We start from the raw sequence: 128,691 nt of genomic DNA on the forward strand, positions 1-128,691 counted from the left end.
GTTTTGATGCATTTTTTGTGGCAGTTTTTGGATCACTTTTTTGAGTAGACATAAAACAAAAGAGATGCATCAGTCTTTTCTTTATAGCTGACCTTCCTTTTGGATCCACTTCTAGCTTTGGGTCAAAAAATTTAGCCAAAAACTGCAAGTAAAACTGCATCAAAACTATGTGTGTGATCCTGGCCTAACGAAAACACATATACTATACATTTATCTAGCATGTGTTCTATCCTAAGCATATTATCAAAAATAATTACAACCAGCCGAAAAGCTCCATCTGACCACAGGAAATTAAATTATATATGCCAAAATAGGACAGGCGAGACTGAGAGCACCCAGACCTGTGCTTTCCAATATGTGGGATGTTTGGAAGCTATCTATAGAAATAAGAGTTACATGGTGGAAAAAATATGTGAAGCCCTGCCCTGAACAAACCTGACCCAGGTCTGAAATGAGCATTTAGCTGCCTGTGGCTACAAAGCTTCTATTACTGTCCTCCCGACCCTGCACAGGGTGCTCGTCTCTCTCAAATAATTTACCACTGCAATAACACAGTAATCTAATGATCGATCAGATAGTGATTCTTTTAATCAGAGGAAAGATTTTATTAAAGCAAAACTTTTTGAAGTAAATTTCCTAAAATATTTAGGAGTTGACTAAACACCAGTATCCCGAATATACTGTTATTACAGCTGTTTTCATATATCAGACACATCATAAGAGTCAGGATTCAGCAGCTGGGACTACCAACAAGGAATGTGGTCCGGAGCTGGTTTTCCACACATGACCACACATGTGGAATTACCTCTCCATTCAAATCAATGGGGTTTCCTAATATTTTATATATAGTATCTCCAAACTGGAGGCATGCCTCAATATTACTAATTAAAAATTACGTCGCCCAGAACTAGTTAATTAGCTTTGGGTGCAAATACTGATGTTTCTCATCTGAAGTAATTCTTACCTGGGTTCCACTGTGTCTCAGATCTAAGGGATGAAACAAAATGTGGCAATGTTTGATGGCATAATTTAATATTTTTACCATCCCCAGCCTGCTATAATTTTGATACAGTTGTAAGTAGTGGTGTCGTAAACAGGGAAATTAGGGAGGTGTGACCAGTACGTTTGCCCAGGGCGAATCAGCGGCCTGGCTAATATGAGGTGACACAGATGGACTACACACGACACTGATAACAACCATGGGTTTAAAGAGAACCTGTGACTACTCCTGACATGTATGTTTTAGTAAATACTTGTATCTCCTATAATATTACAACTCTGTAACATCTTTTCTTAGAACTCTGCATTGTGTCGTTCTTCTGTGATTCCTGCTAGAAATTTATGAATAAATTGACAACTGGGTGCTACCAGTTGGGGATGGGTCCCAACACAATCCAATACTATCCAATAAGTGCTGACAGTTTCAGACTGTGCAGGGACAGACCCCTTTCACCAGGGGCGTAGCTAGGGGGGGCAGACGGGGCATGTGCCCCGGGGCACAACTTAAAGGGGGGCGACAGCGCCATCCTCCTCCTGCACTATAATTGTACCTGCGTCTATAGGACACAGGTACAACTAGAAGCAATGAATGGCCGGGTACCTTCCGTGCCGGGCTATTCAGCGCCTTTCTACGAGTGAAGCGGCGCGATACTTTGCGCCGCTTGCGTAGTTGAAAGGCGCTGAATGACAGGAAAAGTCATTCTGCCCAGCCAATCAGTGCCTTTCATTGACACTTCGTTCAACCCCAGGAGACCTGCGCAGAAGAGAGCAGGTCTCCATTGCTGCCGGATGGGATTAACTAGTTTGTTATTTTATTGTAATAAAAAAATGTGTGGCTTTATCTTCGGGGGTGGCTTTATCTACGGGGGGCTTTATCTACGGGGGTGCTGTATCTACAGGGAGGCTATATAATGGGGTGGGCTATCTATGGAGCACTATATACAGGGGTGGGCTATATCTACAGGGGAGGTATATACAGAGGTGGGCTATCTATCGAGCACTATATACAGGGGTGGGCTATATCTACATGGCGGCTATATACAGGGGTGGGCTATCTGTGGAGCACTATATACTGTGGTGGGCTATATCTACAGGGGGGCTATATACAGGGGTGGGCTATCTGTGGAGCACTATATACAGGTGTGGGCTATATCTACAGGGGGGCTATATATAGGGATGGGCTATCTGTGGAGCACTATAGGGGGAGCTATTTGTGGGACACTATATACAGAGGTGGGTTATATGGGGGCACTATCTACAGGGGGGCTCTATGGGGGGCACAACCTATAGGGGGCTCTATGGCAGGCACTATCTACAGGGGGCACGGTATATGTGTGTGTGTGTGTGTGTGTGTGTGTGTGTGTGGGACACAGTGTACGGTGTATGGTACGCTATAATATTTAGGGGCGTAGTGTGTGGCATAATGAGAACTTTATCTTTGTGTATATGGGGAGGAATGTTGGAAAAGTGAGAAGCTGAAGACATCTGAGCGGCAAACTGCAGAAATAGGCTGTGACCGGGAGAAGTCATCATAGATGTCTGGACCGGATGAAGAAAAAGAACTAGAATCTGAGACGTCACCGGTGAGTCACTTAATGTAAATGTTTATTCTGCCTCTAATCAGTAATGTAGTCACTGTATGATCTGCAGCGAGATGATGGGTGGTATGATTATGATATGATTTATTTTTTGTGAAACAGCATCTCCCAGCATATCCTTACCATTGTTCGGGCCATGCTGGGAGCTGGAAACAAATTAGTGCAAACCTATACGGCAGGGGTTGCACTAAATTGAGCTGTATTTGTGCTGGTGTTGTATTTATGTACTGAGCTTGGTTCTGGTACTGTCTGTATATATATATATATATATATATATATATACTGAGCTTGGTTCAGATGCTGCATATATGTAGTGAGCTTGGTTCTGGTGTTGTGTATAGAACTATATTGCTTGTAAAATGTACAAATGTTTTTATGATCGAGTTACATTAAAAAAAATGTGGAAAAGAAATGACTCGTCATTGATTGGTAGGGACGCCAAACTGATGGGGGTGCCAAACTGAATCTTTGCCTCGGGTGCTGGAGAACCTAGCTACGCCTCTGCTTTCACAAAGGGAACAGTAACACCCAGTTGTCAATTTATTCATACATTTTTAGTAGGAGAAATAAAGATCTAATAAAAGATGATAATTGTTATTTCATGTTGAATATAAGTATTTAATAAAAATAGACATGTCAGGAGAGGTGACAGGTCCTATTTAAGAAGCCATGACCCCTCTTAATTATAATATTGGTGAATATAAAATTGCAAAGGTAAATCTCCCAAAACTGTCCCATGTTGGGGAGATGTGGCGTGAACTTGCTCCAGGAAGGGAGGCCATTTATGTTGGTTTTATATCATTGATATGTTTTATACCAAAAACTATAAAGGCCAGAGTAAAATAATAAAAAACTAATAAAAAAAAATTGGATCAAGATGCAACAAAGTGTAATGCAATATCATTAGAAATTTGGCCACGTAATACTCTTGCATTGTCTAATAGCAAAGTCATTAACGCCTGATTACAGTAGGGATTATCATTAGAGGTACTGAATAATTCAGTAAATGTCCCTGCCCCCTACCAAGGATTATTAATTACTTTGTTGTTAATCCCTGCTTTCGTTTTCTCTGGGTCAGGATGATTCAGGAACATGTAGAATGCTTCCAAATGGATTCAAGTTGCTGAATTGACATTTGGATCGGTGTTGTTCTGATTAACGTCTTTTAATTGCTGATTGAGTCATTATTACCAAAGAGCTAATTAGCTTAATTGAAGTTAAAGACGATTTATAGACCTTTTTTTTATGCTATAAATGTATACGAATGGAGGTTCTACAGTGTATATACTATTGAAAATATTATCCCAAAAGTATTTATTTTTTTGTCTATATGGGTTGTCATTTATAATAATCCAACCAAATGTCACTCCAAGACATTTTCAAATTTACATTAAAGTAAAGCATACAAAGAGTTAATTACTCCTAACAATAGACTCCACTGCACGTCTTTGAATTGGATTATTACTCTGTTCTTATGCTGATGTGTTGGGGATTTCTCCCATATGCTTTTAGAATATGTGTCTAATGTTATCTGATGTAAATTCACTATATTGTGAGATTCTAAACCTTTTTTGAATGCTGTCATAGTATCTGCCATTACTACCTCCTTGGGTAGGGCATTCCATAGTTTCACTACTCTAAGACTATGTGCACACACACTAATTACGTCCGTAATTGACGGACGTATTTCGGCCGCAAGTACCGGACCGAACTCAGTGCAGGGGGCCGGGCTCCTAGCATCATAGTTATGTACGATGCTAGGAGTCCCTGCCTCTCCATGGAACTACTGTCCTGTACTGAAAACATGATTACAGTACGGGACAGTTGTCCTGCAGAGAGGCAGGGACTCCTAGCATCGTACATAACTATGATGCTAGGAGCCCGGCTCCCTGCACTGTGTTCGGTCCGGTACTTGCGGCCGAAATACGTCCGTCAATTACGGACGTAATTAGTGTGTGTGCACATACCCTAACTGTAAAGAATTCTTTCCTATGGTGATGTCTAAATCACCTTTTCTCCACAAGTAGTGAATGTCCTCTGGTCCTTTTTAAAGTCTTTGGAAAGAATAAATCATTCGCTAGTTCTTTGTATTGACCACACATATAGTTATACATGTTACTAAGATGACTTCTATAAAGCGTCTTTTTTCCAAGCTGAACAAGCCCGATTTTTCTAGCCTCTCATTATAAGGGAGACCTGCCATACCTTAATAATCTAGTTGCCCGGCTTAGAACCCTCTCTAGTTCTCCTACAGATGTAGCCATCTTTATCTTGACTTTTAACGCATTAAATAGACCGTGGCAAGACCTTTGTCTTGACTTTTTCAATGACTTTTCAATGGCTTTTGTCGTGTGTTATCACGCTGCAGCATGTTATAAGAATCAAGATAAACTTGGCTACGTCTGTATATCCGTTTTACAATGTGAAGCCCAAAAATAAATCCCATATTCTAGATTTCTAGAGGGGTAAAGTTACAGCAGAATCGCAGGTTTTTCTCTCACTTTTTATAAGCCCTAAAATGCAGTTTACTTTTGCAGCTGCTGCTTGACATTGAGTACAGGTGCTTAGCTTACTATTTAATTTAATGTATAGGTAGTAATATGACTGTTAGGTGCATTACTTTATATTTATCAACATTAAAATTCATCTGTCATGTTTTTGCCCATGCTGCCAGCTTATCTAGGTCTTTCTGTAATATTTTACAATGAATCTGAGTGTCAAGTATCCTACAACGTTTTGTCTGAAAAAACTGACACTTTACTTTCAATCTCATCCAAAAATTCATTAAAGAATTGGACCTAACACAGATCCTTGTGTATCTACTATCTAGAACGACTCTTTGTTTTCGGTCCCTAACCAATTCTTTACCCATGTGCATGCATTGTCCCCTAGTCCCTGCATTTGTAGCTTCAGTACAAGGCTGTTGTGTGGTACAAATTAAAATGTTTTGTAAAATCTAGATATATCACATGATTGTTGATTCTAATGTTCTCCATGAAATATATAAAAAACGGAATAAAATGTTAGCCAGTATGACGCAGGTATTCTATTCAAATACCCAAATCTGAATGGTTATTCTGTATAAAGCCTCGCTGCTAGAGCTTTGCTTCCTCACCAGTAATGGTTCCTTTAATGATCTCTTTTGTTTACAGTGTTTTTTTCCTTATTTCTGCACAGTGGGACACAGAGATCCGGTTATTTCAGTCTATATCTCTATTTTGATATTACATTTCCCGTCTATTTCGTTGATGACTTGGTAACATTGCCATCATCTCAGATATAGTTGTTCTAAATCTAATCTCCAGACCCACACACTGCTTGCCCGTCCACTTTCTTTTTCTTGCTTTATTTCTTGAAATTACATTCTTGTTTCTTGTAGCCTAGTGCCGGCTCTAAAGACATTGCTGAAATGTGTTTGTAGACAAATAATTACTCATAAATCAAAAGCTTATGATCACTTATAGATATTATCAAGAACAACATTGTATTAAGGGAACCAAATGCCATTGGGTCTTTAGCCTCTATATTCTTGCTAGTCCCAACTTGTTTATAACTAATAATGGTAATAAAAAATGAAATATTGCAGTGCAGCTGTCTATGCTAGAAAATGGCAGAGATGCCCATACACAGCTAAATCTTTCTACTCAGTACACCAAGAGGGCAAAGTATTAACAAAGTATAGGGAGAAACTGAAAACTTATTTTGATTAGTACAAGGACATGTATGGGATCAGGGGCATTACTAACATTCAAAGCTCCCTTTAAAAATGTTAAAGGGATTATCCAGTCCCTAAAAATTGATGGTCTATACTCAGGATAAGCCATCAATAGCTGATGGGTCGGGGTTCAACTCCCGGGACCAACGCCAATCAGCTGTTTTGAAGGGGCCGCAGCGCTCGTACAAGCGCTGTTTCCCCTTCATTTCTACTTGCCCACTGTGAATTGTCGACACTGATGTAGTGGCGATTCACAGGTATTGCAGCCTTCTGCTCCCATTGAAGAGAATGGGAGAGGAGGCTGCAATACCTATGAATCACCGCTACATGTGTGTCGATGATTCACAGTGGGCAAGTAGAAATGAAGGGGAAGAAGCGCTTGTACGAGCACTGCGGCCCCTTCAAAACCGCTGATTGGTGGGGGTCCCAGGAGTCGGACCCCGACCCATCAGCTATTGATGGCCTATCCTCAGGATAGGCCATCAATTTTTAGGGACTGGACAACCCCTTTAAGGTTAGTCTTCCCCCACCTAGTGGACAACAAACTGAACTGCAGTAATGCAAACAGCTACTTTTACGTAAGTATCAATGAAGTGATGGAGAATAGTTTCATTTAGCAGATGGCAGAAGGCCCCCACTGGCAGTTCCTGCTCCTGACTGACTCCTGAGCCTCTGGGCCACATAGCAGATGCTATGGTTGCTATGGATATAGCTAAACCTATATATTGGTTTACTTTATTAGATTACTCTTCTTTATGGGCAATGAAAGCGATGATCGATCTAAGAGATTAAAAGATGATATACACACTCCATAGATTTGGTTACCGCAGAGAACAAGCTGACACATATGGACCATCACTGATGACTGTTCCAATAACATGTATAACTCACGCCTCATGTATACATATTATTGTGAAAAAATATTTCTACAGAGGATACATGATTTAATTGTATATCAGAGATTGCTCTAAAATACAATAAAGAGGTCACATGAACGTAAGGCATTTTAATGCCTGCCATACACATAAGGTAAAAATCGGCCAGTGGTCTAATGTTTCTGGGGGCCACCCAACTATCACCTGACGGATAACGTCAGGGTTAAAAAAAAGTTTGGGCAAGTAAGATTTAAACATGACCAATCCTTCGTTCCCGTAACCTTATTCTCTCTCCCCATTGAAATAGACGTCAATTTTTTTTATCAGAAAGGTCTGGTAACTTGTGCAGTCTTTCAAATTCATTGGATTGTCCATATTATGCATGAATATGCTGAATCCTCCAGATCGAGAGACACCATGCTCTCTGCTCTAGCTATTGGATGAGAGTCCTAAATTGGGAAAACCTTTTATTAACAGCAAGCAGAGATCTTGAAAACAGTAATGAATTGATACGAAAAGTATAATACCCCTTTAACTGTTTTATTTTAGTTCAAATCTTTGTCTTTTTTAGTTCCTTGTGTGGATTTTAGGGACTGACTGTAGAATGGGTTGGCAGTTTGCTCACATCAGTTCACGTACCAGCCTGTATGTATTCTAAATGATAATCAGGCTGCTATGTGGAATTAAGAGGGAAGCCAAAATTGACAGTTATCCATTATTTTTCCAGCTGTTGCATTGCATGTGATTTTCATAACAGTGTCATTTTTTTCATGTGTTTCTGCAATCGTAAACAGATTGGGAAACACCGCCACAGAGCAGGTGAAGTTTTGAGATCATAGATTTTTGCAACGTCTGATATTGTAGTAGGTCTAAGAAGAAAGGTTGATTAGTTGCATGGGTTGCTATGGATTAGTTGCATGGGTTGCTATGGATTATTTGCTTGGGTTGCTATGGTAACCAAATAATCTTAAGTGCTAATAGCTGTAGCGTATGAATGGGCGAATTTGTGAGAAAACTCACAACCGACAAAGAAAACTGCTTCATGATATCAGATGTAAAATAAAAACGACAAGAAAAGAGAATAATTGAATTAAACGAGATCTATCAAAACCGCCACTTGTACATATGAGGAGGGAGGCCAATGTAGGAAATAAAGGGGTAGTTAGGTTAGAGAGGGGTCAGACTATATTGGTGGGGGGAGAAACAGACGGTGGGGAGAGGACTAGGCAACAAGATAAGGAGATCCTTTTGTTACAAAACAGCAGTGAAAATAAAAAGGCCCAAATGTCAAATAATCACATTTCGGATAGTGAAAGTGAAACATTTAAAGGCAAGTTAAAGTGTATGTTCACAAATGCCAGAAGTCTAGCAAGCAAAATGGGGGAGCTGGAGGCCTTGATACTGGAAGAAAATATAGATATAGTTGGTGTTGCTGAAACATGGCTGGACTCTTCACATGACTGGGCTGTAAATCTACAGGGTTTTACACTGTTTCGGAAAGACAGGGCAAATAGGAAAGGTGGTGGTGTATGTCTGTATGTGAGAAGCGATATGAAGGTGAGTGTAAATGAGACATTAGAGGGTGAAGACTGTGAGGAGGTTGAAACCTTGTGGGTGGAATTACAAAGGGAAGTAAACACTGAAAAAATTACTTTTGGTGTAATCTATAGACCCCCCAATATAACTGAAGAGATAGAAGGTCAAATATATAAACAAATGGAGCGGGCTGCACAGGCGGGTACTGTTGTGATAATGGGAGATTTTAATTATCGGGATATTAATTGGTGTCATGGTTTCGGCTTCAACTGCAAAGGGGAGACATTTCCTCAACCTGTTGCAGGAAAATTTTATGTGCCAGTTTGTGGAAGACCCGACTAGAGGTGAAGCTCTGTTGGATCTGGTCATTTCTAATAATGCAGAGCTTGTTGGGAATGTCAATGTTCGTGAAAACCTTGGTAACAGTGTTCATAATATAGTTACATTTTACCTATACTGTAAAAAACAAACGCAGGCTGGGAGGGCAAAAACATTTAATTTTAAGAAAGCCAATTTCCCCAGGATGAGGGCGGCAATTCAGGATATAGACTGGGAAGAACTAATGTCAAATAATGGGACAAATGATAAATGGGAGATTTTCACATCTACTTTGAGTTATTATAGTGCAAAATGTATTCCTACAGGTAACAAGTATAAACGACTAAAATTAAACCCCACATGGCTTACACCTTCTGTGAAAGGGGCAATACATGACAAAAAAAGGGCATTTAAAAAATACAAATCTGAGGGTACAGCTGTAGCCTTTGTAAAATATAAAGAGCTTAATAAAATCTGTAAAAATGTAATAAAATCAGCAAAAATACAAAATGAAAGGCAGGTGGCCAAGGATAGTAAAACAAATCCTAAAAAATTCTTCAAGCATATAAATGCAAAAAAGCCAAGGTCTGAACATGTAGGACCCTTAGATAGTGGTAATGGGGAGTTGGTCACAGGGGATCAAGAGAAGGCAGAGTTACTAAATGGGTTCTTCCGCTCTGTATATACAACAGAAGAAGGAGCAGCTGATGTAGCCGGTGCCAGTGCTGTTAATATATCAGTTGATATACTGAATTGGATGAATGTAGATATGGTCCAAGCTAAATTAAATAAAATAAATGTACACAAGGCCCCGGGACCAGATGGGTTACACCCTAGAATTCTTAAAGAGCTTAGTTCAGTTATTTCTGTCCCCCTCTTCATAATATTTAGAGAGTCTCTCATGAGTGGTATAGTGCCAAGGGACTGGCGCAGGGCAAATGTGGTGCCTATTTTCAATAATATATATATATAATATACAGAATTATGTGACAATAAATAGTATTATAAGTGACAGCCAGCATGGTTTTACAAAGGACAGAAGTTGTCAAACCAACCTGATTTGTTTTTATGAAGAGGTAAGCAGAAGCCTAGACAGAGGGGCCGCTGTGGATATAGTGTTTTTGGACTTTGCAAAGGCATTTGACACTGTCCCTCATAGACATCTAATGGGTAAATTAAGGACTATAGGTTTAGAAAGTATAGTTTGTAATTGGATTGAGAATTGGCTCAAGGACCGTATCCAGAGAGTTGTGGTCAATGATTCCTACTCTGAATGGTCCCCAGTTATAAGTGGTGTACCCCAGGGTTCAGTGCTGGGACCACTATTATTCAACTTATTTATTAATGATATAGAGGATGGGATTAATAGCACTATTTCTATTTTTGCAGATGACACCAAGCTATGCAATATAGTTCAGTCTATGGAAGATGTTCGTGAATTGCAGGCAGATTTAAACAAACTAAGTGTTTGGGCGTCCACTTGGCAGATGAAGTTTAATGTAGATAAATGTAAAGTTATGCATCTGGGTACGAAAAACCTGCAAGCATCATATGTCCTAGGGGGAGCTATACTGGGGGAGTCAATTGTTGAGAAGGATCTGGGTGTACTTGTAAATCGTAAACTAAATTTCAGCATGCAGTGTCAATCAGCTGCTTCAAAGGCCAGCAAAATATTGTCGTGTATCAAAAGAGGCATGGACTCGCGGGACAGGGATGTAATATTACCACTTTACAAAGCATTAGTGAGGCCTCATCTAGAATATGCAGTCCAGTTCTGGGCTCCAGTTCATAGAAAGGATGCCCTGGAGTTGGAAAAAATACAAAGAAGAGCAACGAAGCTAATAAGGGGCATGGAGAATCTAAGTTATGAGGAAAGATTAAAAGAACTAAACCTATTTAGCCTTGAGAAAAGACGACTAAGGGGGGACATGATTAACTTATATAAATATATGAATGGCGCATACAAAAAATATGGTGAAATCCTGTTCCATGTAAAACCCCCTCAAAAAACAAGGGGGCACTCCCTCCGTCTGGAGAAAAAAAGGTTCAACCTGCAGAGGCGACAAGCCTTCTTTACTGTGAGAACTGTGAATCTATGGAATAGCCTACCGCAGGAGCTGGTCACAGCAGGGACAGTAGATGGCTTTAAAAAAGGCTTAGATAATTTCCTAGAACAAAAAAATATTAACTGCTATGTGTAGAAATTTTTTACTTCCCCTTTCCCATCCCACTTTCCCTTTCCCATCCCTTGGTTGAACTTGATGGACATGTGTCTTTTTTCAACCGTACAAACTATGTAACTATATAATATGGATTTAATACTGAGCTTAGTAACTAACAGGCTGACAGCAGAACTAGGGAGCTGCAGAGAGAGTGCCAGACCAGGACCCGGTCAGCTTTCAGTATGTAAAAGCAATTCCTCAATTCTCAACCATCTTAGCGATACTATCTCCTTGTACTGCCAGGAATTGTAGACTCTATGTGACATATGGCAATCGGATTGTCTGATAAAGGTCGTAATTGACCAAAAACATTCAAGTTTTGTCTGATTGAAATAAAGAATGCAATAAAAATAGAATACGGTTTGGGAGTGATACATTTATTTTACATATTGTATTCTGGCTTGGGAATCTATTCTTTCACCCCACTAAAATATCTAGATTGTACTTGGTTGACACGTACTAGGTCAGCTGTCAGTTCCAGGATCAGCTACACAGGGCTAGAGCAAGGTGAGCTGATTAGGCGGTAGTAGTGTGGCACGTGATGTCCCTAAGCCCAACCCTGAACTCGTGTGCAAGGAGGGCCAGGGCTAAAGGAGGAGAGGAAGGCTACGGGACATACCATAAAAGTTATCAAGTGCGTAGCACTTTTTATCTTAACGTTTTAGCAGCAGGTCGGCACAAGTCCGATCCCCTATGAATGGGGGATATCATATGATATATATTCATCAGCCTGTCGGTAGACACTTATTGGAGTTTTAACACCGTGACACTTTTCCTTATTGTCAGGTTACTGGGATAGATGAGTCCTGTGGCTTTAAGGCCTTATTCACACATGGCATATTTTTACGGCTGCAGCAAATCCACAGCAAAAAAAACAGCAGGTGTGCGACTTTTCTGCATCCAAATTCTAATGTAACACAAAGCCATTTAGGCACATACACTTGACAATGGGCACCCATGGGGAGACAGAGGGAGCCCTTTACCTCTGTTAAACTCCTTGGGTACCGTGGTCGCTAATTAAAGCGGCATCTAAATGTTTAAACAGCCAGGATCGGAGTTATCTCTGATCCCAGCCATTACAGCAGGATGTCACTGACATAATAATACCGCGGTTTGTGGGAACGACTCCCTCACTGCAACGTACTATTACGTTATGCGGCGGTCATTAAGGGGTTAAGACCTTACTGTAAACTGTGCGATTATTGAATTCAATGTATAAACAGCATGCAGTAAGCTCCCCCTAGCGGTGGCAGAATTCTATAATTTATCTCTATGGCTATTTTAGGGATTTGGAGCTCAGAATCTGAAAAATATAGTTCTAGCTGAGCTGAAAATATATTAAGAAAATGGTTAGCCCAAACATTTTGGACCATTAAAAAGATAAAAAGAAGGAAAAAAAAACAGCAAACACGATTATGCAAGACTGTTTTCTAATAAAGCAAATCTTGCATGTCCATCATAAAGCAGGTTTGACACGACTGGGTTCAAAGACGGGTTTGTATTGAACAAAAGGTCAGTTCAATAATTATTTGTTTCTTGGGGATCAGCAGACAATCGAGCTACGTTTTAAGGACCACTTGAAAACAAATGTAAATCAAGATTTCTCATTCAAAATGACAGAAATCCACTTTTCACCCGGGGCAAACTACAAGCCAAGTCCTCAAAGATTGGAGTCGTTCCTCTGGGGCATAATGGTATATCGGTTGTGTTCCACTTCAGGTTGATAGAAGCAAAGTCCACAGTAATCTGTATAAAGAACATTCTGTAGCCTCAGGACACGTCAACCCCGACATCCATAATGTGCACACAAATACTGCGGATACTCTGGGGAACATAGAAGGAATATATCATTCAGACTACACATTAATGCACTCTGTAACAGGGTTAGTGAGACCTCAGCATTAGGTTGCCACATTTTTAGATGTCACAATTTCATGTAGTCTATAACATAACAAAGAAGGCATTGTTCATAATGACCAGTTTATTTTTTAGTACAGGTTAAAACAGCAAAAAAATTGGGTGTTAGTAACAACACGTACACGGGTTCTCTGCACTAGTTTATATAAATAGGCCCCAGCGGGCGTGTGGCCCTGGACAACTCCCTCACACTTTCTTTACTGTCTCTACCTGCTGTTTTTACACGTTATTGGAAGCCATTCTGTAAGCATCCAAACTAAATGAGACTTGAGGGCTTTAGGGGCTTACCGCATAATGTTTATACACTGAACTCAATGAAACAGCATGCAATAAGCTCTTAAAGAAGCACTCCATCAATTTATTTATTTTTGCACACATCAAGCTAACTCACCAGTATTATTCTAGTAGTGTCATTTGTGTCTTCCCAACTCAGTTACAGCAATACATTTTGACCCTTTTTATTATAGGCAGCTGTGTCACGTGATCACAGTCTGACCACCAGAATAGACCATGCTCTCATGTGTAGACAGGAGGTCACTCTCCCCTGTGTGTCTGACTTCCTGTAAACTACAGAATTACATAATTACCCATCAAATCCCTCCTGGCAGTTCTGAGACACCAAAAAGAACCAAGATAGCAGACAACCCATAAATTACACATCAACTAACAAGGCAAATTTTGGTGCAAATAGTTAAGTGAATTTGTCATCATACTATGCTGCCCTATTTAATGAAGGGATCACTCCCCTTGCTTATCTCTCCAGTGATTAATGGCTGCCATGTGTACATGCAGATTCACCACGGAAGTAGGTGGAGAGAGCACGCCTTTCGTGAATTCAACGGATTTACAATGATGTGTTTGCCCTATTCTCCATTCAGATCTATTGGCCAAACAGCACAATATACAGTACTGTGCAAAAGTTTTAGGCAGTTGTGGAAAAATCCTGGAAGTTAAGAATGCTTTATACTGACGCAAAATACTGACACGTGAAAGAGACCTCTCGCTAACTTCAGTCAAAGTTCTCCTGAAGAATGGGATGGTACTGGAAAACTCATTCTAGTTATAGTCAAAAAACGTTGCTTCTATTAGACACGTTCAGAATTATTTCAATTTGGAACTGTAATGCCACTCCGAGTATGCATTTTTATACGTATACTTCAGGCAACAAGATAAATATGAGGGAAGTATACTCAAAACAGGGGAGTAGCTATAAAGGGTGCAAAGGTAGCCGTCACTCTCGGACCCTGGTGCTCGAGTTGGCTAGTGACACCTCCGTAACAAAAGAAGGCACCTGTATTATAAATGCTGCGTGGTAGGTAAGGGATCTTGCATTGAAGCCCAGGAACGTCAAGATACAACCCTGACTCGAATTTTGCTCACTTTTCCATGTGTACTGTAGGAATATTTGATCATTGTGGACATCAATTTCCCGTATTATATTAAGTCAGCTATTCTTACAATCAGCATTCACTCTCGGATATGTCTTGAGGGGTCTCTGTCTACGCTCTCTTGACCTTTACAATGTCTTTCCGACATAGATACAGAGATATAGAGGTTCTCTTCACCTTGCTAACATTGTTCATATTTTATGAATTGCATACATTTAATTTCTATACAGACATGGTTGCGATAGTACAGGTGGCATACATAACTAACATCAAGAGCTTCAATTGAATCCATGATTGAAATGCATGTCATCTTCCCTGACAGAATACAGTCCATGAAGCCGGTAACAGCTGTAGATTAGCTTCATCTTGGGCCTTTAGGGGCATATTTATCAACCGGCGTAAATTTGAGGCAGTCACAACAATTCACTTCATGACTCTTCTCACTGCAAAGTGATTTGCAGCCTGCATGTATTTATAAGACAATTGTCGGATGAAGGCAGTCACAGGGCAAACCAGATGGTCCAATTGGTCTTTATAAGCTGTCAGCATTCTATGGCACAGGATAATTAAAGTGAATGAAGTGACAAAGCAAATGAGCTGCTTGTGTGTAACAGAAAAACAACGGTGTGCAGAGTATACACTTTGTACACTAGTTTTAGGAAATAATTAATTTTGTTTTATTTCTGACAAAAGCGAATTCAGTAAAAACATCCAAATACAGGGTGTAGCTATTATACCAGAAATGTGTCAGAAATATCAGGGCAGTGCCAAAGGGCTCTGGTCTCTATTCAGAGTACCACCCCATTTAGCATAAGTCCTGGTAAAGGGAGACCCACCAGTATTTTTTTTATTATTATCCGGCCAGAAATATAATTTTTGGGGTAAGAATTGAGACACTGACGTATAGGACAGCCATGTTGCCCCAACACATGTATGTCATATAATCTTGTTGCTAACTGAATATCAGGAGTCGCATGTTGTGGGAGCGTGTGGATGGGAAGGTCGCATGATGTTCTGTGGATGCATTACACAAGACTAATTTCTGGGCAGTAGCATGGCAGCCCAGACCCCACAAAAATAACAAACCAATAAATAACACAGGCAACTGAATTTTGGATAATAAAGGCCACAATGTTTATTAAGGGTAACATAATTTCAATAATAATTAAAATATATAAATAACCATAAATTAACCCGTTAGTGACCGGCCCATAGTGTTTCTACGTCGGTCACTAACGGGCCTTATTCCGATGCAATAGACTTTTTACGTTGCTGCATCGGAATAAGTAAACAGAGCAGGGAGCTGTCAAATCTCCCTGCTCTCAGCTGCCAGAGGTAGCTGAGGGCTGGGGGCATCCCTGCTCTAACATGTGAGATTGATATTAATATTGATCTCACCCGTTTAACCCCTCAGATGCGGTGCACAATAGCGTGCACCGCATCTGAGTGGTTTTGGAGAGAGGGAGGGAGCTTCCTCTCATCCCACTGACACCCGGCGATACGATCGCCGAGTGTCTGTGTCTCCAATGGCAGCCGTGGGCCTAATAAAGGTCTGCCTATAGCGAATGCCTGCTAGGTCATGCCGGAGGCATGTCCTAGCAGATGCCTGTCCGTTTTAAACGGACAAGCAGTAATACACTGCAATATAAAAGTATTGCAGTGTATTATAATAGCGATCGCAGAATCGCATATTATAGTCCCCTAATGGAACTAGTAAAAAAGTAAAAAAAAGTTTAATAAAGTTAATTTAAAAAAAAGTGAAAAAAATATTGAAAAACCCACTTTTCCCCTTACAAACTGCTTTACTATTAAAAAAACAAAATAAAGTAAAAAATGTACGCATATTTGGTATCGCCGCGTCCGTAACGACCCCGACTATAAATCTATTACATTATTTAACCCGCACGGTGAACGCCGTAAAAAAATAAATAAAAAAACGATGGAAAAATTGATGTTTTCTGTGAATCCTGACTTAAACAAAATGTGATATAAAGTGATCAAAAAGTCGCATCTACTCCAAACTGGTACCAATAAAAACTACAAGTCTTCCCGGAAAAAAAAAGCCCTCATACAACCGCATCGGCGAAAAAATAAAAAAAGTTATGCTCTTCAAATATGGAGACACAAAAACAAATAATTTTGAAAAAAAAGCGTTTTTACTGTGTAAAAGTAGTAAAACATACAAAAACTATACACATTTGGTATCGTAGTAATCGTAACAACCCGCTGAATAAAGTTATTGTGTTATTTATACCACACGGTAAATGGCGTAGATTAAGCATGTGAAAAAGAGTGGCGAAATTTCAGAGTTTTTTCTATTCCCCCCCCCCAAAAAAAGTTAATAAAAGTTAATCAATAAATAATATGTACCTCAAAATGGTGCTATTAAAAAATACAACTTGCCTCGCAAAAAACAAGACCTTATACAGCTATGTCGATGCAAAAATAAAAAAGTTATAGCTCTTGGAATGCTACGATGGAAAAACGTAAAAAATGGCTTGGTCATTAAGGTTTAAAATAGGCCGGTCATTAAGGGGTTAAAATCAAGAAAACCAATAAAAAAATTCAGCTTTTATAATAAAAGACCAAGTTTGCCCAGCATTACCTGGGTGACAAAACCCCTCTAACAAACATCGTGACAGGAAGGAAAATTCAGAACATAAGGGAGGGAGGGTGGGCGACGGTCCAGGCTCCAGACGAACTGCTTGACCACAAAGAAAACTCGTTCATTTATAGATCAGTTACCCGCCTTTTGGAATTCAAATGTCCAATCAGCTGTTTCTAGGAGAAAAACTGCCTAGAAATAGAAGATTCTGGAACCTGCTCATGCAATTAGCACAGCTAACCTCGTCCAATCAGCTGTTCACCAGGAAACATCTGCCTGGAGATAGAAACAACAGGAACCTGCTCGTACCACCTGTACAGCTTACATAGGGGACATCAGTATGGTAAGTACCATTCTACTATATGGAAAAAAGAAGGGTAAAAGGGGGAGAGAAATACACAAACACAAAACTATGCTACGTAACAGCCCTAAATACCAATAAAACACTTTTCTTTTTGGGCTCGTGCGACCATGTGTCCCCCAAGCAGATAGCTTGGGGTGCCCTTGTCATTCTACTGTGAAGGGCAACATCTCCATGGATTTTGTATGTTCTTCCCACGTCTTCACGGGTTTCCATCGGGTACTTTGGTTTCCTTCTACACTCAAACAATATACTGATAGGTTAATTGGCTTCCTATGAAATTGTACATAGTGTATTTCTGAGATAGGGAAAATGACATTGTGAACCTCATTATGGACAGGAACTCATGTGAGTGGTGACAATCTTTATACATCGTCGTCAAATATGTTGGTGCTATACAAGCAAGAGAAAATACACTCCTCAACATTGAAATTGCAACACCAAGAAGGACTAGCTGTAAATGTTGTGCAAATCGAGAAAGTAGCAGGTGTCGCTAAAATCGGCAAATTATCACATTTTCAAGCACCGAGCTCCAATCTGTGGCATGTGTGAGAGGCATAAATGCCAGATTTAAAGCAAAGCTTTTAGCCACACGAAACCTCAAAAATCAAGCGGTGTGGGATGATTGCACGATGCCTCCTGTTTGTCGACATGCCAGTTATCGCAACTTGTCGCAATTTGAGAGGGACAGAATCCTTGAAATGAGAGACCCTGGTTTATCACTCCGGCAGATTGCTACGTGCCTAAGCCGAGATGTCAGCACTGTTCAATGTTGCGTGTCCCGGAGGTTGGGAGAACAAAGAACGGTAAGGACAGCAAGAGGTGCGTGGAGGCGAACCTCTGTACGGAGGGATCGTCTGATTGGAGGAATGGCATACAGTGATCCATTCTGTACTGCAAGTGAAATAGGAAGTCACATCCCAAGCCTAGGGCGGCAACCCGTGTCGACCCAAACCATCAGAAGGCATTTGCACTGTATTCTGTTAAGAGCCAGACATCCAGCTACAGGTTTTCCATTGACCACACGCCACCACTGTGAAAGGCTATCATAGTACACAGCAAGACGGCAATGGAGGTTGGCATGGAGGTCTATATTGCTCCGGCTACAGTGCGTATCCTGCGTGCCCTATATGTGCTACCGTGGCCTGCAGCGTCTCTGGCCTTGTCTTCCATCGAGCACATCTGGAACATCATTGGTCAGCAGTTGCAAAGGGAGCTGCCAGCTGCCAATCTTGATAATTTGAATGCCCAAGTGCATTCAGCGTGTCGTTCCTCAGACAACCATTAATAACCTCATTGACACCATTTCCTAAGCCGTGTAAGGGCGTCTATTTCTGTGTGTGGCTCTCATACTAAATAAATCAAGATGTTTGGAATATTTTGTTTCCATTTTTTTATCATTTGCATATCATTAACATGTCTATCGATCCTGTGATTTCCTCAATTCCAAAACTTTTCCTGCTTGGTGTTGCAATTTCAATGTTGAGGAGTGTAAATAATAGAGATGTCATGTATATGTATGTGTTTGAATAGGCGTACTATGTCGAGATGAGTTTTTGTTTTACATTTGGCCAATGAGCATCTGATTTTGGTTGTCTTGACTATAAATATATAATCTAAAACCGCGTTTTAATATGTGCTAATTAAAAAAAACTTTTTATTAATAATAATAATAATAATAATAATAATAAAGGTTATATAAAGAATATAAATTAGGTCATGCTTGCCGTAACTGAAGTTCAGAAAAAAAATATGTTGGCTAATGTTTCTCTCTATAGGATACCGGATAACTTCAAGATCTTTGATCTGCAGCTGTAGATTCTCAAGTTGGATCTATCAGCTAATTAGCAGAAATACATCTTTATTCCAGGAGTCTTCGCAATTTAGAACTGCAATTAGAAATTATCTTTGGGTCAGTGATGGTTGATTATGTTTTTATGCTTTGAAAATTGTTGTGCAATTTAACTGAAAAACGGATTAAGGAGCTTGGGCGATACTTATTAGTATATGTTACAGAAAATTGGATTGTATAGTATTAATATCTGGCAAAAATCAATATTTATTCATCTGAAGGTTATTGGTTCTGTAGGTCAACACCATCTTCATTCAGTTTATCATAATTTGTTGCACTATTTTTTGTCTCGGCAAAAGGCTATAGGAATCTTTCTAAAACAATACTTTTGAAGAAAAAAGGTGTCCTATATGTTTAACAAACAGGGCTAAACAAAAAGAGCACATCTGGTCCTTAGGAATTTTCTGGTACAGCACGGAACTTCTGGTTCTTTCAATAACTCTTCAAGGTCACGAGGCAGGAAAGTATCTCCACGTCACCTTTCTACCACCTCATTCTTGACTGTTGGCCCAGTATCTTTTCTGGGGTTGAGTATTGACCATAGACTTTGTCTGAGATTTGAGAAGCTAGCAATTCTTTGACTGCTCTTCTGAGATAGTTTGTGACATTCTGAATGAGTAGTCATTGAGTACTTTAGGAATTTTGGAAGGTTAGCCATTTCTTGGAAGACTCACCCCTGCTCCATGTTTTCCCTATTTAACGTCTCACACTATGATTTAATGGTGTTCTAAGACCATAAAAAATAGCCTTGTTTTTCTTTCCAGCTGTTGTAAATATCGTATCAGGAATTTCTTTGATTATGGAATTGGGACATTTTCTAATGACTAATTCACTCTCACAGTAAGATTCAATATATCGTTTATCTCCATGTATTAAACTAGTGTTTTATGTCATTGGGTTGCCTGTCAATCACCTTTTCTCATTCCAGCTCTGCCTATGTGCTCTCCTGTTGGGTACAACTTGCATGCAAATTTTATAGAGAGTCCAGTTTAGACAGACATTGGGAATACGTATCAATATAGGTGACTGTAAGGTGACATTGTGCTATTATTTGATGTAACTGGATCTAAGTTTAGTCACAAGGGATATTTCATATGAAGTCAGGACCAATGGAGGCCTCTATTTTTTTTCCCTAGCTACACAGATGGAGCAAGCAAATAATTAAGAAAAAACCCCAATGCATATATACCACAGTAAATACAGCATGTACTATTTTTATTCTTTTATGTTACATTATAGTCCATTGGAAAGTATTTAGATCAAACTCAGTAGGGTTTATAAAAGCCCAACTCAAAATCTAGAAACAAAGGTTTTTTGGGGCAAAATCTTTAAGGCTAAAAAGTGCTGCCTCAAGATGTAGAGTTAGGGTCAGTTCACACGTTGCGTAAATACTTAGTTGCGGAAAACCCGCAGCAAATACAGTAGCAGCAAAGTGGATGAGATAAAAGAAATCTCATCCACACGCTGCGTAAATACTGAGCGGAAAAAAAAGGTCAGAAATTGACCTGCGGTTGCGGAATTTTATTCTGCAGCATCTCAATTTTATTTACGTAAAAGCTGCTTATTTCTTGCGGGTTTTCCCTACTGAATTCAATGGGGAGGTAAAATCTGCAACAAATAACGTTTTTTTGTAGCAGGTTCGCACCAATTCTGCCGCAAAAAATGAAACTCAGAAAAAAAATAATCTTAATACTTACCCAGGAGTGTTTCTTCCTCCAGGCCGGCCTCCTAGGATGATGTTTCATCCCATGTGACCTATGCAGCAAATCACAGGCTGTAGCGGCGGTCACATGGGATGAAACGTCATCCCAAGAGGCCGGCCTGGATGACGTCAGAGGGCAGGCCTCCTGGGATGACACTTCATCCCCTGTGACTGCAGCTGCAGCCCTGCGGTGCACAGGGCGGATGCGCTGCATGCTTTTATGTAGCGCATCCGCCCCGTGTGAACTCAGCCTCATAAGATCATTCTGAACATAATAAGGCTAAGGAAAACATGAGGAATAGAAGAGTAGAGGCTAAAAAAGACACAGGCTTTGTGAACATGTGTTAAACAATGCAGAATGTCCCTTAATAAATACACCCTTTTGTTTTAAGAATACAGGCACTGAAATTTGTTTAGCTCTGGGGCAAGCAGGCTTGAGTGGCAGCTGAGCAATTGGCCCGCAGGCTGGTTTGATTTTAATGATTTGGATCAACGTCGGAAGCCAGTCATCCACCACAGAGGTCAGTGCAGCGAAGTCTGAGGCTGTTAAATAAGGAAACAGAGCTGTCATTCTCGGTTGTGTTTCATAGTGGAAGCGGGCTATTTCAAGAGGCAAAATCATGATGGACAGCCAGGCTTCCCTTGAGGTTCTGAATCAGATGAGGTCTCATAGTTCCAAAAGTCATGCAGAAAGAAAATATGGGGAGGTAAACACAGTTTAGATTTTTTGGGATATTGAATTTAATTGGACAGTTGCTCTGTGGCCACGTATGTTGGTAACGAATCTGCGTGACCAAAATGTGCCTGTGGTGGGTGAATAAAACTGTTTTTCTACCACAACTTGCTTACAACTGCTGATTTCTTTGAACTTTGACTTTTTTGGACACAAATTAATGATTTTAAAATAAAATTATTTTAATAGCATAGAGCTCATGGTGATCAATGCGTAGCTACACCAGTACATGAAATGATCATATCCCAAAACCATCTTCTGTGGCCCACCAATGACGAGACTCACTATACTCTCCTCTACTTTCTACTCCACATTCCCTCAACTACTGTTCTAACGCTACCTAAAAGGATGGACGAGGGTGCAATAGTTTACTTATTCCCTGAGCTCTTGTATTTATCACTTAATCCTTGTAGACTGTAAACTTATAAGAACTGGTCTGTATATCTCTCCTAATGTATCTACATATTCGCACCATCATGGTAGCAACATCCTTGCGACCTCTACACCTGATCCCAAGCTTCACTTTCAGCTTACAGATCAACATGCTTGAAAACAATATTAATAAATGAGACACAACAGGCCTAGAGGGACATTTGCTTAGACAATTTGGTATAAAAATAGTGTATACTTTCATCGAAATTGACTTTCACTAATACATTGCATTTATGGTGCCTATTTAAAGAGCATGTGTATTTTTGTGTTACAGCGTTATAGCATTATATTACAAAGTACTCTTATATGAAGGGAGAATTATGATGTCTCTTACTTTTTTAGTATCCAGTTGAGCATTTTTTCAGGAAAGTTTTTCATTAGGAGTAAATGAGTATAAGGGGTGTGGCTATCACTGATTGAGTCTAAAAGCCGGAGCTTCAGTGATGACTGACCAATCACAAAGAAGTGCTGCACAGAAGTAAATAGCAAGTCACATGACTGGTCAATCGAGCCACTAAACAAGAGTATTCTAGAAATATTTAAGGGTACTCTTTCTTTTTCATTTTTTAGACCTGTCACTTGCCCGTTCTACAAAGTGTATTTCCTTCCAAAATGTGGAGCATGCAACAACAAAAATGTTTCTTTTGAACTCATATCATGTTGAGACATGAGGTCCATTGTCGGGCTACATACAAATAACATATAATCGTATGTAAAGTTACAGTTTTCTTTAACCCCTTCCCGACATTTGACGTAAATGTACGTCATGGAAAGCATTGACTTCCCGCAAAATGCCGTACATTTACGTCAAATGTTTGGCACCGGCTCAGAAGCTGAGTCGGTGCCATCATCGTCGGATCTCAGCTGTATCTTACAGCTGACATCCGACTGTAACGGCGGGGACCAAAATTAGCTTCGATCCCCGCCATTAACCCCTTAAGTGCAGCGTTCAAACGCGATCGCTGCACTTAAGGTGTTTGCAGCTCATCGGAGCCCCAGCAATGAAATTGCCGGGGTTCCGGTGGCTGCAATGGCAACCGGAGGCCTAATACTGGCCTCCCAGTCTGCCTAGCACCGAAGCCGGTCAAGATCCGCCCGGCGGCGGAGCCTGATCGGCTTCCGTAGCTGCCGGCAAGATGGCGCTGGGTCAGGAGCTGATCCGGCATCATCAGCGGTGGAAGTCAGCTGTACTGTACAGCTGACATCCACCTGTAACGGCAGGAACCGGAGCTAGCTCCGATCCCTGGCATTAACCCCTTCGATGCTGCAATCGAAAGCGATTTCTGCATCGTAGCGGTTACTAGCAGATCGCCAGCCCTGAGAGGCAATCGGGACTGGCGACTGCTGTTATGGCAACAGGAGACACAATGGTCTCCTGCTCTGCCATTACGGAAGCTGATTTAGGCCCCGCCGGGAGGCGAAGCCTAATCGGCTTGCTGTCAGTGAATGACTGACAGATCTAATACATTGCACTACATAGGTAGTGCAATGTATTAGAAAAAAAAAAATCTGACCGTTGGACCTTCAAGTCCCCTAGTGGGACTTGAAGAAAAGTGTAAAAAAAAGTATAAAAAAGTGTAAAAAAAAGTGCAAAAAATAAAAGTTTGAAAACAATAAAAGTTTCAAGTAATCAAATAAAACACAATCCCCCTTTTACTCTTATCAAGTCCTTTATTATTGAAAAATAATAATAAACCATATGTATTTGGTATCGCCACGACCGTAACGACCTGAGGTATCAAAATATTATATTATTTATTGCACGCGGTGAACAGCGTAAAAAAAAAACGTAAAAAACTTTACCAGAGTTTCTGTTTTTTGGTCACTTTGCCCTACAAATATTAGAATAAAAAGGGATCAAAAAGTCGCACGTATCCAAAAATGGTACCTATAAAAACTATAGCTCGTCCCGCAAAAAACAAGCCCTCATACACCTCCGTCGACAAAAAAATTAAAAAGTTATGGTTCTCACAACTTGGCGACAGAAAAAAATACATTCTTTTTACAAAAGTAATTTTATTGTGCAAAAAGTTGTAAAACATAAAAAAGTGCTATAAATTAGGTATCGCCAGAATCGTACTGACCCACAGAATAAAGGTAACATGTAGTTTATAACGCATGGTGAACGCTGTATAAAAAAAACGAAAAAAGCTGTGCCAGAATTGCGTTTTTTTGTTTACCTGGCATCCCAAAAAATAGGATAAAAAGTGATCAAAAAGTCACATGTACCCCAAAATGGTACCAATAATAACTACAGCTCGTCCCGCAACAAACCAGCCCTCATACCGCTACGTCTATGAAAAATAAAATTAGTTATGGCTCCAATAAGTCAGGAAATAAAAAAATATGCAGTTGTGCCCGAGGGGAACATTTCTTCTGTTTCAAGAGGCGATTTATCAAGGACCTAAAATTAGCGAACCAGGAAGGGGAGAGCCCAAACATATCCGCTGGAAGCGACGGTGCCCGTATTATACCAGGACAACACTTTCCCAGCAAAATTCCCCAAACTACAAAAGGTGCGGAGTGTGGACCAAAAGGGGGATAAGAAATGACACCATTTATCAGTGCGACACTGGCCTGTGCGGAAAGGATTGCTTCACAGCGTAACACACATCTATGGATTATTTTATTTTTTTTATACCACCTGACTATGCCCCTTATATACTCCGCCCCGCTTACATGTACCCCCACATTATAAAACACCAGTAATACTCAAACAAATATAGTACCAAGGAAAATCCGTTTTCCAAAAGCCAAATGGTGCTCCCTCGGCTCTGAACCCTACAGCGTCCCCAAACAGCAGTTTCCTTCAACATATATGACATCGTCATACCCGGGAGAACCCTTTTAACAATTTTTGGGGTGTGTGTCTCCAGCGTCATAAGCTGGGCATGACATATTTGCCACTGAATGGCATATCTAGGGAAAAATATAAATTTTTAATTTGCACCATTCGCAGCGCATTCATTTATGGAAAAGACCTGTGGGGTGAAAATGCTCACTACACCCCTTAATAAATGCCTTGAGGGGTGCAGTTTCCATAGTGGGGGTCACTTATCAGGAGTTTCTTTTTATTATTTCACATCTGAGCCTCTGCAGTTGTGAACCAATACTTTGTAAATCGCCAAATTAGGCCTCCACTCCGCATGGTACTCTTCACTTCTGAGCCCTGTCATATGTCCAGACAAAAGATTAGGGCCACATGTAGGGTGTTTCTAAAACCGGGAAAGACTGCATAATAATTAGAGAGCTGTCTTGTTATGGTGGCACAAGCCGGGCACCACATATTGGCATATCTATGGAAAAAAATCCCATTTTCACTCTGCAACATCGAGTGAACACTAATTTCTAAAATGGGGTCACTTCTGGGGAGTTTCCACTGTTTTGGGCCCACAGGCGCCCAGAAACCAATCCAGCAACATCTGCACTCCAAATGGCGGTCCTTCCCTTCTGAGCCCTGCCGTTTGCCCAAACAGCAGTTTATGACCACATATGGGGTATTGCCGTACTCGGGAGAAATTGCTTTACAAATGTTGAGTTCTTTTTTTCCTTTATTTGTTGAGAAAATGAAAAAAATTGAAGAAAAAGGACTGTTTTTATTTTCACTGCCTAATTCTAATAAATTCTATGAAAAATCTGTGGGGTCAAAATGCTCACTACACCCCTAGATTAATTCCTCAAGAGGTGTAGTTTCCTAAATGGAGTCCCTTTTTGGGCGTTTTCATTGTTTTGTCCCCTCAGGGAGGCCATGTGACCTGGCCTCCGCAAACCATTCCTGCTAAATGTGAACTCCAAAAGCCAAATAGCGCTCTTTCCCTTCTCAGCCTCGCCGTGTGTCCAAACAGCCGTTTATTACCACATGTGGGGTATTGTTTTACTCGGGAGAAATTTCTTTACAAATTTTATGGTGCTTTTTCTCCTTTAGTCCTTGTGGAAATGAAAAAAAATTAGCTAAACCTACATTTTATTTGAAAAAATTTAGATTTTCATTTTCACAGCCTACTTGCAAAAATTTCTGCAAAAAACCTGTGGGGTCAAAATGCTCACTATACCCCTAGATAATTTCCTCAAGGGGTATAGTTTCCAAAATGGGGTCACTTGTTGGGGGTTTCCACTTTTTTGTCACCTCAGGGGCTTTGTAAATGTGACATGGCCTCCGCAAACCATTCCTGCTAAATGTGAACTCCAAAAGCCAAATAGCGCTCTTTCCCTTCTCAGCCACGCCGTGTCTCCAAACAACCGTTTATTACCTCATGTGAGGTATTGTTTTACTCGGGAAAAATTGCTTTACAAATTTTGCGGTGCTTTTTCTCCTTTAGTCCTTGTGGAAATGAGAAAAAAAATCGCTAAACCTACATTTTCTTTGAAGAAATGTTGATTTTAATTTTCACGGCCTACTTCCAATAATTTCTGTAAAAAACCTGTGCGGTCAAAATGCTCACTACACCCCTAGATAATTTCCTTGAGGTGTCTAGTTTCCCAGATGGGGTCACTTTTGGAGGATTTTTACTGTTTTGTCACTGCAAGAGCCCTTCAAACCTGACATGGTGCCTAAAATATATTCTAACAAAAATAAGGCCCAAAATCCACTAGGTGCTCCTTTGCTTCTGAGGCCGGTGCTTCATTCCAGTAGCACGCTACGGCCACATGTGGGATATTTACTAAAACTGCAGAAACTGGGCAACAAATATTGAGTTGCATTTCTCTGGTAAAACCTTCTGTGTTATAAAAAAAATTGTATTAAAAATTTATTTCTGCAGAAAAATATGAAATTTGTAAATTTCACCTCTACTTTGCTTTAATTCCTGTGAAATGTGTAAAGGGTTAAGACATTTTCTAAATGCTGTTTTGAATACTTTGAGGGGTGAAGTTTTTAAAATGGGGTGACTTTTTGGGGGTTTCTAATATATAAGGCCCTCAAAACCACTTCACAACTGAACTGGCCCCTGTAAAAATAGCCTTTTGAAATGTGAGAAATTGCTGCTAAAGTTCTAAGCCTTGTGAGGTCATAGAAAAATAAAAGGATGTTCAAAAAACGATGCCAATCTAAAGTAGACATATGGGTGATGTTAATTAGCAACAATTTTGTGTGTTATAACTGCCTGTCTTACAAGCAGATACATTTAAATTGAGAAAAATGCTAATTTTTTAAATTTTTCGCTAATTTTTGGTGTTTTTCACAATTAAATACTGAACATATCGAGCAAATTTTGCCAGTAACATAAAGTCCAATGTGTCACGAGAAAACAATCTCAGAATCGCTTGGATAGGTGAAAGCATTCCGGAGTTATTACCACATAAAGTGACACATGTCAGATTTGAAAAATGAGGCTCTGTCAGGAAGGTCAAAAGTGGCTAAAGAGGGAAGGGGTTAAAATCTCTTACTGGATAAATCTGTTTAAGGCCTCATTTACACGAGCGTAATATACGCGCGTGCGACGCGCGTGCTTTTCATGCGTGTCGTACGCACCTATATTACTCTATGGGGCAGTGCAGACAATGCGTGAATTTTTTGCAGCGCGAGTGCGTTGCGTAAAACTCACGACATGTTCTATAATTGTGCATTTTTCGCGCATCACGCACCCATTGAAGTCAATGGGTGCGTGAAAACCACGCATGCCGCACGGAAGCACTTCCGTGCGAACTGCGTGATTCGCGCAAGAGCTGTCAAACTGAATGTAAACAGAAAAGCACCACATGCTTTTCTGTTTACAAACATCCAAACGGAGTGTCAGAATTTAGAGATGAGCGAACCGAACTTCACCGGGTTCGGCCGAACTCGTTTTGACCGAACCCGGCAAAAAAATGTCCGGTACGCGACGTCAGGAGACAGTCACTGCCCAGGGTGCTGAAAGAGTTAAACTGGTTCAGCACCCTGGACAGTGACTTCCGATCCCAATATACGTGAACGTGTAAAAAAAAAAAAAAGCTCTGACTTACCGATAACTCCCGGCTTCTTCCTCCAGTCTGACCTCCTGGGATGACAATTCAGTCCAAGTGACAGCTGCAGCCAATCACAAGCCAAGCACAGGCTGCAGCGGTCACATGGACTGCCGCGTCATCCAGGGAGGTGGGGCCAGATGTCAAGAGAGGCGTGTCACCAAGGACGCGTCACCGAGGCAACGGCCGGGAAGTTCTCGGTAAGTACGAACCTCTTTTTTTTTAAACAGGTTACTCGATATGGTGATCGGAATTCACTGTCGAGGGTGCTGAAAGAGTTACTGCCGATCAGTTAACTCTTTCGGCACCTTGGACAGTGACTGACGTCGACTAGCCTCATCTCTATGATGGCGGCTGCGCGAAAATCACGCAGCCACGCATCATACACTGATGACACACGGAGCTGTCAAGTGCCTTTTGCGCACGCAAAATGCTGCGTTTTTTTGCGTGCGCAAAACGCACACGCTCGTGTAAATCAGGCCTTAGGGTAAGGATACCAGATGGTATTTTTCTTTGCACAGATGTGTATGCATTAAACAAATATAAGGATAATCCCAGAATCAGACATTTTTAAACATAATTAGGAGATTTGAGATCAGTGCAATATAATAAATAAATAAGATACCATGCTGGCTGAATATTTTGTATCACTCTGAACTGCAAAGACTAAAGCTAGCGCAATACTAAAAGATATTCTGAAAAGCAGATTTCTTGTAACAAAAGTGATAAAGTTATATGGGAAAAATATAGAATCGTACACCATGATGAAACTGCAGTGCCTCAACAATTAAATAAAATGGAAAGCGCTCCATAGTGCAAAATGTATTATACAAAGAATAGGAATGATCCTCTAAATGGACGGAGCCGCACCGACCAAACCAAGTTGTGCAATGAACAGGCACAACTCTTGGATGCGTGTGTAGGTATAATGCCGGTACTCCGATTAGCCTGGTTGCTGCTTCACCTGGAGACTTCGTGTGAGAGACCAGTAAAATAATCCAGCGATAAAAAGGGGAGAAAAGCAGGATCAAAAGGGCACGTTTTTGATCCTGCTTTTTTCCTCTTTCGATCGTTGAATCAACAATTAAGTTCTAGAGGACTATATACTCTATCTGCAAGTATTCATGTGTTCTAGAATAGAGGTCCATGTATGCCCTACAGGTTACTTAGTGTCCAGTAGGTGATGTTCAGTAGGAACAGGGGGTAGTGGTTCTCTACCGATATAAGTCCTCAAACAATGCTCGATACCCAAAACTGTGTGTGTGCCATGGGGAAACCATGAACATAAGTATGACCATGGAAGACCCTTTAATTACATGTGTAATGTAACCAATAAAGATCATCCTGTGTAGCTTCCATGGCCGTGGGCCGTCGGGTTTACTCACCTCCCGACGCCCGCAGCCATGGATCCGTGAGCGCTGGTCACCATCTCCTTCCTAGGAGACGCCAGCGCTCACTTCCGCTCCGTTCTGCTGTGTCCCGTAGTGTGCCGGCCATGTGCCTTAGAGGGCCAATGCACGCACATCAGGAAATCATCATCATCAAAGGCCATGATTTCCTGGTCTATAAAAATGCCCCAGCCCTTCTGATCCTTGCCTGAGCGTTGTTAGTTATCCCAAGTCTGTCTTGGAAATGGTCCCTTAGTGTTTCCTGTTCCAGTTGTTACCCGTGCCTTGTTACCTGTTCCTGTATCCCGTGCTGTTCTTGTTCCTGTGCCTACTAGTGTCGGAGTCGTGTCACGTCCTGTGTCATCTGCCACGTCCGGAGGAATTCGCCACATCTGGCGTAACCTGCACCACCTGTGTCATCCACCACGTTTGGTGTTACCTGCTGCACCCATCTCCATCTTTACCAGAGCTGCAGCCACTGTTTGGACTATCCAGGTTCCCTTGTGCGGGACCTTGTATTGCTGGGGTTCCCTGCTGTTTGGCCAGCTGCCTCCCCGCTAAGGCGTTATGGCCTAGTGGGTCCACAAACCCGCTACGTGACAGTACGCACAGGCCATGGTCCCTGCTGGTCAACCTGAGACCTTGACGACACAAGCCATGCTGACCGAGATAGAGGCTCTCCAGTCACGACAAGAACAATTCCTCCTGTCGGTGAATGCCATCGCCCATCGGCTGCTTGCTTCAACCACAGTCGTCACCGCACCCATTCCTGCTGTTCCTCCTGCTACACTTCCTGTCTGTACCAGTACCAATCTCCTGTGCTTCCTGCCGCTACCTCCACGCTATGACGGAGATCCGAGGTCCTGCAGGGGATTTTTGAATCAGTGCCAGATCCACTTCAAACTACTCCTTCTCTTCGGATGACGTCAGGATCGCCTTCATCATCTCTCTCCTTACTGGCAAAGCCCTGGCATGGGCTATCCTCTGTGGGAACATCAGGGTCCAGAGACCCGTGACTTGCAGTGCTTCTTATAGACCTTCCGCTCGATCTTTGAGGAACCTGGGTGAGTTTCTTCGGCTGCTGCATCCCTGCTGACCCTACACCAGGGAGACCTCTCCGTGGGCGAGTATGCCATTCAGTTTCGTATCCTGGCTGCTGAGTTGACCTGCAACAACGAGGCCTTGGTGGCCACATTCTGGCAGGGACTGTCTTCAGGGATTAAGGACGAGTTGGCTGCTCGCGATCTGCCATCTACCCTGGACGATTTTATCCTACTCTCCACCGGGGTTGACATGAGGATCTAGGAGCGTTCCCAAGAGGTTCTCCGGGAGGTAGAACTTCCTAGGCTGGATTCTACTTTCCAGCAATCCTCCTCAGTCGTCCAACCAGAGGATCTTGTGCAGAGTAACCAGGCCAAGTTGTCTATCCAGGAGAAACAGCGCAGACGCACATCTGGACTTTGTTTGTATTGCGGCCTTGGAGGCCTTATTGTGCGTCTGTGTCCCCAGAGACCCCATTGCCTAGGATTGGTTGGAGAGACAACCCTCCGGGAAGGACTTTTGTTCGGTTGGCAGACAGGAGAAGAATTCTCCACTGGGGACACAGTTCTAAACTAGCTGGGCACGCTGGTGTCTGTAAAACTCGAGATTCTTATGATATATTCAAGGTGAGGGAGATCCTGGACTGCAAAACGGTAGGAGGAAGGACTTTCTATTTGGTGGACTGGAGAGGGTTTGGTCCTGAGGAGAGGTCCTGGGAGCCAGAAGAGAACCTCAGTGCTCCTGCTCTTATTAAAAAATTCCTCTCTCGTTCTGGCCCCAAGAAGAGGGGGCGTAAGAGGGGGGATACTGTAGCGTCCATGGCTGCGGGCCGTCGGGTTTACTCACCTCCCACCGCCCACAGCCCACAGCCATGGATCTGTGAGCGCTGGTCCCCATCTCCTTCCTAGGAGACGCTAGCGCTCACTTCCGCTCCGTTCTGCTGTGTCCCGTAGGGTACGCGCGCACAGTCGTGCCCGGCCTTAAAGGGCCAGCGCGCACATCAGGAAATCATCATCATCAACAGCCATGATTTCCTGGTATATAAGAAGGCCCCAGCCCTTCTGATCCTTGCCTGAGCGTTGTTAGTTATCCCAAGTCTGTCTTGGAAATGGTGCCTTAGTGTTTCCCGTTCCAGTTGTTACCCGTGCCTTGTTACCTGTTCCTGTATCCCGTGCTGTTCTTGTTCCTGTGCCTACCAGTGTCGGAGTCCTGTGTCATCTGCCACGTCCGGAGGAATTCGCCACATCTGGCGCAACCTGCGGCTTTTGTGCCATCCACCACGTCCTGTGTCATCTGCCACGTCCGGAGGAATTCGCCATGTCTGGCGCAACCTGCGGCACCTGTGTCATCTGCCACATTTGGCATTACCTGCTGCACCCATCTCCATCTGTACCAGAGCTGCGGCCACTGTCTGGACTATCCAGGTACCCTTGTGCGGGACATTGTACTGCTGGGGTTCCCTGTTGTTTGGCCAGCTTCCTCCCCGCTACGGCGGTACGGCCTAGTGGGTCCACAAACCCGCTACGTGACATCCTGTCCTATGACTAGCATAATGGGGTGGATGAGATTTTTTATGAGGTAGTGTAGACAATTAATAAAGGATTTGCTAACTTTCACTTTTCCAACCCGACTTAAAAAAAATATTTGATTTGTAATCTGATTGGAAGATCTCTACAATTTCTTCTTTTTAATATTCACAATTTTCATGTAAATATTTTTCATTATGGTTTTAATGTAATCTACGGAATTATAATTCAGGTTAGAAGCTATAAAATATAATACTTAAAGAGGCTCTGTCACCAGTTTATAAGTGCCCTATCTCCTACCTAATTTTAACATTCACAATTTTTGTGTAAATATTTTTCATTATGGGTTTAATGTAATCTACGGAATTATAATTCAGGTTAGAAGCTATAAAATATAATACTTAAAGAGGCTCTGTCACCAGATTTTGCAACCCCTATCTGCTATTGCAGCAGATCGGCGCTGCAATGTAGATTACAGTAACGTTTTTATTTTTAAAAAACGAGCATTTTTGGTCAAGTTATGACCATTTTTGTAGTTATGCAAATGAGGCTTGCAAAAGTCCAAGTGGGTGTGTTTAAAAGTAAAAGTCCAAGTGGGCGTGTATTATGTGCGTACATCGGGGCGTTTTTAATACTTTTACTAGCTGGGCGCTCTGAAGAGAAGTATCATCCTCTTCTCTTCAGAACGCCCAGCTTCTGACAGTGCAGATCTGTGACGTCACTCACAGGTCCTGCATCGTGACGGCCACATCGGCACCAGAGGCTACAGTTGATTCTGCAGCAGCATCAGCGTTTGCAGGTAAGTCGATCTTACCTGCAAACGCTGATGCTGCTGCAGAATCAACTGTAGCCTCTGGTGCCGATGTGGCCGTCACGATGCGGGACCTGTCAGTGACGTCACAGATCTGCACTGTCAGAAGCTGGGCGTTCTGAAGAGAAGAGGATGTTACTTCTCTTCAGAGCGCCCAGCTAGTGAAAGTATTAAAAACGCCCCGATGTACGCACATAATACACGCCCACTTGGACTTTTACTTTTAAACACACCCACTTGGACTTTTGCAAGCCTCATTTGCATAACTACAAAAATGGTCATAACTTGGCCAAAAATGCTCGTTTTTTAAAAATAAAAACGTTACTGTAATCTACATTGCAGCGCCTATCTGCTGCAATAGCAGATAGGGGTTGCAAAATCTGGTGACAGAGCCTCTTTAAAGAGGCTCTGTCACCAGTTTATAAGTGCTCTATCTCCTACCCAATCTCATAGGCGCTGTAATGTAGATATCAGTTTCTTTTTGACAGAGTTAAGACGATTTTTTGTTTTATGCTAATTTGTTCTAAATACTGGGCGTTTTTTAACCTTTGACCATGTGAGCATAGTAAAGAGAAGCGTATGACGCTGACCAATCAGCATCATAGACTTCTCTTCATTCATGTTCTGTTGTACTCACAGCACAGCGTGATCTCGCGAGATCACGCTGTGCTGTCACTTACTCCCACAGTAACTTTACCGGAGTGTCTGGAGAATGAAAAGACTTCGTCACCTGGCTGAAGGCGATGTCTGGTCATTCTCCAGACACTCCGGTAAAGTTACTTTAATCAGAAATATCAGCGCTTTGATTCCCCCATTATAGTCTTTAGCTTGGAGGATTGGGCAAAATGAACGCATCTTACAGCCAGCAATAATAAAATGTCTCCCAAATTTACCCCTATATTCACCAGTAAAAAATGAATTTATTAACTTCTCTTACATAATAAAGTCTTCCCTTTCAATGACATCTATGTGTCACTTTATATGGCAATCGAACGCTTTTAAAGGACATTGTTTTATTGCTAAACGTGACCCTAATGTACTTAAAAGCATCTGCCACATTTAATCTTGCAGCCTTTCTTCATGAGTGACGCACAAGGGGAAGCAGAACAATCCTGGAAGTGTGATTGCTCCAAGGTCAGTCCTAGTCTCAGTCCTCCCGACTGTCATACCGTTTAGTATTAATAATTTAGCTGATGTGACATCCAGCATCATAACCTAACTAGGGCAAAGTGTAGAACTGTCAACCTCCCATAACATACTTATCCTTTGTCTTTCTGACTCCCTCTTGTCCTTGTACAGCTGGATTAAGTCTGTTCCCTTTGAGCAGTGTACTCTACAATATAGGTCCATAGTCAAGACATTAGACACATTTTATCGTCTTCCAGCTGGATAGTTCCAGTCAACAGTTGGCCAAGCAATAACAAACTATTATGATGGTGTCCAAAACACAGAAAGAGTGAAATGTTATCTTAGTATAAAACGACAAAATTATATTAAATAGAATTATCAAATGAACAACACATATTAAAAACATGAATACGTAGAGGACTCCATACTGAAAAGACACACCAAATGGTTGAGCATTGGCTCCTAAAAAAAGTTCACATACTTATTGTGTAATACCTAGTGGTATGTATAGTGGAATATACGGTGACTAGATGGGGGTGGCTTTAGGACTTAAAATTATTAGCCCACTATCTCTCTGAATCTAAGTATACCATAAAGGTAAACCCAGTTAAATATGTAGTTATGCCTTACCCATGGATAGTCATAAGTCAGTCAATCAAGACCAAACCAGTGTGCTCCCCAACGCTAGATTTGCATAAGTGGCTTCTTCAGGGGAGCAGTATGTCTGAAAAAAAGACCCTCCTTTTATATATAAAAGGGTCAAAAATGTGTGGAGTTAAGGACGCTGATGATGGTGTTTCGATGCACCAGTGTTCTTTTTGTTAGAATTTTTAACCAAAAAAAAATAATCAAAGATTCACAAAACGTGAACTATTGCCCATCCTGGTGTGTGTGTGTATATATATATATATATATATATATATATATATATATATATACACACATACACATAGAGAAAGAGAAATAATAAAACAAGACGCTGAACACCAGAGCCGGCAACTGTTGCTGAACATGTATTACCTTAAAGCGCAAATTGTTCTATCTGCAATCATTTTAGAAACTTGTTGGAAACATAAGGGGTGATTCAATAATAACTAGTTGTGTTAGGCGCGGAGATGAGATTCTGGAATGTTATTCCCGTGAAAATGTGATTGTTTTGGTTCTGCTACTGTGATTGGTGAGAGCTGCAACTGTTAGAATATTTTGTTCACATTATTTCAGGCCCAAGTGTAAAATGAACATACTGCAAAGTGTTATCTGACTACAAGACTCGCAAACACCTAAATATAACAGGTTGCAAATACGACTTAATGTGACAAACAGAATCCGGAATAGGGGAGGAGTAATCAATTAGAAGTCTATACTGTAGATAAAATTAAAGGGGCAGTCGAATGGTGGACGTAATGACATGCTTAGCCCCAGGAGCGTAGCTAAAGGCTCATGGGCCCTGGTGCAAGAATTCAGCTTGGGCCCCCCTACCCCTCCCCAACACCACAAGACCCCTGCCGCTCCTATGGCCAGCCGCCTTGCCCAACAGCCCCCCCAAGTATAATTCCCCCCATAGCCGCCCGCCCCCACAGTATAATGCCCCATTAGCTGAACCCATACATTATAATGCTCCCCGTAGCTGCCCCCATACAGTATAATGCTCCCCGTAGATGCCCCCATACAGTATAATGCTCCCCATAGCTGCCCCCATATATTATAATACTCCCATATCTACCCCCCATACAGTATAATGCTCCCATAGCTTCCCCCCCACAGTATAATGCCCCCCCCATAGCAGACCCCATACAGTATAATGCCCCTCATAAATTCCCCCATACAGGATAATGCCCCCATAGCAGCCCCATACAGTATAATGCCTCCATAGCAGCCCCATACAGTATAATGCCTCCATAGCTGCCACATACAGTATAACGCCTCCATAGCTGCCACATACAGTATAATGCCCCCATACAGTATAATGCCCCTCATAGCTGGCCCCACTCAGTATAATGCCCTTCTTAGCTGCCCCACAAAGTATAATGCCCCCATACAGTATAATGCCCCCATAGCTGTCTCCATACAGTGTAATGCCCCCATAGCTGCCACCATATTAGCCCCCATACAGTATAACGCCCCCATAGCAGACCCCATATGGTATAATGTCCCTCATAGCTGCCCAACACAGTATAATGCCTCTCATAGCTGCAAACATATCAGCCCCCCATACAGCATAATGCCCCTCATAGCTGCCACCATATTAGCCCCCCTCCTTATACAGTATAATTCCTCCATATGTGCATAATAGAAAAATAATAAAGTTACTTACCTATCCCTGTTTCCACGACGGGTGGAGGAGATCCTTCTCCTTCTTTGCCCTGTGTTGAGTGACTCGGCGCAGACAGGCGTGATGACGTCACTAAATCGCGCCTGTCTGCACCGAGACGCTAATAGCTCATGGCACAGTGAATGCTGGAGGAAGGAGCCGTCAGCTCCTTGCTCCAGGATTAAATTCAACTGGATCTGAGGACGCAAATACGGTTGGAAGCAGGACCTCGGTGAGTGGCTCGTGACCCCCCGGAGGTCTTCACACGACCCCCCCCCCCAGGGGGAGTGCGACCCACAGTTTGTAATGTATTGTGTCGTGCAGTTTGTGTTTGAGGTGGAGAGAGGAGAGGGGGGCCGGTAATTTAAAGCCCTCCTCTCCTCTCTCGACCGCAAACACAGACCGTACAATACAACAGACAGTACAATATAACACACATACATTACGGGCCCCCTCTGCAGCTCACCTGCAGTCTTACATGCTCTTCCGCATCGGCTCTTCCACAGTGGCTGGAACGCCCCCCTCATGTGACGTCACGGTCACATGGTGCACTCAGTGTACCATGTGACTGGGACGTCTAAGCAAACCATGCCCGTAATCAGGAAGTGCTGGCATGACAGCACAGACAAAGTTTGTATCAGCGCACTGCGGGCCTCCCAGGATTGGGGGCCCGGTCGCAACTGCGACCCCTATAGCTACGCCACTGCTTAGCCCTAAGACAATGAACAGCACAGAAGGTATTTGCATTACATCACTTCCATTAAAAATCTGTGTCTTTAAAAGGGTGGTCTCATGAAGGCAGCCCTATTAAGGAGCAAAGACATCAGAGGGGGTCTCCCTAATGAGACCTCCTCTATGAGCCAAAGCAGATGATCACAAGATTAATTTGAATGGGCGCCATGTAATACTATATATCCCCCAAAAGCTGGCTCTACGGCAATCTGCTATTTTTAGAGCAGGGGTTGTCTTGATTAAAGGGGTCTTTCCATAATCAATATTTATCACCTATCCACACGATAGGTGATAAATATCTAATCGGTGGGGACTCCGATGGGATCCCTACTAATCACGAGAACGGGCTTAACTTGCCGTTCCTTGGAGCCCTACATGAATGGAGCGGTAGTGCGCATGCTCGGCCACCGCTCCATTAATTTCTATGGAGCTGCCAAGCGCAATCTTCGACAGCCCCATAGAAAGTGAATGGAGTGGTGTCCGAGCATGCGCACTGCTGCTCTATTCCTTTGGAGCTCTCAGGAACGGTAAGCCTGTTCTCGTGATAGGTGGGGTCCCAGCGGTCGGACCCCCACCAATCAGATATTCATAAATATTGATTATGGGAAAAAATTAAAGGGGTAAAAATGATTTCTTCTGCTATACTTGACGGTCTTTCATTGGAGAGCTTTTCAGTTATCCCCATTCTCCAACACCTTACTGGTTATCCTGTCTGGCTGCTCCCCAGAGTCCTACTCCATAGAGCTAAAATTTTTATATCTTGCACTGATGATGGTTATCAATTCTGAAGCACAAATGGTTCTGGATGCATAGGTAGCCCCAGGGACAGAATAGTTTGTCCACTGGACTAAAATAAGAATTAAACCCCTAGTTTCTTGAAATTCTGATGGTAGTGATGAAAATAGCATATGTTGAATCTGGAATGGTACGCGTCAGGGGTGCCCCCTGTCCCCTCCCCTGTTTGTGCTCTGCATCGAACCCCTAGCAGCTCAAATACGGAAATCCATCGATATAGCGGGGGTCAAGATACAAGATAAAGAGTTTAAGGTCTCCCTGTTTGCGGATGACGTCCTCTTGACTATTACTAAACCCCATACCTCCCTTCCTACCCTTACTACGGCTCTCCGTAAGTATGGGCGGATCTCAGGGTATAAAACTAACACATCTAAAACAGAAGTGCTCCCTCTTAATGTCCCACACCGGGATCTCATGCTCCTCAAACAAAACTACACCTACAACTGGAAGGAAACCTCCTTGACTTACCTGGGAGTTCAACTCACTCCCTCTTATGCATCGGCCTACAAGGCTAATTTCCCCTCTCTGTTTGTGGAATTACGTCGACTAATGGCCAAGTGGGATCCTCTTCCCATGTCATTTTTTGGGCGCATAGCTGCGGTCAAAATGACCTTGCTTCCTAAATTATTGTATTTCTTCGAAACCCTGCCAGTGGCGGTACCTTTGAGGGAATTGCGGGCTATGCAGTCTTCCATCCTCAGGTTCATATGGCACTCCGGCAGACATCGAATCCCGAAATCAGTTTTATTGTCCGGACGATCTGCGGGAGGGTTATCAGTTCCTGATGTGGTGAAATACTACTGGGCGACCCATCTCCGCCGCATACCTTGTTGGGTGTCCCTACGGGCATACAACAAGTGGACCGAAATAGAGAAGCTATGGATGGCTCTGGTTCACCCAAACTCCTTGTTATGGGGTGACCCGCTGGTAATGCCGTCTTCATCTCTGCTGGGTCCCATGAGATTTCAGAGGGAGGTGTGGGAAACCTGTAAAAAACGCTTTCATTTGGCGTCGGGTTGCCCGCCCTTGACTTCAGTACTCTACACTCCCACTATTCCGGGCGGTACTGCCTCCCGAATAGTTCGACTGTGGACGGAAATTTAAGTATTTCATTTGGCCGACATGGTTGACCCCCACACGCTAGAACTTCACCCGTTCTCATATTTTCAACGACATCACAATGTCCCCTCTTCTACATTTTTCCACTATCTTCAGATCAGACATTACATGCAGCAAACTTTCAAAACCACGCGAGTCACTACACCTACAAGCTTCGGAAGGTTGTGTCGGTATGCTACCACCACTAAGGGGCTTATATCCGCTATTTACACAATACTGCTATCCCCGGATGACTCCCCTCCGCCTGGGCATAGATATATGTTGAAGTGGGAGACCCTGCTGAATAAATCTATCCCTCTCTCATTGTGGCAGATTATCTGGTCACAAGCAGCTAAAACTTCCATCTGCACTGCATATAAAGAAAATCAATACAAAATTCTTATGTTTTGGTACCATACCCCTGCCTTTCTGCATAGCTTCAATCCGGGTATTCCTTCAGATTGTTGGCGATGTAGACATCAGAGAGGTGACCTGTTCCATATTTTTTGGAGCTGCTCACTGGTCCAACAGTTTTGGTTGGAGGTGAGGAATTTGGCGTTGGCGGTGTTACAGCAGGATAATCCTCTAGACCAGGGGTCAGGAACCTTTTTGGCTAAGAGAGCCGTAAACGCCACATATTTTGAAATATAATTCCGCGAGAGCCGTACAATATGTTTAAAGGGCCATTGACAGATCAATCGCTCCAATGTTCACTTAGTACAGCAAGGAATGCTCCTCCCTGCTGTATAAAGCCACAACTGGACTGAAACAATGGTAATTAGCAGTAAAAAAATTAAATAAATAACTTACATTGTGAGCTTGCGATGCATGACATCAGTCCAGCAGTCTGGCTTCTTCTTTTTCCTGCGCATGACTGGAAGCTGGCATTCTTCCCACCTGATGTTGAGAGAATGCCAGCTTTGAGGCATTCGCAGAAGAAAGAAGCTGGAATGTTGGACATGTCACACAACGCATTGTCAGTTATGTCAATTATCTATTTTATTATTTTACAGCGAATTATTGTTTAGGTCCAGCGGTGGCTTAGTGCAGCAGAGAGGAACACTCCTTTGTGTACTAAGTGACCGCTGGAGCAATTGTATCTGTCAGTGGCCCTTTTAAAAGTGTTGGTCTTACAGAAAATGAACAAAAAAGAGAGGCTCAGACCCATCTGGGAGACCTCCAGAGCTGTAATAAAGCGCTCAGAACAGATTTTTGCCCTGATAGTGGTCCTTTAAATCAGTTTCTTATGCCCACAAGAGATTAATTTAAAGCCCCCAAGAGTGTAATATGGGTGGCAGATGTTTTTTAAGGCCATATTTTTATTTTTTTTGGGGGGGGGGGCTATATTATGGATTATGTGGGATTATTTTCAGGGGTGAAGTGGGAAGGGGGGGTTGGTGGGACACACTGTATTACACAGCCCCTTTATTGATGCAGCTCACTGCTGCTGACCATGAGGCTGTGTAACAATTTCCATGTTATAATGTTCACCTTCAAAGCAGCAGCACAGCCAGGGGTTTCTGGAACGTCCAAGGGAGACACAAGGGAGGAGGCAGATGCCGCTTCACTAGGGGACGCAGGTGCGTGCTTGCAGACGGCGCGGCTATGCAGGGAGTTATGGGAAATGTAGTCCATGCTCCCTGCCGCTCACCACTGCCGCCAATGCTTATCAGGCCATCAAAGAACTACCGTATATGTCGGCGTATAAGACGACTGGGCGTATAAGACGACCCCCAACTTTTACCCTTAAAATATAGAATTTAAGATATACTCACCATTTCGTGCAGGAGCGCTTCACTATGGCCATCGGCGGCAGGACCCAGGACTCTCTGTCTCTTTGAACTCGCGCATGCGCAGATAGGCGAGGTACATGATGGGGTTAATTACTATTAATGTGAGGAACATGGAGGGTAAATTCATCGCACCTCGCGCCTCACATTAATAAGTGAATGAAAGCCGTGTTTATTTCATTTTTTTACAGCGTACACATCATAAATGATGCAAAAACATTGTTGTCCGCGCCATTACTGAATGTGTGTATTTTATGTATTGAGACTTATTTTAATGTTTATTGTAAAAAAGGTGAAGGTGTATATTTTTTTAAAAATGTAACCATACTTTGTTTTTACTTTATTTTTAAACTTTAATGTACTGACATATATCAGATATGTGCCAGTACATTAGCCTGTGGACAGATAGCACACAGGCTGTTGTTAGGACATACTTGGGTATATCCTAACAACAAGAGATATGGTCAGACAGCCCTGGGGTCCGTCAATAGACCCTGGGCTGTCTGCCCATATATGGTATGGCCCTCGATCGCGTCACAGGAATTCCCTGTGATGCGATCCAGGGGCATCCCCCCTTCTCACTTTCCCCTGAATGCTGCAGTCAGCTGTGATCGCAGCATTCACGGGAATAACGGCGGAGATGAGAGGTTCTCTGATCTCCGGCGTTATAGAGCGGGGCTGCGGCTGTGTAATACAGCCATTGCCCCGCTCCTGACAGGAAGTGCGCGCGCGGTCAGCATGAGGAGATGCGGCCGGCGCTGCACTAATGAGCGGCAGTTCAGGCACTGAAGACAACATGGGGGTGCTTTGTAGCGCGCCCGCCATGTTCTGTCTTCAATGCCGCAGATCATTAGTGCAGCGCCGGCCGCATCACATGATGCTGACCCCGCGCGCATATGTCAGGACTCAGGAGCGGGGCTGTGGCTGAATTACACAGCCGCAGCCCCGCTCTCATAGTCATGTGTACTATACTGAGCTGTGCGGCTGCAACGTGCATCCCTCCCATAGACAGGTAGGAGCCCTGTCTGCGAGCCAGATACGGCCATCAAAAGAGCCATATCTGGCTCGCGAGCCATAGGTTCCCGACCCCTGCTCTAGACCCTCTTCATTATCTCCTGAATGTCCCCCCTAGGTCCTTGGAGAAGCCACTAGCCCGACTTTTTCACCGCCGCTAAGACGTTGATAGCTTGGAAATGGAGACAGACCGCCCCTCCCTCTCACATCGACTTAATCACTAGAATTAGGGAAATTCGCACTATGGAGCATATGACAGCCTCTATTGACAACACGCTGGACAGGTTCAAAGTGGTGTGGGATCCGTGGGATAAGTATTGGCTACAGATATCTCAGGTCTAGGCCATAGATTGATCTCTGATTATCCCCTCCCCCCCCCTCCCCTTTTGTTTTTTCCCCGGTGTCTTGTTTTGTCTGTTTGAATTTACTGCTATGTCAAATGGATTGTATGGCCTGCCCATGCGTCCTAATGTCATGTGTATATCTTGAAAATTTTCAATAAAAATACAGTTGAAACCCAAAAAAAAAATAGCATATATTGGTAGTAGGTAAACAGGCCAGGTTTTTCTTCACAATTCAACGGGGCAAAAAAAGCTCTAAAACATTGTTTATAAAAAAATAAAATAAAATCTATCGGGTTTATATAGTTTACACTGTTTATATAGAACATACTCCATGCATGGACAGCTGTTGTGTGGATGCTCAGAAAAGTGCAGAATCTCATTCTGTCCTGCCGAACAAATGCTCATTTTCTCTAGACTTAATCCTTCTTGCTTTCTGAACACAGGACAATAGTATGCCAGGAATATATTAAAGATACACTGCCGGCCAGGAAAACTTCTATACTAAATGCTGTCCATATGTCAGTTGACTGTGGATAATGCATGCCAATGGGGTTTTAAATCCATTCACTGCTGGCAGATAAATCCCTTGTGGACAAGAAGCAATACCACCACGTCTACAAGATTTGCTACAATCTAATATCAGCACATACACAGAGGCTCCTGATCTGAACAGGCTAGCAGAGGACAGCGCATACATTGCCGGCCTGCTGTCCATCGTGACTGTTAACGCATTCAGAGTATTTCCTCTCTGGTAATGTCAGACCTTCCACCATCTCACTGAATAGGACTGTAAGATTGGGAATATTAAGGACGGTTTTATTTATCGTCATCTGGTAAAACGAAAGCAGTCACCGACTGAATTCCACTCGGCACAGCATTTCTACAAGTAAAATTAGGGCTGGTCCACACGTAACAGAATTGCTGCGTATTTTTAGTCCGAAATTGCAGATGGAAAATATGTAGCGGAATACAGTAGCATCATAGTGGGTGAGATTTATCAAATCTCATCCACATGCTGCATAAAATTTCCATCCCGAAATTCACCTACGGCGTGTTTTTTTCGTTCCGCAGCATGTCAATTCCTGATGCGGAAAGTGGACGGAATTGCTGCGTTTTTCAGAGGAAATGTCACCATCTCACAGACTTGAAAAAAAACGCATCAAAGCCCGCACCATTTTCTGCAGTAAAAAAACGCAGGAAATGGCGCGTTTTTTTCTCAGCAGAATGTCTGCTAGTTTCAGCAGAAATTTTGTTATGTGTGGACAAGCCCTATCTCTATTCACTATTGGGTGGGTCAAGCTTCCTGCAATTTTAAACTTTTCTTTTTTTCAAAGAAAATCAAATACTTATTTTCATATAACATAACTACGGTTAGGAAAACACCTGCTTCCTTAAGGTCGCTATGACAACTTCTCTAGCTTCTGGGCAGCTCTTCCGTTGCCTTGAGCCTATCTCTTTTCCCTGTCCGTCTGCCAATCAGCAGTGGGGTTGTATTTATGCCTGTCTTTTCCACCTGTCCTTTACTTGTGAATTTCCTCCTTTGGTTTTTGATCAAGCTTCTGACATCACCTACACTTCTGATTCTGGGCCTCATGTACACTGACCTCTGCTTGTCTCCCGTTTACTCTCTACTTACCGATTTTGATTATCCGCTCCCGGCTAGTTTTCACCTTTTGCTATTCCTGTTATCCGCTTGCCTTCTGTTTTGAACTTTGTTACCCTATGGCTGTCTGGTTTCCAGCTCGTTTCCAGCTCAAGTTTGCCTGCATTGCACCTCTCGTCCTTGACTGCACTCTGCTAAGACAACCTGGGTTCTGAGCAGCAAAGTCCATCCCACCTTGCGGTTGGCTCTGGCGAACACCTCAGAGTAACTCTAGACGCTGTCGATCAGAGTGGTTTGCGGATCTGGGGATGCGGTTTACGTGCACGCTCTCTCCCGGCAGCCTTGAGGTAATCGCTAACATTACATCTACAAAAACATGTACAAGTACATATTGTGGGAGATTTATTAACATTGGCGTTTCATACGGCATTCTTAATATAAATATCGGTAGAGTGAGACGCGCCAAATTTAACCCCTTCCCAGCCATTTTTTTGTTTTTAGTTTTTCTATCCCACCATCCAAACGCCATAGCCTTTTTTTTTCCGTCGATGTAGCTGTACGAGGGCTTGATTTTTGTGGGACAAGTTTTAGTTTTTCATGGCACCATTTATTGTACCATATAATGTACTGGGAAATGGGAAAAAAATTATTTCTGGGGTGAAATATGAAGAAACAGTGATTCCTCCAATGTTTATACAGCGTTCACCCTGCAATAATAACGACATGATACCGTTTTTTTGCGGGTTAATAAGATTACAGGAATACCAAATGTACATCTTTTTTTTTTATTTTTTAGATTTTACTACTTTTACAAGGGAAAAACTAATCGTAAACAATACAATCAGTTTTGAGTCACCATATTCTGAGAGCCATAATTGTTTTTTTCTGTCGATTGAGCGGTGTGAGTTAGGGCCGGGCAATTATGACCTAAATCAAAATCACGATTAATTGAACATGTAAACTCGATTATGATTATTTAGGCCACACCCCTTTTTCATACCACGCACCCTATTTGCATGCTACTGTAAAGGATCTGCCAGGCACAGCTTCGGGGTTAACTCCCTTAATTAATCAGTCAGCACCTGAATCTACATCCCTGAGACTGACTCCAGCTTCCACCACTCAGGCTGGCAGGCTTAGGAGTGGGAGAGCCTATCGCAGCATGGCCAGACTCAGCTAGCTCCCGCCCTCTGTCTATTTATACCTGCATTTCCTGTTCCTCCTTGCTTGTTATTCTTTTTCGTGTGGTTTCCTGGCCCAGCTACAGCTCCTTCTATTTTGTTCCTGCTCCATACAGACCCTGGCTTACTGACTACTCTTCTGCTCTTCGTTTGGTACCTCGCACACTCCTGGCTTGACTCGGCTCGTTCACCACTCTGGTTGCTCACGGTGTTGCCGTGGGCAACTGCCCCTTTCCCTTGCTTGTATTCCCTTGTATGTTTGTCGTGTTTGTCGTGCACTTACTGAGTGCAGGGACCGCCGCCCAGTTGTACCCCGGCGGGTCGTTGCAAGTAGGCAGGGACAGATTGGCGGGTAGATTAGGGCTCACTTGTCCGTTTCCATACCCCCCGGTCATTACATAATAACAAGCCCATACCTAGTCTACACTGGTCCCTGACACCACTATGGACCCCCGTGAGACCCTGGCTCAGCAAATGCAGGGTCTCTCCCTACAGGTCCAGGCCTTGGCTCAGAGGGTCAACCAGCCTGATGCTACCTTGGTAGTTCCCCTCACCGCACCTCTTGAACCCCACCTCAATTTGCCCGACCGGTTCTCAGGGGACCGGAGGGCTTTTCTCTCCTTTCGGGAGAGTTGTAGGTTTTACTTTCGTTTAAAGCCTCATTCCTCAGGTTCTGAGAGCCAGCGGGTGGGTATAATTATGTCCCGGCTCCAGGAAGGGCCCCAAGAGTGGGCCTTCTCCTTGGCTCCTGACGCCCCTGAACTTTCCTCCGTTGATTGTTTCTTTTCTGCTCTCGGACTTATTTATGACGAGACTGACAGGACTGCCTTTGCCGAGAGTCAGCTGGTGACCTTACGTCAGGGTAAGAGACCTGTTGAGAAGTATTGCTCTGACTTTAGGAAGTGGTGCGTAGCTTCTCGGTGGAATGACCCTGCCTTAAGGTGCCAGTTTAGGTTGGGTCTGTCGAATGCCCTGAAAGACCTGCTAGTTAGCTATCCCTCTTTTGACTCCCTAGACCAGGCTATGGCTTTAGCGGTACGACTTGACCGACGTCTCAGGGAACGACAACATGAACGTTTATGTGTTTTCTCCTCCAACTCCCCCATGATGCCTCCCGAAGTTCCGTTGCTTCGTTGCTCCAGGAAAGACTCAGAGATACCTATGCAACTCGGGGCCTCCGTGTCCCCCCAACAACGTAGAGAATTCCGCAGGAAGAATGGTCTCTGCTTCTACTGTGGGGATGACAAGCATCAAGTGAACAACTGTCCTAAGCGTAAGAATGCAGCCAGAGAACTTCCGCGCCTAAGTGATCATCGGGGAGGTCACTTGGGCGCACAGGTATTTCCAGTAAATAGGAAACGTACTAAGATCTTGCTTCCCTTTCAGGTCTCTTTTGGTGGTAGGTCTGCTACCGGCAGTGCCTTCGTGGATTCAGGGTCCTCTACTAATATTATGTCTGTGGAATTTGCTATGTCTCTTGCTATGCCTCTGATTGATTTGCCTAAACTTGTCCCGGTAGTGGGTATCGACTCCACTCCTCTTGCTAATGGTTATTTTACACAGCATACCCCTGTTTTTGAACTCCCTGTTGGCTCCATGCATTTGGAGCAATGCTCAGTACTGTTGATGCAGGGATTATCGTACGATTTGGTTCTAGGCCTTCCCTGGTTGCAGTTGCATAATCCCACGTTTGACTGGAATACTGGGGAGCTAACCAAATGGGGTAATGAATGTTGTACGTCATGTTTTTCTGTTAATTCTATTTCTCCCCCTGAGGAGGCGAATACGCTACCCGAGTTTGTTCAGGACTTCGCTGATGTTTTCTCTAGAGAGGCCTCCGAAGTGTTACCTCCTCATAGAGAATACGATTGCGCTATCGAATTGGTACCAGGAGCTAAGCTTCCTAAGGGTAGGATATTTAATCTTTCTTGTCCCGAACGTGAAGCCATGAGAGAGTATATCCAGGAATCCCTGGCCAAGGGTTACATTCGTCCCTCTTCTTCTCCGGTAGGTGCTGGCTTCTTCTTCGTGGGGAAGAAGGATGGTGGTCTTAGGCCATGCATTGACTACCGTAGCCTGAATAAGGTCACGGTAAGGAACCATTATCCCCTTCCTTTGATTCCTGATCTCTTTAATCAGGTTCAGGGGGCCCAATGGTTCTCTAAATTGGATCTACGGGGGGCGTATAACCTTATTCGCATCAAAGAGGGGGATGAGTGGAAGACTGCGTTTAACACGCCCGAAGGCCATTTCGAATACCTCGTCATGCCCTTTGGGTTGTGTAATGCCCCTGCGGTCTTCCAGAATTTCATAAATGTGATTTTGAGAAATTACCTGGGGATATTTCTTGTAGTGTACCTTGATGACATACTGGTGTTTTCCAAGGACTGGTCCTCCCACATTGAGCATGTCAGGAAGGTGCTCCAGGTCCTTCGGGAAAACAAACTGTTTGCCAAAACCGAAAAATGTGTGTTTGGGGTACAGGAGATACAATTTTTGGGTCAAATCCTCACTCCTCATGAATTCCGCATGGACCCCGCCAAGGTTCAGGCTGTGGCGGAATGGGTCCAACCTGCCTCCCTGAAGGCGTTACAGTGTTTTTTGGGGTTCGCTAATTATTACAGGAGATTTATTGCTAACTTCTCGGTCATCGCTAAGCCTCTTACGGACCTCACTCGCAAAGGTGCTAATCTCCTCCACTGGCCTCCTGAGGCTGTCCAGGCTTTTGAGGTCCTTAAGAAGTGCTTTATCTCGGCCCCGGTGCTGGTTCAGCCCAACCAAATGGAGCCATTTATCGTGGAAGTTGACGCATCTGAGGTGGGAGTGGGGGCTGTCTTGTCCCAGGGTACCAGGTCCCTCACCCATCTCCGCCCCTGTGCCTACTTCTCCAGGAAGTTTTCGCCAACTGAGAGTAACTATGATATTGGCAACCGCGAACTCTTAGCCATTAAATGGGCATTTGAAGAGTGGCGCCACTTCCTGGAGGGGGCTAGACACCAGGTAACGGTCCTTACCGACCACAAGAATCTGGTTTTCCTAGAATCTGCCCGGAGGCTAAACCCGAGACAAGCTCGATGGGCGTTATTTTTTACCAGATTAAATTTTTTGGTTACCTATAGGGCTGGGTCTAAAAATATTAAGGCTGATGCACTGTCGCGTAGCTTCATGGCCAGCCCTCCTTCGGAGGAAGATCCTGCTTGTATTTTGCCTCCAGGTATAATCATTTTCTCGATCGATTCTGATTTAGTCTCTGAAATTGCTGCTGATCAAGGTTCAGCTCCCGGGAACCTTCCTGAGAACAAGCTGTTTGTTCCCCTGCAATTCCGGCTAAGGGTACTTAGGGAAAATCATGACTCCGCACTATCTGGTCATCCAGGCATCCTGGGTACCAAACACCTCATTACCAGAAATTATTGGTGGCCTGGGTTGCCTAAAGACGTTAAGGCCTACGTCGCCACTTGTGAGGTTTGTGCTAGGTCCAAGACTCCCAGGTCCCGACCAGCGGGCTTACTGCGTTCGTTGCCCATTCCCCAGAGACCTTGGACACATATCTCCATGGATTTTATCACCGATTTGCCTCCATCCCAAGGCAAGTCTGTGGTGTGGGTGGTGGTAGACCGCTTCAGTAAGATGTGCCACTTTGTGCCCCTCAAGAAACTACCCAACGCCAAGACGTTGGCTACCTTGTTTGTCAAACACATCCTGCGTCTCCATGGGGTCCCTGTCAATATTGTTTCAGACAGAGGGGTACAATTTGTTTCATTGTTTTGGAGAGCCTTCTGTATGAAGTTGGGGATTGATCTGTCCTTCTCCTCTGCCTTCCATCCTGAAACCAATGGTCAAAAGGAGAGGACTAATCAATCTCTAGAACAATACTTAAGGTGTTTTGTCTCTGACTGTCAATATGATTGGGTCTCATTCATTCCCCTCGCCGAATTTTCCCTTAATAACCGGGTCAGTAACTCGTCAGGGGTCTCTCCCTTTTTCTGTAATTTTGGGTTTAATCCACGGTTCTCCTCCGTTTCACCTGGTAGTTCCAACAATCCCGAGGTAGAGGTCGTTCATCGGGAACTGTGCACAGTCTGGGCCCAGGTTCAGAAGAACCTAGAGGCGTCCCAGAGCGTACAAAAAACTCAGGCTGATAGAAAACGTTCTGCTAACCCCGTTTATGGTCGGGGATCTGGTGTGGTTGTCGTCTAGGAACTTGCGTCTCAAGGTTCCGTCCAAGAAGTTTGCTCCCCGGTTTATTGGGCCGTATAAGGTCATTGAGGTCCTCAATCCTGTCTCCTTCCGGCTGGAGTTACCCCCGTCTTTTCGTATACACGACGTGTTTCATGCCTCCCTCCTTAAACGCTGCTCCCCGTCCTTGGCTCCCTCGAGGAGACCTCCTGTTCCCGTCCTCACCCCTGAGGGGGTGGAATTCGAGGTGGCCAGGATTGTGGACAGCAAGATGGTCCAAGGCTCCCTCCAGTACCTGGTCCATTGGAGAGGTTACGGGCCTGAGGAGAGAACTTGGGTACCCGCCCGGGATGTTCACGCTGGGGTATTGGTCAGGAGGTTCCACCTGCGTTTCCCCAGTAAGCCAGGTCCACTTAGAAAGGGTCCGGTGGCCCCTCATAAAAGGGGGGGTACTGTAAAGGATCTGCCAGGCACAGCTTCGGGGTTAACTCCCTTAATTAATCAGTCAGCACCTGAATCTACATCCCTGAGACTGACTCCAGCTTCCACCACTCAGGCTGGCAGGCTTAGGAGTGGGAGAGCCTATCGCAGCCTGGCCAGACTCAGCTAGCTCCCGCCCTCTGTCTATTTATACCTGCATTTCCTGTTCCTCCTTGCTTGTTATTCTTTTTCGTGTGGTTTCCTGGCCCAGCTACAGCTCCTTCTATTTTGTTCCCGCTCCATACAGACCCTGGCTTACTGACTACTCTTCTGCTCTTCGTTTGGTACCTCGCACACTCCTGGCTTGACTCGGCTCGTTCACCACTCTGGTTGCTCACGGTGTTGCCGTGGGCAACTGCCCCTTTCCCTTGCTTGTATTCCCTTGTGTGTTTGTCGTGCACTTACTGAGTGCAGGGACCGCCGCCCAGTTGTACCCCGTCGCCTAGGGCGGGTCGTTGCAAGTAGGCAGGGACAGATTGGCGGGTAGATTAGGGCTCACTTGTCCGTTTCCCTACCCCCCGGTCATTACAGCTACGCCATTGAATATTTATCCCCTGAGCCTGCTGTATACTACTGTGTATAATATACCCCCTGACACTGCCCCCACACAGTATAACGCCCCCATAGTGCTCCCCACACATTATAATGCCCCTATAACTGCCTTCACACAGTATAATGCCCCATAGCTGCCCCACACATAATGCCCCTATAACTGCCTCCACACAGTATAATGCCTCTATAGTTACCCTCCACACAGTATGTCCCCATAGCTGCCCCCACACAGTATAATGCCCCTATAGTTACCCTCCACACAGTATAATGCCCCTATAGTTACCCTCCACACAGTATAATGCCCCCATAGCTGCCCCCACACAGTATAATGCCCCCTTAGCTGCCATCACACAGTATAATTCCCCCTAAGCTGCAATCACACAGTATAATGCCCCCCTTAGCTGCCATCACACAGTATAATGCCCCCCTTAGCTACCATCACAGAGTATAATGCCTCACATAACTGTCCTCCACACCGTATAATGCCGCCATAACTGCCCTCCACACAATATAATGCCACTATAACTGCCCTCCCCACAGTATAATGCCCCATAACAGACTTCCACGCAGTATAATGCCCCTATAGCTGCCTTCACACAGTATAAAGTCCCCCATAGATGTCCCCTCGCTGTATAATGTCCCCAAAGCTGCTCCCAATAGTGCCTGATAAAAATAATAACCCTGTCCCTTAGGGTCCCCTGCTCTAACATTGGATTCAACTGTATCTGCGTGCTGAAGATGCAAATACAGTTTATGGGTAGGAACACACACAGCATTAAAAGGATTAATTGCGGGAAATCTGCAGCGTATTACAGTAGCAACTGTGTATGAGATTTCAACAAATCTCGTGCCCACGTAGCGGTATATTTCTGCCGGAAAAAAACACACATAAATTGACTTGCGGTGCGGTTACTTCAACCGCAGCATGTCAATTAATTCTGCAGATACGCAACTCTTCTTTTGTGGGTTTACCCATTGAATTCAATGGGGTGCTTAAACCCGCAACAAAGAAGTGTGTGTTGCGATATTTGCGGTGGAATCACAGCGATGCGCCGCAAAAATCGCAAGTGTGAACAATAAAAATAAAGTTATACTTACCCAGAGTTCCCTGCTTCTTCTCCAGTCTGGCCTCCCTGGATGACGTTGCAGGCCATGTGACCGCTGCAGCATCACATGGGCCTGCAACGTCATTCAGGGAGGCCGGAGCGGACATCAGAGGAGGGAAGTATGTGCGATCATTTACGCAGCGGAATGTACACACGAAATAACGCACCAGTGTGGTGCGGTATATCGGATGGCAATCTCTGCAGCGTTTAGGGCGGATACGCTGCGCAGCTTAATGCAGTGTATCCCCCCTGAATACGCGGTGTGCGTTCGTACCCTAAACCGGGAGAAAATAATTAATAAAACCGAAATTCGTACGACGACATTGATTAATTGTGCTGAATGACGGTTTTGATTCATTGCCCCGCCCTAGTTGTGAGGGCTTATTTTTTTGAGGGACAAGCTGTTTTTAATGGTTCCACTTTGGGGTACATCTGGGTTTTGATCATCAATTTTTATTCCATTTTTTTGTGGGAAATAATGTGATAAAAAAAAACAAAAACAGCAATTCTATCATTTTACTTTTGTTTTGTTTTTTACGGTGGTCACCGTGCGTGTTAAATAATATATTTAAATACCGAGGCAGATGGAGCAACACAGTAGCGAAAAAAACAAGTCTGGTGCAAAGCTTCACAGGAGTGACCCCCTCCTGATAGATACCACGAGAAAGCGACGAGGAAGCAGCACTCCACATAAAAAACTGGATTTATTTCACCAAAGGTTCACAGCAACGTCTTACCCTCTGAATGAAGGCATTATCAGCTTGAGAATGCCTTAATTGAGGGTGAAACGTTGTTGTGAACCTTTGGTGAAATAAATACAGGTTTTTTTTACGTTGAGTGCTGCTTCCTTGTCGCTTTCTTGTAATATTGTAAAAGTTCAGACTTTTATGACCTGGCAATACCGACTATGTTTATTATTTTTTTTTACATTTCTTTAGGGGGAAAATGGGAAAACCCAGGTTGTATGGAGTGCTCAAACGTATACATCAAACGTCAGGAAGTTTTTAATAAGGGGCGCACACCTCTTATCAAATTAGGCGCATCTTTGGCTGTCTGTGCACCAGAATGGCTACAGCAGGCACATACTATGTGGATGTAAACAATTACCAGGAGTGCTGCCAGAGCGTCAGCGCTGGATTACCAGGTAAAAGAAGGATTATTGCTTCCTTTGTTCTTTTATCGAATTCTCAGCAATTTGCAAAAAAAATGTGGAACTCGAATAACCCTTTTAATGTATTTTTTACTCACAGAAATCTCTGCAACAAATCTTCCGCGTGTGAACAAACTTGTTTAACATGGCATCATATCCTGTTTTTGTCACATACTATAGTCATTTTCAACTTTTTGTTTTTAGTTGCTTGCATATAAAAGAAAAACTATTTACAAAAAAAAATAATAATATCTTTCATAAGCCAATTTATTAAAAGTGAGACATTTACTGTATATATGGGATATGCGTATGCGGCAGCCTAGCCTCACAGAAAAGGGATCCCGTGGCCATTTAAGGTGTACCTGTCGATATACTATATATTGTCCTTGCCTCTGCTTGCAGCAAGCCTCTCTTCTTGAAAAGGCCGGGTAGGCAGTATCTTTCTGACATCATACCTAGTTAGACAATCAATTAATGAATTCTTTACTCCAGAAAACCTATATCAGGCAGTTTCTTTGCACGCTATCAACAAAATACCTGCAATAATGATGTTATAAAAAAGTCCTTTAAATGACTCGTAAACCATAGATAATCCAGGCTTTATCTTACATAGGACGCAGTTTCCTCTTTACTCTGACTGGCTCCTGTTCTGCAGGGTCTACAGTTCTGTATAGAAATCAATTTATGTGACTGGCCCTATGTGGAAGATTTAATATTCTGTCTGCAGCGATCATGAGCAGAAATCTGAAAAAATACTTGAAGTGCAGGATTGCATACATTTTTTTTAATATTAACAAGAAACCGGTCTCCGAAAACAATCACAAAGTCACAGGTCGGATCCGCGCTTTGTCAAGGTCCACCTGGTGAAGAGGCAGAATACATTTTTGGGAGACTGCTGGGGCATATTTGTTATTTAAGCCATGGGGTCACCAGTAGACATGACATGTATAGACTGTGAAATGATGAGCATGAAATGGAATATAATGATGGTTTTTGTCCTCAGCAGGCATCACTATGAAGAATCCATTTATTTTATGTCTCTTTGGTGATGTTCATCCTCTGGTTGTCTTGGTATGATTTAGAGTCCTCCCATGGACGAGGCCCTCGGATGTTTTTCCATTCGTCAAATGACTTCTCCTTCAATGACTGCAGAAAACATAACATGAAACCAGTCTTAGACGTACGGTAATAGTAGGGCACAAACAGAAAATAAAAATATGATTCAGAAGGTTTACAGCTTCACAAATAAATGAGTAATAATAGCAGGCAAGTAAAATGCATGTCAAACGAAAATACTTGTAATAATCAAGTGCATATTAGTAGCAGCGAAACATAATAAAAAAAATACTAAATTCACACAAATTTTGGCACGGAATTAAGCAGCAAAGCGACACACATGGACTACAATGAATACTGAACAATAGCTTAGTAATGTAATTTTATAGTGGATTTCCATGTTTAAAACTCTTCTAATATGTCATAGATAAAATAATATAGGTGAGGGTCCATCAGATGAGACCCCCAAAATTCTCAGATCCTAGGATCTGCAGCAGTCGATAAATGCATGCATCAGCAGTTCTTCATCAGCAATATTTATTTCAACAGAACCTTAGCGAATATATCCAATGCAAAGCTTCTGAAGAGGTGGTGTAAAATTTTGTGTAATGGAAATTTGCACTCACCACTAAAGGGGTTCAGGTACATTACAGAATGCCAATGCCCCTTTTTATGGGGATCAGTGGAGGCCATATGTCACAGGTGCCTATCAATGTTACTTTTTACATCTTCTCTTTAGCTGTTCTGAGATTCTAGAATATTGGACAGTTTTCATTCATAAACAGTTGTGCCTACTTGAAATACAATACAAGGGAACGGAATCCCTATAGTGAGGTAGGAACACCCACATAACAGCCCATAGCACACTGGGAGCCAGCAATGCAAATGGCTTAGGGCTCATCCACACGGTATAATTATGACTGTTTTGTACAGAGAACTTCCATAGAGGCGCATGAGTCTCTGATTTCAAATGGAGGCATATAGAGCACTTTTTTCTGTTGGATTACTATGAAAGCAGCATGATTTCGGTGTGGGGCACTAAAAGGGGGCACTATTAGGCCTCATGCACACGACCGTAGCCATGTGCACGGCCGTGATTTTCGTGTTGGCCAGCCGCGGAGTGTCATCCTCGAGCCGCCCGCAAATCGTGGGCCGTGCACATGCCCCTGTCCATTATTTTCTATGAGCCTGGACCGCAGAACATGGCCTCATCCGTGGAAACCACGGTCGTATGCATGGACCCATAGAAATGAATGGGGCCGCAATTCTCCTATGAATTTTCGAGGGAATTGCGGCCGCAGAAGCACGTTCGTGTGCATGGGGCCTTACTGTGTGGGGCACTACTGCTGTTTGGGGCACAATATGGGGCACTATCTGTTTGGCAATATTTTGGGGTAACAATAGTTATCACACTAGTAATTGGGGGCACTGCCAACACAGCAGGTACAGTAATGGGGGTAAATGTGGCAACAACAGGCACAGCTTTGGGGGTAGCGGAAGGTTAGGGAGTTTGTGTAGGTGGGGAAAAGGTAGGGGGTGCTGGAAAAGTGAGAAGCCAAAGATTTCCGGGCATCAAACTCTGCAGTGGGAAGTCATGGCTGGGAGAAGTTTAATGGTGGTCTTCTGGGCCTGATAGGAAGGCAGGAAAAGTGAACGACTGCAATCAGAAAAGACATCAACTATGAGTCATTGAATTCAACTGTACTGCATTCACTTATACGTTCTACAGAGTGCAACTGGTATCTACCACTATATGGTTAATGTATGGTGGTAATATTTTTTTTATTTAGTTATATTTATGTATTATTATTCAGTTACTATGTAGTGGTAATATGTGTGTAGTGTTTTTTGTCTAATAACAGTATAGGTAATAATTTTTATTACTTTATTAATCTTATTTCATATCACTCACAAAACATATAAAAAAATAACTTACAAGAATTATTATATTAAGTATTCCACCCTCAACCCAACCAACCCTCGCCCTTGTGAGTGTGAAGGGTGGCAAAGCCTGCAATATGATTGTAATATTTGGAGGTATGCTATAATACATAGTTTAGTGGTTATTAGTTGTTTTTTTTTTATGAAATAATATCCAGGGTCATATATATATATATATATAATTTATTTTTTTATTATTATTTTTTAATTTTATTTTTTAAAGGGGTGCAAAACATGTGTCTTGGGGCTTGTGTCCCTGATTTTATTAGACCCTAGCAATGCTACTGCCAGACAAGTTTGTTAGAATTTACTAAGATATTCAAGGGTGAAACTTACATTTGCAAACACTTGTGTCACCGCATGTACTCGACCTTCTTTCCCAGGGACAGCTGTGCGCCATTTCACTTACTGCCTTCGGAAGTAGAAAGGCTACAATCCCTGCATGCAATTTTTATAGTATGAATAGTGCCCCCAAGGCAAAGTTCTGCAATGAATTGAGAAAAATACCTGCAGGCACTCTACAAACTACATTATAGGATGACTATTTGGCTAAAAACACAGGAACACACGACCACAAGAAGTATGTTTAGAAGTACAGAGGAAGCTATGAGTAGTCATGATAAACGATGCTGCTATTCGGCACAGGGGACTTGAAATTTTTCATCTGAATCTGTTATAATATGTGTGACAGGTTGCCGTCTACACCGAGCAGATAAACTACCAAACAAGATATTAAAGGATGACAATGAAAAAAAATCGCTCAACCCCTGAACACCAGACTGTGTGTCAGCAGATGGATATAAACCTAGAACATATACACAGAGATGTCAGGTGTATCCCTATGGACAAGACACCGTTTAGTCACTTTCACATCCTAAGTTTTACAATGCAACACAATAATAGTATACATACACACAAATTAGGGCTGAGCAATTAAATTGAAGAAAAATAAGAAAAACTTAATTCAGCACAGATAACTGATGTCATTTTGCACAATTCAGTTTTCTCGGTTTGTTATTTCCCAGTTTTAAATGTATCTGCGTCCTCAGGAGCTGAATTCAATGAAGGAGCATCTACAGAGGGGTTGCGTGGCATAGTCTACAGAGGGGCTGCGTGGCATAGTCTACAGAGGGGCTGCGTGGCATAGTCTACAGAGGGGCTGCGTGGCATCGTCTACAGAGGGGCTGCGTGGCATCGTCTACAGAGGGGCTGCGTGGCATCGTCTACAGAGGGGCTGCGTGGCATCGTCTACAGAGGGGCTGCGTGGCATCGTCTACAGAGGGGCTGCGTGGCATCGTCTACAGAGGGAACTGTGGCACTATCTACAGAGGGGCTACACGTTAGTCACACACAGCCCCATCTTCCTTGCTATACATGTTATAAACAGTTTCCTAGAACCTGCCTTTGTATCCAGACTCTCCTCATTGTTACCTCGTTGTGACATTGAGAAGAGGAACGGAGGACAGGATATTTGCAAGGTTACCCCCAATCTTTGATAGATAAGACATTTATATGACTTGTAAATGTATAATATACATCCGTAACATCTCATTATTATGCTGTTCCCAGCTTATCTGGACTGGCAACGTATTACATCTACAGGGAAAAAAAAAATTCTCACAGTAAAAGCTAAAGACCACCGGCTGCCTGAAGTTTCAGAACCCTCTAATGGAATAAAATTAAAAAACAACAGAAAAAGGTTTTTAAAGGGAAACTAGATGTAAAGTGCGATGTGATATTATATAGAAGAACACACAGTAACAGTGTCAAATACAAATGCAAAAGATTTACTACTTGAACCCGATTTGGCTTTGCTCACAATACCTAGTTTCCCTATACATCCCACCCCTTCCCCCACAAGTCTCAGGCCGTTTAAAAAGCAGAGTGGGTGCTTAGGGCGGTTTTCTCTTTTCCATACGGATAAGGAATTGGCAGCTGCAAATTCAAAAATCTGAGGTCTGTTATGGTCACATAACACATGACTCTGTTCATCTCTATCCGTGAATTCTTTTTTTATACTTAATACAAACTGGGAGTTGAAGGGGATGAAAAAGTTTTGAAGGCGTTTTCCATGTTTAGAAAGAAAGTGTCCCATTTTTCCCCTAGAAATAGTGCCTCTCTCGTGCGTTGGCTGTGTCTGGTACTGCAGTTCATCTCTACTATGCCATTACTATAGTGTATTCTGCCACTGAGTTGTGTAATAATACGGCATCAGGTGAAAAGATGGAGCGCTAAGGCCCTGCTCACATCTGCGTTAGGCTATCCATTGTTCTGCTCCATCAGAGCCAACGGGAAAAAATTGAAGTGCCGGTTCCATTGCACGACGGACACCACCGGTGGCTGACGGAACGCATTGACATCATGGGTTCAGTTGAGTTGTCTGTGGTTTTATCGGAAAGAACAGTGCCGCAGCCGGATCTGGGACGCAAGCCCCTAACGGATCCTCTAACGCAAAAGAAAACAAGACCTAAGTTGGACTAAAAAAAATAAAGTATAAATGCAAGATATAAGAGTCCATTAATTGGTTTTACATATTCATTTAAAGTAAAGCCCGATGTTTAAATAACATATAGTCAGCAAATATAAAGCTGGCCAGAGAAGTAATGTTCCAAATACTTTTTCATTTATAATATTTGTTGCGTGTACGGTACGATCAGTTCTGACTGATGAAAATCTGCTCTGCTTATCATTAATGGGGTATTTTGTTCCCTGTGAAAAGAAGAAAGTTTGATAAAATATGACATCTTATTGGAAAAAATGATTTTTTTTTCATTTCACAGCCCAATTCAAATAGGTGCTGTGAAAAAACTGTGCGGTCAAAATGGTAACATCAACCATAAATGAATTCCTCGAGGGGTGTAGTTTCCAAAAAGGGGTCACTACAGGTGGGTTTCCATTGCTTTGATATCTCTGGGGCTCTGCAAATGCGACATGGCACCCGAAAACCAATCCAGCAAAATCTGTACTCCAAAGAACAAATAGCGCTCCTTTCCTTCTGAGCCCTTCCATAGGCCCAAACGGCAGTTTATCACCACAAATGGGGTATTGCTGCACTCAGGACGAATTGGGAAACAAAATGGGGTATTTTGTTCCCTGTGAAAATAAGAAATTTTGAGCTAAAACTACATATTATTGGAAAAAATTATTATTTTTTTTAATTCCCAGCCCAATTCAAATAAGTTCTGTGAAAAAACCATGGGGTCTAAATGGTCACATTACCCATAAATGAATTCCTTGAGGGGTGTAGTTTCCAAAATGGGGTCACTCATGGTGGGTTTCCATTGCTTTGATACCTGTGGGACTCTGCAAATGTGACATGGCATCCAAAAACCAATCCAGCAAAATCTGCACTCCAAAGAACACACAGCACTCCTTCCCTTCTGAGGCCTCCCATGGGCCCAAACGGCAGTTTATCGCCACAAATGGGGTATTGCTGCATTCAGGAGAAATTGGGCAACAAAATGTGTTTTGTTCATTTTGTTCCCTGTGAAAATAAGAAATTTTGATGATAAATGACATTTTATTGGAAAAAATTTAATTGTTTAAATTTCACAGCCCAATTCAAATACGTGCCGTGTAAAAACTGTTTTGGCACCTCAACACCTCTTCAAACCTGGCATGCTGCCTAAAATATATTCTAATTAAAAAAAAAGAGGCCTCAAAATCCACTAGGTGCTTCTTTGCTTCTGGGGCTGGTGTTTTAGTCCACGGGTGCACTAGAGACACATGTGGGACATTTCTAAAAACTGCAGAATCCGGACAATACATATTTAGTAGTGTTTCTCTGGTAACATCTTCTGTGTTACAGAAAAAAAATTAATACAATTGAAATTCAGCAAGAAAAATGACATTTGCAAATTTCACCTCCACTTTGCTTTAATTCCTGTGAAATGCCTAAAGGGTTAAATAAACTTTCTAAATGCTGTTTTGAATACTTTGAGGGGTCTAGTTTTCAAAATGGGGTGTTTTATGGGTGTTTCTAATATATAGGCCCCTCAAAGTCACTTCAGAACTGAACAGGTACCTTAAAAAAAAGGCTTTTGAAATTTTCTTAAAAATATCAGAAATTGCTGTTTATGTTCTAAGCCTTGTAACGTCCAAGAAAAATAAAAGAATGTTCAAAAAAACGATGCCAATCTAAAGTAGACATATGGGAAATGTGAACTAGTAACTATTTTGGGTGGTATAACCGTCTGTTTTACAAGCAGATGCATTCAAACTCAGAAAAATGCTATTTTTTATACATTTTGCAATTTTTCCACCAATAAACACTGAATATATCGTCCAAATTTCACCACTAACATAAAGCCCAATGTCTCACGAGAAAATCTCAGAATCGCTTGGATAGGTTTAAGCATTCCGACGTTATTACCACATAAAGTGAAATATGTCAGATTTGAAAAATGGGCTCTGAGCCTTAGGCCTCATTCACACGGCAGGGTTTCCCGGCCGGGTGTCGGCCGTTCATAAATCGGCCGGCACCCGGCTGCATTAGGAATAATAGACCCCTAATGGGACTATTCACACGACCGATTTTTTGACGGCCGGTAAAACCGGCCGTCAAAAAATAGGACATGCTCTATCTTCGCCCGGGTACCCGGCCGCCCGGCTCCCATAGAAGTCTATGGGGCCGGGTAATACACGGCCATCACCGGGATGTGTCCCGAGTGATGGCCGGGTTTTCCGGAGCTTGCGCTCTATCTCCTCCTCCTCACAGCGCAGAGTGCATGTGAGGAGGAGGAGTTTATGCCATTCTGACGAATGGCATCGCTGTACACTGTGTGGCAGGGCCGGGGTGTACAGCAGGTGGAAGGGAGCGCTGCGCTGGCTCCCTTCCCCTGCTTGTTTTAAAAGCACCCTGGCCCGGCGACACCTTCGATGGCGCCGCTAGTAGCTGCAGCTGCTGCTGCTGCTGCGGCTGCTACTACTGTAGCGACGCCACTCTAGCAGAGCAGGGAGGTATCTCCCCGCTCTGCTATGTGCTATCCGCACTTTAGCTCCTTGAAGGAGCGGAATCCCCGTGTTTTCGGGTATTCCGCTCCTGGACAGAGCGCTTGATGTCTCTGTCCATATCTGGGCAGTGACATCAGGGGAAACTCCTGAAGCGGAATCCCCGAACACATGGGGATTCCCCTTCAGGAGTTGCCGCTGATGTCACTGTCCGGATCTGCCCGGCCCGGCACGGATGCAAAACTTAATGCAAACCGGCCGGGCAAAATGGCCGATTTTACCGGCCGACACGGTCGTGTGAATCCCGCCTTAAGGCCCAAACTAGGCTGCGTCCTTAAGGGGTTAATTGTATAATTTCTGTCTTCTTTTTCCCCAATTATTTACATTTAACTGATTTTTCTAAATCAAAATAAAATGCTGTGACAAAAAAAAGTAAACCGGCGTCTTTAAAAACAAGTCTAAAGCTCCTACTTGGTCTTGGGCCTTAGGTGACAAACTATACAATACTTACAACAACCTGTTTTACATGTCCTCAGCCCAGGAAGAAATCATCTTCATTAGTCTAAGCACAGAAGATACTGTAGAAAGAGTGATGATGGCTTAGACAAATGGTGTCTCCAATGAGCATGTTTGTGTGCAAAGAATACGAGAGTAACATGAAGTAAACACCTCAGTAATCTCTTGTGACTACAGATACTGTGATCCTAAAGATGAAGCTCCAGATAAAGACGTTATCCACTCACACTCCTTATTCCTAATGTTTTAAGGAACTTTTACACAGCCCGACATGGGGCGTTAGTCTGCTGATCCCTGATCGCTGCCCTGTTTACACAGGGAAATTATCGGGAACGTTTTAAAAATGGTGTGTAAAAAAACGCCGCTTAAAAAGGAGCATAACACTTCCTGAGCCATTTTTTGGAGCCGTTTTTCATTTTGTCAATAGAAAAACAGCTCCAAAATGGCTTAAAAAAACACCTCAAGTAACGTTTTCGTCTACAACAATAGCTGAAAATCAGAGGCCGTTTTCCCTTGAAAACAGCTCTGTCAATTTCAGCCATTTTTGATTTGGCGTGGGAACATACCCTAAGTCTCCTATGTCTGTCAATTTAAGGATCTGTTCAGTGGAGGCAATTACACTCACTAGTAAACCATTATCAGTGTGTGACACAGCTTATGACACGGGGGGGGGGGGGTTGGCGTTCAACAGCTAGATCCAAACCGCTGATCTCCTTTTCAGCGGCAATCTGTCTTTTCAGGAGGGTTTGTCCTGATGGAACAGCCACTTTTATACTGGGTACTTTAGGAGTTAATGTGCGACAGGCACTTACTGAATATATTACAGAGCTTTGGGCTGGATACTGTGCATGGCATCCAGCTGAAAAGGACATCTGGGAGGCGAGTCCGGTCAGCTGATCTCAACCAAACCGAATTGGGTGAGACCAGTCTTGGCAATGTCTGATAGAGGGGACCATGCAGCAGCTCACAATCAGTGTCGGATCCTCATATGGGCGTTTCGGGCGGCCGCCCGGGGCCCAAGGCTGCACGGGGGCCCATAGCTGCCCAAACCGCACACAAGTGAAAAAAAAACTCTCCAGGGCTGCTGCTGCCGGCCGCATTCTAGCGGTTATCGGTCCCACGTGCTGCTGATGAAGAGGAGGGGGGGGGATGTGCAGGGGGAGTCATTTGCGGCCAGGGAACAGGGGCACAGCACATCAGCTGTAGAGAGCAGACTGTCAGAGATTGTGATTGGCAGGTGCTGGAGTCTCCCGGACAGTCTGCTCCTCTGTGCTGCTGTGCACTGTCCCTCCTGTTTAAATCTCCAGCAGCTGCCTGATAACGGCAAAACTGAAACTAGAGGGTGAAGGACCTGTGGTGACGTCACAGTCACATGATTAAGGTCCTGGAGGCTGCCAGAGACAAGCACCGCAGAGGAAGAGACTGTGGTAAGTGTGTGCGTTTGTGTGTGTCATAATGTAAGTCTATATAGTGTGTGCTGTGTATATATATATATAGTGTGTGCTGTGTGTATATAGTTTGTGCTGTGTGTATATAGTGTCTATAATGTAAGTCTATATAGTGTGTGCGTGTAGTTTGAATATATAGTGTGTGGTGTTAGTGTGAATTGTATATAGGGTGTTTAATCTCACATTTTTTGTGTGTGAAATAATTTCCCACCCATAGAGCCCTCTGCAGTAAGTCAGATGCTCAGAACCCCCCAAGCAATATAATCTCCCCCATAGAGCCCTCGGTAGTTATTATACTGCAGGGGGGGGGTCAGAGCGTTTGATTGACTGTTGAGGGTTCTATAGGGGAATAACTCCTTCCCCCCAGAGCCATAAGGGCGGATTTACACGAACGTGTAATACGTCCGTGCAACGTGCGTGCTTTTTACGCGTGTCGTACGGACCTATGTAAGTTTATGGGGCAGTGCAGACCGTCAGTGATTTTTGCGCAGCGTGTGTCCGCTGCGTAAAACTCACGACATGTCCTATATTTCTGCGTTTTTTGTGCATCACGCACACATTGAAGTCAATGGGTGCGTGAAAATCACGCATGCCACACGGAGGCACCTCCGTGGGACGTGCGTGATTTGCTCAACAGCAGTAAAACTATGATTGCAAACAGAAAAGCACCACGTGCTACAAACATACAGAGTGTCATAATGATGGCGGCTGCGCGAAAGGCACGCAGCCGCGCATCATATGGAGATGACACACGGAGCTGTTAAGTGTCTTTTGCGCGCGCAAAACGCCGCATTTTTTGCGTGCGCAAAACGCACACGCTCGTGTAAATCCGCCCTAAGTGTCAGAAGCTTAGACCCTCCCATAGGGCACTCAGCAGTCAGTCAGATGCACTGGGGAGGGGTGTCTGACTGCTTAAAGGGTAACTAACGAAACTTTTTTTTAAAAATTACATGTCATAGTGACATGTCAAATGTTCTAATCGGTGGGGGTCCGGGCACTGAGACCCCACCAATCGCTGAAACAAAGTGGCAGAAGCGCTCAGGTGAGTGAGGAGCCACTTTGTTTCTGATCGTCTTTCCTCTGATAGCCAAGCATGCGGTCTATGGGCACAACAGAAAGTCTATGAGTCCGTACACCGCGACGAGGAAAGACAATCAGAAATGAAGTGGAACAGCACTCACCCGAGAACTCCTGCTGCTTTGTTTTAGTGATCGGTGGTGGTCTCAATGCTGGGACCCCCATCGATCAAAACTTCTGACATATCACTCTCACTATGACACGCCAAATGTTTTTTAAAAGTTTAGTTACCTCTTGGGGACTGAATTTATTGGTTTGAGTTAATGTATGGGCCTGGGTCTTAATTTGCTTAGGGGTCTGGGGTATAAGACAATTTATGGTGTTTATGTCTAAATTTTTATGTTGCTATAGATGCTGAAAATGGCTACAGAATCAAGGGAAAAAGATTTCTCATCAGGAAACTCTGCAGTCATCAGGAGAAGTCGCCATAACGGTCTGTGTCAGATGGAGAAGAAAAGAGAACGACCCATCAGTGAAGACATCACCTGTGAGTCATTGCATTTATAGATCTGTCACCTCTCCTGACATGTCAGTTATCGGAAATCCTTGTATTCCACATAAAGTCTTTGTGTACCCAGGACTAATAGACACATGCGTGTTACCATTCCCCTTGTCAGGAGGATGTGTCCCTACACAGTGTGATACTGTCAGCGATGGTTGGAGACTGTCAATATGTAGGGACACAGCCCTTTGACATGGGGAATCGTAGCACTCATTTGTCAATGCTCACACAGAAAGGTGGTGTTTAATATAGACATGACGTGGCAGGGCGGTGGTGGACAAGGGGGCCCAAGCTTGAGGAACAGCCCAGGGCCCATGGTTTACTTAATCCGCCACTGCTCACAATGCTCCTCTAAATGTCCTTTTCAGCTGGTTTTCACAGTATACAGCAACCCCCTCCCTGAATCAGGCACTTCAAGAGGTCCTCCTTGAGCAGATCAGTAAATATAAGGTGGCAGACACATGCATTCTATTCCATAGTTACTTCATTACCCATTCACAGTCGTCCTCGGCCAGCTGCATGACTTACATCCATAAGAAGTCTTGTCCTTCTCTTATTTTGTTGTACTGCATTATTTTAATTCATTTAGTCAGTGCCACTTACTCAGTAGGTTATGTAAAGACCTGACTTGGTTTTCTACCCTTCGAAGTGACCTTCAGGTGTGCGCTTCTTCATCCACAATGCTTTTATTCATGTTTCGCCCTACATATTTTCCAAGCCTCCCCCTTACTTTTGCATTCACCTTTACAATAGCTGGCTAAGAATGCTTGTATTAGAGATATGCCCGCCATGAGAATTGTAGAGGTTGCTAGCAAGAACGTCTTTACTGTGTCCTTCTCAGCATTCTTTCTCTGATGACTAATCAGGAAAGTAAGGTGATCCTTAGGGGAGACAACAAGCACAGGAGTCGGCACATCCAAGGATAAAAACAAGCACGGGGGACGGAACATCCTAGGGTACAAACAAGCACAGGAGACGGCACATCCTAAGGTACAACAAGCACAGGAGACGGCACATCCTAGGGTACAACAAGCACAGGAATCGGCACATCCTGGGGTACAACAAGCACAGGAGTCGGCACATCCTGGGGTACGAACAAGCACAGAAGACGGCACATCCTAAGGTACAGACAAGCACAGGAGACGGAACATAAGAGGGTACAACAAGCACAGGAGGCGGCACATCCTAGGGTACAACAAGCACAGGAGACGGCACATCCTAGGGTACAAACCAGCACAGGAGGCGGCACATCCTAAGGTACAAACCAGCACAGGAGGCGTAACATCCTAGGGTACAACAAGCACAGGAGGCGTAACATCCTAGGGTACAACAAGCACAGGAGGCGTAACATCCTAGGGTACAACAAGCACAGGAGACGGAACACACCTAGGGTACAACAAGCACAGGAGAAGGCACATCCTAGGGTACACCAAGCACAGGAGACGGAACACACCTAGGGTACAAACCAGCACAGGAGACGGAACACACCTAGGGTACAACAAGCACAGGAGACGGCACATCCTAGGGTACAAGCACAGGAGATGGCACATTCTAGGGTACAACAAGCACAGGAGACGGCACATCCTAGGGTACAACAAGCACAGGAGATGGCACATCCTACGGTACAACAAGCACAGGAGACGGCACATCCTAGGGTACAACAAGCACAGGAGATGGCACATCCTAGGGTACAAAGAATATGCAATATCTTTTCTATCCTGTGCCATGATGGGAGTTAAATATAGAATAAAAAAACATATCTGCATGATTAGGGATCTTAATATATCCCAAAATGCATGATCTGCTGTAAATGGATTAAATAAAGAAAGGGATAAATCCCATATAGAATATCTTTTGAGCCTCGTTCTTTGTTAAAACGTCTATCCCCCCCATTCCGGTTTCTGTGTGGGATTGAAGATAAAAACAAAAAAATTAGAAAACCTTTTCATTGAAGTTGTGTATTTGTCCCTACTCTTACCATACAAGTTACCACAACTTAAGAGTGCAAAGTATTAAAAGGAAACATCTAAGAATAAAATCAATTCAAAAGAAATAGCAGTCACCTATGGGTCAAAGCAATCGTGTGAGCACCAGAACAATCTTCATATTGGTAGGGAGATGGATAGGATGACAAAACAGCAATCTCAACCCAATCCTGCCTCTGCTGAACACCTGCATTAGACGGTTACAGGACACAACCATCACATCTTACTCATGTCTACAGCGGATGGTAGATTGCCATTGAATGAGGGACGAGGTTTCCTGTACTGTAGCCGTACTATATATACACAATAAATAATGATCACATTAAAAATATTACTTCTGCTCCCTGATCCCTAGATTCGTGAATCTTTTTTTGAATTCAGCTAGAGGCTCTCCAACTAAATTCCTATTTGGAAAATCCAATTAAAAGGTTGTCTAGGTTGTCTTTTCCCTTTTTAATAGAAATGTGCTGGAAATTGAAAATTATGCAATGAAGGATGTCGCAATACTGCGTCTGCACTGTACAGCATACGTGCCAGAATATATCCTGGCGCGTACACCCAACATAATAGGGCCCCATTAATCCGACAGGACATTATTTTGGCATCCGTTGGGCCGGTATACCATTTTTCACCTCTATAGTGAACTACACCATTCTATACAGAGGCATTCCACAACAAAAAGTCATGCAGAATACTTTTTAACATGGGATCCTGTGGCCGATGTATGCCATATGTCAGAGGTATGTGTCCGGAAATTCTCCCAATACTCTGCGAATGCAACGTGAATACACCCTTCTCTATACCCCTATGCAAAACTGAACCTCATTAACCTTTAATTACAGATATAATGTCACAAGTCCAGATCCCATGGTTGGGACTCCACAGGGCGTTTTCATTGCATTTTTACTGACGTTGAGTAGCGATTTTCATGAGCTTCTTAATTGCCGAGAAAAATGCATCGTAAGAACTGCACGTGTTTTACTGCGAATTGCCGCGGTTATGCGATGGAGCTTTTGGTCGGGCGGCTCTTACAGGTGAAGAACATGGTTGCCATGGGCTCCATCCGTATTAATCGTACGGTCAAAAACCGCATCGCAAAAATGCAGTTGTTTGCTATAAAACGCATTATTTTTTTCAATGCGTTTTTTCACAGCAATTAGGAAGGACATGAAAATTGCTAGAAAACTGCAGCCGAAAGGGGTATTCCCAAAATCAAGAATTATCACCTATATAATTGTCTGATCGCTGGGGTCCCACCGCTATGACCCCTACCATTTACGAGAATGGAGGTTCGAACCCCCTGTTCCTCCTCACTGCTTGACGGCAGTGTGGAGGACAATGAATGGAGCGTCAGTCGAGAATGCGCACCGCTGCTCCATTCAAAGTCTATGGGGATGACAGAACAGTTTAGTACAGCGCTCAGCTGTTTCCGTCAGTTCCATAGACATTGAATAAAGAGGTGGACGCATGCTCGACCGCTGTTCCATTCAAGCGGGAGTTGCAGTGAGGAGGAACGGGCGCTTTGGGAGCCCCGAATCGTGATCGAATGGGGTTCCAGCAATCAGGCAAATATCACCTATCCTGTGGATAGGTGATAATTTTCGACCCTGGCACAACTAGTTTTGAATAAAGGTTATTAAATTTAGCGTATCATGTACTCAAGCCTTGTGTTATAATATATCTTGACCTGGGAGCAGATCTCGAGGACCATGGCTAGGAGGACAGCACTTTGTCCACATTTAGAATCTACATTGACAATGTATACCAGCATACAAAGAGTCCAGGACAAGGAATACAGAAATCGAGATCTATCTGTGTAGATCTCATACATGGACGTAAAGAGTATTTTAAATGCTGCCCACCATCTCCCATAAAGAAGAGTCTGCGTGATCTGGGGCTTAGAAATGTGCTTGGGTGCGAAATCTTCATTCATACTAGTAATAGGACCACCTCGTCTACAAGATCTAATCTAATGACAATAGAATGCAATTAGGACTGTGAAAAATGGATAAAATACAGACATGTCACACGGTACGTGATGTCTACACAGTTCTGGCATGTATCCACTCTCATACAAAGTCGCTATTATATTATATATAGATGGCTGAGCACATTTAAATCCTATATTTAAAAACATATGATAGCACATAAATACATACCGAGCTGGCACATAGTAATATCAACACGTGCAATTACAAGGTTAAAAGAAACACAGACTGAGCAGATGTGACGAAGATGAAAACCGCGTCACTGACATAATAACAAGATGTGGAAAATTAAGGACTTCAGGCTAGAAACGCCTCCAAGAAAACCAAAAATTCCATTGAATTTCTTTCCCGACATATAGGAAAATATATATAGGTATAGTATAGGTATCAGCAGATGGTAAAGTGAAATAACTTCTAAAGAGATGGTTACCTTCCCCACCCCCCAGTCAGGATGCACTTACGTATCGATCCATATTTATTCTTGCAAATTCGGCAGCGGCTCTTGCTTTAGCAGACCTGGTCTATCCATGTATTACATGGACAGTCATTTTTCTGAATGGCCGTATGTAATCCTACATTCACCCTGTTCCCCACCCGCATCTTCCCCAGGAATAGCAGCGGATTGCTGGGGGTCTCAGGAGCGTCTTGCACATTGCCTGCATAGTGACACTAGTATGGGCAGAACTGGGCATGCATGGACAGGGATTGGGTGGGGTTAGAAAACCGCTGGAAGAAAAAACATGCCCACTTTTTTTTTTCCCATGAGCGACCAGAAACCGCCCAGGAGAAAAAACTCCTCTGCCTCCCATTGAAAATAATTGGGGATCGATTTGTTCGTTTTTTTGCCACCGATTCCGATGCGGTTTCAGAGTCAAAATCGGCGCCATGGATTTTGCATGTTACATGTGGATTTTGCAGTGGATTGTGCTGTGCAAATACCCCTATGCAATGCGAAGTGTGAAATCCCATGTGGAAATCTGCAGCATTTCTGTGCAAGAATGAGCATGCTGCAGATTTAAAGATCTACAGCATGCTCTGGTTTTTGCCGCCACATGTCGATAGGATTTTGGAGACACCATCCACGTGAAATGTATTATAAATTATATAAATTTTTAGAATAAATAATTCGGTATGTCATTTATACAGCAAATTCACTGCAATTCCGCCACGTCTGAACATGGCCTAAATCTATCAGGAAGCTGTAAAGGCTGCACTATTGATTTTTACACAGCAATGTATGGACATATCTCGTTTTCACTTTCATTGATTCAATGACAATTTGAACATCCATTTCCAGACTTCGTTATTTTTTGTCACAAATGGACAGACCTTGCACCGGTAAGGGACAACGCTATGAATGAGAAACTTTCCAATCTCAGGATTACAGTAAAATTCTGCATTTTTGTGAAGTATTATTTCCCCCATCATTATGCGCCATGAAATACAAGCCATCTAGCATGTGGTCTGCATTCATGTTCCTGTACTGCTTATGTTCTCAGTTCTACGGCGCTGTGAAATTGGTTGGTTTCTAAAACATGCAAATAAACCTTTCCAAATAGAAAAAGATTTCAGTCCTTTTCAGGGCATCCATCTGTGTCAATACTCATGCAGCAGTCACTGTACCTATGATGTCAATGCTAAATAGTTCTATTCAGCCCTGATATTCCCTGTATTTTGGGATCATGCAAGTGTTGGTGTAATCATAATAGAAGTCATTGCGACAGTTCGGTTATATAGACGAGCGGTTGTTTGAGACACTTCCTCAGACCAGTGATATCACTTTCCAATATCTGCAGCAATAGGCAAGAGCAGGCTCTCTCTCTAATTCTCAGTTTTCCTGAGCTAGTGGGTTGAACCTAATTACTATCATGTCTTCTATAGACTGCACACAGAGAAAAGGAGAATCCTGCTCCACTATCTATTTGTAGCACACGCTCAGAGACAGCAGCAACATGTAAGACATTATACAGCAGTACTGAGCAGTGTAGCTAAGAATCTAGAACAGAGGTGAGATATAACACTCATTAGAAGCTGCAGCAGCATCTCTGTGTGTTTCTGTCTCTCTCTCTCTCTCTCTCTCTCTCTCTCTCAAACTGCTCCTGCTACCCCCTCGCCATCCCATGCTCATAGACTTCTATGGGAGGCTGTAACCTAATCACTAAGTGAGCTAATGGTCGTCTTGTCTTGAGAAGACAGATCTAGCAGTAAATTAAGAGTGAGTGATCAGATAGGAGAGGGGAGGGAGGAAAAAATTCTGATAAGTGGAGAAAGATGCATTTTCCTCTAATAAGACATATTGCAAAGTTTCTTATATTTGATTATGTGAAAAGTTGAAAAGTTAATGATTATTAAAAATGACACAAAATATTGAGGTCAGAGAAGAAACACAGACTTTAAAAAAAAAAAAAGAGTTGTCCTGGATTGCAAAAACATGGCTGCGGTCTTGTTTTGCTAATCCTGGACAAGCCCCTTTCGGTGCAGTAACTCACGGCAAATTTTGTTCAGAAATTTTCTGAGATAGAAAATCAGTTTCATTCATCTGAGCGTGCATGGATTTCTTTATATTCCATTCAGATGAATGGAAAAGATTTTCAGTCGCAGAAAATTTCTGCCACAAAATCTGCCGTGTGTAACTGCACCCTTTAAGTCTAGTTTGTGGGAATGGTAATCAAAATGCAGAAGGGCGCCATCTGTCTTTGAATATCAATATGCTGACCGCCAATAAGTAGATTCTATATTTTGCCAGACAGGGTGCTACACGGGTATGGTGCATTGTTTTAACCATCTACAACTCTGTGTTGGGCCCCATGCACACGGCCGTGCCCGTAATGGCGGCCTGTGATTGCGGGCACGGCCGCCCGCATTTTTGCACCGTGCTCCCATACAAAGTATGGGAGCACGGCCTGTAAAATGCAAAATAATCTTTGATGCAGGACTGGTGGTGTGACCAAAATAAATCCATAGTATTAAAATACTTTGCAATCTTTCTGATGGCTGGGGTTCCCTTCTAACAAAAAGTGATTTTCAAGAGCAGGCAACCTCTTTAAATGGAGATTGCATATGTTATTATTTGTGAACACACGGTGCGCCCCTATAGGAGCCATGGTAATGGTAGTAGCGGTACTCTACTATCGGTAGATAGTGAACAGCACACAAGAAGTACAGGTGGGGAACTCTACTATGAGCAGAGAGCGAAGAGAACACAATAAATTGGGGTTCCCCATCGATCCTTAGAATGACAGGGCTGCTCTGCCGATTTAGCGCTGCCTGCCCTGTCTTGTGCTTTTTCCTGAACAGCGGCGCACCCAGCAACCCGGCTGTTTCCTGGACAACGAATGGCCAGGTGCACCGCTGTGCAGGAAAACCATAGAATGGGAAGGCAGCGCTAAATCAGCGATATGGTCCTTAGGGATGCGCAACCACTTCATAAGATGGGAATATACTATAGACAGTGAAGAGCACTCAGGTAGTAGGCGTACTCTACTATTAATAGACAAAGGAAAGCACAGAGGTGTAGAGGTAGAGAAACTGTACTATATATAGACTATTAAGTGCACACAGGTAGTAAAGTAAAAGGTAAGGTGGCCATACACTTCATATAGCTGTCGGCTACCCTATACACACGCACACTCGTCATGCGTTTTCAATGTGGAGAGGGAATAAGCTACTGTGAGACATGATTGGGCACGTTGTAATCCAAGATGCCCGATCCTTCTCTGGCATCAGGACAACCTCACACACACATTAGAAAGTCGTCTGATCCCGCCAAAATCATCAGGTTCAACCGATAGTCATCTACTGTCCGTAAACAGTAAAGAGCATACAGATCACAAGCGTTTCCCTGTGTGGCGGTCGGGGACCGTAAAACCCGCGCCATAGAGTATTTACGCCGTGGGTTTTAGCATCCTGCCCAAGGGATCGGGCAGATAGATGTCGTGTCCTGTACCCCGAGAAGATAGAAGCAGCTTTCGCTGCTTCTATCATCTCTGATCACTTGTACACAGCGCTCAACAGTGAATAGAAAAGAGGCAGCGGCGATTCCATACACAGCGTTTCTCGATTGATAGCGGCGATTCTCTATTGGTCCCGGGTGCCGTTAGTGGCAGATTGCTGCTGCTAACTAGACCCAGAATAGCCCTATTAGTGACAATAGTCACTATAAGAGGGCTGATTTCCCTTGCAACAGTTACAATGGAAAAATAAGGCGTAAAAGAAGAAAAAATAAAGTCCCCCAAAGGTCTTTTCTGACCTTTGAGGGACAGACCATAATAACAAAAAATGAAATAATAAATGGACATAAAATACCTGCCCAAAAAGAAACGTCCCCCCCCCCCCCTAGCCAATCATTGTTGTCTAGCCCTGACCCAGTTCCCCTAACATAGACATGTAATAAATCAAAATTTTGGTAGACAACGACTATCATAAATAACAGGTCTATTTTAGGGTAAAACTATATTACTACCAGAAAAAAATTGCTGAAAACGTAAAAAAAGCATATTTTTTTACTATTATTTTCAAAATTTAAGTCTAAAAATTCAAAATGAGCAAAAAGTATGTGTATAAAAATGCTAAAAAAATAAATAAATTGAAACCTGGATCTTCTATGAAAAAAACATTGCAAAAATCACGTCGCTAGTGTCTGGTCCTGAAGGCTCAAAATAGCCCGGTCCTGAACCGGTTAAAGTTCTTGGCCCTCAATGTAAAATTTGCAACCAGACCGCCACCTACTAATGTGCCATTTTTAATATGGTTGTTCCTCGGGCTCACTCAGGCACATGGACGCCTCCTATATCTACATCCCTAAAACACGGATTTGTAGAGGAACACGACTGTCAATAAACGAGGGAGAGAACAAGCACGCAGATAGTAAAATGAGAGGTTCTCTGCTATCAATAGGCTGTGAACAGCTCACAAGCATTAAATGACCATTGGTCCTTCGTTTAGCACAGGATCACACACGTAGTTTTGATACAGTCCTTGGCTCCGTATTTTTATCCAAACCAGGAAGTGGATTCAAAAGGAAGGAAAGTAATACAAAAAAGACTGATGGATCTCCTTTCTTTTGTGTCCACTCCTGTTTTGGGCTAAAAAACGGAAAAAAATAAACAACCTCTGTGTGTGACCCTAAATGGAAATGAGAAAATGTGAATCTTTTTGCTTTTTCATTTACTAACCCTTCAAAATGACATAGAATAACTTAAATGAAATACAATTTATGCAAACATAGATCACCACAAAACATATGGCAGGGAACAAAGGCCCGTAATGGGATCTGATTTGTTCTGCAGATTTAGTTTATTCTTGTGAACTACATAATCACCAGACCTTACTTACTCAGAAAAAGAAACTCAAAGAAGTCAAAGGCATGGAAAAGAACAATACTCCACCGTCTCTGTAGGTATAGATAATTTCTAGAGACAATCAAACAGATTTTACTGAAGTAGTGTGTTATGTTTATATACAGGTACTTGTAGTAGAATAGATAAAAATAACACAAAAAGTAAAATATGATGAATGCATATTTGTGAGATATATACATGCAACACATAAATCTGGAAAACCCCTTTAAACTAGGACATTGTTTTAGTTCGTCTTGATAGTGTTCCCTAATCCTTAGGCCTCATGCACACTTCCATCACCATTTTCACTGCCGTTTCTCATGGATCCGTGTGTCAGTTATGGGATCCGTGTGGTTTCCGTGTTCGTTCCGTGTTTCAAACGGACGTTGTGCTTCCGTTTGGCTTTCGTGTTTCCGTTAAAAAAATGGAAGGTATAGACCTTTATTTGAACTTGTCACATGTCCCAGTCTGTGAACTTTGGCACGCCCTGTCGTTGCTAGGGCAACGGATCTGTCAAAAACGGACGGCACACGGAAGCCTTCTGGGTGCCGTCCGTTTTTTTGACTGACCCATTGACTTCTATTGGCCCCACGGTCACGAAATCTACTTTTGACGGAACGGAACAACGGATCAGTCAAAATAACGGAAGTGTGCATGCATGGGCCCATTGAAATGAATGGGTTCAGGGTGCTATCAGTGACAAAAACGGATAGCACCCTGAAGGAAAAAACTGAAGTGGGCATGAGGCCTGATGCGTAGTAACTGTGTGCAATTTATCTTATGCAAGCTACATTCAGTTGCTCACAGAAGTACACTACTTCCTGTCAGCCATGTTAGTTCTCATTGGGTGAATACCTAATACAGGGCTGCTTCTCTTCAGATCACACCAGCCAGCAAGAAATCTCTCTCTATCTTCAGATTGTAGATCCCTCATGTAAATGTCAGCCAATAAACGGGGTTTTCAGATTACGACAACCCCTTTAAAAATGCCCTGTTAGGGCAAATAGGCATCATAGAGGGGACCCACACTTGAGCTCTCGCTCTGACTAACTTGGCCGGTCCATGTATTATTACATGGTCAGCCATTACTTCTGCAGTGGAAATGTATGACCAGATGCGTATTCTCCCAGTCAGAAAATCTGGTCAACAACACTTAGGTTTTACTCCAGGGGGATTGTAGTGGCTGTGAACCAATTTTTGGTGCAGGTAAACCACGCTGGGGCTGTCGTCCATGTGGACGCTGTATAGCCTGTCCGAATATTTCTGAAAGCGAGGAATTTTGTGATTCGACAAGGAAGATCAAGTACAGAATCCCATGGCCTATTACATGGAACACCAAAGGGGTGATCTACTATGCACAGTGTCCGTGCCCTAGGATATACATTGGGTTGACCACAAGAGAACTCAAGGTGAGGACAAGAGAACATGTGAACTGTATTGAGGCTGCTAGAGGAACTAAACCGGAAATGGTAAAACTCTACCTAGACACTTTTTTCTCCACCATGGGTGTGACTCTAAGAGCTTACACGTTATGGGTATTGATCATGTCGAAATGGGCCTAAGGGGCAGGTCCTTGATGGACACTTACGTTTAGAGGCCCGCTGGATTTGGAAACTAAAAACTATGCATCCAATGGGCCTTAATGAGAATTTGGGCTTTGCGGGATTTCTGTAATTGGTGTCTGGATCTCCCGTGTGGTGTTTTTAGGTGTCTAGTAATGACGATTGTTTTAATCATATATAAAAAAAAACTTTTTCTTATTTAGGTTTTGTAGGTTCAGACCCCCGGACGAAGGCTTTCTGCCGAAACGCGCGTCGGGTGTGATGCCAGACAGCAGTACACACAGTCATGGGTAAGCTATTACTAAATAGCTACATGTATTTTCTCATGCAGCCATTTGTGTGGGATAGGCGCTAATTTGCATCATTGTTCCTATGTACTCTGACCTGGGACTGCATATATTATCTAGAATACTGAACATTTTTCTATATCTGAACTTGTTCTAGGTTCTACTCATGATACTTTCAATATACATGTTTCTATATACCCAATTACCTACAGTTGTCTGGCCTCCATTTTTTCACACTGTGGTAATCATCTTTGATTTTAATATGTGAATTTTTATGTTTTGTACTAATAAAAATTATAAATTTTATCAGCAACAGCATGGTTTTGACTCTATTCTTTTATGTTTTTATTCTCATTTTTTAGGAGTCACCGCTGATGTTATCAGTAGTCATGGCGTTTTTCTATTATATGCCCTTCCCCTATATATGATGTATGACTAGATGAAACTTATTCTATTTGATTAAGAGGGGTATTTAGGTTGTCTTCCACATTGGTTTAACGAGGTTTTCTGTAGCCGGGCCTGCAGCAATCAGCTGATCATCAGGTTGTCTTCTATTTAAAAAGGTTTCATGAGACAACCTGGGTTAAAAAAAAATAAAATGGCACGCTGGGTAATATAGCTCAATGGTGGCATCATCGAAGGAGGACGTTATCTCATGCAGGGTATTTATATGCTTTAACAAGTCAATGGAGTGCAGCTTATCTGCAGCCTAGGGCAATAGAAATTCAATAAGAATTTTTTTTTTTTAAAAAGTAAAAAAATAATCATTAAAAAATAGCGGTTTTTTTACAATTTCTTATGTAGACCTTATTGTGCATATCCAGAATGTTTTGATTTGGCCAGATAATTCATCTTTTCTTTCCCAATGTATGAAGTGCAGAATACAGCGAGCGAACAACAGAGTTGGCTCAGAAAATGAACCTGCATATGATATCGATGTTAAAAACAAGAGGAACATTTCCTGGCAAAGCCCAGCTGAGACCAGCGCGCTGCCGCTCAGTAGCTGAGGTGTGTAACAAACTGTATGTGGCAGCCTTAGACGGCAGGCCAAGGGCTTTGGGAAACTGCTCCAGTTGAATAAGATCTAATATAAGCTTCTAGCGATAGTTCTGGCAGAACACAACAGCAAGTGATGCGGTGAGACAGACTTCGTGACAAGAGGTTCTTTTTTGGTTTTCATTATTATTTTAGTGGGGGGGGGTTAATAGTTCTAAAAGAGCAGGAAACAAATGCAGAGATGTAACCCACTAGTCTAACTAGAACATGATGAGACGTCTGATAAATCATCCCAGTGCCGAGAATTATGAGAATTGTGACGAATATGGTCTGGTTCGGGGACTTGGGCTCTGAGAAGGTGACAGATCATCTCATCTACCAGACTGCTTTCCTTCTCCCGTGAAAATAGATGGATACAGAACAAGGCCGAGGCAGTCGTCAGTGTTCATGCTGAGGAGGACAACTGCTGAGTGGGAGTGATGAAACGCAACATAGGAAGTCATCCATTAACAATAGTGCATGCAAGCATGTGATGTATACACATGTGTACCACTGCTTACAAGGCGCCTCTGATAACAGGGTGGACCGAATGCTACGCAAGTGCGAATATGCAATGTATAAACTAAAAATCAGAAGGTGTTCCAGTCCTCCAAACTGGAAGACAATTTAAGGCCCCTTAAACCCATACTAAACAGTCACTTCAGCTGTTTGCAACATGGGCCTGCGCAAAAAAGTAAAGTTGACCTGTGTTATGCAGTCTGACAAGTCGCAGCCACATATTGTGCGCACGCATTCCGTGGTTCAATGCAAACCCATGGAGGCATCTGCCAAGCAGCAGTCACCCGACTTATCATGTGTCAGCCTGCATTCAGAAATTATCATCTAGCCTTAGCCTAAGGCTTAGACTACAAAGGGAGTACAGCCTAAATGTCAGCATGTTATGGAAACGAAGGTGGGATTATCCATCTCTTTCTGCCCGTTTCAACCTTTAAATGGATCTATGAGGAGAGGAAGCACTTGTATGTCAGCCACTTCTGATTGGGATTTAGTGAGATGTGGCAGAACCTATTACCTTATAGAACGCGCCACCTTTCAGCTTCCGCTTTTTTTTATGGAGACACCCATTATACCCTTTATATTAGGGCAGATTACACAGAAGTATACCCTCTAAAGAATTAGCGCATATCCTGTGCTTGATTAAAGTGGTCCTCCCACCATAAGCATTGATTAGATATGCCATCAATGTTTTATTGGTAGGGGTCCCCCGCAATGACTAGGGGTCACACTGCTTGTCAAAGTGCAGTTCTGGCTATTTTCTAGAACGATGGCCCTTCAGACACAGCGCAGTGCCAAAATTGGAATGCAGACCAGTTTGCTGGAGGAAGATGCGTCCGGCTATACATTTGTAAGACATCTATGGACCGCAAGAGCCGCTGTTTGTCGACATCCAAATGCCCTAATAAAGCAGATAGAAAGGGGATCCCAAGATGAGTTAACGATTTGAGAACATATAGAAATAATGGTCTCTTATTCCTGCCTCTATCTACTTTGCGTAAAAAATACATAGGAATTATTCCTGTCACACATTAAAGGCTATGTACACCTTTGAAATATTTGTTTTCTTTTAATAAAAATGCCTATCAGTGTGACTGGTGCAACTTTCAAAATACTTTTGATTAAAAATGATTTTTATTTTTTGAGTTACAGCTGCTTTGTATTCTGTATACAGTAGATACTGTATACAGAGCAGCTGTATCTGTCAGGTCCACGGGACTGATTGGTTCAGTGAAAGCGGGTCCTGCGTGTCTGACACGCAGGATCCACCTGTAATTGATCATATGTAAATTATGAACTTAGATGTGCTTGGGTACAGCTCGATCCTGAGTGTCAGAGATACCCAGGACCCGCTGCCACTGAACCCATCAGTCCCATTGACCCGACAGATACAGGTTTCAGCACAAGATACAGCTGCTCTGTATACAGTATACAGAGCAGCTATATCTCAAAAAATAAAAATAATTTTTAAGAAAAGGTATTTTGAATATTGCTCCAATCACACTGAAATTTTTATAAAAATTAACAAAAATGATTTCAAAGGTGTACATAGCTTTTAAGCTTGTCTTTCATGCACAAAGTGTTAAGCAGCGCCTGAATACATAAAAAGCATTCTGCAACCTAAAGGTAATTCCTATAAATATATTACGAGTTTATCTGAACTAAATGACTTTATATTTCAGATACACTTTCTTGGATCTCTGATCTCACATTGTACATTATACATTTGGCGCCGGTGAACTTAGAGAACTGTCATTAACTTTATGCAAATGCCTTGGTGAATCATATTTCCCACTCACAACTGTCCTGGTAGAAGGATGACGACTGCCCTGGGTCAGAGACCTATTAAAGCAAAGTAGGTTATTCAGTGCAGCTTCACTTCATTAAATGCAGCCTGTAGGGTAGCTCATTGACAAGTAACATGACCATATCACTGGAAAATATGGATCATCGTATAGTGACAAGAAACTCAAATGAAACAAAAAAATAATTATGCTCTATTGTAGAAAAGTTAAAATAAAAAATATAAATATTGGTCAGTACAAGTGATAATGGGGGGTCTTATACCATTTTTGACAGAATGAAGCTTTGAAAAGACAAGTGTGTCCAGCTGCAAAGAATTATGGGTCTGAAAATTGGCAGCATGAAAAGCATTTTTATGCCGATTTTTCAAAAAGACAATCTTAAAAGTCAATTTTGAATGATATTTCACAGTTAAAATCTACATAAAAAGTTGAGAATGTATGTCGAATGAATGCCAACCATGAAATACATGGACGAGCTCTGTCCGCCAGACCCGCTCTTTGTTACCGACACCTGAGCTCCCACAATGCAGGTAACAAGAATCCGGCAGAAACTTAAATTTCGTTTCTATTATGACCAGAGACAAAAAATATCCTATAACTATAAATCAGATAAGCAAAGTATCGGCAAATATAATCAACATTTTATGTAGATTCAAACATTGCAAATATATTGGGCAAAAGGGGAATTTTCCTTTAAAGGGGTTGTAATCTTTGGATGATCACAAGGTCTCCAATTGCTGGGATCCCCAGCGATCAGTTGAGATCCGTGGGGAAACCTACCAGTAAGTGTTCAATTTCCCTACAGCTCCACCGCAGAGGAAATGAAGCATTACACAGTGCCCATTCAAATCAATGAGCTGTCTGTTTAATGCAAGACAAAACAGGTCTGTCAGAGGGAGAGATACCCTTTGTAACCACTGTTCAGGTTTTCTAAACTGGCTATCCTCTTTAAGCTTACAACAAGTAATGAATGCCGATTGCGCAAATGTTTATTTTATGGAGATGTTTTTAAGAAAGTTGAAAAAAATTGTCCTTCCTGTGCTTAGGAGGATCAGCCAAACACAAAAGTGTGTTAGACTTCATTTATCACAAAGAGTGCTTCATAAATCATGTTAAAGAGTTTGTCTTATGAAGATAGTAGAAGTTATTGCGCCAATCAGCTTCGAGTACCCAGGTCCAACTACAGGGGAAATATGGCATTACATGCCGGCCACTGAAATGAATGGCCTTCTATGTAATGCATAGACAGGTCTGCCAGAGAAGCTCTCCATTCTGGATCATAGGGGTGGGATCTCGACCAGGAGATTCCCTCTAGACATCCATATGCCTGTCTTTAGGAGATAACCACTTTAATATATGCAGATTTTGAGACAACAAATGTCCATGGTTTCTTAAAGGGGTTTTCCAACCGAATGGCTGCATATGGGTGAAAACAACAAATAGGCACACTCACCTTACAAATCGCTCTCCACGCCAATGGTTTCATGGTCCCTCAAATCGATAATGTGATAACAATTACTGCCGACACAGTGAAGTGCTGTCCATAGTAACAGACATCACTGATGTAGTCAGCTATTACTAAAGTTTTCAAACAGGTAAAAAAACAAAAACTTTAAAGTAGAAGTTCTAGAACTGTTTCTAGGACATCTACAACCAATAGGGCATCAGCAGGGACCCGGTGTAAGCCCTTACAGAGTATGTATAAGCCCTTACAAACCTAAAATGAAATCATATATGCAGGACAAAGGATGGGAAAGTTAGAAGGAAAATAAAATAATGGTTTGTTTTGGTTTTTATTCTGGTAAAAAAGAACTAGCAAAACAGAGTTGGCAAAAATTACCCTGACGCACTTGCATTGGCATTAATCAGTGGAATAGAATAATCACGTGCCACGACCTAGATCTGTGTAAATGTCTATCATAGCCAGTGGGTGTGAACTGCAGGGGGAAATTAAAAATGCAAAGCTTCATGTATACTTATATAAGCTTTGGGACATAAATGCTCAGGGAAAGTTCAGCACACATGAATTTGAACATATGAAGGAGAGTAGTGAAAGCAACAAATCTACTGTTAGGCTACATGCACACGTTGCGTAATTTGGTACAGAAAATGTGCATCAAAACCGCAGGTAAACGCAGGTAATTCTACAGGTAAAATCCGCACCCAATTGTGAATTTTTGGTGCGAATTTTACAAGTTTAATGCGGAAATAGATGTTGTTTCATGATGCAGATTTTGGTGTATTTTTTATACACGGAGGCAGAATTCACGCGGGGTGGAAACGTTGCGTAAAAGCACGCAGCGTATCTGCCCTGTATGCCGCATGTAATTCCGGGCGAAAAACCGCACCAAAAACTGTGGTACAGTTTTTCGCCCAGGATTGTCCACTGCAAAAAAACTGCAGCACTTCCGAGGAGGCATCATCCCAGGAGGCTGTCCCTCTGACGTCATCCAGGCCGGCCTCTTGGGATGATGTTTCATCCCATGTGACCGCCGCTACAGCCTGTGGTTGGCTGCAGCAATCACATGGGATGAGTCGTCGTCCCAGGAGGAAGAAACCCAGACTCCTGGGTAAGTATAAGTTGTTGTTTTTTTTCTCAGTTGCGTTTTTTTTGCGGCCGAATCGCTGCGAACCCACCGCAAAAAAAGGCAACAACTGCTACGTGTTGTGGGTTTTAACTCCCATTTGAATTCAATGAGGAAAACCCGCAACAAAAAAGCAGCGTTTACGCAAATACAACGGACATGCTGCGGAATAAAATTCCGCACCACAGGTCAACTTCTAAGCGTTTTTTCCGCTCAGTATTTACGCATGTGGATGAGATTTGCTGCTACTTTATTTGCCGTGGATTTTCTGCAACAAATTCCGTGTCGGAAAATCTGCAGTATTTACGCAACGCGTGAACTGACCCTTATAGGATACAATTTGCAGGTGGAAACGCAAAATCAATTGACATGCTGCAGATTTTAAAATTCGCACCACACGTTAAAACGAAAAACTCTGCATTGTTTAGGTGAGATTACTTGAACGCTCGTTTACTTTGCTGGTACTGTATTACACTGCGGATTTGCTGCATTTGGCCTTAAACCTTTAACTCAGGAAACATAGAATGGCTGCCTATGCAACAAGCCCTAGTAAGTGCGATATTGGGAAATTAGATTAGAAGGCCCCGGGGGACAAGGAATATTTGTGTGTGTATGTCTATCTATATATATATATAGCTATACATACATACATACACATATATATATATATATATATACACACACACACACACACACATATAAATGAAAAGCTGCATATGAAATAATATTAATGGAAATTTTGCAGGAGCGGGCATTCTTTCAAAGAGTTACTAAACTGAGCTTGGGTGGTTCATCTATTTTCCATCCTAGATTATAGGCCACATGATGTGGGAAGAAATAAAGTTACAGAGCAGGCAAGTCCTATAGATAGTAAGTGCTAATTAGGTATAAATGTGTAACACACGCATTCTGTGGTCTGAGGGGGCTAAACCAGTCAGGAGCTTTCCCTGATGTAAAAATGGTTACGTACCTCATACTCAGATTCCAGGGTAACCTCTTTTCCTTTATTTTTGAGCATGCCGGCTACAGAGGGGTCCACCTGCAAATAACAGAAATGTATTTGAAAAGAAAAGCCCAAATAGACTGAAACCACAGATGCAGCTTTGCTTACTGACAAAAAAAAAAACTAACATTGTAATATATATATATATATATATATATATATAATGTATTCTGGTTTCCGTCTTATGCACTACAACACATTTTTAAAACCCTACAATACTGTTCATTCTGCACCCCCTGGTACATGAAAAGAAGCATGCTGGAACTATTGTAAAGAATTATACAAACGAGCCAGCAGGAGGGGACGACAGGGTTGCACTAGTAGAAGACAACACCATTTGGAGACAATCGCTTTGTGTGTACAATGATAGCAACAAAGAAAAGAGATTGTCGACAAAGTGGAGATGCACATGTTCAGTATAGATGGAGGTTGGGTCCTCAAAATCATTTGCCATGGTAGGTCCAGGAAACCTAGTCCGACCCTATAGGGTGGTGAAAATTTGCTGGACAAACCCTGAAGAACACGGATATGGCAGCCAAGAGTGGTTGTCACAATATATTTATAGAAAAAAACATAACAAAAAAAAAGCACTCAGGGACTTTACAGTGTTTTATTTTGATTTTATCCTAGGAGGGAATGTTTTTAGGGGGCAACTAAACTTTTAAAAAACTTCTGACATGTCATAGTGGGCGCTGTGCCGTTTTGTTTCAGATTGCCTTTCCTTGGAAAGCCAAGCAAGTGGTGTGTTCGGCTTTCTGAAAATAAATCGATTATAAACTAAGCGGCACATCGCTCACCCAAGGGCTTCTGCCGCTTTGTTTTAGAGATCGGTGGGGCTCTCAGTGCTCGGACCCCATTGATGGAAAAAAAATGTCGAAAAAAATTGCTCTTGCAAGGACCTTACCCTTCTTGTAGGCCAAACAATATAGGTTTTGCTTTGATCTTTTCTACATTTAGAGTCTGTTAAATTAGGAGTAATAATAAAAAAACATGAATATAATTTTTTTTTCGGAAAATAGCCGCAGCGCTCAGAAGTCCTTGGGGGTATTTATACCCCATACACACTGCCATTAAACAATATGTGTATTTATAATTCTAATGAAATTAATATACGCCGCATATTACACAAGATACATATTTATGCATTACTAAGTGCTCGCTAAGTGTATTATATCCGTCCGTTTTTACACCTTACATTAGCTAAGCCATAATAGCACAGGAATAATTTGTTCAATGAATTTATCATCGAATCAGTTATACATGTTAATTGGAGGGTTTTTATAATAAATGAGAGAAATAAAATCTCAGCTCTTTTTCATGCACTATTTTTCCTAATTCCCGAGATAATCATCCGTGCGCTCCAGCCATTCTGATCAGCTGAGTTTTTACAAAACAGATCTGTGTAAAAATTATTCAGCGGAGTGTGAGAAATCATTATGTTGTAGCCAAAAAGAAAGAAACAATCAGACAGATGAAAGTTTACTATATAACAGATTTGGATGTATTGACTGAAACATAAAATTCTTTATAAATGAATATTTCGCAGTGGCCCCTACAATCAAATTACCTTTCAATGACTTGGACAAGTTTTCCTTCTTTGTCAAATTCGAGTATTAAACCTTTTCTAATATCGGTTTTTGGAGAGCTGGGTGACAATAAAGACACCATTATGACTCAGGGACGGTTACTGGTCATGCATAGGTTCCTGAAGTCATAAATGCCATTTATTGGGGAGAGTTGGAATGTATTACCGAATAACTCGACAAATTTACCATCCAGGAAACCAGAAAAACAAGTTGGCAACCAAGTGGGGCGATACTAAGGCTTCTGATCCAGCTCTCCTGCCTGGTTGTGGCAATATGATTGCAGGATGGATCATGACATAACTGGCTAGAATTGTTATTCACAAATCTGGGTGGCAAACCCAAGAGTCAGCCATGCCCCACGGACATTAATGGGGTTGTCTCACAACAACAGCGGCGATCACCAAAGATCTGGCTCCCAACACCCTTGGCAAACTGATTTTGCCAAGAGCACCACCGATAAACAGACATGTAGTATTACAATGTGGTCATTCAGAAGTTTGGTCATACATGTAATACATGGATAGCTCGAGTCCGCCGCTGCTTGCTAGCGGTCCTGCCTTATAGAAGAAGTTCCCTTAAATTTCCATCTGGCTAAGCATAGCTGCAATCCAATAAATCAACTTTTTTTTTTTTTTTTATAACATTTTTATTATATTTTTTCGAAAATACAGATCATACAATAATGCATTGCCGTAATACAATATTACAGAAAATATACAAAAGAACAGGAGATAATAAATGCATCCTAACAAAGTAGGTTCAATCGTGAATGGTATTTCCAGGAGGCAACCAACTCTCCGTCATCTCCGCCGGCCTACACATCCTGTTATCTCAATTGTCGGGTAGCCCTGTAAACATAGTTACATAAACTCACGTAACTACCTAACTAACGAAAACTAACAAAACAACTGGAGCTTCGTGGAACAGTTCACCCGCTCAGGCAGATAGGTGATGAAAAGAAAGAAAAAAAATCGAATAGAAGGAGATATAAGCTTTATTCGCGTGATACTTTCAGTGCCCCTAAAGTGCCCTTGAGATCCTCGATCAAGTACCAAGGCGATCCTGTGAATGGGCCTATGATGTCCCTTCGTTCTGAACTAGTGAAATGATTTGTGAGGAAAAGCTTCCATAATAAATCTACTTTTATACCTATTACAGCAGCTTTGGGGTTTTTCAGTTATACATAAGCTGTCAATGTCAATCCAGGTTCACCGAGCCGTAGGCTCTCTATGCCTAGTTCCATACAGGACATCTTGCATGGCTAATACACTTCAACCAGCTATGGCAGAATTCAGTTCACCTCACTACATGTTGGAGCCATATTACAACAAAGATGTAAAGTGAGCCATACAAAGCTCACTATTGATTCCTCTTATAACTATTCACCCATCTCATTCCTTACCCCTCCCCTTTCTTGTTGCATATTTTTTTTTTGTTTGCAATAAAAACATGCAAAAAAAAAATAAATGTTCAAGTCCCAAAAGTCAGATCGCCAAAGTACCTAAAATGTTGCTATTGGAAGCTCACTTAAGCCTCTTTTTCACGGATCTTGCTCTTAAACTTTATCACACAGTGATAAATCGAGATCGTACACAAGATACTGGACATATGGCCCATATGGTAGAAATACAAATGTCTTAGAATAGACATCAATATTTGAGTGTGAGGGTCTGAACACTTATGGCCAGTCCTAAGGATGGAGCCCTTATGGTATAGACCCCTTCAAAAGGGTTCTTCGGTTCAGAATACCCATTTTCAAACACCTTATTAGGGAATTGTGGGATAATAAAGGGGGTTCACTTTTCAGGACCCTCATCTAAAAGCCAGTGGATGCAAAGAGCATCTCTTCCTCTGGAGGACCTGGCATGTCCATCCATTACATACAGTAGACTTATCAATGATTTAGAAGGAAAAACTGTAATGCTTCATTACCCCTGTGGTGGTGCTGCAGGGAAATTAAACACTTGGCTTCAGGGTTTCCCCCAAAGACCACAGATGAGTAGCAAATTCCAGCAGCGGCATACTCTATGATTAGGTTATCATTAGGAAACCCTTTTAATAAAAAAAAAGTTATTGTCCAAGCGAAGAACCCCTTTAAAAAGAAAGAAAGAAAAAGAGTTGTTGTCTCTCACCCCTTATCTTCCAGGTATGGATAAGTTATATGAAAAAGTGAATATTGGTCACATCTATCAGGGGCGCATGTTAGACCCATCACTTCTACTTGTGCACCGCAATGGATTTGATTACCGTCTGGCAGTTTAATTCAGTAAAGGATGTAGAGGTCAAGTGAGAACAAGAACATTTCTCAGAATTTCACATCATTATCTAATGGGCAAAGATCGGCTAATCCACACGCTCTTGTTTAGATGTACATCATCTTTCTGAGGCTGTTGAAAAGGAGGGATGTCAGTGAACTACGCACATTACTAAATGACAAGGCGATCCGGCATGCTGGCGTTCAAAACAAAGTAAAATCCGTGAAAGGGCTAAAAAGGCCAAGCGTCTGAAAGAAAATAAAATGCGGCTATAGGAAATATCTAACCCACCACTCTTATTATAGACTCTTGCTGCCCTCCAAGTTACCATTGGCTTCATGTGAAACATCTCCAAGCAACACTGACCAATAAATTCATATTTACATATATTTTTGGTGTTTGTTTTTTTTTTTTAAGTGGCTGCTTAGCTACATTCTAATTCATATATGTCCATCATTTATATAGCAAAAGCTTAATCGACATAGTTTGTAATAACACACATACAGCGCTAGTCCTATTCCAATGCGTGCAAACCACTAAGTTGTTCCCTCCTGCCATGTTGCTAATAGTTTTATTTAACTGCTTATCAGTTATTGCAGTTACTAGTTATGTCTTTACATGGGAAAGGTGTGACAGCCAATCTGAGCGTCATTAAAGAAACAATAGGCAATATCAGAAATAGGGAATCACTGCATAACAGCTATTCAAGAATCCCAGAAATGGGTTAAAATAAGAAACAACTGAACCAACTAGTCAAAGAGGTCAACGCAAGGACTACATGGTCGTAACTGGACTACATCTGACGATATGGGTGTCATGGGCGGGGACCCACTCAGGACACGCATTGTACCAGCCGTAGTGGAGAGCCGCTACATGGAGCACTTCCCCCTCATTTGGACAGTTGACCTGTAATACTATATTTCCCCTGCAAAACCTGTTGTGGGGAAAATTTGTGACCTCTTGTAGGTTTCATCAGTAGGACCTGCAGTGATCAGTCCAGTTGAAACAAGTGTAACTCCTGGCACAAATGGTAAACTTAGCATTTACCTGGAGTTATTTCAGTCTTTTCCTATACCCTATATAACCATATCACTGGCAGTTAACACTAGGGTAAAATCCACATTACTAGGCCATATATTAAATAGGATTCTTCCCTTTCACTATTCAGTGTGGCTCAACTTGATCTGTCATATCAGATAGTAGCTCGCAACACACAAAAGTTTGGGGACCACTGCCCTATAATCTTACTTACCTTAAGTTCCACACATTAGAGAACTACAGTGTTCCTCCACTGGGCCACATAGACATTCAACTCCCAGGCACACACCCATTGGTGGCTCATACTAACGCCACTCGTTTGTCATAAGCCAACATGGCCTGGCGGTGCCTGCATGTAAGGAAGACCAGAGGGTTGAGGGAAACACTAAACCCCGGCAAAAGTAGAATTTTCCACTTTTGCCCAGAGTTGCACTTTAAATTACTGTTACATTGTTTTCTATCACATTAGGATCCTAATGGTTTAGTGGAAGAATCTGGAATGAAGAACAAGTAGTTGTCACTATTAGTAGGCTCCATAATGCGTAACTGCTGCAATTCAGGAAATTTAATATTTGCACAATTAGCAAAATTGAACATATTCTGATTGCCAGATGGTCTCTGTTTAATGTTCATTAGCTGAACTGATAGATGTCGAAAGAGCTGAAAACCCCTGCTTGGAGACAAAATTAGGACTTATAAAGACATAAAAGCACACAGCACCCCACAAGCGTATTCTATCCCTGTGAATCTTCCCCCTCCCCCCTCCTCTTTAATACTCTCTCTGTTCAATTGTGTTCTTTTAGATGTGACCTAAATCATGGTTTGGCGGTACAGAACGCCAACTGTGATCCAATTATGGGTTTTACAATCCCATATAGAAACAAAGCACTAGATGATTTCATTAAATCAAATGGAGTTTCCAGATTAAACATCCGGCTTCATCAAAAGCTTAAGCATTGTATAAATGGCTAGTACCCTGAGTTATCGCAAGCTGGCAAGTGCCTAGAAAACACCAAATGCAGTAAAAGAAAAAAAAAATGCATTGTTTAGGCTATGTTCACACTTTTGTGGAGCATGTTTTGCGCATATGTCAGGAAAATCTCTTGAATGTGTCAATAGGCTATAATGAGCCCGATATATGAGGGGTGGTCCCACAGAATACAGTTTATTGCATGGTGTGTGTGTATATATATATATATATACACATATATACACACACATACATACATACATACATACACACACACACACACACTTGAAGCTATCGGGTGACATATGCAAGTTGAATACGTTGGGGCTATAAGTTTGACGTAAACAAAAAAAGAGAATGTGAACAAAGCCAGTGTGTGGGCCTATTCACATCAGTGTTTGGGTTCCGTTCAACCTTTCAGTCAACTACGGAGAGAGAAAGAAAGAGAGAGAGAGAGAAAGAGAGAGAGAGAGAAAGAGAGAGAAAGAGAGAGAAAGAGAGAGAAAGAGAGAGAAAGAGAGAGAAAGAGAGAGAGAGAGAGAGAGAGAAAGAGAGAGAGAGAAAGAGAGAGAAAGAGCAGGTGTAAAATTAAATTCAAAGTCAGACAATTCCAAATGTACAAGATTTATAAAGTGGCATGCAGAGTTTAATAAAGTAGCCGCAGTTCTCGCCAACTACACCCTTCAATATAATTTACGCTAAATATTCCATTTAACTGTGGGCCTATGTGTATCATGAAGCTATAGGTCCACATTTATTATTCAGGTTTTTTTATTACAGCATTTAAAATTGACAACATTTGTCTTCTCGCTCCTAAAAAGAAAACCGCTAAGAAAAAAAAAAAAAAAGGAGTGGCCAAGATGAACACACAGATAAATCCAGACACAGTTTAATCATATAAGCAACCTTTTGGATGAATATCGTCCTTCATCAGCGTACAAAACAAACATATGTACAGATAAGGGTTCAGGTAACGACACCTGAAGGGGCCAAATGAGTGTTACCTTGTAACCTGCCCTATGTGCATCGGTGACCTAGGCCGAAAAAGCGCTATTGATTCAGGTAAATCCAGAGACACCCTGACGGAACCCATTAAAGTTAATAGGTTCTGTTGAGTGCCTCTTGTCTCCGTTATTCAACGGAACCTGCGCTTCCAGCTTATTTGTTGTTCTGCTCCTCAGACAACGGAATGCCGAATGCATATGTGAACAAGGCCTAAGGCACGAGGGAGAACTAAAGTGACTAGCTCCAATATTGTAACTGTGAACCAGCCACAATTGGGGACCCAACCCCAATCCAATAGCAGCGCCATTGACAGTCTATATGGCGGGTATACCAGTGTACAGGAATGCCTCTCCTCCAGGAAAAATTACTTGCTCCACTCTGGACTACATACTACTTGGAAATAGTCTATCCCTGGAGCTTGTCTATAAACGAATACGTACCGGATTATTATGCAGGGTTGTGAGCATAATACAATCTGGTGTTTCACGACATTGCATTATCATTCAGTATTTAATTATGTCAAAACAAACACTTGGGACCAAATGAAAAAAAAAAAAAAAAAGATAAAATCATTTCAAATAAAAGATGTGATAATTGAAATACAAGTGAATATGTTCTCGATCAGCAGCGTGCGGATCACCATAGCAGCCAGAAGAACAGAATTTGTATGATGATATCAAGTGGAAAACAAATTGTATTATAAAAACCGCACTAATAAATAAGATGGAGCTTCAACGTCAAAAAACAGAGAGAAAATTATTTTAAAATAGAAGTTCAAATAGTAACATAAGAGGAGGCATCAGATAAGGTTATGCGTTTAGATGATTTAAAGGGGTTGTCTCATCACAGACGACCCATTTTATAGGAGAGTTACCATGACGCTCAGTTGATCGCCAATGGTCCGGATCCAGAGACCACTGACAAACAGCGGATATGGCTGATGAAAGTTGCCATCGCCGGCTTATTGGGTGGATCGATGTAGTATTACCTGGTGGCCATTTCTAGGTTAAAAAAAAATCTACCAATTTTTTTATATCTTGTATCTTCATGATCTGAATCCGTTTTCACTTCCTTTTTTTTTAGTTCATTTTTGCTTTATGCAGTATATTCGTCACAGGCATTAGTTATACAGATAGCTTTTCATGACGTATCTGTTAAACGGATGTCATTACAGCCTATGGGTGACGGATGTGCTAAAACTGATGCCTAACCTTGGCATCCATCACCAATAGGCTATAATGGTATCTGTTTAATGGATACGGCAAAAAAGGGTCATGTGATATCCGTTGACTGCATACCATTATAGCCTGAGGGTGGCAGATGCCACTGTTCGATATCGATCACAGGAGCTTTTCTTCGCATATACATCAAACGTTGGCCAAAAACCTTGATGTGGACGTAGCCCTTAACAAGCAGGTTAATTGCTGGTGATGGATCTTGTCTCAATTCAGAACTTGGAGTATACAAAAGTATACTTCTCCAAATAGGTTGTAGAGCTGATAAGCTAAATAAAGGGGTTATGTGGGTACCAAAAATCATTAGCAGTGTAGTCACCGCAGTATGTGCGTACACACGCTAATATCCATTCCGGTCCCCCATCGTGCGGATTCCAAATTTTCATAGATTTGTATAGCGCTGCCATGGGAGTCTAGTTGCACAGACTTCTTTGATGACGATCAGAAAATCAGCACGACAGGGGACCGGAATGTATATTATCAAAAGTACTCACATACTGCAGTGACTACACTGCTAATCATTTTTGGTCCCCACATAACCCCTTTAACTATTGTAGGGTGGCTCATTAATACCCCACATGAGTATCAAATATGTTAACCAGGTTATAAGTATATTCTTAAAGAGGCTCTGTCACCACATTATAATGACTTTCTTAATGCCCAACTGGGCGTGTTTTAATTTTTGACCAAGTGGACGTTGTGGAGAGAAGTGTATGACGCTGAGCAATCAGCAACATACACTTCTCTCCATTAATTTACACAGCACATAGTGATCTTACTAGATCACTATGTGCAGCCACATATACACACACATTAACGTTACTCAAGTGTCCTGACAGTGAATAGACATCACCTCCAGCCAGGACGTCATGTCTAGTCAGAATCCTGACACTTCGCTAACGTTTGTGGTTGATTTACAGCACAGCAAGCGTGATCTCGCGAGATTACGCTGTAACCTGTCATTTACATCGAGATTACGCTGTAAGCTGTCATTTACATCGAGATTACGCTTGCTGTGCTGTAAATCAACGTGACGTCCTGGCTGGTAGTAATGTCTATTCACTGTCAGGACACTTGAGTAACGTTAATGTGTATGTATGTGGCTGCACATAGTCATCTAGTAAGATCGCTATGTGCTGTGTAGATGAATGGAGAGAAGTGTATGACGCTGATTGGTCAGCGTCATACACTTCTCTCCACAACGCCCACTTGGTCAAAAAGTAAAACACGCCCAGTTTGGCATTAAGAAAGTCATTAGCATAAAGCTAAAATAGGTCATAACTCCGTCAAAAATGATCGTTTTTCTAAATAAACAACACTGCTGTAATCTACATTACAGCTCCGATCACATTATGTACAAGATAGGCCACTTATAATGTGGTGACAGAGCCTCTTTAAGTGAATCGGCAGTAAAAGTGCTATGCATAGAAATATAACAAAAGTAAAAAGATCTGTCAACAGCACTTATACTGTCTGTACAATAAAATGAACAAGGAAAAAACATCTGATAACCCGAGACAATTTTTTTTCCTAAAAGGTGCAGCACCAACTCAACTGCTCTATTTGAGACAACATGGAGGTGTCCACCGGAGCATGGGGCCTTCCTAATGCATCATTACAGTGGTAAACTGTGGTAGATACTAGAGTTTCCCTTTAACATTTCCTCTGTAAGGACTAACACATACAAAGATAAGATTGATTGTAAGATATTTCTAGCCTGTCCGGCACTCACAGGGACGGTAAGCCAATGTAATCTTTAACCCCTTTGTCGCCAAAACTATTTTTCTGTTTTTCCTTTTACCTCCTTCCAGAAGCCCCAACCTTTTTATTTTTCCATTGATATAGCCGTGTGAGGGCTTGTTTTTTGTGGGCCAAGTTGTAGTTTTTCACAAAACCATTTATTGTACTGGGAAAAAGGAAACAAATTCTTTGTGCGGTGAAATGGAAAAAAAAAACATTGATTCCTCCATTGTTTTTTGGGTTTCATTTTTACGTGTGGTAAAAATTACTAGTTAACTTTATTTTGCAGGTCAATATGTTTACGACGTTTTTTTTATATTTTACTGCTTTTAAAAGGGGAAAAAAAATTGTTAAAAAACATATTTTGTGTTGCCATATTATTTTTAGGGCTTGTTTTTGCGGGGCGACATGCAGTTTTTAATATTACCATTTTAAGGTACATAAGACTTTTTGATTACTTTTTATTACATTTTTTATGGGAGACGAGGTGGCCAAAAGCAATTCTGCCATTGCCACGCGGCGATACCAGTTATGGGGTTGTTGTTGTTGTTGTTTTTTTACATCGCTTTTGGGAAAAAATCATAAAAAGAGTGTTTCTTTTGAACTTTTAATATTTTTTTGGGATATAAAATTATTTTGAAAAAGAAAAAGAAAAAAATGATCCAGGAATATAACTAGGCACTCTTGGGTCTCCAGTTGCTCCTTTTGGATCTTGGTACAAGTACGTTGAGCGGTCTTATCTTTGTGGTACGGTGGTCCCCCTTCGATTTTCTGTATTTTCCGAGCTACATAGCATTAGCAAACAATATAAACATAATAGCAAACAATATAAATATATATATATGTATTCTTCTGAGAGCTCCATATTAAAATCGAATTTGAGGCTCGCAGGTGACTTTATATATAAAAATCTCTTCCTTGGAATCGGACATTAATGTCAACAGTGTGCCTCTGGTCTGGATGTCCCATTTCGTTTACATAATGGGATCTGTTCTTTGTAGAATGAATGTGAATGGTGTTCTCTCAATATAAAATATTCAATCAATTGGGTGAATGTAATAAAATAATATACTATCCACCCCTTGCAATCCTTTGCAGTGGGAGGGGTTGCTTATAGGTCCGCTGTGGGTGGTGGGGACTAGGGACCCAGTGCCCTCCGGGCATCCCTTGGGCATATGATCCCTCTCCCTGCCCCCCCTAGGGTTCCTTGGTGGCTCCTCTCATGAGTAACAGCTATATATATCTAACAAAACGATCACGAGATCTAGTGGTAAAAGTGTTCCTATAGGATCCTGCCACTATATTGATGGATCATTGTTTTTGAACATTTTCTGGGTTTAAGTGGGGACTCAGGTCCTGATGCCTTAACGGGTATGGGCCCTTTCTCCCTGCTTCCCCTGAAATACATTATGAATTCCATATATATATATATAAAGATAGCTGCAAAATGAACAAATTATTTGTTCAGTTTTGAAATACTGATCAATTTAGCTGATCATTTTTCTTTTTGTATATAACTTATGATATAGCATAATTACATAAACTGCGTAGCAAGGGATTTTATGTTAAAAAACTTATTTCTCCATAATTCCGCCACAAGGTTTAAATAATAGCAATTTTGGCTAATTATGTTCTTGGATAAATTAATATTGATAATTAGACCTAGGTAATATCAATATTTTTATGGAGGATTCATACTCAATTGATATTATTGTTAAAACTGTATGGGGATGCAATATTGATTGCCCTCCCTATGAGAACACTAAATACATTCTCTATATATATATATATAAACTAATGGACAAATGTACTGTTTACTTGACCAAAAAAATACCTCTATTTTCTATTGAAATTGATCATTGCACTTTATGAAAGATCTACATATGACTCCTATAATGCTTTTTGGATTATCTCCATGGAAGATTACCTGTACAACCATGGAACCAATGAATGAACTTTGGGATACTATAAAGGTATCATGTTTGGCAGTATCTGTCAAACGGCTCTGAAGAAATCCTGTATTGGATGAAACGCGTCAGCTGTCTCAATCAGACAGGGCGGGTAGTGACGTCTACACTCTGCCCTGTGAATTCCTGTCCAGTGTTGGAGATACCACGTGGAAGGAGACATACGATAGAATTTTAAACTTACCTGGCTGCCAGCGTGTGATCCTGCCTTGCCGGGCCCGTGTCTCTCGGAGTGCAGTGGCGAATGCCCGTGGAGATCGAGGAAAAAATTCTCAATTGATATGATGATGGAGATTTGGAGGCTTAAATGAAATGTATGGCCATACAGGTGAATTTTGCCTTTTGTGAAGATCTTGACCTTCCATCTATTGGACCGACTGCTTTCATGCAAGGATTCCTGGCATTGGCTGGCTATTCAAGGTAAAAACCTCTAAAGCTCAAGATTAAGGGCTACATATTGACCCTAAAGGTCTGTGAAAAGACCACCTATCACCATAAGATTTATATGTTACATATTGACCTTAACAGGTCTGTGAAAGGACTCTCTATCACCATAAGATTTACATAAAAATCAGGATCCGCCTAGGAGGGAAAAAGATATGCTGCAAATTATATCCCCTTAACATATGGGACTGTCTTCCTATTTTGAGATTTATACTTCTTATAAAAAGAATGTCTTCAAAACATCATTACCAACCACTCTACATAGGAACTCTGGCCACTTTGTGACAAAAACAGCATATATGGTTGAAAATCGCAAGTGTGAACATAACCCAGCGTTTTTGCTTTGAAAATTGTTATCTTTTCAAATTTGTTCCGTGCATATATGATGTTTACATACATACTTATGAGGTGATATTATAGAAGCATAGAGGTGCTATTATATGTCTCTTTTCCTGGCCAGGAGAAAAATGTTTTAAACTGTTGTTGTATAAATTTATACTGCCGGTATTATCTGGATTCATAAATAAAATATTTTGTTAAATTTTTTCCAACCCAAGAGTGCCTAGTTATATTCCTGGATCATTTTTTTCTTTTTCTTTTTCAATATTCTTTATCAGGAATGGCACCGTGCTATATTATATTGCAATTTTGGGTATGTTTAGGTATGGTTTTGAATAACCACATCTTTTTTCTATAAATATATAAAATTATTTAACTGATTTTGACTTTTTCTTTTTTTAAATTTTTTATTAGTCCCCCTTTTTCCAGGTGTCAGCAACCTTCGGCACTACAGCTGTTGTGGCACTACAGCTCCCAGTATGCTCTGAGAGCCAAAGGGTTTATTATTCCAGCCAAAGGCTGTCAAGGCATGCTGAGAATTGTAGTTTCACAACAGCTGGAGAGCCGAAGGTTGCTTAACCCTGCCCTAGGGGGACTAATAAAGAAAGTAAAAATCAGTTAAATCTTTTTATATCCAAAAAAGGGGACTCAAGTCTAGGGGACTTGAACCAGTGATCAAAATACTGCAAAATGTATGTATTGAAGTATACAGTGTTTTTTACCGGCTCCTATTAAGCCCTGCCACATAAAGATGGCAGACCCGGGGACCAAAACGATGGGGACCGATGGGCCATCGGAGGGAGCTGCCCCCTCTTTCTAACGGCTTAGATGCTGCAGTCGCTATTCACCTCTGCATCTAAGGGCTTAATCGTGCGGGATAATAGTTCTCTATGATCCCGCCCATTGCAGTGAAGTGTCGGCTGTAACATACAGCTGACATTCACATCTTATGGAGCGGGCTCAGCCCATGAGTCCGCTCCACACTTTCCCTTCTGACTTCCGCATTACATATACGGCGTATGTCGGTAAGTGGCTAATAATCAAGTTCTAAGACCTTGGTATCAACCTGCCCTGCACAATGGGCACAACCCAACGTGGTCACAGTTCCGCAGCTACCAGATGTTGCAGTTGACCCGTCCAATAAGTGTCAATGTAAATCATAGGTGATGTGAGATGGTTGAACAACCTTTTCATGATCTTCTATAAGAACAAAGAGGGATTCATTGTGGGATTTGCTGAACATTGTGCCCAGGCCTTGTGCAGGGAACCTTTGATGCATTGTAATGTTTCATCTGTTACTTTACATATAATATGACTCAGCCCAGACTAAGGCCCCCTTGTACACGGCCATGCCCGTAATTACGGTCCGTGATTACAGGCACGGCCGGGGACAGTCACTTGCATTTGCGGGCCGTGCTTCCATTATAATGTATGGGAGCACGGTCCGTAATCTAAAAAAAAAAATAGGACAGGCCCTATTTTTTGCGGGACATTTCCACGGCCCAGACACCTTCCCGTAAATATACAAGAAGGTGTCCGTGGCAAATAGAAATGAATGGGTTCGTACTTTGATCAGGAATTACAGTCCGTAATTGCGGATCAAAATTACAGCCGTGTGCACGGGGCCTTACACTTAGCACCTGACAGGAATGTGTGTCCGAGCCAAAAGGATAAGACCGAGAGAATATTTCAAAGGCAAGTATTTGAACTTCATCTCCTTGACCTAGAGATCTCAACTGCAGTACATGTAAAGTAAAAGGTTCCTCGCAGCAATATTAAATCTTTATCCTCCACAATATGTTTTTGTCAACCGTTTTCTTTCAATACTTATTCCACTATAGACAGATTCACAAAACATTCTGCGACTAAAAAAAGATTTTTCTTTCCCATTTCATGTAGTAAGGTTAAAAGAAGTATTACATTTAAAAAAAATAATAATAATGCATGTGCTGAATTCTTATTTCTCAGCTACTCCCCCATTGAAAGTGATCCACCGAACAAGGGAAATAACATGGAGGACAAACAGCTCCACCTTCTGGTTGTATTGTGATACTACATCAATTGTCACTGGTGCAGCTCTAATAATCAATGCCTGGAACATCTGGCTAACGTTTATTTCTCAGGGAGTGAATTGGATCTTTCTGGTAAAGATCTTATATTTCTTCCTGCAACCTTCAAGAAAAAGACTGACCTTGAAACGAAACTTGAGTAAACATGCAGAAAAATCAAAAAAAAAAAAAAAAGTAAGGGTACATTTACATGTAAAGTTTGAGGTGTGGTTATAAACCACATGTGAAAAAAAACGCATGGGTTTTAACGCAATTTAATGTGGTTTTTGATGCGGTTGCAGTAAAAAATGCAACTGCATCGAAAAACGGACCAAATCGAGGTAAAAACGGATGCAGATTTTCAGAGGCGTTTTTAATGCAGATTTAAGCGCAACTCAACTGCTACATGTAACATTTTTATCAGTCATTGCTCAATATTTCTTTACAAAAAAGTAAGAAGGAAAAAAATTAAATTGCCCTCTGCGAGGTCCTCGAGTGCAAATGTTCTATACAGCCATTTCTGCTTTCTATGCGATTAATGATAGCCGGGCGACAATCCCGAATGGCAGCCCTGACAGTAAATAGCACATTTCTCTGTTAAAAAAAAATCATTGTTTAAAACATAAAATAAAAAATTAAATACTCTAGATATTGCAGTTACCCACATGTTATGGCGCCCCCTGCAGTTCTTTTGATACCCTCTCAGAACATTCACCTAAGGTCTCAAGCACACATCCGTGGCCCTATATACCGGCACAAATCATGGATCCGCAAAATACGGACCGCACACGGAGGGCTGCTGCATGCGGTCCGTAGTTTTAACAGACCGATGAATAGAATGGACGAGACCGATCGACATCGATGGCAGGAATAGAACCTGTTCCATAATATGTGGTATGGACACGCGGATCCGCAAAAAAACGGATGTGCATGGCCCATTAGAAATAAATGGGTCAGTGTGCTATGTGTTCAAAAAATGGATAGCACACTGAAGAATATCACTGAAGTGTGCATGAGGCCTAATGTGTCTACTACTACTGGTCACACATGCTCAATAGCTCAGTCCCACCACCCGCATCCTCTTGTATGCGCACAGTGAAGTTATTTTTGTTATACTGCAGCCAATAAGAATCGACGCACTAGAAGCGGCATCTTTCTACTGTGACACCCATGGCCGCGGACCGTCGGGATTACTCGCCCCCCGATAGCCGCAGTCATGGATCAGTGAGCGCTGACCCGCAACTCCTCCTCAGGAGACGCCAGAGTGAAGCGGAAGTGAGCGCTGGCATCTCCTGAGGAGGAGTTGCGGGCCAGTGCTCACTTCCGCTTCACTCTGCTGTGTCCCGTAGGGTGCGCGCTCGTGTCCAGCCTTAAAGGGCCAGCACGCACACCTGAATAGTATGTCAAATTAGCCCATGATCACCCTGGCCCCTTCCGTCATTGCCTAAGCGTTGTTGTGTTTACCCGTGTTAGTCTTTCAAATGGTCCCTTAGTGTTTTCCAGTTCCCAGTGCTCCCGTTCCAGCTACCTGTATCCTGATTCCCGTGCTACCTTGTTCTTGTGCTGTAGAGAGTTGGAGTCGTGTTGTGCCGTATACTACGCCTGCTGTGTTATACCGCGCCTGCTGTCTGCCTGCTGCCAAGGTCCCATCGGAGCCTAACCATCGCTACTGTCTGTATTACCACAGGTACCCTTATTCGAACTATAGACTTTGATTTGGTATTCTGTTTGGCCAGCTGCTATCCCGCTACGGCCGAGTGGGTCCACACACCCGCCGTGACACTTACCACCACTGAACACATTAGGTGGACATTCTAAGAGGGAATCGAATGAACACCAGGGGACGCCATAACAAGTATGTAACTAATATCTAGGCACAGGAGAAAGAATGACTCCAATTTAAAAATGACTATGCTTTGTGTGACCGAACAGAGAAATGTAATAATTAAAGGGGTTATCTGGATTATAAAAACTGATGGCCTATCCTCAGGACAGGCCATCAATATTAGGTGGGTGGGGGTCCGGTAGTCGTACGAACGCAACAGTCTCTTCATTGTTTACATAGTTCTTCTTTCTGTTCGTACTTGCATGCACGGTTACATTTGTAGCAGTCGTGCAAGGTGTTGTACCATTGTCCCATTCAAGTGAACAGTCGGACCCCCACTGATCTAATGTTGATGGCCTGTCCAGAGGATAGGTCATCAATTTTTATAACCCGGGTAACCCCTTTAAATGTAAGACAACAGCAGTTTACAGGAATTGTTCCTCAAGATCACAGTAACCATCATTTGTATCTTTTATTTGGTCCATAAATTACCGTATTTTTTAACTTCTGAACATCGTAACGGATTTGAGTAAATTCACGGAGTCCAAAAGAACCGCCTATGACCAGCAGCTGCAAACAAACAAGAAGACACCCACTTATTACTGTGTATTATAAAAAACATATTGGGGATTAATACAAAAAAAAAAAAGAAAGAAAAGTTTCTTAACAAATCCTTCAATGATGAGAGATCCCTGTCTAACAACATCAGCTGCGCCCTGAAGGAAAGAGTGGGAAGATACATCTGTCGGATATATCCTCAAACCACCTGTTTAGTCATGTAACATGCGAAAACATGGAAGAACGAGCAACAGCATTAATAAGGCATCTGTCAACAGCATGAAGAACTGCGAGGTCACGACAGGACTCTGGGGACCAGGTTAAAAAAAACTAAACACCTTATACATTCAGTTAAGTAATATCTTATTATGTCGACTACTTTGTGTTCTTTCTACAGGGACACAAGTTCCTGTTGTAATGAAGATGGTGCCCGGTGGTTTGGGAGCTCCTACCGCGGATGACTGTCAGCGGCTAGAGAAAACAGTCATCAGATCTTATTGTAGGATGTATGGCAACGGCAAGATCTCTGTAAAGAATACTTCTCAACATTCCCAGATTGTCCAGGAGTCTCTCAAAACCACAAAGGAGACCACCCAGCAGAGTAGGCAAGTCTCCGACGAGATGCCCTCTAAAGATCAACATCAGGAGAGAACAAAGATGGAGTGAGAATAAATAAAATAAAAGCAGCTGTTATGGGGACACTCTGGCTGGCCTTGGTTATGGGGCTGAGGTTAGTATTTAAGCGAGGGGCACCACTTCTGCAGCCTACCCAAAAATATTTCTTAAGCATATGTTCACACAGGTCGAATATGCTGCGTAAAAGCCGACCTAATACACGCAGGGAATTCCACCCACAAGACCGCACCAAATTGTGGTGCAGATTTTTAGCCGGAATCGCCGCTGTAGATAGAAGAACAGAAAAAAATAAAATAAACTTACCTCACTGGTGTTGCCATAGCGACCCAACCCTCTGGTTTCTGCAAAGCCTGGCCTCCTGTGAGGAGATGCAGGGAATAAGGAGCGGTCTCTATGACAATGCCAGTGTAAGTATAGACTTTTTAAATTAAATTTAAAGGGAACCGGTCACCAGCATTTCACCTATTAAACTATCAATACCTGGTGGAAGTGGGTGAAACATCATGTTTATGTAACCTATAAATATCTAAGTCGGCTCTGTACCTTCAGTATTCCATTTTTAGTGTTCCTGCACCGTATGCTAATGAGCATAAAAGAGTCATATCTTAATTCCTCACCTTTCTGAGTTAACCCCGCCTCCTTACTTTTGATTGACAGCTCCTCGCCTCCCCCAGCACACACAAAATACCGCGCTTGCGCATCAATGACCTGCTCTGGTGCATGCGCACAATGAGACACCATAGTGGCGCATGCGCATTAACTAGGTTTGAGGCCCAGACGAAGCAGGGGTGTCAGACCATACATGACGGGCGAATGCGCACTATCTCAGACATGATTTCCGCATTAAGGGCGGGCAAGTTTTTGGAGGTGGGTCGGCATGAGAAGAGGAAGGAACGAGACTGCCGGATTATTACCATAAAAGGCACAAACTGTTTGCAGACCGTTATTTACAGTCGGAGGAGAAGAGGGGATAACGGCAATGAACTTTTGACAGCAGTGGCCAGTGAGGGAAGTAAAGTTCAATAGGTGAAATGCTGGTGACCGGTTCTCTTTAAACAAGAAAAATAATTTTTTTTCTTCAGATTTGCGAGCTTTGCTGCGGAATCGCAGCTTTTATGAAGTAAAAACGCAACATTTGCTATTTGTTGCAACTTTTACTTCCTTATTAAACTCAATGGGGAAAAAAAAAAAAAATAAATAAAAAAAAAAAAAAATCGCAACAAAAGCGGGACAATTCCACAGTATAAATTGACATGCTTCGGATTAAAAAACAAAAACACCGCTTGTCAATTTATTCAAAACCTTTGCACAACTGAGACAAACGGAAACGATTTGCACTGGATCCGTCACCAATGAAATCTGGTGATGCAAATGGAAACCTATAGTTTCCGTTTGTTTCAGCCAGTGTCCCAGATGACGCAGATGTGAACGAAGCTTTAAAGACAAGCAGCTAAAGTTAAAGACCTCTACAATGTTAATGTTTTAAAGGGGTATTTCCATTTTACGCAGCTCTCTCCATTTAAGGCCCCCTGCACACGACCGTGCCCGTATTCACGGTCTGTAATCATGGGCACAGTCGGCCACTGACAATCACTCGCATTTGCGGGCCGTGCTCCTATATAAAGTATGGGAGTAAGGTCCATAAAAAGCACAAAATAGTACCTGTCCTATCTTTTGCGGAGCCTTTCTACGGCACGGACACCTTCCCGGAAATATACGGGAAGGTGTCCATTGGCAATAGAGATGAATGGGTCCGTACGTATGGATGAAATCTACGGTTGTTTCATGGGGACTAAGTCTATGGACATTTCTGTAGCTTCATAGTCTCCAATGGATAGGGACCAGGCGCAAGTGCAGCCACCTCGCTATTGGAGTCTATGGAGACTGTGACAGTCGGAAATCAGAGAATGCGGTTCATCGGACCCCCATTCTCCCTTTAGGTAATGGTCCCAGAGGTTGACCCGCACCCATCAGGCTGTGGATATGCCATAAGTGCATAGGATGGGAATACCCCTTTAAGAATAGCAGCAAGTCTTCCCTGGACCGGAGTTGATCTCCATAATCATGTGAGCACATGCTACATTATGAAATAAATGTGCGCTCCTGTGACAGGTCCTTATTAAACCAGCTCCACTGAATACTTTCTGACAAAAAGCTCTGGCACAATTTTACACTGTGGCAAGCTGGAAAACACAGGTATTAGATGTCCTGTGTGGCAGGCTCGTACACGTGCACTGTTGCAGAGGGGGCTTTAGAGGCAGACGAGCACACACTGTTATAGACTGGCCACCCAGTTACCATTGCTCCTTAATAGCCAGAATAGTCCAGCCTGCTACACTACCAAGTCAATAAAAGAAACCTGACAGGCCCATTATAAGGCAATGGGATCTGATAAACATGCAAGCCCTAACGCCAGTGTGAACAGAACCTGACTCGGAGCTGCTGTGTAAATACTAATAACCTAACAAAACCAACCCATCGACCCTATACAGTGGAGGAAATAAGTATTTGATCCCTTGCTGATTTTGTAAGTTTGCCCACTGTCAAAGACATGAACAGTCTAGAATTTTTAGGCTAGGTTAATTTTACCAGTGAGAGATAGATTATATAAAAAAAAATAAAAAAAATAACATTGTCAAAATTATATATATTTATTTGCATTATGCACAGAGAAATAAGTATTTGATCCCTTTGGCAAACAAGACTTAATACTTGGTGGCAAAACCCTTGTTGGCACGCACAGCAGTCAGACATTTTTAGTAGTTGATGATGAGGTTTGCACACATGTTAGATGGAATTTTGGCCCACTCCTCTTTGCAGATCATCTGTAAATCATTAAGATGTCGAGGCTGTCGCTTGGCAACTCGGATCTTCAGCTCCCTCCATAAATTTTCGATGGGATTAAGGTCTGGAGACTGGCTAGGCCACTCCATGACCTTAATGTGCTTCTTTTTGAGCCACTCCTTTGTTGCCTTGGCTGTATGTTTCGGGTAATTGTCGTGCTGGAAGACCCAGCCACGAGCCATTTTTAATGTCCTGGTGGAGGGAAGGAGGTTGTCACTCGGGATTTGACGGTACATGGCTCCATCCATTCTCCCATTGATGCGGTGAAGTAGTCCTGTGCCCTTAGCAGAGAAACACCCCCAAAACATAATGTTTCCACCTCCATGCTTGACAGTGGGGACGGTGTTCTTTGGGTCATAGGCAGCATTTCTCTTCCTCCAAAAACGGCGAGTTGAGTTAATGCCAAAGAGCTCAATTTTAGTCTCATCTGACCACAGCACCTTCTCCCAATCACTCTCAGAATCATCCAGATGTTCATTTGCAAACTTCAGACGGGCCTGTACATGTGCCTTCTTGAGCAGGGGGACTTGCGGGTACTGCAGGATTTTAATCCATTACGGCGTAATGTGTTACCAATGGTTTTCTTGGTGACTGTGGTCCCAGCTGCCTTGAGATCATTAACAAGTTCCCCCCGTGTAGTTTTCGGCTGAGCTCTCACCTTCCTCAGGATCAAGGATACCCCACGAGGTGAGATTTTGCATGGAGCCCCAGATCGATGTCGATTGACAGTCATTTTGTATGTCTTCCATTTTCTTACTATTGCCCCAACAGTTGTCTCCTTCTCACCCAGCGTCTTTCTTATGGTTTTGTAGCCCATTCCAGCCTTGTGCAGGTCTATGATCTTGTCCCTGACATCCTTAGAAAGCTCTTTGGTCTTGCCCATGTTGTAGAGGTTAGAGTCAGACTGATTAATTGAGTCTGTGGACAGGAGTCTTTTATACAGGTGACCATGTAAGACAGCTGTCTTTAATGCAGGCACGAAGTTGATTTGGAGCATTTAACTGGTCTGGAGGAGGCTGAACTCTTAATGGTTGGAAGGGGATCAAATACTTATTTCTCTGTGCACAATGCAAATAAATATATATAATTTTGACAATGTGATTTTCTTATTTTTTTTTAATATAATCTATCTCTCACTGGTAAAATTAACCTAGCCTAAAAATTCTAGACTGTTCATGACTTTGACAGTGGGCAAACTTACAAAATCAGCAAGGGATCAAATACTTATTTCCTCCACTGTATGTAGCACAAGCCAGACAGGCTTACTACAAAAATGATATGTAATAAGCTCCGGACGAGTACCTTGGGACTGTAGAAGCCCTTGGCGTTACTGTCCATATATGGACAGTGACATCAGGGGCTCCTCCAGTGCCGGAGTCCCCAGCCAGAGCGCTTCTGATGCTCTGGTCATGGACTAAGTAGTTTAAAGCCCCTGACATCACTGTCCATACATGCACAGTGATGTCAGGGTCTTCTCCGGGCTCAGCGCTTAAGGTAGTGCCCCGTCGGAGTCATACGTCAGGACTCCACCAGATGTATACCTTCAACGGAAGAAAAATAAATTATGTCAACAGGGCCTTAGATGTGATCGTGTCGGAGACACGCTGGACCAGCTTTCAGCCAAGCCGTCAGTCCAGTTGACCTGACGGAATCGGCTTTAACGCATAAAGCTCGATCTAAAAAAAAGTAAAACTTTTTTGAACAAAAGACAATTTAAAAACATTGTAACAAGAAAACGGAGTTCAAAGGCTTGCATAGCTCTTAAGGGGTTAACCTCTTGAGGGGGTATAAGTGCTCTCCCCATACTTACCATCATCATGTATTTGTCACACAAATGAAAAAAAAAAATCCTACAAAAAAGCTGAGGCTTCATTCACATCTGCGTCAGGGCTCCGTTCTGGCGTTCCGTCGGAATTGAGCCCTGACTGACACAAACTGAAACCATAGGTTTCCGTTTCCATCACCATTGATTTCAATGGTGACGGATCCGGTGCCAATGGTTTGTGCAAGGGTTCCGCCATTTTGACGGGATTAATACTGTAGTCGACTAGCAGATGTGAACATAGCCTAAGATAGATTTTCATGCATAAACTTTGGAGACCTTGCATTTGTCTTTAAATCAGATCTTCTTTATGTCAGTGAATAAGAACATTCTTGTTTACATTTAGAGGATGTGAATACAATGCTATCCACCCTAGACAATCCTCTGTGAGCTTAAAGGGGTTGTACCAGAATCAAAAAACTTACCTATGCAGAGGATAGGTTATAATTTTCTGATCACTGGGGGCCCCATAGATCACGAGAACGGGGGTCCCGAACCCCCTATTCCTCCTAACTCCTCCATTAAATGCAGCAGCGGTCGAGCATGCGCGCTGCCACACAATTCAGTCTATGAGAATGACAGAAACCGCCGAGTACTGCGGGGGTCGCAGTGAGGAAGACCTGGGTGTTTGGGATTCCCGTTCTTGCAATTGGTGGAACACCCAGCGATCAAACAATTATCACCTATTCTGTGGATAGGTGATGATTTTTGATTCTGGGAATAACCCTTTTACACAATAGCCATTAGCAGCAGCTGCACAAATCTGCTTGTTTGCTACAATGTATCAGTCTTGAGTTCAGGCTGTTTAGCTCGGAGATCATTGCCTACACTAGATACCAATGTATCCACTTCTCATCTGAGAGCAAGACTAGGTCTATATCAATATGTTGTCCCTGAGTGTAAGTAAACAAGTGCTCCAATTCACTGACAACAAACAAAGATCTTGAAAACAGTAAGGAATTGATACACAAAGTATATTAGAAAAATGTATAACTTTTTATTTATACAACGATTAGGCTTTATTTACCAAAATAACACTATAATAATCAATAGTTGATCTCACTCATAAGTGGTAAATCTCGACACTACATTATCGCTAATACTGACACACACCTGCAAAACTGTAATGTATTTTATAATCAAATTAACTTACAAGCATAGGCACTCCATACCGCAGCGTTGTATTGTTTTTACACGATAGCAATAGCTTTTGTAGCATTTTGCAATTATCCCCTATCACCTTGGGGGAAGTATTTCACTGCAGCACACAGTACACCTAAATCCGGTAATTTCACATCGGCATCAAAATAGATCCTGGTAGACTAAAGGACCTTTGATGACGTCATGAGCATGTGATCAGTCAGATGTGTAGGAGGAGGCTTTGCTGCTGGAGGAGCCTCATGTGTTTTTCTCCTGGGTCCTTACTTTAAATGTGTCCCTGGAAAAATAGTAAAAATATATAGTTCCTACCTCATAGCAGGCTTGAGTGGTTTGTGAATATTTGATATGATTGACAAGGTAAAACATTTAAGATAATACTTCAAAAATATTGGCATGACTTTATTGTATTGTATTGTATTGACCTATGTGAGAAACTGTAAAATGGAAGACAAAGTAAACAGTTTATGTTTGCAACTTAAAATAACAAAAAGTTACAAGTAAGTATAGCCCTTGGGTTGTCTTTTCTGTCAAAAATGTCATTCACTTATTTCTTAGTTATTTCTGGGGAAGATGGGTGACAACTAGTAATATGACCACCATTTAATCTCTCATCTTTATTAGAGCTGTAAACTGTCAAATCTGCCTAGTTACACTAGGGTTGCACAATGCATCGAACTATCGATACTGTTTAGATACAGCGCACCCTCAAACGGTTCGATGACGTCATTTCATGTATTTCGATTCTAAGCTGTGCGGCCACACAGCTCAGTATTGTAATACATGAATGTAGTTAGAGCGGGGCTGCGGGTGTGTAATACAGCCATTGCCCCGCTCCTGAGTCCTGACGTGTGCGCTTGCGGTCAGCATGAGGTGATGCGGCCAGCGCTGCACTAATGAGCGGAGGCACTGAAGACAGAACATGGCGGACACACTACAAAACACCCCCATGTTCTGTCTTCAGTGCCGTCACCCGTTAGTACATCCCCTCATGCTGACAGTGCGCGCACACTTGTTGTCAGGAGCGGGGGCAATGGTTGTATTACACAGCCGCAGCCCCGCTCTAACGGCGGTGATCAGAGAAAACTCTTTTCCCCTGCATGCTGCGATCAAAGCTGACCGCAGCATTCAAGGGGAAAATGAGAAGAGGGGGATTGCCCTTTGGATCGTTTCACAGGGAATCGATCAAGGGACATACCATATATGAGCAGACAGCCCAGGGTTCATTGAAGGACCCCAGGGCTCAGTGGCGGATTAAGTAGACCATGGGCCCTGGGCTGTTACCCAAACTTGGGCCCCCCTTCCTCACCGCCGCCTTGCCGCACCGTAACTATTTTTAACACTACTTTTTGGGGCAAGCATTAACAGTGTTACGATTCCCCTTGTCACAGCGCGGTGTCCCTACATACTGACAGTATCACACTGTGCAGGGACACAACCTCCTGACAAGGGGAATTGTCTATCAGTCCTGGACTGCAGAAAGACTTTTTGTGAAATACAAGGATTTCCTATAATAAACATGTCAGGAGAGGTGACAGATTCTCTATAAATCTAGTGACTCACAGGTGACGACGTAGTTTTTTTTCCTCTTCTCCATCCAGTCCAGACTTCATGACGACTTTTCCCGGCCATGACCCATTTTTGCAGAATTTGCCACTCAGATGTCTTTGGCTCCTCACTTTTCCAACATTTCCACACCTATAAACAAAGATAATATTATCATGGTGCCACACACTGTGCCCCTAAATATAATAGCACCAAACACTGCGCCCCTGAATAAAATAGTACAAACACTGTGCCCCTAAATATTATAGCACCATAGACTGCGCCCCTGAATATAATTGTGCCAAACACTGTAGATAGCACCACACACAGCCCCCTGTAAATAGCGCTACACAGTCCTCCCCTTCTGTAAATAGCGTCACATAGCCCTCCCCCTCTTGTATATAGTGCTACACAGCAATCCCCCTTAGATATAGTGATACACAGCGCTCCCTTCTATATAGTGCTATACAACAATCCCCCCTTGTATATTGTGCTACACAGCATCTCCCCCCTTGGACCTGCAGCTCTTGTAATTGCTCAGTATAATGTCCCCCATAGCTGCCCCCACAGTATATTGCCACCCATAGCTGCCCCCACAGTATAATGCCCCATAGATGTGACACAGTATAATGCCCCCATAACTGCAACACAGTATAATGCCCCATAGCTGCGACACAGTATAATGCCTCCATAGCTGCGACACAGTATAATGCCCCATAGCTGACACAGTATAATGCCCCATAGCTGACACAGTATAATGCCACATAGCTGACACAGTATAATGCCACATAGCTGACACAGTATAATGCCCCATAGAGGTGACACAGTATAATGCCCCATAGCTGACACAGTATAATGCCCCATAGCTGACACAGTATAATGCCCCATAGCTGACACAGTATAATGCCCCATAGAGGTGACACAGTATAATGCCCCATAGCTGACACAGTATAATGCCCCATAGCTGACACAGCATAATGCCACATATGTACGTACCTAATAAAAAAAGAAAACATAATTGCTTACCTATCCCGGTTCCCACGACGGTGGGGGATGCGATGCTTCTCCTCCTCTGCACTGTGCTGTGCTATGAGTGACTCCGTGCAGACAGGCGCGATGACGTCACTACATCGCGCCTGCCTGCACCGAGCCGCTCACGGCAGAGTGAATGCTGGAGCGAGGCTCCAGCATTCAACCAAACTGAATCTGCGTCCTGCGGATGCAGATTCAGTCGGAAGCAGGCAGCGCGGTAGCGCTGCATAGTTTTTTAAGTTTGTGTGCGGTTCGGGCCGCGATGGGCCCCCTGGCAGCCTCGGGCTCCGATGGGCCCCCTGGCAGCCTCGGGCCCCGATGGGCCCCCTGGCAGCCTCGGGCCCCGGGCGACCGCCCGAAACGCCCACATTATAATCCGCCATTGCCAGGGCTGTCTGACCATATTCCCTGTTGGTAGGGCATACTTAGGTATGTCCTAACAACTGCCTGTGTACTATCCGTATATAGGTATGTCCTAACAACTATAGTGTGAAGGAAAGGCAGATCCAGCACTCCAATGATTAAAAATTCAGTTTTATTAGGTCATGTTTAAAAGGGATAAAACAACAATCCCGGGACCACGCTTACGCGTTTCAGACCACTAGGGTCCTTAATCATAGCTTGCTCTAAGCAGATAAAATTCACAAATATATAGTCAAGAAAATCTATCATGTGATCAATTTGGGCTGGGTTTAAACATTTTAACCCTATCCAATCAGTACCAAAACTTGTGTCGTAGTTTCCTCTTGGTGTTTGAAATCATAGAATTATATTATAGGAGTAATCTATATTCTCACAAATAGCGCAAAAATAAATGACTGTCACAACAGAAGGAAAAAATTACATACATCAAGTGAATGTATATACATCTCTTAGTTACATTTCCTTGACAAAAGCCTGGTATGTTAGTAGACTAATTAATTTAGATATCAGGTGTGCATTGACGTCAAACATGATTGTAGGGTGTTTTACTTATAAGCGGTTACAAAAATGTAGATATATGTTCGTAAATGACAAACTGTTGTCATAATATTTTGCTGTTAAGAATGACAAAAACATTAAACATCAAGAACAATTAACAATCATTGTTAGTATGGAGTTAACTTTGTAAAAAATATATATTGTTCTGAAATGAATAAACCTCCTAGTTTTTCAAAAGCAAAAGAGCAAAAAAGCAAAAAAGCGAAATTAACGCACCTCCGTTTTGTCTCGATCATTATATACAATAATAAGTGCATGGTATCTACTGAGAAAATGAGTATAATTCAAATAGAAGAAATGTTGGTAGAAAAATAGAATAACTACCGCAGACAGTGGAATGTAACCACGGTATCGTGTGCGTGTGTATATGTCCTATTCATATGAACTCCGTGGTGCTGAATGAACAGCTCCAATTATTTGTTTAAATGTATTTATAAGAGTACTGATTTTGAAATAAAAAATAAGAGATGGATTTTGTTTTGTTTTAATGGATATGTATGGACATCCTATTATATAGTTTGCTTAAAATATGATATAATGAAAAAATGTAGAAATGGCTTTTCTAAATAAAAAACAATCTTTTTAACTGTGTCAAAGATGCATTATTATGGTTACAACAGAAGTGTGTCATGCAACAGTAACAATTTACAAATATTAGTGATCAATATAATCCAATTTACAGCCATTAGTGATCAAGATAATATAAAGTAAATTTAAATTTACTGGTGTACTAAGGAACAGAGATTTTTCTCATATTTCGATCAATGGAAATGTATATATATATAACAATTCTTCAGTATTATTAAACAAAAAAAAAAATTTTTGAACAAGTGTATTCTAAATTTTGAGACATATTTATGATCTGAAATTAAATTGATTTAAACATATCAATTTATTTTTTTAGAGCAATTAGTTCAAGTATTATACATGTTTTTGAATTGCCTGTCACTGCTGTCTCCGTGGTGCTGAAAGGACAGCTCCCCTGTGAGACTATTAACAGAGATACTGACAATAGACGGAAAAACAGCGTGTGATCTAAAAAAGTTTATAGATATTTTAACATAGTATAGTTAAACTAGAGTGAAGTATTGAGTCCATGATGTTAAACAGAGAGTTTCACTTGATAATTCTTTTGAAGAAAACTGAAACAATTTTAATTATGAATAAATTTTTTTGTACGTTAGTGTTTACTAATATACTTTAGTTTGACTTGGATGTAATATTGATATAGATAACAATTTGATAGTGACACTATTTATGATTTAATCATAGATTTAGAACTATGGTGAATTTAAAGATATGTTTTGAGAAAGATATGTTTCGAATTATTTTAGTAAATATACATTAAATCATTCCTATAATTCATGCCCTCGGGAAAGCGAGTGTCTAGTTTCAAAATCCATAGCGCTTCTCTATTGAGCAAAAGTTTTCTCCAATTTCCCCCTCTTTTTGGACAGTATACTCTTTCCAAACCACAAACTTTAAATGAACTAATATTTCCTTGATGTGTCTCTCGGAAATGTTTCGCCGCTCCTGAAACATTGATTTTATTCAAGTTCTTGATATCTGCTATATGTTCAGCTATTCTCTTTTTTAAAGGTCTTATAGTGCATCCTACATATTGCTTGTTGCAGGTATTACAAGATATAACATATACCACATATGTAGTGTTACAATTAATAAAAGATTTTATAGAAAAAGAGATTTTAGTTGAAAAGGATGTTAAATTGTTGGAAATCATCATGTATTGACAAATGGTACATCTGTTGCCTCCACATTTACATGAACCTGTGTACTTTAGCCATGTGTTCGTTTTATCAGAGGTTTTTGGAAAGATGCTAGGTGAAATTTTGTTACCTATTGTGGTTGAATTTCTGGCCACAAAGTTACAACCTGTTCTTAAAATTTTCCTGAGATCCTGATCTTTGTCCAAAATTGGTAAATATCGTTTCATAATGGATATTATTTTATTATACTCGTTACTGTAAGGAGTGGAGAAAGTTAAAGATTTAGTTTGGTGATTGCTTCTTTTGGGGTTTTTTATTTTAGGACACAATAGTTCAGATCTGGATTTAGCTGTTACTTTATTTTTTGCTTTTTGCAATATTTGTTTGGAATAGCCCCGTGTCATGAGTCTATTGTCAATGACATTGCATTCAGCAAGAAAATCAGAACTATGGGTGCAAATTCGTTTTGCACGTGTATATTCTCCTATTGGAAGATTATTAATGACATGTTTTGGATGTGCACTCGACGCATGTAGGATTGAATTACCAGAAGTAGGTTTACGGTATAAACTACTAACAATATTAGGTTCTGAAGAGTCACCCGTTAGTGTGATATCAAGAAAGGATAAAGATGTTAAATTTTTATTGTATGTGAACTTAAGATTATCTTCATTATTGTTTATATATATTACAAAGTCCTCAATTTCTCTATATGGACCTGACCAGATGATCAATATATCATCAATAAAACGACCATAGTAATGTATATTATTTGCAAATGGATTAGAATTATTATAGATGTAACGTTCTTCCCACCAAGTTACATATATATTAGCTAATGAAGGGGAAAACTTAGCCCCCATAGAGCATCCCAAACTTTGCAAATAGTTGGGTTACATGTGACATCAGTGCTTTATACTCATCCATTCCACATGATAAAGCCATTATAGCCCTTAGTGACCAACTACAAAAATATACTAACTATTCAGACGATCTTAAAGAGTATATTCTTAGTGTCACTTTCCATCTATTAAAACATAATTATTTTTTGTTTGATAATTCCTTTTATTTGCAAAGTTTGGGATGCTCTATGGGGGCTAAGTTTTCCCCTTCATTAGCTAATATATATGTAACTTGGTGGGAAGAACGTTACATCTATAATAATTCTAATCCATTTGCAAATAATATACATTACTATGGTCGTTTTATTGATGATATATTGATCATCTGGTCAGGTCCATATAGAGAAATTGAGGACTTTGTAATATATATAAACAATAATGAAGATAATCTTAAGTTCACATACAATAAAAATTTAACATCTTTATCCTTTCTTGATATCACACTAACGGGTGACTCTTCAGAACCTAATATTGTTAGTAGTTTATACCGTAAACCTACTTCTGGTAATTCAATCCTACATGCGTCGAGTGCACATCCAAAACATGTCATTAATAATCTTCCAATAGGAGAATATACACGTGCAAAACGAATTTGCACCCATAGTTCTGATTTTCTTGCTGAATGCAATGTCATTGACAATAGACTCATGACACGGGGCTATTCCAAACAAATATTGCAAAAAGCAAAAAATAAAGTAACAGCTAAATCCAGATCTGAACTATTGTGTCCTAAAATAAAAAACCCCAAAAGAAGCAATCACCAAACTAAATCTTTAACTTTCTCCACTCCTTACAGTAACGAGTATAATAAAATAATATCCATTATGAAACGATATTTACCAATTTTGGACAAAGATCAGGATCTCAGGAAAATTTTAAGAACAGGTTGTAACTTTGTGGCCAGAAATTCAACCACAATAGGTAACAAAATTTCACCTAGCATCTTTCCAAAAACCTCTGATAAAACGAACACATGGCTAAAGTACACAGGTTCATGTAAATGTGGAGGCAACAGATGTACCATTTGTCAATACATGATGATTTCCAACAATTTAACATCCTTTTCAACTAAAATCTCTTTTTCTATAAAATCTTTTATTAATTGTAACACTACATATGTGGTATATGTTATATCTTGTAATACCTGCAACAAGCAATATGTAGGATGCACTATAAGACCTTTAAAAAAGAGAATAGCTGAACATATAGCAGATATCAAGAACTTGAATAAAATCAATGTTTCAGGAGCGGCGAAACATTTCCGAGAGACACATCAAGGAAATATTAGTTCATTTAAAGTTTGTGGTTTGGAAAGAGTATACTGTCCAAAAAGAGGGGGAAATTGGAGAAAACTTTTGCTCAATAGAGAAGCGCTATGGATTTTGAAACTAGACACTCGCTTTCCCGAGGGCATGAATTATAGGAATGATTTAATGTATATTTACTAAAATAATTCGAAACATATCTTTCTCAAAACATATCTTTAAATTCACCATAGTTCTAAATCTATGATTAAATCATAAATAGTGTCACTATCAAATTGTTATCTATATCAATATTACATCCAAGTCAAACTAAAGTATATTAGTAAACACTAACGTACAAAAAAATTTATTCATAATTAAAATTGTTTCAGTTTTCTTCAAAAGAATTATCAAGTGAAACTCTCTGTTTAACATCATGGACTCAATACTTCACTCTAGTTTAACTATACTATGTTAAAATATCTATAAACTTTTTTAGATCACACGCTGTTTTTCCGTCTATTGTCAGTATCTCTGTTAATAGTCTCACAGGGGAGCTGTCCTTTCAGCACCACGGAGACAGCAGTGACAGGCAATTCAAAAACATGTATAATACTTGAACTAATTGCTCTAAAAAAATAAATTGATATGTTTAAATCAATTTAATTTCAGATCATAAATATGTCTCAAAATTTAGAATACACTTGTTCAAAAATTTTTTTTTTTTTTGTTTAATAATACTGAAGAATTGTTATATATATATACATTTCCATTGATCGAAATATGAGAAAAATCTCTGTTCCTTAGTACACCAGTAAATTTAAATTTACTTTATATTATCTTGATCACTAATGGCTGTAAATTGGATTATATTGATCACTAATATTTGTAAATTGTTACTGTTGCATGACACACTTCTGTTGTAACCATAATAATGCATCTTTGACACAGTTAAAAAGATTGTTTTTTATTTAGAAAAGCCATTTCTACATTTTTTCATTATATCATATTTTAAGCAAACTATATAATAGGATGTCCATACATATCCATTAAAACAAAACAAAATCCATCTCTTATTTTTTATTTCAAAATCAGTACTCTTATAAATACATTTAAACAAATAATTGGAGCTGTTCATTCAGCACCACGGAGTTCATATGAATAGGACATATACACACGCACACGATACCGTGGTTACATTCCACTGTCTGCGGTAGTTATTCTATTTTTCTACCAACATTTCTTCTATTTGAATTATACTCATTTTCTCAGTAGATACCATGCACTTATTATTGTATATAATGATCGAGACAAAACGGAGGTGCGTTAATTTCGCTTTTTTGCTTTTTTGCTCTTTTGCTTTTGAAAAACTAGGAGGTTTATTCATTTCAGAACAATATATATTTTTTACAAAGTTAACTCCATACTAACAATGATTGTTAATTGTTCTTGATGTTTAATGTTTTTGTCATTCTTAACAGCAAAATATTATGACAACAGTTTGTCATTTACGAACATATATCTACATTTTTGTAACCGCTTATAAGTAAAACACCCTACAATCATGTTTGACGTCAATGCACACCTGATATCTAAATTAATTAGTCTACTAACATACCAGGCTTTTGTCAAGGAAATGTAACTAAGAGATGTATATACATTCACTTGATGTATGTAATTTTTTCCTTCTGTTGTGACAGTCATTTATTTTTGCGCTATTTGTGAGAATATAGATTACTCCTATAATATAATTCTATGATTTCAAACACCAAGAGGAAACTACGACACAAGTTTTGGTACTGATTGGATAGGGTTAAAATGTTTAAACCCAGCCCAAATTGATCACATGATAGATTTTCTTGACTATATATTTGTGAATTTTATCTGCTTAGAGCAAGCTATGATTAAGGACCCTAGTGGTCTGAAACGCGTAAGCGTGGTCCCGGGATTGTTGTTTTATCCCTTTTAAACATGACCTAATAAAACTGAATTTTTAATCATTGGAGTGCTGGATCTGCCTTTCCTTCACACTATTTTTGTTACCAAAACCTGCTGTCGACACAGGATTAAGCTCAGGAGGATCTACGAGCACCCACAGCTTTTTGGATTCTTATGCCTATTCAGGCATCAATCAAGCTTTACACAAAACGCATGAAAAAAACGCATTGGAAAAACGCAACTTGGTTATGAGGTGAGCAAAACTTGAGGTACAAGCTTTTTTCACATGTCCTAACAACTGCCTGTGTACTATCAGTATATAGATATATGCCAGTACAATAAAGTTGAAAAGTAAAAAATATATATTTTTTTTACAATAAACATTAAAATAAAAGTCTCAATACATAAAATATACATATTCGGTATCGTTGCAACCGTAATAACAAATTTATAGTGTCATTTATGATGTTTAAAAATAAAAACTGATCTGAGGCACGAGGTGTTATGAATGTTGAACCTCCATGTGCCTCACATTACTAGTAATTAACCCCATCATGTACCTCACACATTAACCCAATGTTGTCCATTATGACTGAGGACCATGGTAGGGTTAATTACTATTAATGTGAGGCACATGGAGGTTCAAAATTCATCACACCACGCACCTCACATCAGAAAATGGAGGAACTTTTTTTGAAATTATTATATCGTTTTGGTATGGAGTATCGCAATACTACATGAAGTATCGGCATCGAAGTCCGAATTCTGGTATGGTGACATCCCTAAGTCATACATTGATTCATATCCTTCCCCCATTACTAGGAGAAAATGGAGGACTGTATTGATTTTCACCAAGCTTTCCAAGAAAGAGATATGATTAGGAAGAAGGTGAATTAAATATTTGGACGTCATAGAGAGATGGTCGCGCAATGTTTTTTGATGCAGTTTTTGACCGAATATTAACTACAGGTAAAACCTGTTTAAAAAAAAAAGAACATGCTTCACCTGTAATTTTACCATAGAGGCAAAAGTCGCATTGAAAAAAACACATTCATGCATCACCTGGTCTTGGCGAACGGCACAATACTGTTGCGTACTGGTATGCATGAAAGCACCCTAAGGGGTTTTACGGGTGCTTCTTGAACCCATATTATGGACGCAACAGCTGAACTTCCCTAGGTTCATCAGCGTAGAGGGTAGTTACGGAAACAGTGTAGCATGGGGAGCTGTGCTATTTCCGTTACTCCCGACTAATCATGAAGTGATTTGCTGGGAGGCATGGGAGCAGAGCAAGTTAGAACCGGGTTTAGGGGGCCCCTTCCTAGAGATAGGTGAGGGACCCGCATCTATTGGACATTTTATGGCATGTCCTGTAGATATGACATTAATGTCCAATATGGGAAAACCCCTTTAAAGCTCCACTCTCATTAGGGGCTGTATACTGTGCATAAACTGTGTCTGATATTCCCAAGTGAAAGGAAATGAGCTGCAATACCAAATATATCCCATTTACAAGAGTAGTGCTGTTTCTGGGGAAAGAAAATAAGCGGAACTTTTATTTAATCCAGGACAACCCTTTTAAGAGCATCATATTCCTTTATACGGTGTGTACCATGTTAGGAATGTGGTGCACGCTACACAAGGGCAATAGATTGGCGCACTGCTTGGACAGTGCAAAACTTAATTATGGAAAACCAGAATCTTCCACGTGGTGTTTTATCAATTGAAAAGAAAAGTTTTTTGTCACAGGAGAAAGGAGCATTAGAAAGATGTTACTGTGAGGGAATCTTCAAAAATGGACAAGGTCAGAATTTCGGTTCCAGACTAATCAAATATTAGCATATGTGTTGACACATTTATTAAAAATAAAACATTTTAAGCCTTCTCAGAGCTTTCATTGAAAACTTCAACTTTTCTGTCAGTAGAGGGACCCAAAGTCTTATTACTTTAGGCTTCATTCAAACGTTTCCAGTACATGAAGTGGATGGATAAGGGAATTATGACTGAATGAGAAAATTACATTCACTTTTTCAGTTCAGGGAGCCAAAATGTAGATAGGGAGACAGTAAAAGTGAAAAAACTGTCAATCAGCGGCAAGGTGGGCAGGGTTAGCGGCAGCTCATGAATACATCAGACTTTCTCATAGGGCAATGCAAGTTTAGCAACAAATAAACTGTATATTTTACAAAAACTACAGCACACAGAGAAATAACGCTCATAACACTAAAATCAGCGTAAAAAAGGGGGAGGCAGATGCCCTCGTTGCTTCTAAAAGCTAAATTGCATGTATTGAATAAAGTGATTTTCTCTGCAAAGGAGGCACCCATGTGAAAAAGGAAACATTAGATTTAGGTGAGCCTACACTATATTACTCTGATGCTAGTTTAATTCTGACCAAAAAAACGCAACAAACTGTGGTGCAGTTTTTCGCCCGGAATGTCCGCTGCAGAAAACTGCAGCACTTAGCCGGCCTCCTGGGATGACGTTTCACATGGGATGAAGCGTCATCCTAGGAGGCCGGCCCCCTGACGTCATCCAGGCCAGCCTCTTGGGATGACGTTTCATCCCATGTGATCGCCGCTACAGCCTGTGATTGGCTGCAGCGGTCACATGGGATGAAACGTCATGCCAGGGGGCCGGCCTGAATGAAGAAACACAGACTCCTGGGTAAGTATAAGATTTTTTATTTTTTTTTCTGAGTTGCAAAAAAAACGCAACAGCTTCTATTTGTTGCTGGTTTTGCCTCCCCATTGAATTCAATGGGGCAAATCCGCAACAAATAAGCAACATTTACGCAAATACAATTTACATGCAGCGGAAATAAAGTTTCACATCACAGGTTAATTTCTGAGTGTTTTTTTTCGCTAGGTATTTACACAATGTGTGGTTGAGATTTTGTTTTACCTTATCCACTTTAGAGCTACGGTATTTGTTGCAGATTTTACGCAACGAATTCCGTTGCGGAAAATCCGCAGTATTTACGCAACGTGTGAACGGAGCCTAACAAATAGGGTTTGTTGCAAAAAGATCACATGTAGGACATCCATGGACAGGTAATGCACAAATAAGGACTGGAAAAAACCTTGTCACCATGGCGACTGCTAAATCTATGTGCATTTAATGGCTAAGTGCTTTCACCCTTTGCCGTAAGCATGGAGGCACACAGCAACTAACAACATCATAATCCATCTCTACCTAGAGAGGAGGTCACACAACTCTCCTACCGTATGGAGAGAGCACACAATAGCTATCAGAAGTTAAAAGTGCTATGTGCTCCTCCTGTATTTACGAGTGCCAAATGAGTTTAAAGCCAGAAAGCAGATAGCGACTGGGTGGGAATCTATTTTTTGGTGGGTAACTATAAATAAAAACGTTGTCTGGATATTTATTACAACCAACAGAGGTTTGTAAATTATACCCGAGATGCAATTAGGCGAATAGCTGAACAACTAGGACCAACTTCATTAATGGCATGGCAGAACCGAATGGCCCTAGATAAGTTGTTGGCGGAGAAAGATGGGGTATGTAAAATGATTGGGGATATTGTTGTACCTTTATTCCTAACAACACAGGTCTTGATGGCAGCATTATCCCCAGAATTAGCAGAAAATTCTGGCTTCAGTGATCCCTTCACGTCATGGATTGAAGGATGGTTTGGAAATTGGACTGGCCTGGTAACCTCGGTACTTATAACTATTGCCATCGTTGCCAGTATACTAACGGTTTGTGGATGTTGCTGCATTCCTTGCATAAGAGGATTAATTCAGAGACTCATTTACACTTCAATTACTAAAACAATGTACCAAGATATTCAAAATGAGGATATATACAATGACTTGGAAACACCCCATGATGATTATCAAGATTCTGAAGTATGAAAGGACTGGTGAAAATTTGAGGAGAGAACCTGTCCTAGATGTTTTACAGAACATTTCTTGCTAAATTTACAACAGGGGGGAATGTTAGAAAAGTTAAATTTATGCTTATTTAGATGTGATGGAGACCAAAGTGTTAAATATGCTATCAAGTGTGAGGGTGGTGGGCAGTTGAATTCCTTTATAGAGAGGAGTTAAACATTGCCATACATTTCAAGGTTGAGTAAATACAAAGAAAGCTGTGAAAGGACTGGTTTGAACTAAGTTTATCCCATGTATAAAAATCATGATACGCAAGGTAGCAGGAGACATTTGCTGATGGATGATTGATCTACCTGTCATATTGTCTCCTTATTGATAAGAATAAAAGACGCGCATTTTTCTTCAGGTGACCCCTTGAATCTATTTGATAAGAACGTACATTTTTCTATCAGGAGGTGAAGTACTGCTGTAACTACTGGAGGAACAGGGGAGGAGGCACTCCTGTAACTACTGGAGGAACAGGGGAGGAGGCACTGCTGTAACTACTGGATGATCAGGGGAGGAGGCACTGTTGTAACTACTAGAGGAATAGGGGGCACTGATGTAACTACAGGTAGAAACGGAAGGCACTGCTGAAATTACAGGCGAAGCACTACTGTAACTACTGGAGGATGGGGGAGGAGGCACTGTTGTAACTACTGGATGAATGGGGTGCACTGTAGGGGGAACAGGGGAGGAAGCACTGCTGTAACTACTGGAGGAACAAGGGAAGAGGCACTGTTGTAGCTACTAGGGGAATGGGATGCACTTCTGTAGCTAGTGGAGGAACAGGGGAGGAGGCACAATTGTAACTATGAAGGGTGGAGGCACTGCTGTAACTATTGGAGGAAAAGGGGAGGAGAAACTTGTAACTACTAGAGGAATGGGGGGAACTGATGTAACTACTGGTGGAAACGGAAGGCACTGCTGAAATTACTGGTGGAAAGAGGTGAAGTACTACTGTAACTACTGGAGGATGGGGGTTGCACTGCTGTAACAACTGGAGGAACGGGATGTGGAGGCACTGCTATAAATACTGAATTTAGAGGGAGGCACTGCTGTAACTACCGGAGGTTGGGGGGCTCTGCTATAACTACTGGAGGATAGGGGCACTTCTATTACCACTGAAGGAAGGGAGAGGCACTGCTGTAATTACTGGATAATGGGGAGCATTGCTTTAACTACTGGAGTAAGGGAGGACACTGCTGTTAGTACTGGAAGATGGGCACTACTATAACTACTGGAGGATGGGGGCGTTGCTTGAACTATTGGACTAAGGGGGACACTACCGTAACTACTGGAAGATGGGCACTACTATAACTACTGGAGGATAGGGGTACTGCTATAACTACTGGAGGATGGGGGGCACTGCTAAAATTACTGGAGGATGGGGTACTGCTTTAACTAAAAGAGGATGAGGGTACTGCTAGAAGTAGTGGAGGAAAAGGGAGGCACTACTGAAACTACTGGAGGAAGGGGGAGGCACTGCTGTAACTACTGGAGGATGGGGCACTGCTGTAGCTACTGGAGGATAGGGGGCACTGGTGTAACTACTGGAGGATGGGGCGAACTGCTATAACTACTGGAGAAAGGGGGAGGCACTACTGTAACTAGTGGAGGATGGGAGTACACTGCTGTAAGGTCTGTCAATCCCATGGCCTAAACGAGAGTTTAAATTTTGGCTGTTTTCTTTAAACAATGTGGAGTGGTCTTCTTTAAAGCACATACACTTTTGTGATTTGCTTACAACTATTACTACTATTTGGAACCCTAAAGGCTTGAGGTTATGTCATAAACAGCTATAGATTGTGAAGATAATAATATTACAGTTACTCTGTGCTAAATGTGCAGTTATATGGCTGATCTGGATAATAAGTGTAATTCTCCATCTCACTGCCATATTCATAGCGCTACTTATGTAACCTGTATTGTAGCTTTTCTCTCTTCTTTTTTCTAGAGGTCACTTTTTTTATTTTACTATACATGTTAATCATAACAACAGACACAACACATATAATAGACATTATAGATGTATTATATACTACACATCCAACAGATATGGATAAAATATTCATAATATGACTGGTATTGAATATATTTTTACTTAGAAATTGTAACTTCTTTTTTTTCTCTTGAGGCCACTTCGGTATACGTTCTATATGCTTTTGTTATTCAAACAATCAATAACATTCTGGGCTCAGCCGTTAGTAATGTTACACACTGTTATATTGTGATTCATTTTACCATTTTTGATTGGCATTTATTCCTATCAATCAAGAAACTTACCTATTTGAGGGCTGTTTGTTCTGCGGTCACCACCCCTAGAAGAAGCCAGAAATGCCCGCGAAACACGCATCGGTTGTTTAAACAAATGTATTTTTAAAATCCAATGTTAGGTCATAGTCAATGCTCTGTAAATTAGTTACTTAGCCTGCCTTACGTTGATCACTACTCTGTGTCCGATTCATCGGACACAGTTTAGTGGACACTACCGCCACTATATCTGGAGTTGTTTCCGTCATAAGTGTCCATTCACTCTCCGCTTATCCCGAATACGTGACTTGGTTAATGGTAGCTGAACAATAGTGGCCGTATTGAGAATACACTCAGTGAGGTTTCCCCGCCCACGGTCTCCTCCTCGCTACTCTTTGCTCTTCTAAACATAAATGGCACTACTGTCGCTCATACGCTCTCTGCTTCCTATTGTGGGGTCACTCCACAGCTGGGCTACAATTGTACAGCCCGGTGGAGAAACTCCACTTATATGAAAGTACTCATAGGGCCTTACTTTACAATTAAAAAAAAAATTGCGTTAGTACCAATTCCTTTATGGTCTGCATGATCATTAGTAGGTGTACACAGACAGCCTATACCTCAATCATGGCATAGAAGGGGTTATTGTAACCCTTGACAAATGGAACACATAGACTGTGTATAGACAGTACATACACAGTGTTTACATCAATAAGCTCCTTTCAACTGGTACCCCCTATTATTCAATAGTGACTAAGTACTGTTTGCATTTATGTCTTATTAAGGTATATTGGGGACCCATTATATAGTGCAGGCATTCTACATCTTGTTTATTCTACACTTTTACAGAGCATTCATTCACAATTTGACTTTATTATGTCTTTAGTGCAGAGTTAGCGGACATCTGCACTTGTTACCATATACTTACATTGGTCTTTTTAATCATCATAGATTTACTAATAACAGTTTTTTATTTTTATGGAATTTTTTACTGAACAATACTATCTTTCCCCCCTTCTCCTTTCCCGTATTCAATTTACAGATTTACATTGGTGGTGCACATAGTGTGGTTCTCTTTGCTACAACTATTTAATAATATATAATTTTTTGAGGGCAGTTACCTATGGTATCTTTGGCACTTCTGTAATTACTGGAGAATGGGGGAGGCATTGCTGTAACTTCTGGAGGATGAGGGCACTGCCGTAACTACTGGAAGAAGGAGTGAGGCACTGCTGTAACTACTGGAGGATGGGGGCACTGCTGTAACTAGTGGAGAAAGGGGGAGGCACTGCTGTAACTAGTGGAGGATGGGGGCACTTCTGTAACTACTGGAGGAAGGAGTGAGGCACTGATATAATTACTGGAGGATGGGTGGGCACTGCTGTAACTACTGTAAGAAGGAGTGAGGCACTGCTGTAACTACTGGAGAAAGGGGGAGGCATTGCTGTAATTACTGTAGAATGGGGGCACTTCTGTAACTACTGGAGGAAGGAGTGAGGCACTGATATAATTACTGGAGGATGGGTGGGCACTGCTGTAACTACTGGAAGAAGGAGTGAGGCACTGCTGTAAATACTGTAGTATGGGGGCACTGCTGTAACTACTGGAAGGAGTGAGGCACTGCTGTAACTACTGGAGAAAGGGGGTGGCATTGCTGTAACTACTTGAGGAAGGCTCTGATGTAACTACTTTGGGAGAGGGTAGGTACTATTGTAAGTACTGGGAAAAGGGGAGAAAAACAGTTCTATAAGTACTTGGGGAGTAGGGCATCACTGCAATTAATTTGAGGAGGTGCACTACTTTGCTGTGACTTCTGTGGGGGCATGTCTAAAAGTTAAATTTAAAAAAATATATATATATATGTATTTATTTTTTATTTTTGAGTTCAATCCGAGCTTTGTCAGGATAAAATTTAAAAAATGCGTGTTAAGCAAAGTTTTAACTAAGATCTGTGTATCCGGCCTTACAATGTTTTCAGAATGTTTTAATGCTGGCTTAATAACTTTTTGGAGCTGGACATTAGATTAGGGGATTATTTGTCCAGCCCACTATAAATAGGATTCTATTTAATACAGCCTCTGGGTAGAAAACAAGAATGTTTCCACTAGCCAACAGCAGGCAGAGATCTTGCAAACGGAGAAGTTTAATAATGTTTTACTTTTCACTATGGAATGAAACTTTTTTACTTTAGAAAACCAGAAGACCTCACTAATGCTGGATACTGATGATTTTTTATTGACATATATGGTTTAGATTTCAGATTACCACAAACAATATGGACTTTAATCATTTCTGATCCTGTATTAAAGGAATTTTCCCGTATTAATCTGAACATTCCTTATTTTGTAGGTTGCAGCAATGGTCAGTCATGTGTGACAGCAAGTCATTACTTTAAGGATTAACGGATTTCTTTGAAAAGGAGGGAAGAAAAAGTAGTGATCTGGGTTTCATTGATTTTATGTGTTTCAAGAATTACATTGTTTTCCCTGTGTTGTGATATATAAGCACAGATAGGCAGGCATGAGTTCCAATTTTTGGCCTCTCTAAAATCTGCTTAGCCCTTTGACATGTGGTTCTCATTGGGAGAGTAATTTTCATTTCTGCCAATGTGTTTATTTAATTTGTTGTATATGAATGTGAATGGTTCTGATCCCATTTGTCCGCTCATGTTCCTTGGTTTCTTTACCAGTATAACCCCTCACAACCAGTACCATAGGTATGTACCAGATCACCGCCCTGTCAAGTTGTCTGCAGAAACTAAGAATTTGTCGACAGATCCTTCTGGTTTTTATGTCTACAGTGCAGACAGACACCTGATTTCATAGGTAAAAATAGACCAAACAGGTCACAATTTGTCCAATTTTGTTTTTTCAACCTGAGATAAGCTACAATGGCAGTTTTGGCAGCTGCTTATCTCCAAAGCTGCCACAGTAAAACTTGCGATGGAATTTAGATTGTGAGCCCCAATCGGGACAGGGACTGATGTGAGTGATGACAATCTCTGATTAGTGCTGCAAAATTTGTTGGCGTTATATAAATAAAATAAAATTGCGTTGATACCAGCCAGCACATGCCTATGGGGCTGTCACCGCCTTGCAGTCCATAATTCTGGTACAGGAGTTCCTATTGAAATGCTGCATGTCCATTAGTCTGTAAAGTTCATTAAACAAACCTAATGGAAGGTGTAGTGAAGTTCTAGTTTGGAACCAGATACTATAATATTACGAAGTTTCATTATTAGCAATTCTGTGACATAATATTTACCATAATATACACCATCAGCAGAATATATTCTACCATCAGTCTCTATTATTGGAATAATTCCCACTTGTAAAGAGAAATAACTTGAAGCTCCTAGGCCCCAATGAAAAATTTATATAGGGCCTCCCCTGACCTACTATTTGTTATTAAGAATATTGGTGTCTACTTATGTGGCAAAGGGGGCGTATGTGCCCGGGTGCGATTGCTATCTATGCATCCCGTTTAGCTAAACCCTTGATGATATTAATAGACATTAGGCAACCCAGTGGCTTTAAACATATGAAATGTAATGTATACAAGTTACAGAGCTACAGTGTCACGTAATACCTGTTTCATGACATTGGTGTGGATCCCAATCACCAAATACATGGATGTCCCCACATATACAAATATAACTTGCAATATGCAAGCCAGATAGGGTAAAGATATTGATGACATCATTGGTGATTTGGATCCATGTACGGTGTTTATGACAATATTGCAAAAAAGACAAAAAAAAAGAGGACATGTCTACAAAGTATTTAAATCCACTATAAAGGGACGTTTTAATAAGTATATGACCATCCATAGCCCCATAAATTGTGTGAACATGTAACATTTTTAGAACCTGCATATCTGGATATTGCTTACGATCTGAACAGGTAGTAGGTGAGGTTGTGTTGATTGTATTAAATCTGTAAATTGGGGTATTTCCAACTTAGACATTAATGGCATATCCACAAGATAAGCCATAAATGTCTGATAGATTCGGGTCTCAGCATTGGGACCCGCATCTATATCGAGAACGGAGGTCATCATGGGGGCCCCAAGCTGCCGACTCCAGGTGGGGACTAGTGGAGAAGGGGCCGTGCATGCGCGTGCCTCTGTCCAATCTGTTAAATGGGAGTTATAGAAACAGCCGAACAGCTCTTTCTTGGCTGTTTCTGTAACTCCCATTGGTTGTTCTGTGTGTTAGACACACACTGGACCCACTCTCAACCTAGCCGTTAGTTCAGCTGAACTGATGGAACTCGTTTATAGCGAACGATACATAGAAGCCGTTTTGGAAAAACAAACAAAAATTAAAGTCAATGAAAAATATGTCCATAAGCACCTAAAAGATTGATTTATTAAAAATACATAAATAAATGCTTTCAAAAGTTTTGATAGCCTTTAGATGATTTGTCCACCTTTCTACAATGCATCCAAATTTTTTTTTAAAAGTGACTTTGCAAATAGTCTTGATTTCAAATAGCCTTTAGGTCTACAGCTCCTATGCAGACCTATGTGTCTCCAAGGTTATAGACTACTGAATATGGGTTACCAAGAAGTAAGGGAAAAATCAACGACAGTATGATTGCAGGATCAGACTATACAGGGTTAGTTTGTATAGTATGTAACCATGTGTCACGTTGGGTACTTGGACCCACTGGGCCGTACCGCCTTGACGGTATGGCAGCTGGCCAACAGGACACAGGTCACAGTCTATAGTTCGTATTGTGTACCTGTGGTAGCTCGGACAGTAGTAAGACCAGCTTGGCTGGGACTAGGCAGCAGGCAGGCGCCAAGCGTGGAATACAGCACAGCACGACTTCAGCTCAACACTGCACTTGACCAAGATAGCACGGGATACAGGTTACAGGAAACAGGAACGGGAAACACTGGGAACTGGGAAACACTAGGAGACCATTTGCTTAGACAAATTTAAGGTAAGACAACAACACTCAGGCAAGGCAGGAAGGGGCTGGGCCCCTCTTATAGTCCAAGGTGCTCATGGGCTAATTTTGACTTTAACTCAGGTGTGCGCGCTGGCCCTTTAAGAGCGGGCGCAAGCGTGCACGCACACCCTACAGGACCCGGCCGAGGTAAGCGGAAGTGAGCGCTGGCGTCTCCTGAGGAGGAGGCTGGGGCCAGCGCTCGCAGACCCATGGCTGCGGCCGTCAGGAGGTGAGTGAGCCTGACGGCCCATGGCCATGACACCATTCAGACACACAGGTCTACAACGGAGCTGAAGACATAACATGGTAGGATCTTTTCAATCAGACTATTTTCAAAGTGGCGTCTTTTGTTTTGTTATTGTTAGATAAGTTGGGGAAAAAAACTTGGTTGCAAAGTTGTAAATCTGCAGACACACATACCAATCTCGTATCATTTCCAACCTAAGAAGGAAACTTCTTTTCTAGTTCCTCAGCAGACTGTTATGTGGTCAGCAGATAACTGCAAACAAACTGCGCTCTGTAGGTGGTCCTTCCAATATAATTCTTACGGTCCTTGGGAAATCCATGCTTCCATAGCAGAACAGCAGCTTGATAGCAGTACATTGATGGTAAAGTATGGCTATCATAGCATTCACCATTCAATTTTGGCAAGTATTATTAGAAGAATCTATTATGAATCAGATTTCAGAGTTTACACTGGTTCTAAACTCGTGGTAAAGGCTTTGTTCTGTTCACACTCTACTCGTTTATTGTTAAAGTTCTGTAAATTTTATACAAATAAATTTATTAAACACAACAAAACTAAGAAATAAATTGTTTTTCTTAAGTACATACGAACCAATGTGAGATGTTTTCAATGAGTCTTTACAAAAACCATGCTTTTACCATAGGCGAGGTCCTGTATAGCCCTATCATCTGCAGTCTGTCATATGATGATCTGTATTTAATAAAAATGAGCAAGTTCCATAATGTAATGGTCTAGGATATAAAGTTGTCCAGTCAATAAGAGCATTATTTCCTGTTTTAGATAAAAAAAAATTAACAGACAGAACTTGCGTACAACAGTAAACCTGAGGCCTCGTGTTTAGATATGACCTGCCCTTCTTCCCGATCCCCTGTTGCATGCTCTGTAAAATATTCCTCTCTATTTACTCTGTGTCTTATTCACTGCAAAACCCTTCTTGACCTATGGGACCTATTGATAGGTTTCTTGTGGTAAAAAGAGCCCGTAGTGAATACTGTAACGGTGAGGCAAAGCAGTTGCTATGTGAAGATGCTACTGCAGCAGGGGCAGCAGGAGGATCTGCTGCAGACAGGACACATAATCTAGTATATGGCAGATTTACTACTGTAAGTACGATCCGCCTGCATTTTATCTATACGGGAGGCACACTTTAAGCCATATAACATTATGATCGTGGGTTCCAACCTCTGGGACCCCCACTGATCCAATGAACGAAGAGACAAAGGTACCTCCTGTTTTTTGTATGCACATTGGCATCTGCCAGCTGTGCAGGGACCATAAACACCACTCAATCCAAGTGAATGCAGCTCTGTTGCAGCTCCTTCCACAGAGGGTTGACAGTAAGGCTACATTCCCACGAGCGTATCAGATTCACGTGTGTGAATCTGGTCCGTAATGCAACAGAGTGCTTAGCGAGAGGCATGCGTTATTCACTCACTCGCAAAGCACATGTTTTGTTTTTTATTATTATTTTCAATTGAATTGATGCATAAATCACGCACAGCACACGGATGTGCATCGTGTGCTGTGCGTGATTTTCACGCACACATTGACTTCAATGGGCGATAGGTGCTTGAAAAACGCACCAATATAGGACATGCATTGAGTTTTACGCAACGGACACACGCTGCGTGAAAACTCCTGCCTGTGTGAACGACCCCATTGAAATCAATGGGTCCGTGTGCTGCGTGTGATTTCCCTGCGCAGCACATGGACATTATTCACATTCGTCTAAATGTACCCTAAGGCTACATTCACACGAGTGTGACAGATTTACGCACATAAAAAACGCGTGTAAATCTGGTCCATGTGCGTTGCGTTATTGCATCTGTGCTTTGCGAGTGTGTTTTTCACTTATTCGCAAAGCACTTTTTTAAGTTTTTTAAAATTGATGTGCAAATCACGCACATGCACATCCGTGTGCTGTGCGTGATTTGCGCATCAGTTCCATTGAAAAAAAAATAATTGCTTTGCGAGTGTGTGAAAAATACATGCCACTCGCAAAGGACAGATGCATTAACGCCACTCACATGGACCAGATTTACACGCGTTTTTTACGCGCGTAAGTCTGTCTTGCTCGTGTGAATGTAGCCTAAAGCCGCTGTGCAGGGAAGCACTGTGAAGGAGTAGTAGCGCTTAGCTAGCACTACAGCTCCATCACTCTGAGGATCAACGAGTCTCCCAAAATCCCCCTAACCAATCTGGAAGTGATGGAATATTCTAGTGATATGTCATCACTTCTAATAGTGGAAAAACCCCTTTAAATGTGTTTGCCCATCCGGGACACTTATGGCATATCCACATTTCTTGGTTCCCGCTGCCACTTTGTAATTTCTGACCAGGTAATCATTAAAACAGCGTAGCTTGCTGAGCCACGCTGTTTCTGTAACTCCAATAGAAGTGAATGGCGGGCGAACTACACTCTTTACGTAACTGCCATTCACTCTTACGGGAGTTACAAAAACAGGGTAGCTCAGCGAACTA

General features: G+C 41.9%; 2 protein-coding genes across 2 annotated transcripts in view; both read right to left on the reverse strand.

Annotated features, from left to right (window-relative positions):
• Nucleotides 1-53,191: 53,191 nt before the first annotated feature.
• COX16 (cytochrome c oxidase assembly factor COX16) lies at nt 53,192-105,670 on the reverse strand. The gene is made up of 4 exons (XM_075844568.1): nt 105,483-105,670; nt 98,962-99,039; nt 81,985-82,053; nt 53,192-53,568 (listed from the first exon to the last, which is right to left on the reverse strand). Exons 1-4 carry the CDS (start codon nt 105,546-105,548, stop codon nt 53,455-53,457), a joined length of 327 nt encoding a protein of 108 aa, XP_075700683.1. The 5' UTR covers nt 105,549-105,670; the 3' UTR covers nt 53,192-53,454.
• Nucleotides 105,671-125,352: 19,682 nt separating this feature from the next.
• LOC142664343 (deubiquitinase DESI2-like) overlaps nt 125,353-128,691 on the reverse strand; it is a 59,898-nt gene continuing 56,559 nt past the window's right edge. Inside the window, exon 5 of the mRNA XM_075843392.1 lies at nt 125,353-128,691. This exon is cut by the window's right edge and continues 897 nt beyond it. The gene's annotated coding sequence lies outside the window, so the exon portion shown is untranslated.

This window comes from Rhinoderma darwinii, chromosome 12 (assembly GCF_050947455.1).
Source record: "Rhinoderma darwinii isolate aRhiDar2 chromosome 12, aRhiDar2.hap1, whole genome shotgun sequence".
NCBI classification, from domain to species: Eukaryota; Metazoa; Chordata; class Amphibia; order Anura; family Rhinodermatidae; genus Rhinoderma; species Rhinoderma darwinii.

Excerpts from the sequence above, each read along its gene's own strand:
- COX16 (XM_075844568.1), bottom strand. The coding sequence starts at position 105,548 with ATGCTACAAAAGCTATTGCTATCGTGTAAAAACAATACAACGCTGCGG. Across the intron at positions 99,040-105,482 it reads GGTATGGAGTGCCTATGCTT|CTGCTGGTCATAGGCGGTTC; the intron begins GTAAGTTAATTT and ends GTTTGTTTGCAG. Across the intron at positions 53,569-81,984 it reads CCCTGGAATCTGAGTATGAG|TCATTGAAGGAGAAGTCATT; the intron begins GTACGTAACCAT and ends TGTTTTCTGCAG.